Source organism: Rhinoderma darwinii, chromosome 8 (genome assembly GCF_050947455.1).
Source record: "Rhinoderma darwinii isolate aRhiDar2 chromosome 8, aRhiDar2.hap1, whole genome shotgun sequence".
NCBI classification, from domain to species: domain Eukaryota; kingdom Metazoa; phylum Chordata; class Amphibia; order Anura; family Rhinodermatidae; genus Rhinoderma; species Rhinoderma darwinii.
In genome coordinates, this window is record NC_134694.1 from 27,133,257 (window position 1) to 27,257,527 (window position 124,271).

At 43.3% G+C, this 124,271-nt stretch overlaps 1 protein-coding gene across 1 annotated transcript; it reads left to right on the forward strand.

The window, feature by feature from the left end:
* The first annotated feature begins 21,988 nt into the window (after positions 1-21,988).
* PTGS1 (prostaglandin-endoperoxide synthase 1) lies at positions 21,989-118,231 on the forward strand. Its single transcript, XM_075834228.1, has 11 exons — positions 21,989-22,051; positions 22,142-22,210; positions 77,290-77,406; positions 80,496-80,636; positions 80,998-81,141; positions 93,031-93,212; positions 95,998-96,081; positions 97,739-97,985; positions 103,815-104,101; positions 110,420-110,567; positions 117,772-118,231. The coding sequence occupies exons 1-11, from the start codon at positions 22,045-22,047 to the stop codon at positions 118,128-118,130; spliced, it is 1,785 nt and encodes a 594-aa protein (XP_075690343.1). The 5' UTR covers positions 21,989-22,044; the 3' UTR covers positions 118,131-118,231.
* Positions 118,232-124,271: the final 6,040 nt, after the last annotated feature.

Below are 124,271 nucleotides of genomic sequence, written 5' to 3' on the forward strand. Positions count from 1 at the left end.
AGTCTGTTGTTCTTAAGTCATCTTCGTCTCCTACACAGGCTTAGGGTATGTTCACATGCACAATTAAAAATGGTTGAAAATTTTGGAGCTGTTTTCGAGGGAAAACAGCTTCTGATTTGAAGGCTTTTTTTTAAAGCTGAAAATTAAGCTTCTTTTAATTTGAAGCTTCTTTTGAGGCCTATTTTGAGGCGCTTTTCAAGTGTCAACGCTACTTCTTTTTAGGGTATGTTTACACGGCTTATTTTCAGCCTTTTATCGAGCTGTAAACGCCCGGAAAAAACGTCAAAAAATACTGAGGCTGAACGCCTCTAAACATCTGCTCATTGATTTCAATGGGAAAAATGGCGGTTTGTTCCGACGTCCCGTAAAAAAAACCCTCGTAAAAAGTAGTGCATGTCACTTCTTGAGGCGTTTTTGGAGCCGTTTTTCATTTGGTCAATAGAAAAACAGCTCCTAAAACGGCCGTAAAAAATGCATCAAAAAACGCTTGATGCATAAAAAACGGCTTAAAATCAGAGGCTGTTTTCCCTTGAAAACAGCTCCGTATTTTTCAGCCGTTTTTCTTTTGCCGTGTGAACATACCCGTACGAGGCTTCTTTTTACGAGGCGTTTTTTTAATTCAGCACCGTAAAAATAAGCTTCATGTGAACAGCACAGTGTATTTCCCAATCCGGTGCGTAAAATGAAACTTTTCTGCTTCAAAATCAGCCTGAAAATATGCTGTGTGAAATATACCCTCAGATACTGGGCATATACATAAGAAAAGTGTCAGCCCAATAGTGGTGTGGATAACATCGATCCTCCCTGGCTCCACAATCATCATCGGCTCCACTGAACAGCCATGTTTTTTTCAATAGGTTGGTGAGATAAGAGACTGCTAGCCAATCCTAACACCACTTATCTCACAGATAAACCGGTTTCTCCCATGCACAATGGATTATCACCAGATTCTATCTAAATTGGCGACAAGCTTTATGTCTATACAGTGGTATGGGAACCTTCCAGATAACGGCGGTGTAACTGCTTACAGCCAGGTAAAACATGTCAATTCTAACGGTAAAAGTGATCAATGTTATAAAATATAGGAGCGTTAGGCAATGCTTATCTGTAACTGTAATCTATTCGACCATCTTGGAATTGTCTTGAAGACATACTTAAAAAGGAAGACATTCCATGATTAGAAAAGTCACACAATATTTTGCATCCTGTAGAAACTTTTTATTAGTAGATGATGAACTTTTTTTCCATATTCATTTTATTAACCCACTGTAAATTAAAATAAAGTCATAAATCATTCTGGTTTATCTCACGGACCTTAACACAACCAGTAATTATATTTTATAGATTCTATTACACATTACAGATGAATATACAGGTAAGAAAATACAGAGAAAGTAGGAAAAGGAAAAATGGGCAAGGGAAAAACTAGGGTACTTGGGTCTGTACTTAAAGGGAGTCTGTCACCAGAAATGTACCTATCAAACTAGCAACAGAGTAATATAGAGCAGGCTCACCTGAATGTAATGTTATGTTCCTTTATCACATGGGTGCCTCCTTTGCAGATAAAATCACTTTATTTAATATATGCAAATGGACATTTTGGAGCAACGAGGGCATCACCGTTGCTCCAAAATGCTCTGTCTTCTTGCCTCAGTCCATCCGGCCTCCCTCCCTTCTTTCATTGATTGACAGGGGCCAGGGAGTGAAATAGCCGAGTTCATGCCTGACCCCCGTATTCTCCTGAACGCGCGCCTGGCTCTTCTTCATGGTCGGCACATTCATAGTACACACTTAACGTTTCACCAGTCTAATCGGCTGTACTGCGCACATGCCGATGATGTCAACCAGCGTGGCAAGTTCGGTCACCTCTAATTCTAAGGAGACCGTGGCGGCCATGAATCGGTGAATAGTGGTCATCCATTAGCAGCTCATTTTACCATTGATTGGAGAGGTGACTGCATGTGACTCTCTATTGAAGTCTATGAAAGTTACAAAAAGTGCCTTGCAAGCAGCTGTGGATATGCCAGAAATGCTGATGATGGGAATACCCCTTTAACTTCCATTTACAGTACTTCCGCAGCTACATCTCCATTCAGCATAACGCTGGGTGCGGCTGCTGCCAGCCACCACTCCTGGCAGAATTAGGGTCAGGGAACTCTTGTTCTCTTGATATGTGGGAGTTTTAGAGGTGGAAGTTCTTCCTGTATGTCTTAATGGGGTTGTACAGGTTTGGAAAAATGGCAGCTTGTTTTATTCCAAAAACACTCCTACCCACAGCCTGCATGTGGTATTGCCACTCAGACCTATTCTTTTGAATGGAGCTGAGCTGCAACACCAGACAATCCATGGACCGGTGTGGCGCTGTTTTTGGAAGAGAGCATCCTTGTTTTTCTAAGCCTGAACAAACCCTTTAAATTGTTACAGAGTTCATGGCTTTTATTCTAACCTAAGAATCTATTCAAATGAATGTGTAGAGACTTTGAAAGTAAAAAGACAAGATATACCTGGTCTACTCGATTTAGTAGCAGTCTGTTATGTTATATCAAAATAACAACTAAAATACAAGTCTCCAGCCAGACTTTTGTTTATGGAAGACATAAAAAATGTGAAGAATGTAAGCAACTTATTAGTGCGTGCGCGGCTTCCAGATCCACTTTATATAAGCTCGCTAATAACTATACTGGGATCAGACTGCGTTATTTTCCTTATAAATGTATTGGCCAACTACTTTTATTGTCAATTCAGATTTTATAACTCACTAAAACATGCCGGGGCACAAGATGTTTGATAAATGCAGAAATTGTCTAAAAATTCCAGTAAACTGCAAAGACCTAAACAGAAAATAGATTATTAAAGATTATTTCACTTAGATAATATGTATTTATCATGGAGGAAGTATGTCCTGTAAATTCAAAGTAGTGGTGGCATAAAAAAAAAAAAGGTTAGTCATACTGTAATATTTCAAATCCATTGTAATTAAAAAAGCGTAAAAAAAAAATTGTAAAAAAAAAATAAAAGTGGGTGAAGGTATCTAGTATTTTTTATTTGGGAAGGAAATTAAGCTGTGGCCGTTCCCTTCATGTTTGTTCTGTAAGAATAGTAACAGCTAGAGACCTCGTTGGTGTGAGGACTGTAAAAAAAAACTGTTGCATTTAGAACTGTCGCATGTTTGAGGCCGGTCATAGGGTAAAAACCTGTAAACCTACAAGAAGAAAAATTCTAAAAAACACCCTAACAAGTTCTTACATGTTGGTGACATATTCTACAGTCCTTTATAGTCAGAGGAAGTATTATAGATAGAATATGACATGGTAAGAAATATACATATCTGATAATGAAACCTAAAAGGCAAAGTTGCCCATAACATCAACGTTTTACGGGAGGAAACAATAACCGACACCTTACTTCCTGTTTTACTTACTATTCTTTAAACAGGAATTCCCTCCTTACAGAAGAGCTAGCGGGACGTCACTAAGATCTGATGGGAGCAGCAGTAAAATGTTACAGATCTACGGATAAAATGCGACATAATTCTTTAATTAACATTCGCAACGATCTCGCCACAAAAAAACGCAACTCAGACAAAAAGAAAACCACTCATACTTACCCAGGAGTCTGTGTTCCTCCCTCCAGCGCGGCCTCCTGGGATGACGTTTGTTCCCTAGTGACCGCTGCAGCCAATCACAGGCTGTAGCAGCGGTCAAAGGGTGATGCAAAGGGCTGGCCTCCTGGGATGACGCTTTATCCCATGTCACTGCCGCTGCATCCAATCACAGGCTGTAGCGGTCTCCTGGGATGAAACGTCATCCCCGGAGGCCAGCCTGCTAGCAGGCTGGCTATGTGCTGCAGTTTTCCAGGTGAAAAACTGCACCACAGCTTGGTATGCTTTTTCACCCGGAATTCGCTGAGGCACATAGGGTGAATATGCTGCGTGCTTTTTTGCAGCGTATTCGCCCCGTGTGAACCCGGCCTGATTCTTAACCTTTTCACCACTGAGCTCCACCTGTTGTAGATATAATTGAATCTGTTTAGATACATGCTTCTGTCTATTACTGGGACTCATAGTGCGTTCAAGAGCAAAAGCAGTGCCAATCTTTTTCCTATCTTCTGCATAATAGTTATATTTACATAGCCATCAAAACTGAAAAGACTAAAAGTACCAGCATTTCAGGTAAACAAGTCAGATTAGGTGCCGGGGTTGATTTGATGTATAGCACATATTCACTCTTATTGATAAGAAGGAATGACAACATATAAAAAAAAAAGTTCCTGTAACCTTCCCTCCTGGGGTCACTGGAGTCTGTACATGGGCAGAGATGACAGCAAAGGCCCTTTTACATTGGGCAATTATCATTCATTTATTCATAGAACGCTCGTTCCCGATAATTGCCCTGGCAGTCATCAGCAGATAAACGAGCAAACACTCAATCATCTGCTGATCGTATAGTTTTAAAAAACTGAAATATCATGGTTGTCGGCAGCACATCTCCCTGTGTCAAGGAGACGCGTGACATGATAATAATGTATGGGGACGAGCGATCGCAGTAACGACCGCATGTCCCCATCCATAGCACCGTGTGACAGGAGCAAACGAGCGCCGATCAACGAACTGTCTCGTTGATCGGCGCTCGTTGCATCGACCAAAATTGGCCGGTGTAAGAGGGCCTTAACAGGCTGTGATCTTTTCCTTTACAGAGACGCAAAAATTACAAAACTTTCATCCTGCTCCTTGACTTCAAACGAGTGGTAAACCCCGACACTTGCACATCAATATCAATGCAATAAGTATACAAAGTTTATTTAAGCCACAAGTACAAAAAACAAATGTGAGCTATAAAACATAAAGACATTTAAAAAAACATAATCCTCCCACATGAGGCAATCCTGGATAGGAATAAGCCTCTTGTATGGGCGCTTTCTATCACAAAATACAAAAGGTATAAACCTAGCTGCTCAGAATGTAGCATATATCAAGGTAACATCACATATAGTGCAAGCATATAAAAAAACAGCAGCCTCTCTGAATAAAGATTAATAGATCCCTGTGTCAAAAGTGTCCATCTGGTACCCCACTCGTATTGGTGCTTCTGCAGCATCTTCAGGGGTCAACACAATGAATTAAATACCAATATCTTCTTCTATAAGTAGTTCACATGTGTGGTGAAACCTGTCATCAAGAAGATTGCTTACATTTCACTGTCCACGCTCCAGCATGGCATCCCTCTCTGGCATGTGTGAAAGGATTTTGCGCATGCACGAAAGCACCGCGTTGCACAGGCACAGATGTCATAACCCTTGCACTGGAGGTAGCACCCCCTCCTCCCCAGTCAAGCCAATTGTGTACTAGGGAGATGGTCACACGGCTCATCTGACCGATATGTTTTTCAGATCGGCCAGTTACCAAGAAACCTCCCTAAACAAAAAAGCTGTAACTTGAAAACATATATAATGTTAAGGAGTACTGCGTGGTCCACCCATGTCTCCATCATGGATGGATCATACTGCAGCAAACCCAAAAGGTGTATATGTCAGGTCAATTGGTTGCCATGCAACCCAGACAAACAAGAGGGCTATTGCTAATGTCCAATACAGGATTTAGAAATCATAGAGCGGTCCACATGTCGCCATGATAGGCCGTGCAGCAATGGCCCTACCAGCCTTGAGGGGCTAATGGGAAATATGAGATTGCTGCTAAACAGGCATAAGTGCATGTTGGCGCATGCTTAAAAAAGATGGCTCCCGCGCATATTCAAGGCCGTAACCATGGGGATGCGTCCCCTCTGGTGAACGGTATTAGACGGGTGTGGGCCGTTTTGGCGATGATACCAAAGTGCACAGCTTGGGACGTTTTTTCAGATGCGCAACAGGGAAAAGTGCTCCTATCTTAGTTACATCCCCAACTAAATTGGAGGGCATTGTTTACAAGGGAATAAATGGAAGAGTAGTAAGTCCAAGTGGCGGAACATGGGGAACGAACGATAACTGATACAGATCCCAAATTTTTTTTTGTTATACCTGAAGAGAAAAATAAATAGATATATATTCTATTGGGTATAGTGACATCAGATAACAAGAGAGTCTGCATTTAATACAATTGCAAAAAACACAATTTCTAAACTGGGTCCTCCTATATGGTAAATATAAATTAGTGATAGAATTAATTGTAGATAAAAAAAATTAATACAATATCTTAAGCATGTATATGTGTCACGATGCGAGGGGTTGACCCACTGGGCCGTTCCATGTAGCGGGATGGCAGCTGGCCAAACAGGTATAGTACAGAGTCTATAGTTCAGAAAGGGTACCTGTGGCAACTCGGAGAGTAGCAAGGCAGGCTCGTCTGGGACCTGGCAGCAGGTAGACGTCAGGCATGGAGTAGCAGAACAGGCATGGAATACAGCACAATACGACAACAGCTCAGCACGGCACTTGACCAGGATAGCACGAGATACAGGATACAGGAACAAGGAACACTTGGGAACTGGAAGACACTAGGAGACCATTTGCAAGACAAACTTTGGGCAACGAACAATGCTCAGGCAAAGAACAAGAGGGCAGAGCCCTTTTTATAATCTAGTAGCATTCTGGGCTTGATTGCAGACTTCCTGCAATGATGTGCACACTGGCCCTTTAAGACCGTACACGCGCGGGCGTGCACGCCCTCCGGGAGACAGTCTCGATACCAGGAAGTGAGTGCCGGCGCCTCAGAGGGGGACGATGCTGCAGGGATCTTACATGTCCATGGCCGCGGCCGTCGAGGTGTAAGTCAGAACGATGGTCCGTGGCCATAGACGTTACAGTATCCCCCCTCTTACGCCCCCTCTTCTTGGGACTAGAGCGGGAGAGAAACTTCCTCTCGAGGACAGGGGCATCGATGTTCTCCTCTGGCTCCCAAGACCTCTCTTCTGGACCGAATCCCCTCCAATCCACCAAATAAAATGTCCTTCCTCCCACCTTCTTGGTGGCCAGACTCTCCCTTACTTCGAAAGTCCCTGACAAGCCGCCAGGGGCCACAGCAGAACTAAGAGTCCTGGAGTAGCGGTTCAGGACCACGGGCTTCAGCAAGGAGACATGGAAGGAGTTAGGGATCTTGAGGGTAGGAGGCAGCCGCAACTTGTAAGACACCGGGTTAATCTGTAGCAGGATCTTGAAGGGTCCGAGGAACCTAGGGGCAAATTTGCAGGACGGCACCCTCAGCCGGATATTCTTTGAAGACAACCAGACCTTCGTACCTGGAAGAAACTGAGGAGGATCCCCTGCCTTTCTCTTCATGCGGTCCACCGCCAGCAGGATAGAAGATCGGTTCTGTTGCCATATTTGCAGAAAGTCCCTGGAGGTAGTCAGCTGCAGGCACCTGGGACATAGTAGAGTCAGGAAGAGTTATACGAGGGTGTTGGCCGTAGACGATGAAGAACGGACTGGAGGTGGTGGACTCACTAGTGTGGTTATTATAGGAGAACTCTGCCCACGGGAGCAGCTGCACCCAGTCATCATGCCGTCTGGAAACAAAGTGATGCAGATAGTTCTCCATAATCTGGTTAACCCTCTCGACTTGCCCATTGGATTGGGGATGATAGGCCGAAGAGAAGTTCAACTTTACACCGAGGAGACCACAGAGTGCTCTCCAAAACTCCGAGGTGAACTGGACCCCTCGGTCCGAAACAATATGCATAGGCAAGCTGTGCAGACGGAAGATGTGTTGAATGAAGAGGTCGGCCAATCGCGCAGCAGAAGGCAGACCAGTCAAGGGAACAAAATGAGCCATTTTAGAAAATCGATCCACCACCACCCAGATCACACTGCAACTCACAGAGAGAGGGAAATCCGTGACAAAGTCCATTGCAACATGCTGCCAGGGAGCAACAGGCACAGGCTGTGCTTGGAGAAGACCAGCTGGTCTGGAGTGGGCAACTTTATTTGCTGCGCAATCCGTACATGAGGAGACAAAGCCAATGACGTCTTTGGGCAGCGTGGGCCACCAGAACTGATGGGCGATTAGATCTTGGGTCTTACGAGCACCCGCGTGACCTGCCAGCTTGGAACTGTGACCCTAGCGAAAGACTTTTCCTCTGTCTGCCAGACGTACAAAAGTCCTTCCCGGAGGAATGCCTCTAACTTGCAGAGGGTTCACAGAGAAGATGCAGGAAGGATCAATAATATTCTGTGTGAACGCCACAGTGTCCTCTGTTTCAAATGACCTAGACAAGTCATCGGCCCTCACATTCTTGTCAGCAGGTCGGTAGTGGAATTCGAACCGGAACCGAGCAAAGAACAACGACCACCTGGCTTGACGAGGATTCAACCACTGAGCCCTCTGTAGATAGGTCAGGTTCTTGTGATCCATGAAGACCAGGATAGGATGGGCTGTGCCTTCCAGTAGGTGGCTCCACTCCTGCAGAGCCAGCTTGATGGCCAGTAATTCCCGATTCCCAATCGAGTAGTTTTGCTCTGTGGAAGAAAACCGCTTAGAATAGTAGCCACATACCACAGTCTTGCCTTTCAAACCTTTATGGAACAACAGTGCACCAGCACCAACAGAGGAAGCATCCACCTCTAATGAAAACTGTAGGGATACATCAGGGTGGTGAAGAATAAAGGCTGACGTGTAGGCTTTTTTTAAGGAGTCAAATGCGCTTCTGCCTCCGGAGTCCACACCTTGGCATTCATACCCTTTTTAGTGAGGGTAGAGATGGGAGCTGTCAAAGACGAGAAGTTGGGAATGAACAGCCGGTAGAAGTTGGCGAATCCCAGGAAGCGTTGTATGGCCCTTAAGACTTGGGGGCGTGGCCATTCCAGTACAGCCTTTACCTTCTCAGGGTCCAACTTGAGACCCTGATCGGAGATGATATAGCCCAGGAAGGGAAGAGACTTTTTTTCAAATACGCACTTCTCCAGCTTGGCATAAAGATGATTCTCCCTTAAGCGAAGCAACACCTGGTAGACATGACTCTGATGAGTTACTGGATCTGGGGGAAAAATTAAAATGTCATCGAGATATACCACAACACAGACATAGAGGAGATCACGAAAAATTTAATTACCAAATTCTTGAAACACCGCGGGGGAATTACATAGGCCGAAGGGTATAACTAGGTATTCATAGTGCCCATCACGTGTATTAAATGCAGTCTTCCACTCGTCACCTTGACGAATCCAGATCAGATTGTAGGCCCCCGCAGGTCCAGTTTAGAAAAAATTTGCCCCCGTATGCGATCAAACAGTTCCGAAAACAAAGGCAATGGGTACCTGTTCTTCACCGTGAGCTGGTTGAGGCCTCGGTAGTCAATGCAGGTTCAGAGGGATCCATCTTTCTTCTTGACAAAGAAAAACCCAGCTCTGGCCGGGGATGAGGATTTGCGAATGAAGCCCCTCTCCAGATTCTCCTTAATATAGGCAGACATAGACTGGGTCTCAGGCGAGGAGAGAGGGTACACTCTACCGCAAGGAGGGGACGAATCAGGAACCAAGTTGATCGGACAATCATATGCTCGATGTGGCAGCAAGGTCTCTGCTTCCCTCTTATTGAAGATATCTGAGAACATAGAGTAACAAGAAGGCAACCCTGCCAATAACTGATGCGGAGGAGACTGCGGTGGATGGATATGACTGGGGCATGCAAATGGAGCCAAGGCAAACCCAGCAGCACGGGGTTGATGGCCTTGGGCTGGACAAACAGGGAGATGAGCTCAGAGTGAAGAGCTCCCTCTTGAAGTTTCAATGGCTTGGTCACAGACAAAACTGGGTCAGGCAATGGCAGTCTATCTACCGAGGCAATGATCATCGGCCTTTCCAGCAGGACAGTGGGCAACTGAAGAAGGTCCACAAGGTCTTCACAGATGAAATTGGCTGTAGAGCCAGAGTCCAGGTAGGCAGAGACCGGATGGGGCCTCTCGCCAGCAATGATGGTCACGGGAATGAACAGTTTGGAGGACAGTTCTCCATTAAATGCAGTACCGCCCAGGGTTGTCTCTCCAACCAAACCTAGGCATTGGGTTTTTTTGGCTTCTGAGGACACAGACGCACGACATGGCCAGCGAGGCCGCAATATAAATAGAGTCCAGAGGTGCGCCTGCGCTGTTTCTCTTGAACGGACAATTTTAACCGATCCACCTGCATCGGAACCTCGGGCAAAGCAGTAGAAGGCGGCAAGAGGGGTTGCTGGAAGTTGGGCGCCAGTCCAGGAAGCAGTCTCTCCTGTTGGACCTCTTGAGATCTCTACCTGAACCTTATGTCCACCCGAGTAGTAAACAGAATAAGATCGTCCAAGGCAGGTGGTAGATCTCGAGCAGCAAGTTCGTCTTTGATCTCGGGCAATAGACTATGCCAGAAGGATGCTACCAAGGCCTCATTGTTCCAGGACAGTTCTCCTGCCAGGGTCTGGAACTGGATGGTGTATTCGCCCACGGAGGCGACCTCCTGGTGAAGGTTAAAGATAGCAGTGGCTGCCGATGAGACTCGTCCAGGCTCCTCGAAAACAGTACGGAATAACCGCACTAACCCCTGGAAGTCTTGGGTCTCGGATCCCTGATGTTCCCAGATTGGGTTTGCCCATGCCAGGGCCTTGCCGGCAAGTAGAGACACGATGAAGGCGATCTGGTTCCGTACGACGGAAATGCTTGGGCGTGCAGGGTAAAATGGATATGGCATTGGTTTAGAAACCCCCTGCACATACTTGCGTCTCCATGGAACCGAGAAGGTAATGGCAGCGAGAACCGAGGATCCGATACTTTAAAAAAATACTTTTTTTCAGGACGCGGTGCTGGGAGAGCATGGTGTGCAGGTGTTTGGCATTGCATGCAGGGCAGCCCGCTCTATCCTACAGTATGGGCGATCTAAATAGACTGCTATACGGCGATATTTGCTGTGCCTCACTATCCAAACACTATACCTCCATGTTTTACACACGTCTTTGTATCACTCACAGCCCTGACCCCTACACACTACACTTCGTAATATCCCCTATATTTCACATGTATACCATACACAGTATTGTTTTCCATTACACATTTACTTCCATGCCCCACACACCACTCCCCTCAAGGTTAGTGGGAGTGGCCATCATTATTTAATACACCTGGGCACTTCCCTTCAGTAGTATTCCCTGATCTGGTCGCGTCCTGTTTGGAACGGGTTTTTACCTTCCTAATTTGTGAGTATGGCCTTTTCTGTGTTTTTAATGAAAACTCATGTCGGGCTCTGATGTCTTCTAGGACTTTATCCAACCCCTTTCCAACTCCTTAACCCTTACACACACCATGACGAAACTGTAGGTCATGGTGCTGGGGTTGATGTATGGAGCAGGCTCACGGGCTGAGCCCACTCCATACGCTGCAGGTGTCAGCTGTGCATTACAGCTGACACCTTGCACTAACGGCCAAGAACAGAGAAATCTCTGATACTTGTCGTTAAACTACTTAGAAGCCGCAGTCAATAGCGACCTTGGCATCTAAGCCGTTAGAAAGAGGGGGTCGGCCCCCTCCAACAAACTATGGCCCCCTCACACCGCGATCGCGGTGTGCCTATGGTTTTCATGGCAGCTTGGGGGCCTAATGAAGGCCCCCAGGTCTGCCTTATTTCTGCCTCTGGCAGGGCTTAATAGGAGCCGGCAATTATGAAAATACACTGAGATAAATTAGTATTGCAGTGTATTGTACCAGCGATCTGACTATTGCCAGTTCAAATCCCTAAGGGACTAATAAAAAAGTTTTTAGTAGGGTGCAAAAAATAAAAAAATATTATAAGTTAAAAAAAAAAAAACTTTTCCCATTTTTCCTCTAAAGTAATGTAAAAAAATGAAATAAACAAAATTGGTATCGCTGTATCCATAAAATTCTCTCACGATGAACGCTATAAAAAAAACTACATTTAAAATGCCAGATTCGCTGTTTTTTGGTCACCGTAGCTCTAAAAAAAATAGAATATGAAGTAATAAAAAACTCATATGTATTTTCACTGAGTCTCTGACCTGTTTAAGGGATATATAAATTGGCAGTCAACGCTTCACTGCCAATGTTTGTATCATAAGTATGTCAGCTTATACATGACTGGCCTAAGTAGAGTCCTGTGCTGATTGATCCTGTTAACCTCTTATTCCCCTTTCCCTTCCCATAAAGACACGTGACAACCGAGGTTAGATGTGAAATGGCCACAGCAGCCGTTTATTAATTGTCATTATTTTGAATGCAATTTAATCCGAAACATTCGGATAACTCCCTTAGGAATTCGACCAGAGAATTCCTCCTATAATTCCATGACCCAACATGGGTCAGAATCATAAATAACAATCAACATTATTAACACTTAACAGAGCAGGGGAAGTCCTTGAAGCCCTTTTAACACCGGATTTCCTTTAAATTAGCCATCTGCAAACCACCACCAACTCTTTACCTCCAGCCGTAAACCAGCTCGGAGGCACCGCTCACCTCTGCAGATGGCTCCAACCACCAGAAGACCACTTCAAAGGGATAACACCCGATGAAGTCTTCAAATGATATACCTTCCACCAGAAGACCACTTCAAAGGGATAACACCCGATGAAGCCTTCAAGTCATATACCTTCCACCAGAAGACCACTTCAAAGGGATAACACCCCATGAAGTCTTCAAATGATCTACCGTTTTGGGGGACGCATACCCCCGATGCGACCCCCCCACCATTTTGTACTGACCAACCTCAAGGACTCCCCCCGCCAGCTGCCATGACACTCGGACCTGCTCAAAAGAAATAAAAGAAAACACAAGTTACATAAGCATACCTCAAAAGCACGATAAAATAGACAAACCCACCAACCAATCCAGATCCCCAAAATTACCACCTAATTCAGGGCGGAAGGGTGGGAGCTGATTATTTTACTTGCTGCTCCTCCCGCTGCTTCCGGCTCAATGCCGAAAACAGCGGGAAGAACAGAAACACCCCCGGCTCCTCCCCACTCCATCTCCTCCCTCTCCCTGCCTCAACTAACCCTCTCTTCCCCTATTGGCTGTCCCTCCTATGGCAGTCATGGAGGCTTCCCGTTAAGCCCTCCGTGCTGCCGTCCAGCCTCTTCTTGACTGGCCTAAGTAGAGTCCTGTGCTGATTGATCCTGTTAACCTCTTATTCCCCTTTCCCTTCCCATAAAGACACGTGACAACCGAGGTTGGATGTGAAATGGCCACAGCAGCCGTTTATTAACTGTCATTATTTTTAATGCAATTTAATCCGAAACATTCGGATAACTCCCTTAGGAATTCGACCAGAGAATTCCTCCTATAATTCCATGACCCAACATGGGTCAGAATCATAAATAACAATCAACATTATTAACACTTAACAGAGCAGGGGAAGTCCTTGAAGCCCTTTTAACACCGGATTTCCTTTAAATTAGCCATCTGCAAACCACCACCAACTCTTTACCTCCAGCCGTAAACCAGCTCGGAGGCACCGCTCACCTCTGCAGATGGCTCCAACCACCAGAAGACCACTTCAAAGGGATAACACCCGATGAAGTCTTCAAATGATATACCTTCCACCAGAAGACCACTTCAAAGGGATAACACCCGATGAAGCCTTCAAGTGATATACCTTTCACCAGAAGACCACTTCAAAGGGATAACACCCCATGAAGTCTTCAAATGATCTACCGTTTTGGGGGACGCATACCCCCGATGCGACCCCCCCACCATTTTGTACTGACCAACCTCAAGGACTCCCCCCGCCACAGCGAAACAGGCCTTGACCACCTTAAGCCTGTGAGTCCCTCCAACCACCACCGCCCTCTCAATCCCGTCTGCTAAAGCCAGGATCAATTCAAACCTCGGTCAAATGTACCCCCTCACCCCTCCAATAATTCCCGACTCCTGACTCCAGGTCCATGTGACAAACACAAATGCCCCCGTTTTTGGCAACAAAAACGTGACACCACCCGGTTTACCTAACTGCGGGCTTTGTTCACCTTCTCGGCTGATCTCGCTAAACGCCAAATCTTCCTTGGAACTATGTCCGACCGCACAATCACTAGGTGAGGATAAGATGCCCATAACACAATAACTTGCACTTAATTTCCCGCACCAACTCTCGAAACGGGCGCACCCCCAGACATCCCCCAGTGCCCAAAGATTATCCCAAAAGCCCCCCCCCTAAACAAAGGGCGATGATCTGAAAAGAAAACAAGCACCTCATCTGAAAACAATCAAAAAACCATTACCCACACCCAACAAATGAGGGCGCACGTAAGCATTTTTAACATCTAGCACCAACTTGATACTCGGACAAAATCGAGCCATTCTCATGACGGAGTAATGGCGCCTCCGGCACCCCACCGCATGGCTGAAACCAACCATAAAAGCAACCGGACACATCGCCGACCCCGGAAGGGCAGAACCCTACCGACCCACTTGATCAGTCTTGGACCGCCGCAAACAACTCTAGTCTATCCCCGCACAGACCCACATCTGGGTCACATCTTGGACACCTCCTGGAAACATCCTGGAAACCCCGTGATTTAAATCAAAACGCCCCACCCGCAACAAACTACTCCCTTTTGCCAGGGAAAAACTTTTTAGATACGCTTTACCTCGAGTTAGCCATCTGCAACCACTACCAACACCTTACCTCCAGCCGTGAACCAGCTCGGAGGCCCCGCTCACCTCCGCAGATGGCTACAACCACCAGAAGACCACTTCAAAGGGATAACCCCTATGAAGTCTTCAAACCATGTACCTTTTTTGGGGGATGCATACCCCCGATGCGACCCCCCCACCACCTCCCCAACATCCCCCAGTACAACCATGCTACCAACCGGTCCTTTTCCATACTGATGTTACCCCAACTCTTGCCCGCTCCTCCCGTTGCTGCCAGCAAGCCGAACAAGTGCTACAAGTCACCCTAGCCAGCGACCGCCCCATCAACCGTTCCCCGGTATCGAAAACCCGATCCCAGACATGCTCCGGGCAAACCAAACCGAACAGCTCACTGCCGGTGCCAATTAGCGAAATCGATCCCCCTGCGAGCGAGAAAGAGCATCAGCAATACAATTGGAAACCCCTGGTACCTGCAGCGCAACAACCCGCGTGTTTAAGACAAGCCACCAAAACTAGATGACACAAAACTGAAACCACAGGTGGAGACGAAGCTGATAAGTTGTTAATTGCTAACCCACCCCCATATCATTGCAGTGGGACCGAACCTTTTATCCCTGGGCCTGTCCCCCCCCAAATGGTCACCACAACCACCCTGGGGAGAGCTCAAGACGGGCCATATTCCGCGTAAGACCCCGGTCACCCAGCTATCCGGCCAGTTCCCCGCACACCATTGACCTCCTGCCTATGCGCCAAAGCCACCGGCCCCGCCGCATCAGTCAACAGCTCCAACTTGCCCATATCATTTACCGGTGACATCCACAGCGATCTATCGTTATGTTGTCCTAGGAACGCATCCCCGACCTGCAGATCAGCCTTGTGATCCAAACCAATCCTCCCAAAAATTAGCGGGATGCCAGGATACCCGCCGTTGCTGCCGCCAATCGCCTACTAAAATTCTACCCCTTGGCATAATCTGACAGGCAAATCTCAACTTCCCCAGCAGCTACTGGAGATCGCGCAAAATGATCTTCTTCAATCGTCAAGCCCGCCTCACCTCCTGCCGCCATGGCAGTAATTTCTTTCCTTCGGGAGGCCTGCCCTAAATTGCGACTGAATGCATTTCGATCCCTTAAAACAAATGGTAGAAACCGGGCCCCCGGTTGTACCAGGCGCCAGAGGGATTCCAAAATCCGTCGCAACCTTCTGCGATGAATACAATGCGTTACCGCAAACAGGGGAACCGCTAGGGCCGACGCACGAACTCATCAAGCTAATGTATTAATAAATCCACCCCAGCTACGCCCTTCGTCACCCATTCCACGAAACTACTAACTGCTTAAAAGCATGCGCCAGACCGAGAGCATCCCATTGGAAGCCACCTATCGACATAAAACCCCCCGTTCCGGAAGCCAACCCAATGACCGTTGGCTCTCTGGATGTACATGCAGCAACCGGAACGCTGCCTAACGGTCAGTTTTTGCCACCGACCCAGGCCCCGCCTACCGCACTAATGCACCGCCGTGTCGAATGACCCGTAAACAACCGAGCATAAGTCGTTATCTATCCCCTCATTCACGTACTATCCCCTGGGAAAGCGAATGCTGAATCAGACGGAATCTATGAGGCCCCGCTTTTGCCCAAAACCCAAAGGGGAATACCACTAGATTCTCTATCGGCAACCGGCCCGGCCGCGACCCAACGACACTTCCTTCCAAAGTTTACCCGAGCCGAGTGCAAATAAGCCGACTCAAGGTTGTAACGGGTAACCGAAACCCCGTGTGGAGGAGGAGGGATAACCAAAACCACACAAAACCCTTCGTAAATTATCCTAGCTGCACCCCTATTCGGACACTCACTTAGATACCGGGCAATCCTTTTCACCCTCACCGGCGCCGCCCCTGGACCAACGGCAGAAGACTGAGGGCCCGGCCGCCTACCTTTCGCATGCCTTTTCCGGCCCACTGCAAGGACCCGTTGTGCTCCGCCCAGACACGCTCAAATCTACACGTGGCACCAAACTTACATCGGCCATCGTGAAATTGCCATCAGAACCCCAACTTTAACCCAAAGCCCTGTCCGGACTGACTAGACTGACCACCTTGCCCACGCTCCCGGGAAAGGACTGCTTAACCGGGCCGCAACTCGTAACCACCGCGCAATATCCTTTTTGATCCCCTGATCGCCGACCGGACCGCAACCAAGCCTAACAAAAGGGGATAGAGGCCAGTCAACCTCTAGGACAAAAAGACAACACCGAGAAGTGGAGACTGTCATGTTTTTTGGTAGCGACGTACACCGTACAATGCCCCTGAACAATCTACTTTCCCCCCGTACGCCCGATAGGCCAACCCGATGGCATACCAATAATAAAACAACGCCGAGCAATTTTTTGGCACCTTTCCTCCGATCACGCTTGCCAAATAGCAAAACTTGGGACCAATTGACGAACGTCTGCGGGATAAGCCTATACCGCCGACGTTCCTCTTCCCCCTTCTTACTCTCATCCCGCTTGCCATTCCAAAATGACTTTAGCAAGCGGCAGAAAAGAAAATTACCACATTGTCCTCCAAATCCGGTCACGGACCTCCCCCGGGGACCCCGCTGGAACTACAGGCGCCGCTGCCCTATCCAATCGCCCGACACCCCACTAAAACTGTTATGCATCGCGCGCCCGACATGAAAATTGCTGAATACGGTAGAGTAAGAGTTATACACTCACCAGGCTGCCCAGGCGCTGTGTTCCCGCCAGCCGGAAAATTCTGACCGCGTTGCGACTCATCCAGCTCCCCCATCTCCCAGATCATCTCTTGCTGCCGATTGGTACTCGCACCGACATCTCCGCACAGGGATCCAGGCACCCTGGCAGATGAGCCGACAACCTGCCGCCCGACCTCAGGGACCCAGAGTCCCGACCGAACCTGTTGCCGCGTCGTCGTCCCCGATCTTGACGTCCTCACCGATGGTCTTGAGGAAGCCTGCCCCCTGGCCGGAACATCACCATGCGGGGCGGCCGTGGACTGCATGCCGAAAAACTGCCTCTGATTGTGGAAGTGTGACAGGGAGCCCGGCCTGCGACTCCCTGTTAACCGCCGAGCTCCGTCGCGGCTGGGGATTCCTGCCAGGACGCAGGCCCTGGGAGGAGGCGCCCGTCCCAGCAGCCTGGCCTGCAGCGTCCCTAAGGGCTCCCATTGCGACGCGGGCCCGCGGGGGCCACATCCAGACTCCCCCGATCAGGTGGCGGGACCTCCGGGAGCGGCGGGGTGACCTAGCCTGAGCTACCGCCGCTCCCCTGACACCCCCTGCTTTATCGGAGCAGGGGCAGTGATCCTCACCTCTCCCCCCACCGCCCTGTGACCAGCGTCTGAGACAGGGGCGGGGGAGGGGAGCGCATCCCTGCGGGACACAGAGCGCCGGGCTCGGCGCGAAGACGGGCCCGCCTGAAAGATCCGGGCCAGCGATCAGGTAAGCCGGAGCAGGGGAGCTGATTATTTTACTTGCTGCTCCTCCCGCTGCTTCCGGCTCAATGCCGAAAACAGCGGTAAGAACAGAAACACCCCCGGCTCCTCCCCACTCCATCTCCTCCCTCTCCCTGCCTCAACTAACCCTCTGTTCCCCTATTGGCTGTCCCTCCTATGGCAGTCATGGAGGCTTCCCGTTAAGCCCTCCGTGCTGCCGTCCAGCCTCTTCTAGATAAATGATACAATGTATAAAGAATATGTGTCTATTTCTGCCGCAAATCTTAAGGGGCGTACAGCAATGAATCTATTAGATCTTCTAGCATTCTAGAAGTCTAAGTGTAGAATGCACTGAATGCAACAAATCGTGCTACAACGTCGACATAGTAAGCTTACCGTCCATGACAGCGGTCTGCTGCCTCTCTGAGGGGGTGGCGGCACCACTAAAACCAGCCGCCTCCACCACCTCCTGCACTGTAGGTGATGAACGGCCGGGTACGTTCCGTGCCCGGCCATTCAGCGCCTTTCAACGACTTATGCGGCGAGATTACCTCTTTGCGCCGCTTGCATCATTGAAAGGTGCTGATTGACAGGGCAAGTCATAGTGCCCTGCCAATAGAGGGCAGGCTCTATCTTCAGGGGGAGGGCTATGTACAGAGGTCGGCTCTATCTACAGGGGGGGCTATATACAGATGTCGGCACTATCTACAGGGGGGGCTATATACAGGTGTGGGCTATATGTGGAGCACTATAGGGGGAGCTATATGTGAGGCACTATATACAGGGGAACATATGTGCAGCACTATAGGGTGAGATATATGTAGGGCACTATCTACAGGGGTGGGCTATATGTTGGACACTATATACAGGGGTGGGCTATATCTACAGGGGGCTATATACAGGGGTAGGCTATATATGGAACACTATAGGGGGAGCTATATGTGAGGCACTATATACATTGGTGGGCTACATGTGGAGCACTATTTATAGGGGAGATATATGTAGGGCACTATCTACAGGGGTGGGCTATATGTGGAGCACTATCTACAGGGGGGCTATATGTGGGGCACTATCTACAGGGGTGGCTGTATGTGGGGCACTATCTACAGGGGCTCTATGAGGGTCACTATCTACAGGGGGATCTATGTAGGGTACTATCTACATGGGGCTCTATGGGGGGCACTATCTACAGGGGGCATGGTGTGTGTCTGTGTGTGTGTGTGTGTGTGTCGGACACAGTGTATGGTGCTATTATAATTAGAGGTGGAGTGTAGGGTGCTATTATAATCAGGGACTGTGTATGGTGCTATAATAATTAGAGGTACAGTGTATGGTGCTATAATATTTAAGTATATTTAAGTGTATGGCACCATGATAACTTTAGATTTGTTTATAGGTGCAAAAATGTTTGAACAGTGAGAAGATGAAGACATCTGAGCGGCAAACTGCAGAAATGGGCTGTGGCCGGGAGAAGTCATCATAGAGGTCTTGACCAGATGGAGAAAAAGAGAGAAAAAGAACAACTAGAATCTGAGATAGTCACCGGTGAGTCCCAATGTAAATGTTTATTCTGCCTCTAATCAGTACTGTAGTCACTGTATCATCTGCAGCGAGATGATGGGTGGTATGAATTGTTTTTGGTGAAACAGCAACTCCCAGCATATCCTTATCATTGTTTGGGCCATGCTGGGAGCTATATACAATTTAGTGCAAATCTATACTGTAGGGGTTGCACTAAATTGAGCTGTATTCGTGCTGGTGTTGTATTTATGTGCTGAGCTTGGTTCTGGGGCTGTATTTATGTACTGAGCTTGGTTCTGGTGTTGTATATATGTAATGAGCTTGGTTCTGGTGTTGTATATATGTACTGATCTTGTTTCTGGAGCTGTATATATGTACTGAGCTTTGTTCTGGTGCTGTATATATGTAATTAGCTTTTTTTCTGGTGTTGTATATATGTAATGAGCTTTGTTCTGGTGCTGTATATAGAACTATATTGCTTGTAAAATGTACAAATGGCTTTATGCTCGAGTTACATAAAAAAAAATTGGAAAAAAATGACACCTCATTGATTGTTAGGGTATGTTCACACGATGAGAGGCAGTTACGTGTGAAAAGACAGACTGTTAACAGCTGCCTCGTTTCACATGTAAATGCTCCTCCTCGTAATTTACGAGGCGTCTGAGACGCTCTGAGACGCTCGTAAATCTTGAGCTGTGCTTCATTGAGTTCAATGAAGAACAGCTCAAATTACGTGGCAAAGAAGTGCCCTGCACTTCTTTGCCGAGGCAGTCCATTTACGCGTCGTCGTTTGACAGCTGTCAAACGATGACGCGTAAATTACAGGTTGTCTGCACAGTACGTCGGCAAACCCATTCAAATGAATGGGCAGATGTTTGCCGACGTATTGCAGCCCTATTTTCAGACGTAAAACGAGGCATAATACGCCTCGTTTACGTCTGAAAATAGGTCGTGTGAACCCAGCCTTAGGGAAAACAAACATGGCGAGGGGGAAGGAGATGTCGGGAAAGAGGTTTGGGGGGGGGGGCTAAACTGAATCTTTGCCCCGGGTGCGGGAGAACCTAGCTACGCCTCTGGATAAGTGGCCCTGAGTTATGTTATAAACAAATAGCTAAGCACTGGGAAAGGAGTAGCTTAGCGAAGTCAATGAGGTTGCACGTAGTTTTTTACTTTTTTTTTATTTGCGATTCATGCACCGGAAACCCCCGAAATCTCGGATTTTGAAAAATCTTTTGGAAAAAGTTTGGAAAAAGTTCAGACCAAATTTGATTTGTGTAGAATCAATTCGCTAATTTATAGTTAAAGGGAACGTTAATTTTTACATGAATGTTGCTAAACTAACAGCAAATATAATGCACTTTATGTTAAATTCTCTGTTAAAATATTTGTAGCAGTATGTTTTATGCTCTGCAACTGGTAATGAACATAAATTTTCTAAAATCAATCATCCATAGACCTAAAATAACTCATCACTGCATACCCTATTCGACATTCTTCACATTTTTTATCCCTATTGACTTCAAATTATGCTTTTTGATGTGTTTTAGGATCTCATTGTGCTGCAGTGCTGAAATGCAGCTAAACTATGTGTGAATGAGGCCCTTGACTTGCAGGAACTGAGGCACATGAAGGTTTTTTCTGATAGATGCCATATGAAAAAAATAAAAATAATCATGCCATTATTCTCATTGACACATAATATGAGTCCTACGGGTCTGAAATATGAGCCCATGGGGACTCTTTGTGACACTATACATCATTTAGAGCGATTCAATGCAATAAAGCACGTGGCAAGTTTAGTTATTTTTTTGCAAAATCATAGTTTTTTTTATCGAAAAATTTAATTGACAGCAAATACATGAAAAATGCTCAGATTGTAACATCATTCGTAGTGCCTGAAAGCCCATAAAATTCTACGAGGAGGAAAAATTGGCATCTTGCTATGCCGGCGTAAATGAGGCTCATGTGCACAGAAAAGCTGCGTGCGTGAACCGTACACAGCAGCACGCAGAGTCCCTAGAGGTTTGTTTACAGGACCGTACGATGCCCCTGTGAGAACACCTGTATATACAACATGCGTTGCACCCTGAGGTACAACATGGGCCGAGAGTAGGTTATGGGCACCTCATTAAAGATCCATAATACGGCTATGTGTATGAGCCTTTATATTAAGTAAAAATTAGAGACAAGTGGAACTATGACTGGTACGTTCAGGAATATTGAAGAGCAAGTAAATGTTGTCTGTCACACCAACCAAATGATAAACTTACCCCAATATTAAAAATATAAAAATACGAAATAAAACCTGCTGTCCTATATAGCAGTACGGGAGAGGAATATCTAAAAAGTATTTCACTTCCAGCCTAGTTTTCACTATGCCAATCCTACTTGTTGCAGGGGGACGGTTTGGAAACTGGGTGGAGGAGGGGTTAAACCAGTGTGCTGCTGGCCTGAAGTGTGAAGGTTCCACAGTGGTCGTTCTTTATGAAGGAAATAACATAACTGTGGAGATGGCTGGTAAGTATCTCCAGCTTCACTCTACAACCTCTTATTCTGGATACACGTGTGATACATATGTGCTTTATGTGGACTCTTTCTGTATTCCAGGAGGATACTTATTTCTGCTCTTAGTGATCATTCTGAATATTTCCTCTTCATTACAAACGTCTAACACAGGTTAGTACAGTTTTCTATACTTTTCTGGCTTCCTCTCGCACTCTAAGAACAAGTTTAGGTTCCCCTGAAGTTGGCCGTAGAGTGTGAGTGCGGCAGCGAAAGCTCCACTGGGGACAGTGGCTGATGTAGGTGCCCAGTCAGTACAGCACTGAGGAATATGTTGGTGCTATATAAACAGCAGGTAATAGTAATACCTCTGAAGAGTGCATTCCATAGCAGAGAAGCGTTGTAACTTGCACAGCACTGTAGTGAAATCTTGATCTCCTTCGTTTCACACCTTTACTTTAGTGCATGCTACAGAATAGCATTGGTGCTTGTGCCTTGGTCGTAGTTGGGATTATAAGAACCTCCTAAATAATGGAAACTATTTAAAAAAGACGTGTTCCTTCAATGAATATTCCTCTAAAACTCTCATTGAAAAGAGTAGTCAACTACACTTTCAATACCGGACTCTCTTGGCATAATTTTGACTAATGATAGTCTATGGGCACATTAGACGTACACATTGGGAGAATTTCCCGGCACATACACAGTGTGAACCTAGCCTTATTTGTAATTAGAATGTGGATCGGGATGTTGGTTTAATATGTGTTGGGTGCTTTGTATATATAACTTTAGAACTGCACGTTTAACCCTTAAATCCCTAAAATCTGTTTGGGTCTTCATAATCAGACACACATTACATTGACTTTTGGTAAATGTTTATTTTTTCTTTATTTGTTAGAGATTTTAGTGTTATAAATGTTTTTTTTTTTTATATGTTCTCTTTTTCTTTTATTATTTGTATAGATACAGAATCAGCTTTATGTGCTGTGGTTGGGATTTGTTAAATTAGGAGATTATGTTATTTTATGATTAAAACTCTGAATAATTAGAATGAAGTCTCTAAAATACAATCCAAAAAAGTGTTTGCCAATGTCTTAGGGTATGCTCACAGGCTGTGTTGTCATCCATTTTTCGGGGCGTATACGCCTCGAAAAACAGCTGAACAAAACAGAAGCTGAACGCCTCCAATCATCTGTCCATTGATTTCAATGGGAAAAACAGTGTTTCGTTCAGACGGGGCGTTTCTTTTTTACGCAGGCGTTTTAAAAAATGGCGCGTAAAAAATTGCCCCGTAAAAAGAAGTATATGTCACTTCTTGAGCCGTTTTTGGAGCCGTTTTTCATTGTGTCAATAGAAAAACAGCTCCAAAAACGGCTCAAAAAAACGCATCAAAAAACGTTTGATGCTTTAAAAACAGCTGAAAATCAGAGGCTGAAACAGCTCCGTATTTTACAGCCGTTTTTACTGTAGCGTGTTAACATACCCTGATGCTTATAGGTTGGCAAAAACTGGGGTGGAGGTGGGAGAATTAATCAAAATATCATGTCATGAAAAGGAACTCAAAACCACATTATACGACATTCCTTTTTCCCCTTCGACTGGTTCAACTTGATGGACATGTTAATTTTATCAACCAGACTATGTAGCTAGATTATAAAACACTCCCGACCTGTCTCTTATCTCTTGTTGTAACTGAAGGCTCAACAAACGTTAAACTTTTTAAGGGTATGTTCACACAGCTTATTTACGGACGTAATTCGGGCGTTTTACGCCTGGAATTACGTCCGAGAATACGGCTTGAAAGCGTTGACAAACATCTGCCCATTGAAAGCAATGGGCTGACGTTTATCTGTTCACACGAGGCGTATATTTACGTGTTGCTGTCAAAAGACGGCGCGTAAATAGACGCCCGCGCCAAAGAAGTGTCATGTCACTTCTTCAGACATAAATGGAGCCGTTTTCCATGGACTCCATGGAAAACCAGCTCCAGTTACGTCCGTAATGGACGCGGCGTTCAAGCGCCTGCACATGCCGTTACAGCTGAAATGACGGGGCTGTTTTCTCCTGGAAACAGCCCCGTAATTTCGGCTGTTACGGACGCTGCCGTGTGAACATACCCTAACATTTACCAAGTTGGGGCAAGCCCATTAATTTATAAAAAATTGGAATAAGCCAGATCTCATAATGTGAGTGTGCACAAGGCATGTTGTGTATTTTTAGTTTTAACTCTTGATGGTACTTTATATGTGGATGTATTGAAATGGTCCTTTTTTTTTTTGTGGTGGTGGGTGGGGTGGAGTATGGTTTCTTAGCTGTCTCTATCAGCAGTAAAATATAAAGGAACACTCCAGGCAAAATTGCAAATTCTGTACAGATGCAAAGTGAATACTTTACACAGGTCAGGCTCTGTTCACATCACAATGGTGAACTACGTTTGGCATATGTGTTGTGAAGGCTCCTGGTGCATAAAGGTGTTCTTTTGGCATACACCTGGTAACTTTATAGAGTGGCGTAGTAGACTATGCTATTCTATACACAGGGAAACAGCAAATAAAATTATATCGCACAGTATACGTTTCTTTTCTCCAATGGGAACCTATTGTCAATGTATGCCTATACAGCGACATACAGCCTCCCATTGGAGGTATACCGTATGTGGAGATATATAATGTATACCTCAACATAAGGCTCAAACATGATGTGAAAAGAGCCTTATGGGGTTACGAAGTAAGAGGATGGCACAAAAACCGTCTAACTACAAACCGGCATCATTGCAGGCAGAGCACCCCCTCAAATCCCAACAATGGAGGCCACGATTGCAGTAAGACAGGGGCTGTGTTTCCACATAGCGCAAATTGCTACGGAATTTCTGCAATAGAAAATCTGCAGCAGAATAAAAAATAAATCTGTCCCAGAAATCCGCAGCAGATAGTGAGTTTTTGCTGCGCGTATTACATGCGTATTTAGTGTTAAACATTGATTATAGCAAAATATATGCACACCCGCGGATTTCCATTGGTTTCTCTGCGTTTCCGCTGCGTAAACCCTGTAAAAACCACGACAAAACAAATTTGTTGTGGAATTTCTGCTCCCCATTGAAGTTTATGGGCCAAACCAGCAGCATCTTCACGCAGAACATGCAGCATAAATTGACATGTTGCTGAATTAAAAGTTGCCTGCGCGACTTTTCTGCATTTATTTTCCCGCACAGTGTACCTGAAATGTACTAAATCTCATTGACTTTGATGCTACTGTAAATGCTGCGGAATTTCCGCTCAGAATTCCGTTGCAGAAATTTGACAGTGTTTACACTAAGTTTACAGCTTTATGGGAGCATAGTATTAGCTCTCACGCCATGATAGACTGGATTTATGGTTTTATCTGGAGTGGCTTACCAGCCCTTTCTACAGGGGTTGTACAGGATTAGAAAATCTAGGCTGATTTCTTCAAAAAACATTCCCAAAACAGTACTCAGGTTGTGTATGGTATTGCAGCTCAGCCCCATTCCCTTCAATGGAGCTGATCTGCAATACTAGCCACAACCCATGGACAGGTGTGGCGCTGTTTCTGGAAGAAAGCAGCTATGTTTTTCTAAGCCTCTCGACAACCTTTAAGAGACATATGTGAGCTACTTCCATACTGCTCAGTATACACCTACTGGTGGGGCAGATTGTGATGTTTCCAACGCATTACTGGCCAGAATTGCTTTTTTAATACAGCATTCAGATGCACTAACCATCGTTCACAAAGAAACAAACATCTTGTTAGATTTATAGTATTTCTTTTCCATTTTAGAAATGTTAGCAATTAAATTTTATGGATCTAAAAACATTTTGCCATGCTCTAAAACAGGTGTGCACAAATATTCTTAGGCTCCATGCACATGAACGTGCTTTTGCAGCCGCAATTCCCCCGAAAATCCACGGGAGAATTGTGGCCCCATTCATTCCTATGGGGCCATGCACGCAACCGTGGTTTTCCCGGTCCGTGCATGTCCAAGGAGCCCGGACCGCAGCCGAAAAAAATGGCCGAGGCCATGTGCATGGCCCGCGATTTGCAGGCGGCTCGCAACTGAGGCCGGATTTACACGAGCGTGTGCGTTTTGCGTGCGCGAAAAACGCTGCGTTTTGCGCGTGCAAAAGGCACTTAACAGCTCCGTGTGTCATCACCATATGATGTGTGGCTGCGTGATTTTCGCGCAGCCGCCATCATTATGACACTCTGTTTGTATGTTTGTAAACAGAAAAGCAGGTGGTGCTTTTCTGTTTTCATTCATACTTCTTACTGCTGTTGTGCGAATCACGCGCGTCACACGGAAGTGCTTCCGTGTGCTGCGCGTGATTTTCACGCCCCCATTGACTTCAATGGGTGCGTGATGCGCGAACAACGCACAAATATCGGACATGTTGCGAGTTTTACGCAGCGGACTCACGCTGCGTGAAACTCACAGACCCCATAGACTAACATAGGCCTATGCGAGGCGCGTGAAAATCACGCACGTTGCACGGACGTATATCACGTTCGTCTAAATAAGCACTGACAGTCCGCTGCCGGCCAACCTGAAAATCACGGCCGTGCACATGGTTACTGTCGTGTGCATGAGGCCTTGGTCCGAGGGCCAGATTCCTAATAACATTTTGATGTAATAAACAAATGTATAACATGGTCAGGTTTGAGCAAGGCCACATGATGTCATTTCATAACTAGACATTGTACCATCATTGCCTACAAATAGATGAAAACCAATGTAGCATGTTGTACAGTATACCCGCTTCAATGCCCCATTGTGATAATAACCAGATTGCCCTAATGCTGTGACAGCCGGCCACTATGTAGCCATAGCCTAAATACTACTGAGTGTATTATATCAAGTCTCTGCCCTTCTTCTTCTGAGTCTTTCCAATTGGCAAGTCAAAGCATATACACAAAGGGGTTGTTAAAAGGATATGGACATCAGATAAAGGACCCCCTTATATAGGAGTCAGAACCAAGAGCCATTCTAGCGGACCTGACCTGTCCATGATTTATACGGCTTGCATGTAATGCTAAATATCCCCTGCATGGGCTTTCAGATATGGCTGCCCTGGAGATAGCAAATGATCGCCGGAGGTTAGAGAAGCCAGACTGGCTTCTTTTTAGAAAGTGTCTTTGTGAGACAACCCCTTCAAGTTGAATTTACTGACAGCATGTTGGGATACATTACTAATACTACGGTACGCTAGTATGTTACTGCAGTGTAGAGTTGTATTGTTGAGATGGCGTGTGCTATTGAAGAATACAGGGCATCTACTAAACTATGCCAGGTTGCACCTGAAATATTTACCATAAAGTGGCATAAAAAGTTTAGAACAAATGAGTCTTGCGTCTATTTTTCTACACCTACGAGCCGTATGTGTATGGGTGGGTCGGGAGGAATACTAGTCAGCCATATGAGTGTTCAGCCAACAGCTATCTAAGGTTTATGGCTACCCTAAGGCACTGTTTAATTTTGGGTACATTTTGTTATGCGATCTTTGTAGTCTTAAGGTGTTGCAATTCCATTAAATAGTCTGGTTCTTGTCCTGTTTCTGTATCCAAGCCCTGGAGGGGAACCAGTACGTAGATTCCCAAAAAAGATTCCATGTAAGCATTTATTTACATTAACAGCTTTGAGAGTCTATCACAGGAGTCTGATTTACGACATAGGGGGAGATTTATTTAGAATGTGCCAGTCCTAATAAGAAACAAGCTGGAGTAGGATGCAGCAAATGCATACGCCTCTTAATGAATCTGTTGCATCTTTGACTATCCGTACGCCACTGAATGAAATCTACACCAGCCAGGAACTGTGTCAATTTTTGCTATAATTTACACCTGCTGCCGACCCAGAAGTCAATATTTTTGCAACTTTTTGGCTGTTTGCGGCATTTCAATGCATAAAACTTGTGTAGAAACATTGTTAAATTCCCGCACAGTCTCTGCTGTGAACTCCAGTTCCTAAGGATGTCACATTTCCTGTACCCCATGGGATAGGAGAGCTCATTCTTGACTAGAAAAGTAGAAATTAAAGAGGTTTTCCAGCCAGTAAAAATAGACGGCCTATCCTCAGGATAGGCCATCAATAGCTGATGGGTTGTGGTCCGACTCCCGGTACCCTCGCCAATCAGCTGTTTTGAAGGTGGTGCAACGCTCGTACGAGCGCTGCTTCCCCTTCATTTCTACTTGCTCACTGTGAAAAGTCAACACACATTTAGCGACGATTCACAGGTATTGCTGCCTTTTCTCCCAATGAAGTCAGCGCTGCACGAGCGCTGCACCCCCTTCAAAACAGCAGATCTGCGGGGGTCCCAGAACTCGGACCCCGACCCATCAGCTATTGATGGCCTATCAATTTTTACTGGCTGGAGAACTCCTTTAATGTCCCATTTTCGTTCACTTATAATGGAAGGGCTGTGGTCAAGTCTATAAAAAGCTTAATGCTCTGAACATGAAAGGTTTTAGGGGATCATTCAGGGGTGTAACTATAGGGATGCAGAGGTAGCAGTCACACCTGGGCCCTAGAGACTGAGGTGGTCTTATGCCACATATGCCGACAAAAGTTCTTTAAATGTAATGTCTATAAAAACGAACATCAGAAAGGTCCAGACTATGATTTTTATTTTATTTTTTGCTCCTCTTTATAAGCGTGAAATTGGGACAGAAAAATGGTTGATGACGTTTGGTATTGGTGAAGAATTAGGAATATCAGGGAAAGAAATGTAAGCAAATATCTGAATCCTTGACTACATCACTTAACCGCCTACTTGAGACATAAATGAAAGCATTAAATCTATGCTCGGAAGAGTTAAATAGAAAAGAAAGAAAAAGAAAGATTGGATAGCTACAATCACTTAAAACCTGAAGATGCAAACAAGATATTCTAGAAAAATACTATATGACTGCAGCTAAAATCATCATGACTGCACTCAATAATGACTTGTAAACCACCAGTTGCTCTACTGAAGCTGCTTTTACCATTCATATGATATATAAAGTTCCCATACCTTCAGAACTTGAGGATTTCAGAATGTTGGATTGCTCAGATGTACAGTACTACCTTAAATCGCTCTGGTGGTGGCCATAAATGGTCTATGTAGTCCTGGCCAGCCGCTATCAGCACCACAAGCGCTCGTCTATGCAGTTTTCCAGCATGGCTCAGTGCCTGATGAATGTCGCTTAGACCGAAACGTCGCACTCTGCCACTGGCATTAAAAACAAAATAAAAAATACCTTTTGTTTCAAAATTGGTGTGCTGGATACTCTTTTATACTTATCCTGTGGATAGGTCATCAGTCTAAAAGACTGCCATATGACCAGACAACCCCTTTAAGGATATCAGGGAGGATAACTGTACTACATGAAAGTTGTTCGCTCATACAGGAGCTGTTTGTTAGGGATTTTTTTTGTGTGTGCAGATATATTGAATGAATGTGGCTAGTGATTGGCTATGTTGCAGACTTTGTGGTCTCTTAACTTCATGTAACAGCAACAACTCCTTTTTACTAAATAAGTCCTATAGTAAATAATGCAAAATGTGTTATGTAAAAAAAATGTGTCCTATAGAAGTTATTTTATTTATACGGAGGAAACTCATTAGTGTAATGGCCATTTACTGATTGAAGAGGTGTCTAGGTGAATCCCAAGCTGAGCGGTCTCATTCCGACTCCGCTATGAAGCTCATCTAAGATTATAATGGAAACCAGTATCATGTGACAACATAATACAACACTGTAACGCATCCACACAGGGTTATAACTATAGGGAGTGCTGAGTCACACCTGCGCCCTGGTATGTGAGGGGGACCAAAGTTCCTGCTGCCACGAAGACCAGTTTTATAAATGGTACATATTAGGTGGAGGGCCCAGATTTTGCACTGGGACCAAGGAACTACAAGTTATGACTCTGCATCCATATTGTTATTCAGTCTCCATCTTCAATGGAAGGTTCAGTGGTTGTCTGAATTTGTAGTATTCAACACAGAATTTATTAACCTGGGTCATCTTGCTATGATGTAGTTACAGGAGTTGTCCCAGAATCGACAATTATCGCCTATCCACTTAAGTAATAATTGTTTGCTCGCGAGAACTGGGGTCCTGAGTCCCCAGATCTTCCTCACTGCATCGCCCACAGTGAGCAAGAGCTAGAATGAAGCGGTGGTTGAGCATGCGCCTGCCACTCTACTTAATGTTTATGGGACTGACGTTAACAGCCGAGTGCTGTATTCGACTGTTTTCGTCATTTGCATAAATTGTTGGTCAAGGCTCCCTGCTCCACCATTGGATTCAACTGTATCTGCATCCTGAGAACACAGATACAGTTGAAACCAGGACATGCCACCTGCCGCCGGGACAGTGGGACAACTGAGAGGCTTGGCATACACAACCAATTTAAAATCAGATTTGTATTTGAAAACACAAACATTTTTGGGGGAAAAAGAGTAGTTGGAGAAAATCTCTCCCTTCGGAGATGTAAAAGTTTGTCGAACATGAGATTCCAGGAAACTATTTCGGCAAAGGGAATTCAGGAAGCAAAATATGTTATTAGCTCAAAGCAGCTGGGGGCAACATTAACATTGGAGAGTCTATTTTACATTATATCACAGATGGCATGCCATGTTTTTTGGCATGACAATAAATCAATGTACACAGAAGTATTCATTCTCTTCTAGCTCTTGAACTTAATGACATAAATACATACTAATCACCTGATTCTCTAATGATAAGGTTCTCTCTGGGATTGAGGCCATCAGAATTTCATTCACTGACTGGAAGCTGCATGATGAATGAAGCAAGTGATCTTTATAATATTACTTTTTCTGTGATGTCCTGATAATAATTGTAGTTATTGCTGGTTAACTCACTAAGCGGCACTATGGCAGCCTAAAGTGGTAATGGATAAAATTATTGAAGACGTAACGAATATTATGCGTTAAAGTGTGTTTCCCATAAACAACATTTATCATCTATCCGCAGGGTAGGTGAAAAATGTCTGATAATTTCTTACGAGAACAAGAATTCCTGAGTTCACTATGTCAATGGAGCGGTACTGTGCATGCTCGACCACCGCTCCATTCACTGTCTATGGGATTGCCGTTGATAGCCAATTACAGCACCAGGATATTTCCAGCAGTCCCATAGACAGTGAGAGGAGCGGTGGCCGAGCATGTGCAGTACCGCTCCATTCACATACCTGTAGGGTACTCGGCGACGCTCACAACCCCAACCAATCAGACATTTATCACCTATCCTGTAGATAGGTAATAGATATTCTTTAATGGTGGCTATGATGGAAACGTGTCAGAACACACTGTGCATTGCAGCTTCCTCCATTTGGGGAGTGCCCATGCTGACACTATCCACCGCCAAAAGTGCCTACAATGGGCACGTGAGAATTAAAACTGGACAATAGAGCAATGAAAGAAGGTGGCCTCGTCTAACGAATCATGTTTTATTTTACATCATGTGGATGGTCGGATGCAACACATACCTGGGGAATAGAAGGCATGTGGATGCAGAATGCTCTGGGCTATATTCTGCTTGGAAACCTTGTGGATGTCACTTTGACACAAACCACCTACCTAAACATTGTTGCAGACCCAGTACACCCCTTCATGGCAACTGCATTCCCTCATGGCAGTGGCCTTTCTGCAAAAATTGTTCAGGAATGGTTTAGGGAACATATCCGAGACTTCAAGGTGTTATTCGGCCTCTAAATTTCACAAATCTCTATCGGATTGTGCATCGGTTGGATGTACTGAAAGACACCAGTCTGATCCATGGAGGCCCCACCTCGCGACTTTTAGAACCTAAATGATCTGCTTCTAATGTCTAAGGCTTTGTTCACATCTGTGTTGGGGTCCCGTTCTGTCGGAGCTTTCCGTCAGAACGGGACCCTGAACAGACACAAACTGACACGAACGGAAACCAGAGGTTATGACTACGCTATTGCTTCCGGCAAAACGATGGATCCGGTGTACAACAGAGACAAACGGAAACCATGGGCACCGGATTCATCACCATTGAATTCAATGGTGATGGAAACGGAAATCTCTGGTTTCCGTTCGTGCCAGTTTGTGTCTGTTCAGGGTCCCGTTCTGATGGAAAGCTCCGACGCAACGTCAGAACGCGACCCCAACGCAGATGTGGACAGAGCCTAAGGCTACATTCACACAACAGTGAATAAAAATGGCCATTAAAACGGATGCACTGTCAGTTCTTCATAGCCATTTTGCATCAGTGTGTCTCCAAATTTTCAGCGATTTCCAGTCCGTTTGTACGTTTTTCATGGCCGTTTGTCTCTGTTTGCCATCCGTTTTTCATGGCCGTTAAAAAAACGAATGAATTTAATTTGTTTGTTTTATTGTCCAAACCCCCTGAAAACACCACAGTTACCATGTAGATAGTGCTGCAATGACCCTGTAGATAGGACCATTGTGCACACTGTAGATAGTGCCTTCATTGTGCCATAGTGCCCACTGTAGATAGTGCCCACATAGGGCCAGTGCCCACATAGTGCCACATTGCCCACGTAGACAGCACAACAGTGTCCCCTGTAGTGTCACACCCCTGTAGATAGCACCAACCCCCCTGTAGATAGCACCACCCCCCACAGTAGCTAGCACCACCCCCACTGTAGAGAGCACCACCCCCCCACTGTAGAAAGCAGCCCCCTATAAACGACACCACCCCCTGTAGATAGCACCCACATGTAGATAGCACCCCCACATGTAGATAGCACCGACTCCCTGTAAATGGCACCTTCCCCCTGTAGATAGCGCCACTGTAGCTCCCTGTAGGAGCGGAATCCCTTTGGTCGGGGAGCCCCTGATGTCTCCGTCCATATATGGACAGTGACGCCAGGGGCTTCTCCAGTAGCAAAATCCCCAGGCCGGAGCGTCGGCCGGGGATTTCACTCTGGCAGGGGATTCCAGTGGTATCCAGTGACGTCACTGTTCATATATTGACAGTAACGCCAGGGGCTTCTGCAGTAGAGGAATCCCCTGGCCAGAGCGTCGGCCGGGGATTCTGCTTCTACAAGGAGCTACAGCAGCGCTATCTGGAGGGGGAGTGCCATCTATGGGGGGGGGCGCTATCTACAGGGGGGTACTATCTACAGGGAGGGTCAGAGAGAGACAGCAGTCCTTGGCCAGAGATCTCGCGATGCTCTGGCCGGAGACTCCACAGTAGAAAGCCCGACATCACTGTCCATATATGGACAGTAATGTCAAGTGCTTCCCCGGGCTCAGCGCTCAAAGTAGCGCTGTGTGCGGGGAATCCTCGGCCAGGATCAGTTTTTACCGGCTGTTACAAAGATTGAATCCTTAAAAACAGCCGGTATAAACGGAACCATTGACTTCTATGGGAGCCGTGGGGCCTTTAAAACGGCCAAAAATAGGACATGTCTTATTTTTTGACGGCCGCTTTTAAAAAACGGCCATGTGAATACACCCATTGAACTCCGTTGTTCTGAAAATGGCCGTCGCACTGTCGTGTGAATGTAGCCTTAGTACCAGATATACCATATGGACAAAAGTATTGGGACAGACTTCTTAATCTTTGAATTCATGTGTCTCATTCAGTCCCATTGCCACAGGTGTATAAAACCATGCACCTACTCATGCAGTCTGCCTTTACAAACATTTGTAAAGTGTGGTACTGTAATAGGATGGCACTGTTGCAACAAGTCAGTTAGTGGAAACTTCTTCTCTCCTAGATATTCAACGACCAACTCTGAGTGATATTATTGTAAAGTGGAAGCGTTTAGAAACCACAGCAACTCAGCCACAAAGTGGCAGATCACGTAAAGTTACATAGCTTTGTCACCAAGTGCTGTACACAAGAAAATGGCGACAGCACTCTGCGAACACCAATGGCACCTAAACACTATAAATATGCATTACTGCTAAATCTACTTACAATAGTGAGGTTCTCAGTGCACAATTTGATCAAATTGTGTGAGCCCACCTGCCACGACAAGGCATCATCTATAGGTTGGTCCCTATGCTGCACATACACCCAGAACTGGGACTAAGCTTACATATACTAGGGGATGGTAGGAACCAGCATTAAACTAATTAAAATAACAAAAAGTGCTGAGGCGCATAGTGCATAAAAGTCACCAACTCTGGCATTAACATCTGCACAAAAACTGTGCGCCGGGAGCTTCATGGCATAGGTTTTCCTGGCTGAGTAGCTGTATGCAGGCCCTACATTACAAAGTACAATGCCAAGCGTCGGATAAAGTGGTGTAAAGCACGCCGCCACTGAACTCTGGAGAATCGGATACGTGTTCTCTGGAGTGACAAATCACACTTCTCTATCTGGCAGTCTGATGGACAAGTCTGGGTTTGGCAAAAGCAAAGAGAATGTTACCTGCCTGACTGCATTGTGCCAACTGTAAAGTTTGATGGAGGGGGGATAATGCTATGGGGTTGTTTTCCAGGGGTTGGCTTAGGCCCCTTAGTACACAGGACATCTTCAGAGGTCTTGTGAAGTTCATGACTTGACAGTTCAGAGCAGATGCTTAATGACTTAACGGTATATATACTGTATGTATAGGGAAGTTAGATTGTGAGCCCCGCCGGCGACAGGGTGTGCTTGACTTCTCTGTACATTGCTATGGAATATATTGATATTTTATAAATAGCAAGCAATGAATTACAATGGTGGGATTTCCTCTCAGATTGCATTTTTCAATAGTGTTCCCGCATCAGACACATTCTATTCCTTTCCTCTGACGTTTCCTGTATTGAGAATGAATTCTGATGACACAGCGTTTTGGCCAACATCTCTTCGAATAACTACAATTTGACGTTTTCAGTATTTTACATTGATGGCTTATCCTTTCCTCGCTCAAGCGTCCATGTGACAGTGTCTGGTACTGCAGCTCAGCCCCGATCACTTGAATGAACGCGTATGGGCATCCCTGTGACAGGAACTACAATAAAGTGGCTGCTGTGCTCTGCTGCCCCCTCATTCTGTTGATTAGGGAGTATCCTTAGAGTGGGACCTTCACTGATTGAGCATTTATAATCAATCCTAAGGATAGGTCGTCAATGTAAAATCTTACACAGTGAGAGTTTCTTTTTTTTTTTTTTTTTTTTAATTCGCTCCGGCTAATAGAGGAGGATTCTGAACCAGACAACCCACATTCACTAATACAATATTTGAAAGTGGGTTTTCTAAACCAGACAACTACTTTAAATATGAATAACCAACTAAAATGAAAAAAATACTGTATAATACTGTATAGGCAGGGAAGTAGCGGATTGCATAGGGTGAATGCCCAATATGCTCACCTGGTAAATTTGAAATTTGTGCGGCCCGGGCACAATACTGTGGCTAGGTGTGGGTATAGCTGATCACACTGCTGCTGAGGCTGTAAAACAGGTCCATATGAACATCCGTTAAAATCAGGTAATCAAATAATTAAGTAATTAATTACCTTTAGGACCCATGCACACGACCGTATTTTCATCCATCCATAAATACTGTCTGTAAATATGGATACTAATAATAATCTTTATTTATATAGCGCCAACATATTCTGCAGCACTTTATAATTCAGAGGGTACATTGTACAGACAATATCAGATATTACATAGTGACAAAACTAATTTACAATCAAACAAGAGGAGTGAGGACCCGGCTCACAAGAGCTTACAATCTATGGGCAAATAAGGGAGAGACAAAATGTGAAAAATGCTTGTTCAGTAGTGACTTCCAGCCATCTTTTATACACCTGAAGAAGACGTCGGTCCGGCATAGAAACGCGTAGTCTGTACAATAAAAATAGATTTACATTACGAACAATCTGATGACCTTCTTTGGATGTTAGCAGCGCTATTTCTGGGTTCACCTTTTTTCCATATACCCAAGTTCTCACTCAGCGGTTCCTGTGCTTAGGCGACCGGCTTCTGAACCTAGCTGCAGCTTCATCTTATACACAAATTCTGGCCTTCAATAGGTGAGCAGTTTTTAATATATGCCATTTGCTCTACCTTTACATTTTGTGACCTGCACCATGTGGCGCCGTGTTTTTCAACTTTTTTTCTAGAGAAGAAGAAAGGGGCCTAGAGAAGACTTCTTCTGTTATTGGGTCAAATGCTGAAAGTAAAGAGGGAGTGCAGGAGGGAAGGGGATCCATGTTACTAGGGGACTGGTAGATCCGTATTCATCTGCAACGTATCCGCATATATGGAACGATATCCGCAAATACGGTCCGTAGTGCATCCGTAATGTATCCGTATATACGGATCCGAAAAAAGGAGAAAACCACAAATGATGTGCAACAGCTGCAAACCTGGCATCGCCTAGCAACGTTTCCGTAATTACGAACGGCTACAGGTGCACATCCGTAGCCATCTGTAACTCTGGAAGTGCCCATAGGCTTCTGTGGGGAGTCTGTGCCATAATTACAGACAAGAATAGGACATGTTCTATATTTTACAGATCATTTCTACTGAACAGACACCCATCCGTAAAAATACGGAAAGGTGTCCGTAGCCCATAGAAATGAATGGGTCCGTAATTACGGTACGTAATTACGGTACGTAATTATGGATGAAAAATATCTTTGTGTGCATGGGACTTAAAGGGTAGCTAAACTTTTTAAAAGCTTTTGATATTTTGACATGTCTTAGTGACAGAAGTTTTGATCGGCGGGGGTCCGAACACTAAGACCTGCCCCTACCGCTAAAGTAAATCGGCAGAATAGCTTGAGTGAGTGCTCTGCCGCTTAGTTTCTGATCGGCTTTCTCTGCATTTATCAGCGCGGTGTATGGGCTCAATAGACAGTCTACGAGTCCATATACAGCTCGCTAGGCTTTTCAAAGAAAGCCGATCACTAGCGTAGCTGCACAGAGCTCACACGAGCGCTTCTGCCGCTTAGTTTTAGCAATCGGTGGGAGTCTCTGTGCTCAGACCCCCACCAATCCAATCTTCTGACATGACACTATGACATGTCAAACGTTTTTTAAAAGTTTATTTACCCTTTAAATATGAGATTGTGTTCATGGTTATATAAGAAAATGTGTTGTTATTCAATGGGATTACCGACCGTGCAGAAAAATGTCTGCCCCCATGACCTGCCTAGGTAGAGTCGTGTGTTAACCTTAAACCATACTATCCCCCACCCCCATTTAGTAACGACACATGACACCGAGGTTGGATGTGAAATGGCCACAGCAGCCGTTTATTAATTTCACAGTTTTATAAAACAATTTAAATCCGAAACATTCGGATAACTAGTTAGGAATCCACCAGAGAATTCCTCCTAATAATTCACATGACCCAACATGGGTCAGAATCATAAATAACCATTAAACGTTAACATTAACCCGAGCAGAGGAAGTCCTTGAAGCCCCTTCAGATGTTCCTTTCAAGAACACACCGAATTAGCCATCTGCAAACCACTAATTACCTCCAGCCGTAAACCAGCTCGGAAGCACCGTTCACCTCTGCAGATGGCTCCACCCACTAGAAGTCCACTTCAAGGGGATAACACCCGTTGAAGCCCTCAAGTGATATACCGACCACTAGAAGTCCACTTCAAAGGGATAACACCCGATGAAGCCTTCAAGTGACATACCTTCTACCAGAAGACCACTTCAAAGGGATAACACCCGATGAAGTCTTCAACCATGTACCTTTTTTGGGGGACGCATACCCCCGATGCGACCCCCCCACCATTTTGTACTGACTGGCCTCAAGGACTCCCCCCGCCACCGCGAAACAGGCCTTGACCACCTTAAGCCTGTGAGTTCCTCCACACCACCACCGCCCTTTCTATGCCTTCTGCTATAGCCAAGCTCCAAATATCAATGCCAACCTCGGTCAGATGAACCCCGTCACTCCTCCAGAAATTCCCCAATCCTGACTCCAAATCCCTATGCCTCACGCAAATGCCCCCGTTCTTTGCCACAAAACGGGACACCGCCCGGTTAACTTTTATCCGAGCCTTATTGACTCTCTCCACCGATCTAGCTAACCGCCAATGCTTCCTTGGGACTATGTCCGACCACACCACCACCAACTTGGGATAAGATACCCACAAACACAACAAATCATGTTTGATATCCCGCACCAACTCACGAAAAGGGCGGACTCCTAAGTCATTCCCACCCACGTGCAACACTAAAACCTCCGGAACCCTATCAAGCCGCACATATGTCTGGAATTCCGCCAACACCCTGTTCCACGACATACCTCTAAACCCCAGCCAATGCACAACCGCATCCTGTCGCGGAATGCGCAACTGGCGACCATCCGGGCGGACGTCCGCCCTCAAAGCCCCCCAGTGCACGTACGAATGACCCATCAACCACACCAGACAAGGAGGCGAATCTGAAACGGAAAACACAGTTAGGCACCACCATATACATTTGCAAGCATAAACAACAAAATTACAACATATGGGGGCGGACATAGGACTTAAACCTTTTAGACTCCCAACGACCAATACGCCTCACCCCCTCATCATCCAACCCCCAGCGCCCTGCTTCCGTTGCTGCGCCAATCCGGAAGGAATGAGATGAATATGAGCCTGCCGCAACCCCAACCGCCGTCAAACATTTTTTAAAAACAGCTCCAAACTGAAACCTGGACAAGAACGACCCGTCCACATGACATAACAAAGGCAAATCTGGAGACCCCCTGTTTTTTGTAAAACCACGCATGCACTCTACTGGGCACATGACCGACCCCGGGAGAGCGAACAAAACTATCAGTTTTCCCTTCCCTAATTGGTCAGTTTTTGATCTACGCAACCATACCTCCAACCGATCTGCAAAAAGGCTCACCTCCCCAGATCTCAGCCCCCCTGCCTGTTTAGTACTTGGCGACACCAACTCACCTATTCTAAATGCTCCGAAGAACGCCAACGAGAAAGCCAACCGAAACAAATCCATTTCATCTGAAGAACGACATACCGATGCCAATGAACCACCCAACAAGCCCAGCAAAGCAAACGACACCGGCCTTCTACTATCCGCCTCCACCCTACCTCTGCGCAACCCCTTCAAAGCCTGCGATACCAGAAATTCCTTCGATACATCCCGCAAGCCCCGCAACTTAAGCCCAAACGCCACCGCGGATATAAACCGGTTCACCTTCGCTACTGAAAACCCCGCCTCCCAGGCATCCCCTAACCAATACAAAAGTGCCACCAACCTGTCTCTATCCGTATTGACATCACCCAACTCTCTTACCCACTCCTCCCACTGCCTCCAACAAGCAGCATAAGCCCTCCACGTCGTGCCCGCCAAAGACCTTTGTAACAGCTGCTCTACGGGACCGATACCAGATCCCATAGATGATCCGGACACGCCAAACCAATACGTTCCGCTCCCGGAGCCAATTGCCGAAACCGGTCCCACTGCGAGCGAGAAAGAGCATCAGCAACACAATTCCGTACACCCGGGACATGCACCGCCACCACCCACGCGTTCAGCGACAAACACACCAACACTAAATGTCGCAACAATTGAACTACCGGAGGAGAGGACGCCGTGATGTTATTAATGGCAAGCACCACACCCATGTTGTCGCAGTAAAAACGGACCTTCTTATCCCTGAGCCTGTCCCCCCAAATGGTAGCCGCCACCACGATGGGAAACAGCTCGAGCAGGGCCAGATTCCGCGTCAATCCACTGGACACCCAGCTAGCCGGCCATTGACCTGCGCACCACGGACCTCCCCCGTAAGCTCCAAAGCCACCCGCCCCAGCCGCATCCGTGAAAATATTCAGATCACTCGTATCCTGCGCTGGGGCCATCCATAGCGAGCGACCATTGTACTGGCCCAAGAAGTCATCCCAAACCTGAAGATCAGCTCGGTGCTCCTCCTTGAGCCTCACAAAATGATGCGGCGCCCGCACTCCCGCCGTTGCCGCCGCCAACCTTCTACCAAACACCCTCCCCATCGGCATAATCCGGCAGGCGAAATTCAACTTCCCCAGCAGCGACTGAAGCTCCCTCAACGACATTTTCTTCCTTCTACAAGCCCGTCGCACCTCCAGCCTCAAAGCACCCAGCTTATCCGCCGGGAGCCGACACTCCATTGCCACCGAGTCAATTTCGATTCCCAAGAAACAAATCGTCGCTACCGGGCCCTCCGTTTTTTCCGGCGCCAAAGGGATCCCAAAATCCCTCGCCACCTTCTGCAGGGCATGAAGCAAGTTACCGCAAACCGGCGAACCCCCCGGGCCAACGCACAAAAAATCATCTAAGTAATGGATCAACGAATCGACCCCGGATACTCCCCTCGTTACCCACTCCACGAAGCTACTAAACGCCTCGAAGTATGCACAAGAAAGAGAACACCCCATCGGAAGGCACCGATCCACGTAAAAGGCCCCATTCCAAAAACAGCCCAACAGCCGTTGGCTTTCTGGATGCACCGGCAACAACCTGAACGCCGCCTCGATGTCGGTTTTTGCTAGCAGCGCCCCCGGACCCGCAGCCCGCACTAACCCCACCGCCTTATCGAATGAGGTATAAACTACGGAACACAACTCGTGATCAATCCCGTCGTTTACCGACGAACCTTTGGGATACGATAAATGTTGAATCAAACGAAACTTTCCGGGCTCGCGTTTAGGGACAATACCCAAAGGGGACACAACTAAATCTTTCACCGGCGACTCCACAAATGGCCCCGACATGCGCCCCAACGAAACTTCTTTTAACAACTTTTCCGACACGACTTCCGCATGCACGTAAGCCGATTTTAAATTTCTCCGCGTAACCGGAACCTCATAAGGAGGCGGAGGAATAACAAAACCAACACTAAACCCTTCATAAAGCAACTTAGCCGCCGCCCTATCCGGATACTCATTTAGATAAGGGGCCATCCTTTCCACCCTCACCGGCGACACCCCCTTGACCAGCCCCGTGCTGGTTCCCGGACCTCTTTTTACGCAGACATTTTGCCGCCCCGTGTGATGCACCATTACACTCGGAGCACACGTGCTTGAACTTGCACGTGGCCCCGAACTTACACTGGCCTTCATTGAATTGCCAGCAAAACCCCGCCTTTCCCCCGCCGCTTGTTCCACTCTGACTAGTCTGGCCTCCCTGGCCACCGCTCCCGGGAAAGGGCTGCCTAACCGGAACCGTAACCCGTAACCAGAGAGCAATATCCTTCTGGTCCCACCGAATCGCCGGCCGAACTGCCTTCCGCTGACGGAATTGCTCATCATATCGCAGCCACGCCTGACCCCCATACGCCCTATGAGCCTCCCCAATAGCATCAAAATAACAAAATAACGCCGAACAATTTTCCGGCGCCTTTTCCCCTATCACACTAGCCAATATGGCGAACGCCTGCGACCAATTAACGAACGTCTGCGGGATAAGCCTATACCGCCGCCGTTCCTCCTCGTCCTTTTTACTCTCATCCCGCTTGCTCTTATCCAAATTGAATTTAGCCAGCGGCAAGAGAGAAAAAATTTCAACATATTCATCTTTCCAGATCCGATCACGCACCTCCTGCTTTAAATGCGCCCCCAACGGACCCTCAAAACAAACATACACCTCCCCCCGAGCACGATCGTCCATGCGCACTCGATCGCCGTCCTTCTGTGCCTCAGTCTGCACCGACACCGCGACCGCCTCTCTAACCGCCACCACAGGACGCGCCTGCAACGATCCCACTTCCCTGGGGCCTTCCCAAACTACCGCAGGGGACACTTCCGTTACTACCGGCGCCGCGGCCCTATCCAGGCGCCCCACCAGCTCCCGTAAGCAACCCACTAAATCTGCCAAACCCGCTCCGTCGCGTCCGCCCGCGCCACTACCGGCCCCCGATGCTATGCTAGCAGCCCCCCCGCCGACACCCGACATAAAAATCGCTGGATAAGACAATAAAGGAGTTATACACTCACCGGGCTGCACAGGCGCTGTGTTCCCGTCAGCCGGACCATCCTGACCTCGACGATAGACGTCCAGTTCACCTTCCTCCAGTTCTTCTCTCGCCGACGACTGTCCCTCCCAACGACCTCTTCGGAAAGGGGATGAGGACGCGCTGACCGATGGGCCGGCAACCTGCCGCCCGACCGCCGGGACCCAGACTTCCGACCGGACCTGTTGCCTCGACGTCGCTGCAGATCTAGTCGTCCGTCTAGACGATCCTGACGAAGCCTGCCCCCTGGCCGGAACATCACCATGCGGGGCGGCCGTACCTTGCTCTCGACATCTTCCATCTGATGGGGGAGGGGTGACAGGGAGCCCGGCCTGCGACTCCCTGCTTACCGCCGGACCCCGTCGCGGCCTGGGATTCCTGCCAGGACGCAGGGCCTGGGAAGGGGCGGTCCTCCCAGCTGCCTGGCCTGCAGCGTCCGGGATCGGGCTCCCTCTGCGACGCCGTGTCCGCGGGACTACCTCCGGACTAAGGCGCTCTGGAGGTCGGGACCGCCGAGAGGGACGGGTCGACACAGCCTGCATCGCCGTCACCCCTGCTACCGCTCTCTGCCTGCCCAGCGCAGGAGCGGTTGTTGCCGACTCCCCCCCCGCCGCCATAGCCATGCTCGTAGGGGGGCCGGGGGAGGGGAGCCTGTCCCTTACAACAGACCCCGAACGCCGTGCCCGACGTGGCGAAACGGCGTCCGGGATCCGCGTTAATGCAGCCACGGTCTCCTCCAGCCATCCGGGACCGTGGTGCACAGCAGCGGCACGCAGCCGCTCTAAAATCAGGGCCTCTGCCATACTAAAAAGCCGGGCAACGGGGAGCTTTGCTTCTTGTGTACTACTCCTCCCGCTGCTTCCGGCTCAATGCCGAGAAACAGCGGGAAGCGCAGCAACGGCCCCCCCGTCCCCCCTAGCTCCTCCCCGTCCCTCCTTCAGCTTCTTCACCTTTCCCTCACCTCTTAACATTAACCCTTTCCCTACCAGGACGGTCATGTCGGCTTCCCTCAAGCCTGCAGCTGCGTCCAGCCTCTTCTTGATCACTATTTTATTTTACATATCTCCAGTTCTGAAAACCTCCGATATACATTAAACATACATCTGTGTGAAGGATATTAGCAGCCGTCTGTACAAGTCTTTAATACTCCTTTATAAAAAAAATAGAATTTGCTTATAGAAATACCGTTGACTGCCAGCAAATTATTTCTATTTTCTGCTTTGTAATTCCTTCTATCTGCGCCTTTCTTTAGAATGATTCTCAGCTCCTATATAAATGTTCTATTAGAAGTTTTGCAGAAGTGTGGGGTCAGATAGAAGACATATTTGTCCCCATGGATAGTAATTCAAACTTTTGGTTTTCAAGGGAGCTGTAGAAATGGCTATAAAATCTGGGAAAGTGTAATATAAGACAAATGTGTAAGACATTCAATACCTCAAACACAATACGGAAGCCGCATACCCCAATGCACAACTGGCCACAATGTGTTGAGCAGCCTGTCTCAGCTTGTGAAACATTTACACAAGGACGAGTTCATGTAAAAGCGAAAAAAACAAACAAAAAACAGTGACATTAATACATATAGCCTCATGAACACATATATACATAAGGAATACTTACGAACATGTATATACTGTACTGTCTAGTGCACAAAAGAAGCGACGGCATCTAGGCAGGAGAAAGGGTGGTATTAGTCTACGTTAGGGTAGTGCGCTGTACTGGAAATAGGGCCAGATTTGTCACATTATTGTAACTTCATTTGCCGTTTTCTCAAAACCTTCCCCTTTACCTGACTAGAGAAACATCTGCGTGATCGGATAAGGTGGTGAATAGTCCTGCCCACGCTCCTCTACTGCTAATATTACAGGGAATATATAGGTATTTAAAAAAAAGACTGTATAAAGTAATTTTTTTACATTTTATTTTATTATACCTCAAGTGATATTGGGTTAGTTATTGCAAGATAACGGCTTAGAATAAAAGGACATTAATCCTGTATGATTAGATGATAGGTGCTAGACCATACTTTAAATTGTCATTTTCTTTTTCACCTTTCAAATACATAATTGTACCATTTTTTACATTACTACGTGCTTTTTACTCTATTCTATATTCTATTAAATTCAATAACTTTTAACAGGGATTGGAGCGCCATTCTTTTGCTATGGAGCTGTGATGTCATGTTTCCGCAGGCACATAAAAACTTTGTTAGGCATTGCTCACACCAGCGCTAATCTCTATTCGTTTGTTTTTTCGTTGCACAGCCTAATGTGATAGTCTTGCCGTATATATATATATATATATATATAGGGTGGGCCATTTATATGGATACACCTAAATAAAATGGGAATGGTTGGTGATATTAACTTCCTGTTTGTGGCACATTAGCATATGGGAGGGGGGAAACTTTTCAAGCTGGGTGTTGACCATGGTGGCCATTTTGAAGTCGGCCATTTTGTATCCAACTTTAGTTCTTTTCAATGGGAAGAGGGTCATGTGACACATCAAACTTATCGACAATTTCACAAGAAAAATTAATAGTGTGCTTGGTTTTAACGTTACTTTATTCTTTCATTCTTACAAGTTATTTACAAGTTTCTGACCACTTATAAAATGTGTTCAAAGTGCTGCCCATTGTGTTGGATTGTCAATGCAACACTCTTCTCCCACTTTTCACACACTGATAGCAACACCGCAGAAGAAATGCCTCCCGATCTGACCCCTTAGACTTTTATCTTTGGGGTCATCTGAAGGCAATTGTCTATGCTGTGAAGATACGAGATGTGCAGCAACTGAAACTATGGATACTGGAAGCCTGTGCTAGCATTTCTTCTGCGGTGTTGCTATCAGTGTGTGAAGAGTGGGAGAAGAGGGTTGCATTGACAATCCAACACAATGGGGAGCACTTTGAACACATTTTATAAGTGGTCAGAAACTTGTAAATAAGTCATGAAAGAATAAAGTAACATTAAAACCAAGCACCCCATTGTTTTTCTTGTGAAATTCTCGATAAGTTTGATGTGTCACATGACCCTCTTCCCATTGAAAAAACTAAAGTTGGATACAAAATGGCCGACTTCAAAATGGCCACCATGGTCAACACCCAGCTTGAAAAGTTTCCCCCCTCCCATATACTAATGTGCCACAAACAGGAAGTTAATATCACCAAACCATTCCCATTTTATTTAGGTGTATCCATATAAATTGCCCACCCTGTATATATATATATATATATATATACATATATATATATATATATATACATACACACATATAAAAAAAATAGGAGATGAAAGACCCATTTAAAGTCAATAGGTTTGGTAAGGTTCTGTTGAGACCTGTTTAAATGGATCCATCAAAGCTGTCGTTACTCGTTTAAGAATGGAAGCAATAATGCTAGTGTGACCAGAGCCTTATTTTTCTGTATTCAGCTCCTATTAAGAATTTGTAGGGATTTTCCCGTCTCAGACACTTACTGCATATCATATGGATATGCCATAAATGTCTGATAGATGAGGGTCCCACCTCTGGGACCTACATCTATGTCTAGAATGGGGTCCCCTAACCTTTGTCCTACTTTCTGCCGCTGTTACTGGGTTCCGGCCACTGGCTGACCAGGTGCCCAGATTTTCCAGAAAGAGCAAAGCGCATTTTGCTATACTGTTTCCGCAACTCCCATAGAAGTGAATGGGAGTTAAGGGAAAAAGCGTAGCAAAGCGTTCTACGCTATTTCTGTAACCCGGTAGCAATGGAAACAGTTTAGCTTGATGTGATACGCCATTTCTGTAACTTCCATTCACTTTTACAGGAATTGCGGAAACAGCATAGAAAAATTCTCTCGGCTGTTTCTGTAAAGCCCAGCAACAGCGGCAGAAAGTGGGCCAGGAGGCCCCGTCCTAGAGATAGTTGTGGCTCATAGAGGTAGGACCCTCATTTATTGGATATTTATGGCATATCCACAGGATATGCCATAAATGTCCGAGATGGGAATACCCATTTTACTAAAGGATCAATAGGCTGGAGGCACCTTTAAAAATATCACCAATTTACAGAACTTAAATGACCCACATTTATAAATGTATTTGCGCCTTTTTTTTGGTGTATTTTACGTTGAAATTAGTCTAGTCTACTCTGTGACATTTTTTATTAATAATTTGTGTGAGAATTTAGAGACATGTATGTCATGCAGATCATTTCATAAAATTGCGTAGGAAAGTGGGCCGAGCTTTTTTTTGGCCAAGATTTAGACACAAATTTAGTCGCAAATCCTAAAAAAAAATCTCTGGTCCACACAGATCAGGGTGTAGAGAAAGCGCTATCCTCAGCAGTGATAGGTGTGAGAGATGTGGGAGATTTATCAGAGAAGGCACAGGCAGTCATAAATATGTCACAATAAATCTCAATAAAGAAGTCTCGCTTTAACATTGGCTAAAATTATGCCACTTTTGATAAACATGGACCAATGGGTACACAATAATTGTTCATGTTTTAAGGGCTGCATTAAGTCAGAAATGTGACCCTATAATAATATCTGCCAATAGACATTACATGTGTGTAATAGGGATCTCCTGACAATGTAATGCAGGAGGCAGGTGGAAACATGGAACAGACAGGTTGGATTTTGATACCTGACCCTATTGTTTCCCCCAGAAATAAGCAGCTCTGGGAACGCTACTATTGATATAACATGCAAAATCATTCAGACGGGTCCATCTAAAAGTGTGGGGCCAACTTTTAGGGTCTTGTTTCCATTGTGCATAGGAATGTGTGTTCAAGGTCCGTGTCCATCCTACATATCAGGTTTCTACCTCTCCACAATATCTGCAGGTTACAGAACTGGGAGTGCTCAGTGAAATGTAATATGCTGATCTGGATGATTGTTATAGTCATGTAATGAAAAATAATATTCAGTGAGAGAGGTTGTTTCCTAAAGACAACCATTGTTCTTATGCCCTACCAGAACATATTGATGTCATAGTTCAGGACCCGGCTCTCTGACCCAGAGCAGAGAACTGCTAAGCAAAAGGGTCTCCCTCTATGGCACAAGCGGTCCATCCATGTTTTATATGGTCGGTCATTCTCTTGCTGTGGTCGCTACTGGTGAAATGTATAGTTGAACAAAACTTCGAGGCGTTCACCCACAGCCATCAGCTGATCACGGAGCAACAGAATGAGCAGTGAACCAGAGGTTGTAAATCCACACTGGAAAATAGATTCGTGGCTGGAATTTCTTAATCTACTTATTCCGTCATCCATACCCTATAGAACTCTAAACAGTTCTTGCTGCCTTTCCCCCTGTGTGCAATACCACGCTGTACCTGGTACGTAATTCTCTGCAATGTATGGAATGCATCTTGCTAATGTAATGTATTTCCATAGATAATACTTGTAGACTGCTAGCAGGTGCCTTACAGCTAAAAGAGTATTACTTAACAACCAGTATATTAAAGGACGAACTATTACTGCTTATGGACAGACTGCCCGTTTGGCATTACTCAGTTGAAGGAGCACACGCAGAGGGGGTTTCCAGTTGCAAGAAAACCCCCATGTGACCAGGGCCTGATCATCAATGGAGTTACAGGCCCTGCTATCCCCCTGGCACAGGGAGGCCCCCGGCGAGTCCCACTGGCCGTGGGAGCCTCACATACATTTGGACTCAATTGTATCTGCATCCTTAGGACACAGATACAATTGACAGCGTCGCCAAGGCAAGGAAATCATAGGTTCCGTTTGCCGTCATTCGGGGCTTTCTTGTCATATAGGTGGCGTGATGACACCATCGCGCTGCCTGCATCGTTCCACCAGAGCAGGCCTGGTCAGAATAGACCTGGTCTGCATCGCTGGTGGATGGCGTCTGAACATGGACAGCTGAGTGTGCTTGTTGTGGCGTGGGCAATATTTACAGGGGGCACTGTGGCACAATCTACAGGGGGCAGGGTGGCACTATCTACGCTGATTTTTATGCTACGAGTAGTGGTCAGCACATATCCACTAACCTAGCCCTTTTTTATTAGAGCCTGTAATATAAAGTGCTAGGCTGTTGTATACGTGCAGACCAATACTCGTAGCGTAAAAGCCAGAGATAGCGGGAGTGTGATTAAAATAACGGTTTAAAAAGTATGCATTTGGAACCCCCCCCCCCCCTCTAAAAATCCTTTGTTTGCTCCTGAGTGGCAAAAGTTTGGATAGGTGGCAGCTTCCTATTTCCTAAGGGTATTTGAATGTCATAGAGGGGGTCCCACGCTCGGCCCCACTATGAACCATAGCAGAGAGCTGCTTTGTTAAAACGGTTCCCGCTTTGCTTTGCTGGACTTCAGTTGTCCATGTTGTACATAGGCAGCTATTCGGCAACCCATGCAGTATAAAAGTCAGGCTGGTCGCAGCTTCCTCTGCAAAATTGACCACTTGCCAGATGTGCCCTCCATTATGGCTTTATTATGAAAGAGGTTGTCGGTGATTTCATTATTCTTAGGCCTCATTTAAACGAGCGTGTGCGTTTTGCGCGCGTAAAAAAACGAAGCATTTTGCGTGCGCAAAAGGCACTTGACAGCTCCGTGTGTTATCCGTGTATGATGCGCGGCTGCGTGATTTTCGAGCAGCCGCCATCATAGAGATGAGGTTAGCCGACGTCAGTCACTGTCCATGGTGCTGAAAGAGTTAACTGATCGGCAGTAACTCTTTCAGCACCCTTGACAGTGCATTCCGATCACCATATCGAGTAACCTGTTTAAAAAAAAAGAGGTTCGTACTTACCGAGAACTTCCCGGCCGTTGCCTTGGTGACGCGTCCTTGGTGACGCGTCCTTGGTGACGCGCCTCTCTTGACATCTGGTCCCACCTCCCTGGGTGACGCGGCAGTCCATGTGACTGCTGCAGCCTGTGCTTGGCTTGTGATTGGCTGCAGCTGTCACTTGGACTGAATTGTCATCCCAGGAGGTCAGACTGGAGGAAGAAGCCGGGAGTTATCGGTAAGTCAGAACTTTTTTTTTTTTTTACACGTTCATGTATATTGGGGATCGGAAGTCACTGTCCAGGGTGCTGAACCAGTTTAACTCTTTCAGCACCCTGCACAGTGACTGTCTCCTGCCGGGTTCGGTCAAAATGAGTTCGGCCGAACCCGGTAAAGTTCAGTTCGGTCATTTGTAAGACACTCCGGTCGGATGTTTGTAAACAGAAAAGCACGTGGTGCTTTTCTGTTTACATTCAGTTTGACAGCTCTTGCGCGAATCAAGCAGTTCGCACGGAAGTGCTTCCGTGCGACCTTCGTGGTTTTCACGCACCCATTGACTTCAATGGGTGCGTGATGCGCGAAAAACGCAGATTTATAGAACATGTCGTGAGTTTTTATCAGCGCACTCACGCTGAGCAAAACTCACGGACTGTCTGCATGCCCCCATAGAGTAATATAGGTGCGTACGACGTGCGTGAAAAGCACGCGCGTCGCACGCGCGTATATTACGCTCGTGTAAATGAGGCCTTAAGGGAAGCCGTCACCGGAAGAATATTTTGTGTGGTAATTATTTCTATTTGGAGCTTTCTGCTTTGTCATGGCAGCCATATGGCAACCAACATAACTAACAAAAACGTTGTCTACTGCTCTAACTTCTAATTTACTGATATTTGACCATTTTTGTTTAGGGTAAGAAAAAAATAGTTTTTAGGATATAATAATTTTTGGGGAGCAGGTACTAGTAGAACTTAGAGTCTAGGTTCATCTTTGGGAATCCTATAGTTGTAAATGAAAAATTTCATAAACAGCAATTCCCTAATATATTTTAAATCTCCAAACAACTCCCTTACGTAGGAGCGTTCCAAGAATAAAGCACACTGGGCTGTGAGGAAGTCTTGTTGTGCACTGTTACCCTATGCATCTATCAGTGGAATAACTAAATGTTGTATATTGTAACTTCTTGGCACCAAATTGTTTTTTTTTTCTTTTTAACTTTTTTCGCTTTTGCTTTTTAAGTGTGTTTTTCATTTGTTTTTTTTTTACAGTATAGTGTGTGAAATGTTGGTTGGTCATTTATTTGCACAAATGTGTTTGTTTATACATTGACTGCATACATGGTAAGAAAGTGTGAATCTTCTGACGAAAGTGACTGCAATGAATAGGAGGAAGAGACAGACCATTATTATAATCACATTTCACACTGCGTGCCAAAATTCTTGATTAAGATCAAAGAATACAAAAGAAAACCCCACACATATACAGTGCCTACAAAAAGCATATTGCCTGTGCACAAAATTCAGTGTAAAAATAAATAAATAAATCATTGTAAACCCTGAATGCAGTACAGGTAATAAAGGGAAAAAAGTATATTCCTAAACTTAATGACAGTATGATTGATTTTTTTTTTTAATCATGCTTATATCATTTAACATATAATGGCAAGGCCACAATATGGCCAACAACTGCGCCGGCACCATGTCGGTGCAGCTGTCAAATATCCTGTTAATGGCCGTGCGTTGTTGCGGGTAAAACGGCCCTTTACCCGCAAAATCATGCGGCTATAAAGGGTGTATCCATTAATGGACACACAATTTTGTAGGTAAAGGGCTGTTTTACCCACAATAACGCACGGCCATTAACAGGCTATTTGACAGCCGCGCGGAACTTGTTGCCGGCGCGGTTGTTGGCCGTACAGTGGCCGGGTCAGTGATGCTCCGTGTGGCCTTACCCTAAGCCCTTTTACCCCCCTCCCGCTACCTAGCTCTCCCTTAGTTTTTAGTTTTTTTTTATCAATTCTTTTATTTTGTTTTCAAAGCAAAGAAAAACAGACAATATACTCAGTACACACCAGGTCGGTATTGACATCGGCCACAGGCCAGTAACTTGCATAACAAAAGTGCATAAAATTTACAATGGAAGGCAGTATACCGCTCAGAATATTATTGGAAGAAATGCAGATATACACCCTGAACCCGCAGCGGTGCATAATACTCCTTAGTCGAGCAGAGATACAGTAAAAAGAAAGAAAAAGGGGGTCAGAAGGGGAGAGAGAGAGGGAGAGGAACGAACCTGACATAATTGGTTCTAGGGAAGAAGTCAAGAGGCCATGATGGCCTTGTATTCCGCAGAGGTTTGAAAACGGATCCATTCACGCCAGGTTCTGAGGAAGGAGGCATGGGACCCTTTCATTGATGCCGTGAGGTCCTCCATTCTCATAATCTCCTGGATCTTGCCACACCACATGCCCACTGACGGGGGACAGGGTTGTCTCCACAGCGCGGGAACACATGCTCTAGCCGCATTCACCAAGTGGCGAACAACTGAGCGCCTATACATGGACAACGGTATCTCACACAGATGGAGCAGGAAAAGGTCTGGCGACCTCGGGAGGGGGAAAACCGTGAATTTTGAGGAAATGCGCGAAACCTCGGAACAGAAATCAGTCAGGAGTGAGCAGTCCAAAAAAATATGCAAGATCGTACCCACATGGTCACCACATCTCCAGCACAGAGGCGAAACCGCCGGAATTATTGCATGCAATCTGGAAGGCACCCTATACCAACGAGACAGAATCTTGAACCCTGCCTCCTGATATCTACTGGCCATTGAGGATTTATGTGTCATGGTAAGCAGGCGCTCTTTTTGTTCGAGAGTAAATGATGGACCCAAATCGCTTTCCCAACTAAGCAGGTAAGATGGGGTAGGCAGATTGGAGGGCGAGATCAGAAGATCGTAGAGTTTAGACAATGAATGGCGCACAGTGCCCGTACCTGTGCATAAAAGTTCAAATGGGGAGCCCTCACGCGAGTACGCCGCCGGATTAGCTAAGGACACCAGATAATGTCGTAGCTGGGTAACCTGCCATGCAGAAAAGGGGACAGGGTCCGACAGAGACTGTAACTGCGTGCCCGACATCCATCTCTCCTCCTGCAAAAAGTGTACTGCACGTCCCTTACCTGCCTTCAACCAATGCAGGAAAGGACCTCCTTCCCGCCCTGGTGGAAATGCAGGGTAGCCCAAAATCGGGTACAGAGGGGAGGGGGACGGAGAGATCTCTGTCCTAGGAAAGAGCCGTACAGCCGCTGCCAGGGTGGGCCCGATCGTCGGTGTGACCGCGCGACCAAGGGAGTATGTCTAGCCAACCACGGTAAGGCCTGCAGAGGGACTGCCAGAGAAGCCTGTTCCATGGACACCCACTCCTTAATCTCGCTTTGTCTAAACCAGTCTAGAATTCGTATCAAGTGGGAGGCATGGTGGTAGGAAACAAAGTCCGGTAGACAAACACCCCCCTCACACTTCGCACGAAAAAGCATGGAACGGGCAATACGCGCAGGTTTCCCCGACCCAGATAAATTTGTGTAGGAGAGACACCAGAGATTGAAAGAACGGACGTGGGAAGCTCTCCCTTAGTTATTGAGGATAGGGTGCATGGGAAAAAACATTACAGAAAGAAAAGAGAAAGGGAAAACATTTTTATTATAAAAACAAGGCCCCATGCACACGATCATATTGGTTTTGAAAAAAAAACCCTTGTTGTGCATCCGAGTGTTATTCAGACTCACAGATCCACAACAATTCATCAGTATTGGTGAATCCGTAAATCCGGATTGTAAAAAGACTTGTCATAAGTTTTTGCAGTCTGGATTCACACCCCCCCCCCCCGCACGGATCTGTGTAAATCACAGTCATGTGCATGGGGCCATAGAAATGAATGTGCTCGCAATTTATCTGCAAAGATGCAAATAAATTGCAGCCACAAAAATACGGTCCTGTGCAAGAGGCCTAAATCAAGAACTAATTTCTCCCACCTTCCAATATTTTATCCATGGTTCCTCTATCTGCTTAATTCTATTGAGACTAAGTTGTTTTCTTTTAAAGCAGAAAAAGAGAAACTTGATCCAGCGCTGGGTTTAAAAGGAAGTAATATTCCAACTTTATTCCAAATATATTAAAAAGTCCATATACATAGGGGTGGATTCAACAGATAGCATGCCTACGCGTTTCAGACATATCGCTTGTCCTTACTCATGGCGTGTTGCATATATTATAAGATACAGCTTGCATTTATATACAGTGAGTTCACCAAAAAGAAACTCCCACATTTTGGTGAACTCACTGTATATAAATGCAAGCTGTATCTTATAGTATATGCGCCATGAGTAAGGACAAGCGATTTTTCAGAAATGCGTAGGCCTGCTATCTGATGCATCCACCCATATATATATATGGACTTTTTAATATATTTGGAATAATGTTGGAATATTGCTTCCTTTTAAACCCAGTGCTGGATCAAGTTTCTCTTTTTCTGCTTTGATCTTCATCGTGTGCCACCGGGCTCGGACATAGGATCGGTAAGCTGGAGGATTCCTCCGTAATTTACTTCTTGTTTTCTTTTACACAGAAGTGTTCATAATTCTTCATCCTATTTATCTCAGTTTTCCACATATCTTTATTTGAGAAGTTAGCTGCAATCCACTTTTAGCAATTGCTGGCAACAGAAAATTGTTTATAGATGGCTTCCCGAATAGATCCGGATGTACCTGTGTCCCTCAGGTCTCCTAGGACACCAGCTGTAGTTTTTTCATTAAAATCTTTTCTATATATTTCACCCATTATTTGCAAAACATTGCCAGAAGATATGCAATTTAGAGCATCTCCACCACATGTGGGTTAAATCTGCATTATCTCCCTAGCACTTGGGCATTCTGCTGAGTATCGAATACCAAAATGTTTAGGCTAGAAGTATGGTATAGCCTATAACTGATAAAGAACTGTGAAACCTTATCTGAGGTGGTTTTCAAATACCTAGATGCATTAGTATATATATTTTTCTAAAATAAACCATGACAAGACACAACATCTTATCCCCATTTGACAACATTTTTTGTCCCCTGTATTTCAGTCATTTGTGTTATAATCTCAGAAGTTTCAGTACAAAAAAAAACATTTTTTTTATTGCATATACCTCATATTATCTTTAATTGTGTCTACTTCTTCCATTATATTTTAAATGATCTAAGTTTCCCTTCTCTGTAAAACTATGTGACCCCTTTTGGCCTTTGTGGGGCTGGCATATGTCGGTTTACCTTTTTTTTTTAAGGATGAAATAGCGTAGTAGACTAGGTTATTCCATCCTGAGACATCCTGCAAGAAAAGCGTACCGCGTGGTATATGTGCTTTTAACATGGGAGCCTATGGGTGAGAGATGCCATTGCTGAACGTGCATGTCGGGACACTCCAGCGACATAACTGTCCATATATGGACAGTGACGTCAGAAGCTTCCCCAGTGCCGGTGTCCATGGGTAGAGCATCAGTAATAACTCTGCCCGGGGTCTCTGGCCCTGGGGTAGGCTCCTGACTTCTATGTCCATATATGGACATTGATGTCAGAAGCTTCCCCAAGGCCGTGGTCCCTGGGCAGAGCACTTCCTGATGCTTTCTCTGCCTAGGGACATCAGCCCTAGGGAAGCGCCATGTATGGACAGTGACGTCAGGATCTTCCCTAAGGATGGAGTCCTCGGATAGTGCATCAGGAAAAGCTCTGCCTGGGGACTCCCGCCCTGAGGAAGCTCCTGACATTGCAGTCCATATTTAGACAGTGACTTCAGGTGCTTCCCCAGTGCCAGATTTCCTGAGCACTGGGACAAGGCTGTTCGGGTGACGTATCCCACTGTATGTCATACAGTATCATACTGTATGTCATACAGTGGACTACATTGCAGCCTTCTGTCAGAGATATATGTTGGCGTATACCTCGAATGAGAGGCAAAAGCGCAATGTGAAGAGGGCCTTTTCAAGTTTTTGTTTTTTCCAGCATGTTATAACTGGAATTTTATTCAATTCATGAAATCTTTGATTGCAAAACACTAGAAACCTAATGTCTTCTATAATCTAGACGATACCTTTACCACTAGTTCTGAGATAGGCGTATTCTTATAATTAATTTAATCATTTTCCTGTAGATAATAATTTCTCCTATTAATGAGGTGTTAGAATCACATTTCACACTGTATGGCAAAATAATTGCTTAAGATCAAAGAATAGGAAAAAACACACACAGTGCCTAACATAAGCATATTTGCCTGTACACAAATTACAGTGTAATAGAAATAATTCTGCAGTAAAAGTGATAAAGGGTAAAAAGTCCACAACTTGATGACAGCTACTATATCAGACACAGCGTATAGACAAATGAAAAGCTCTCCTAATCTTTTACAACCTGCACATGTGCCTTGCCAGGGGCGTAGCTAAAGGCTCATGGGCCGGGGTGCAAGAATTCAGCTTGGGCCCCCATACCACTCCCCAACACCACCATCATCATCAGACCCCTGCGCACGCCTATGCCCAGACGCCTTGCCCAACAGCCCCCATAGTATAATGCCCCCACACAGTATTATGCCCCATAACGTATAATGCCCCCCCATAACAGCCCCATACCGTATAATGCTCCCCATACAGTATAATGCCCCAATATGTGCATAATAGAAAAATAGCATAATTACTTACCTATCCCCGTACCCACGTCGGGTGGAGGATCCTTCGCCTCCTCCGGTGTGTACTATGAGTGACTCGCGCAGATAGGCGCGATGATGTCGCTACATCCAGCCAGCCTGTGTCGAGCCGCTCAGGGCACAGGGAATGCTGGATTAAGGAGATGTCAGCTCCTTGCTCCAGGATTGAATGGAACCGGGACCTCGGTGAGTGACTCGCGACCTCCCGGAGGTCTTCACACGAACCCCCAGGGGGACGCGACCCACAGTGTAGGGATGTCACGATACCAAAATTTGTCACAAAAAGATACAAATTTGCAATGAAGCAAAATGGATGCCTTTATTTCCAGTCAAGCTATAGTAATATGTAATGTATATGTAAATAAAATATAACTTTTAATGGTTAGGATTAAATATAATTAGAACAAAGACAAAAATCTAAATCTAAAATTTAGCCAGAGTTCACTGACAGGTGGATTTGTATCGATCAGATACAATCAGTGTGTAGTGTAAACTGTCTGCCTTTGTGTCTCCTGCGGCATCTGCAGAACACCGGGCGACACAATTGAGTGGCGTATATATCTTAGTCAGTGAAGACTCTGAGGTTAAAAGTAATGTGGAGGCCCCCCCGACATGTTTCGCTGCATACGCAGCGTCTTCAGGGGTTCAAATGGGGCATCTGACGGCGCGTGGAAGGTCCGTCCCTCTTAAGCCCTCGGGCCGCCATGACAGTGGGCGTGGCCAATAAGGGACCAATTGGAGAGGTCAACACAGTCTGGCCGTGATGTGTATGACTGACATCCAGGTCAGCCATACAGTAGTTAGAAAAGAATGCACCAATCACGCAGGGGCAAGCGCGCCTGCGTGATTTATGTTAAGATGCGATGAAGGAAAATTAGACTAAGTGTGGGGAAACGCGACTGCGCATGTCACCACACTTAGAAGATCGAAAAGTAAATACTGATTGTCAGCGGAGCATTTAGCAAGAAGTGAACGAGAAGGTGCATTCCCTATGTGTCTAGGAGATGTATAGGAGGGACCATATAGTAGATAAGGATAGTTCAAAGTGTGAATGTGAAAGATTAGAGTATTATAACTGTGAGCGCTGAAAGGATATTAAAAAACGTTAAAGGTGTGAGTAAGAAATGACTATCATATATATATAAACATGACAGAAATTATGTGGCTAAGGTGAAAAATGAAAAAAGTGAGAGGGAGGGGAGAGGGAGAGAGAACCATGATATATGGTATATACTAGGGAAATGATAATAATGTGCAGTACTGGGGAATAAAGGGATGAGGTGGCTGGAGTGAGGACATGAAGTGAATATATGAAAAAAGGGGGGGGGGGATAAAGTATCGTGTATTGTAAATATATGGTCCTAAAGGAATACAATGGATTTATTGCTGGCATGAGCAAAAAGACATTTGAATATAAAAAATTTAATTAATAATAGTGCTAAAAGTAAAATCAGATGATAATGAAAATAAAATTAAACATGAAATAATGAAAATGACTAAGGTTGAGAAACGGAACATTGTAAATGATACATAAAGCTTAGTAGCATATAAAATACGCCGTATAAATAAGTAAATAAATTTATTTAAGAAAAATGTCCAAGTTGTCAGAGTATTAATTCATGAGTATCAGTATTTCTTAACTATAGAGTCACAAATATAAATAAAACTGTGTAAAGTGGCGATCTGAAGGGAATTTTTCCCAGAATGAAGTAAATATTAAATAGAAGGTATAGTACCTATTAAAGAAAAGCTGTGTAATTGAAGCCTTCATTAAGACCAAGGGGGCTCAATGAGCTCAGCCTATGGATCCAACGGGCTTCTTCTTGAAGTAATTTCCTATCAAGATTACCAGCTCTGGGTCCCAATTGTAATTGGGTGATACCCCAAATTTGGAGATTCTTGGTATTTCCATCATGTATGGATCTGATGTGTCTGGCGAGTGGAGTGTCCTCATCATTAACAACTGTACTTAAATGTTTTGAAATACGTCTTCGTAGTTGCTGTATGGTTTTACCTACATATAATTTCGGACAGGGGCATTGTATGGCATAAACAACTCCACTGCTTTGGCAGTTGATAAATTGTCTAATGGTATAGGATTTACCATCAACGGGATTGATAAAGGACTTGGTGGTTGGCATCAGAGGGCAAAACGAACATCTGCCACATGGATGAGAGCCTTTAGTGGGAGGAGGCAGCCAAGTGCTTTTTGCAAAGGATGGTTTGGAAAAATGACTGTGCACAAGGTACTCTCTTAGATTTTTTCTGACGTCTCCGGTACTGACGACTCTAGATCTTCTTTTGATGATAAAAGATTAGGGACTAAGCGTAAAACCAATAATAAGAGATTTAATCCCCCTAAAAGAACTTTTTTTCCATCAAAGGGAAATAGACAAACATGTCCTGGTCCAACAGGACAAGAGAATACATTAAGAGCACCTGCCCTGGCGCCCTCCTCTACTTCCTCCTTTGCTTTACCTACCATGTTCACTACCAGTGCTCTTGCTGCACCCCTGACAGCGGGAAAGAACATGGGTATATTGGGGACAAATATGTCTACATCAAGCGGGATGGGGAGGACATCAGCTGCCTTACATACCCCTTCTCCTTTTTTGACGTGGTGCTTTTCTGTTTTCATTCATCCTTTACAGTGCTGTAGCGCGAATCACACACGTCACACGGAAGTGCTTCCGTGAGGCATGCGTGATTTTCACGCACCCATTGACTTCAATGGGTGCGTGATGCGCGAACAGCGCACAAATATAGGACATGTCGTGCATTTCACGCAGCGGACATATGCTGCGTGAAAATCACGCACCTGTCTGCACGGCCCCATGGACTAATATAGGTCCCTGAGACGTGCGTGAAAATCATGCGCGTCGCACGGACGTATAACACGCTCATGTAAATGAGCCCTGAATGTGAGGAACATAGAGGTTAAATTCATCATCGCACTTCGTGCCCCACAATAAGTGATAGAAAGCAGTTTTTATTTAATTTTTTTTACAGCACACACATCATAAATGATGCAAAAAAAAAATGTTGTGCAGGTTATTACGGCTGCGCCAATACTGATTATGTGTATGTTTTATGTATTGAGACTTATTTTAATGTTTATTGTAAAAAAGGTGAATGTGTATTTTTTTTATTTAACTTTACTTTGTTTTTACTTTATTTTTAAACTTTAAAGAGGCTCTGTCACCAGATTTTGCAACCCCTATCTGCTATTGCAGCAGATAGGCGCTGCAATGTAGATTACAGTAACGTTTTTATTTTTAAAAAACGAGCATTTTTGGCCAAGTTATGACCATTTTTGTAATTATGCAAATGAGGCTTGCAAAAGTCCAAGTGGGTGTGTTTAAAAGTAAAAGTCCAAGTGGGCGTGTATTAGGTGCGTACATCGCGGCGTTTTTACTACTTTTACTAGCTGGGCGCTGTGAAGAGAAGTAACATCCTCTTCTCTTCAGAACGCCCAGCTTGTGACAGTGCAGATCTGTGACGTCACTCACAGGTCCTGCATCGTGACGGCCACATCGGCAGCAGAGGCTACAGTTGATTCTGCAGCAGCATCAGCGTTTGCAGGTAAGATCGACTTACCTGCAAACGCTGTTGCTGCTGCAGAATCAACTGTAGCCTCTGGTGCCGATGTGGCCGTCACGATGCAGGACCTGTGAGTGACGTCACAGATCTGCACTGTCACAAGCTGGGCGTTCTGAAGAGAAGAGGATGTTACTTCTCATCAGAGCGCCCAGCTAGTGAAAGTATTAAAAACGCCCCGATGTACGCACATAATACACACCCACTTGGACTTTTACTTTTAAACACACCCACTTGGACTTTTGCAAGCCTCATTTGCATAACTACAAAAATGGTCATAACTTGGCCAAAAATGCTCGTTTTTTTAAAATAAAAACGTTACTGTAATCTACATTGCAGCGCCGATCTGCTGCAATAGCAGATAGGGGTTGCAAAATCTGGTGACAGAGCCTCTTTAATGTACTGACATATATCCGATATATGCCAGTACATTAGCCTGTGGACGGATAGCACACAGGCAGTTGTTAGAACATACCTAAGTGTGCCTTAACAACAGGAAATATGGTAAGACAGCCCTGGGGTCCTTCAATGGACCCTGGGCTGTCTGCCCATATATGGTATGGCCCTCGATCGCGTCACAGGAATTCCCTGTGACACGATCCAGGGGCATCTCCCCTTCTCATTTTCCCCTGAATGCTGCAGTCCACTGTGATTGCAGCATTCAGGAGAATAGCGGCGGAGATGAGAGGTTTCTCTGATCTCCGCTGTTATAGAGCGGGGCTGCGGATGTGTAATACAGCCATTGCCCCGCTCCTGACAGGAAGTGCGTGCGCGGTCAGCATGAGGAGATGCGGCCGGCGCTGCACTAATGAGCGGCGATTCAGGCACTGAAGACAGAACATGGGGGTGTTTTGCAGTGCACCCGCCATGTTCTGTCTTCAGTGCCGCAGATCATTAGTGCAGCGCCGGCCGCATCACATCATCCTGACGGCGCGCACATGTCAGGACTCAGGAGCGGGGCAGTGACTGTATCTCACAGCCGCACCTCCACTCTCATACATTCATGTGTACTATACTGTATTGTGTTGGATTTTGCAGTTTGCGGTGGAGAGAGGAGGGGGGCTGTGATTTAACGCCCCCCCCCTCCACCGCAAGCAGCACAATACAACACAATACATTACAAGACATTACATTACAACACAAGACATTACATCACAATACATTACATTCCAGACTGCAGCTCACCTGGAGTCCTCCGCACCGACTCTTCCATTCCACTGTCTGGAAGCCGTGTCACGTGACAACACGGTCACATGGTACACTAAGTGTACCATGTGACCGTAACCAGGAAGTGCCGGCTTGGCACAGAAGATTTCTTTAGGAAGCGTGCTGTATGGCAACGGGGGCCCGTGGGCCCCCCAGGCTTAGGGGCCCGGTAGCAAGTGCGACCGCTGCGACCCCTATAGCTACGCCACTGTGCCTTTCTCTCTCCTTTCAAGTCTATGGGTTAAAGAATTCCTATGGTGGGAAAAAGAAAAAAACAAAAAATTTTAAAGTGCTCTTACATCCTCTTGTACAGTAAATATATGAAGCCTTTCTCTTCAAAGCTAGGGGCCTGTTCACATCAGCGTCAGGTTTTGTTTGGGATTTCTGTTCATCTATTCCGTCAGAGGAACAGATGAACGAAAAGCCAAACGGAAACTAATGCTAATGCTTCTGTTGCAGTTGGTTTCCGTTTGTTTTAGTTCTGTAAATTTTCAGTTTTTTAATGGAGACAATAGCGTAGTCGACTACAATATTGTTTTCCATGAAAAAAATGGAAACTTTACAGAATGGAAACAAACGGAAACCAACTGCAACGGAAGCATTACCAATGAAATCAATGGTAATCCAAATGGAAGCTATTGTTTCCGTTTAGCTTTCCGTTCATCTGTTCCTCTGACGGAATGGATGAACAGAAAATCGAAACGGGACCCCACGCTGATGTGAACAGGCCCTAAACTATTTGTGCTTTATACCACCTTATTCACTAACAGAAACTTTTTGTTGTCTGCCAAGTTACAGAGTGGAGCTGCAAACCAGTCACTAGTCACTATCTCTACAAGCCTTACAAATCTATCTATCGATCGATCTGTCTGTCTGTCTGTCTGTCTATCTATTCTATGTATCTAATCTTATCTATCTGCAGGGTGGAAGTAAAGGTTGCAGCAATTAAAGTCTACTCCTACTATTCTGCATATTGAAATGAATGGAGTATGCAGCATGCATGTTAATGAGACTACCAGACAGCAAAGAGAACCAATTTCTTAATTCTAGATTAGAAACTTAAATTGACATACTGAGGTGCTTATCAGGAGGTACACTTTAAGATAAAAGCTAAGCAAGCCAGAGGTGGAACTCTCACCTATAAAATGTGGATAGCATATATGCTGTGTATATTCTATAAAATGTCTCAGATGGGATTACCACTGTAATTGTACATAGTGTAGAAGTAGGACTATCTTCTCTCCAATTTACGATTGATATGTTAAGGACCACCATGTGCTTTTGTTTATTTTTAAAAGGTAATAATTATTTCTACATACAGTTTAAAGGACTTTTACACTGGCCAATAAGCGGCCGGTGCAGCGAGCACCGATCAACAAAACATTGTTGATCGGCGCTCGCTTGCTCCTGTCACACGAAGCTATGGATGGGGATGAGCGGTCGTTACTCCGATCGCTCGTCCCCATCCATTATTATCAGGTCGGCAGCGCGTCTTCCTGTCCACAGGGAGATGTCCTGCCAGCAACGATAATCTTTTACTTTTTTAAAACAGTACGACCATCTGCTGATCATTCCCCTGTTTACACAGGGCGATTATCGGCGACGAGGGTTATATTAACGCTCGTCTGCACGTTAATCGTCCAGTGTACAACCCCCTTTAGTCTACCTTCCAATCTCTATGATTTTGCTGAAATTTCGATTAAAGAGACATATTTTGCCTATGATCCACATATGACTAGTCTAGCACTTTTTTTTACTGTCCAAATACCAGATCCATGACTTTCAGCTCAATCCTAAACTTTAGCACCCTGTTTTTAAGCAGTTGTTACATTTACAAACTTTGGGTTTTATCTAAATTGGTCATAAAGATCTTGGGATGTATTACCTATCAGAAAGATTACCATCACTTTCCATTTAGAAATTCAAAATGTCAAATATCTGATCTGTAAAACATCCCCACAGTAAGTATATTTATACTATCCTGGGCAGCAGTCCCAGTCTTCCGAAATTCGGAGCCTTTGCCAGAAAATTAATTTGTCTTAATTGTTCATCTAAGAAACAAAATAATCTTTCTATTTATATGAATTCAAGAGAAGATTACAATTTCCATAAAAATAAAGTAGTCAAGTCGGTGCTTTTTCCAGCTGTATCCCACCAGTGGAAGAAGTCCACATCAAAATTCAGATGACTATGCAGATCTTTAAAAGGTACATTCCCTATTATTTTTATCATCACCACCATCTGAAATTTTCCTTTAGCCATGAGAGTAATTCAATAATAAGCAGCAAGCCTAGTGGCAATTAGGAATTTCCTGCTTTGCCCTGTTGATTTGTGTGCAGGAGACATTTACGGCATCCTGTCCCTTATCCAAGGTGTCGTAAATCAAAGTATCTGTGAAACAACTATGAGGAATTATTACATGACATTAGTTTGACAGTAATTTGCTAGGCATAATGTTATAATTTGTAAAAGCACACATCACTTACTTATACCTTGTGACAAAAGGAGAATAGGTCCAATCTAGGAAGGTAGAGTCTCCGAGCACAATTCATTATGAAGCTTTGTAAGAGGGTGGTGCCCTTAGGCAAAAAGCTTGTTTAAAGTATAAATTCAGCTTTAGCCAGAGTTACAGAGCGCTACATGCAAAAATTCCAAAGAGACTGCTTCCCCCACTCCAATTATACTCCAGGCCACAGGGATAAGACAGAGAGGAACTCCAAAGCAATGCTGTTTAGGTCAACGTAAATTTGTAGACTGAATCTTCAGTGTTGGCTTGTCGTGACACTAAATTGTGAACAATGATTAATGAAAATACTAACTAAAATCTAGAAATGGTCCATGAAATGTATTACATAGCTCTGTTCATCATCCATAATCTTTTGACTTTCACCATATGGTACTAAATAAATGTTCGTTTTGTGGTGCCTTATCAAAATGAAGTGTCTTCATAATATCAACAGATAGCATGACCTGTAATTTATGGTTTTAAATCACTAACTCTGGGCTTAAGAGTCCAGTGGGCGGTCCCATTCAGTGATTGGCAGCTATTTCTGTATATTTATACAGGAAAGACTGAGACTGCCCACAGGACTCTTAAGCCCACAGTGAGCATGGGCTTAAATAAATTAAAGGTTATCCTTAATTTTTTTGCACTAAACGATACATTAATTTGCTCATCTCCTCCTTCTCTATAACATGCTGCGTCCAGATATTACGTCATATTCATATATGTCATATATTATTGACAGGTTCCCCGTAAATAAATGGAAGTTTGTCAGGGTTGGTCACTTGTGTGGACATTGTATAGTGTGGACATTTGAGTATGTTCTGCTGGTATGGTAATGTCGAGATAGAAGGTCAAAAACGTATGTTCATTGGCATAGGTTGTTACCGATCCTCTAACATGTTTTATGTCTCAAAATTTGGCACTTGAAAGTCTTGAATTTCAGAATTTAACAAAGGGTGAACGCGATGCAGTGCAACCATTCAATAGGTGTCAGACACAGTAGGTCTTTGGGTTTGAGAGTTGTGCAGTAGTCTGGTTGAAGCCAAACATGAATTTCAGAAGGAAAGTCAGCTAGTTGACTAAGAACTTACTGGCAGTGGAAATGCTCATAATCTTTTTGTGAGTGAATCTTGTCATGTGTTTCTCTGACGCCATATTCATTTCCTGTTGCTGTCTGCAGTGGTCTTTAGTGTAATGTGAATTCCAGGAACATGGCAGAAGATTATTTATTCTGTGAAGGTTTAAATATGAGTCAGTACAAAATTTTTATTCAGACCCTTTCAATTTTTGCACATTTTGTTATGTTCAGGCCTTGTGCTAAAAACAAGAAAAATTAAAGTTTTTCCCCATCATTCTGCACTCAATACCCCATAATGACAAAGTGAAAACAGAATGTTATTGATCTTTGCTAATTTATTGAAAAGGATAAACTAAAATATTGCATTGACATAAGTATTCAGACCCTTTACTCAGGACTTAGTTGAAGCACCTTTGGCAGTGATAACAGCCTCCAGTCTTCTTGGATATGATGCCACAAGGCTTGCATACCAGGATTTAGGCATTTTCTGCCATTCTCCTATGCAGATCCTCTCAAGCTCTGTCAGGTTGGATGGGGACCATCGGTGGACAGCCATTTTCAGGTCCCCACAGAGATATTCGATTGGGTTCAAGTCAAGGCTCTGGCTGGGACACTCTAGAACATTCACATAGTTGTCCCTAAGCCACTCCTGGCTGTGTACTTATGGTCATTGTCTTGTTGGAAGGTGAACCTTTAGCCTAATCTGAGGTCCGGAGAACTCTGGATCAGGTCTTCATTAAGACTATCTCTGCACTTTGCTCCATACAACTTTTACTCAACCCTGGCCAGTCTCTCTGTTCCAGGTGCTGAAAAACACCCCCACAGCATGATGCTGCCACTACCATGCTTCACGGTAGGGATGGTATTTGGCAGGTGATGAGCTGTGCCTGGTTTCCTCCAGACATGACGCTTAGAATTGAGGCCAAAAAGTTCAATCTTGGTCTCATCAGACCACAGATTCTTGTTTCTCTGAGTCTGAGAGTCCTTTAAGGTGCTTTTTGGCAAACTCCAGGTGGGCTTTCATGTGTCTTTTATTGAGGAAAGGCTTCTTTCCAGCCACTCTGCCATAAACCCCAGATTGGTGGAGTGCTGCAGTGATTGGTGACTTTCTGGATGTTTCTCCCATCTGCACACTGGATATTTGGTGCTCTGCTCAATCTAGAGAAATGGGAGGCCCCCAGAGCTAAATTTCAAGTGTCATAGCAAAGGGTCTGAATACTTATGTCCATGCAAAATTTGAGTTTTTCATTTTTAACTTTGTCATTATAGCGTATTGAGTGCAGAATTATGGGGAAAGACTTGAATTTTTTTTATTTTAGCACACGGCTGCAACATGACAAAATGTGAAAAAAGTGTAAGGGTCTGAGGACTTAGGCTGTAGGCTGAATCATTCAGCAATTTTGTCTAAAAATTAAAAGGCTATTCATTTAAGGTCTACTCTACTATCCACCAACCAAATTACCAGTTATTTGTGAAGGTAGCCATGATTGGGTTGATAATAAAGTGTTGAAATATTTGGAAAATATCTTTGCATGTATGTGGTTTAAACATATACATTCCAATATTATAGTTTGTTTTTTTAATGATTATGGCCAAATCTCTGTACAATATGGCGGTATAAAAATTGGAGAAAACGGGAGTGATACAAAAAGACAATAATTAGTGTTATTTTAAGGTATAAGCCACACCTGTATCCCACACACAAATAACTTGCCCATCCCATCACAGCCACTTGGAGGAATAGATAACACTTGCATACAATAAAGCTGCCATACAGTCAGAATCGCCCAGAGTACCAGAGGATTCCAGGGAGGGCCCAAGCTCTGACACTAGAATATTTCCCAGAAGTCTAGCAAAAGACAATCAAATTTTAAGATATTTGGAGTCAATCACTTATCACTGGGATTTATTCACAAAAAGCGTAGTGGACCTTATTAATATGTCCTGTGTGTGCAATGATAACAACAAAGATCACAAAGCATTTAAAAGTGTACATGTTCTACAAAGACCCAAAGAATAATTTCTTGTGATGGGCCCAAAGAAACCCCCAGTCCAAAACTGCATATAGTGATCAAATAATACCACCAGACAGTGCATAAATACATGTACCATAGAGGTGGTCTACAGATCATTACCACAGTGCAGACCAGATAAATGAATACAGCACTGATCAGGTGCCCGGCAAATACACAAAAATGCTATATGTAAATCCGATCACTCACATTCACTATCGGTAGAATAGGAAAAGTTCATTCCCACTACAAACATATATGGCATATTGATGAGATCTTTGGATATGCCCACATTTAAAAAAAAATCAGATTTCTGATACTGAATGTGAAAAATTGGAAGGAAAGTTAAAGTGTATGTTCACAAATGCCAGAAGTCTAGTAAGCAAAATTGGAGAGTTTAAGGAGTTGGTACTGGAGGAACATATAGATATAGTTGGTGTTGCTGAAACATGGTTAGATTCTTCACATGACTCGGCTGTAAATCTTGTGAACATTGAAAAAAATATTTTTGGTGTAATCCATAGACCCCCCAATATAACTGAGGAGATGGAAGGTCAGCTATATAAACAGATGGAGCGGGCTGCACAGGCGGGTACTGTAGTGATAATGGGAGATTTTAATTACCCAGATATTAATTGGGGTCATGGTTTTGCGACAACTGCAAAGGGGAGAAATCTCTTCAACCTGTTGCAGGAAAATGTTATGGCCCAGTGTGTGGAAGACCCGACTAGAGGTGAAGCTCTGTTGGATCTGGTCATTTCTAATAATGCAGAGCTGGTTGGCAATGTCGCTGTTCGTGAAAACCTTGGTAACAGTGACCACAATATAGTTATATTTTACCTATACTGTAAAAAACAAACACCGGGTGGGAGGGTAAAATCACTTCATTTTAAGAAAGCCAATTTCCCCAGGATGAGGGCTGCAATTCAGGATATAGACTGGGAACAACTGACGTCAAATAAAGGTACAAATTATAAATGGGAAAACTTAAAATCTACTTTGGGTAATTATAGTGCAAAATTTATTCCTATAGGCAACAAGTATAAACCACTAAAGTTAACCCCCACATGGCTTACACCTTCTGTAAAAATGGAGCTTCATTTGACATTTGATTAAAAAAAAACGGCATTTGAAAAATATAAATCTGAGGGTACTGCTGTAGCCTTTATAAATTACAAAGAGCCTTTATAAATTATAAAATCTGCAAAAAAGTAATAAAATATGCAAAAAATACAAAATGAAAGGTAGGTAGCGGAAGTTAGCAAAATTAAATCCCAAAAAATTATTTAAGTATATAATTGCAAAAAAGCCAAGGTCCGAACATGTAGGACCCGTAAATAGTGGTAATGGGGAGTTGGTCACAGGGCATCAAGAGAAGACAGAGTTACTAAATGGGTTCTTTAGCTCTGTATTTATATTAGAAGAAAGAGCAGCTGATGTAGCCGATGCCAGTGATGTCAATACATCAATTAATATACTGAATTGGCTGAATATAGATATGGTGCAAGCTAAGTTAAATAAAATAAATGTGCACAAGGCTCCGGGACCAGATGGGTTACACTCAAGAGTTCTTTAACCCCTTAAGGACGCAGCCTAGTTTGGGCCTTAAAGAGGCTCTGTTACCAGATTCTGAAATCCCTATCTACTATTGCATGTGATCGGCGCTGCAATGTAGATAACAGTAACGTTTTGTTTTTTTTAAAAACGTTCATTTTTGGCCAAGTTATGAGCTATTTTATATATATATGCAAATGAGGTTTGAAATGGACAACTGGGCGTTTTTTTTCCGTTATGTCCAACTGGGCGTGTTTACGTGTATGACGCTGACCAATCCGTGACCAGTCAGCGTCATACACTCCTCTCCATTCATTTACACTGCACATAGTGTTCTTACTAGAACGATGTGCAGCCAGATACACAAGTGTCCTGATAATGAATACACATGAAATCCAGCCTGGACGTCATGTGTATTCAGAATCCTGACACTTCTGAATCTTTTCTTTGAGATTTCTAGCACGGGAAACAAAATCTCGCGAGATTTCGGAGATAAACGAGATTTCGTTTCCCTTGCTGCAAATCTCACAGAAAAGATTCAGAAGTGTCCTGATAATGAATACACATGACGTCCAGGCTGGATGATCATGTGTATTCATTATCAGGACACTGCAGTAACGTTAATCTCTGTTTATGTGGCTGCACATCGCTGCTGTGTAAATCAATGGAGATGAGTGTATGATGCTGACTGGTCACTGATTGGTCAGCATCATACACGTAAACACGCCCAGTTAAAAACACAATACACGCCCAGTTGGACATAACGAAAAAAAAAACGCCCAGTTGTCCATTTCAAACCTCATTTGCATATATATATATAAAATAGCTCATAACTTGGCCAAAAATGAAAGTTTTTTAAAAAAACAAAACGTTACTGTTATCTACATTGCAGCGCCGATCACATGCAATAGGAGGTAGGGATTTCAGAATCTGGTGACAGAGCCTCTAGCCCATTTTTCAAATCTTACATATTTCACTTTATGTGGTAATAACGTCGGAATGCTTAAACCTATCCAAGCGATTCTGAGAATGTTTTCTCGTGACACATTGGGCTTCATGTTCGTGGTAAAATTTGGTCGATATATTCAGTGTTTATTGGTGAAAAATTGCAAAATTTAGAGAAAATGTTGAAAAAATAGAATTTTTCAGAATTTAAATGCATCTGCTTGTAAAACAGACGGTTATACCACCCAAAATAGTTACTAGTTCACATTTTCCATATGTCTACTTTAGATTGGCATCGTTTTTTGAACATTCTTTTATTTTTCTTGGACGTTACAAGGCTGAGAACATAAACAGCAATTTCTCATATTTTTAAGAAAATTTCAAAAGCCTTTTTTTTAAGGTACCTCTTGAGTTCTGAAGTGGCTTTGAGGGGCCTATGTATTAGAAACCCTGATAAAACACCCAATTTTAAAAACTAGACCCCTCAAAGTATTCAAAACAGCATTTAGAAAGTTTTTTTAACCCTTCAGGCATTTCACAGGAATTAAAGCAAAGTGGAGGTGAAATTTGCAAATTAAATTTTTCTTGCTGAATTTCAATTTTATTAAATTTTTTTTTCTGTAACACAGAAGGGTTTACCAGAGAAACACTACTAAATATGTATTGTCCAGATTCTGCAATTTTTAGAAATGTCCCACATGTGTCTCTAGTGCGCTCGTGGAATAAAACACAAGCCCTAGAAGCAAAGAAGCACCTAGTGCATTTTGAGGCCTCTTTTTTATTAGAATATATTTTAGGCAGCATGCCAGGTTTGAAAAGGTGTTGAGGTTCCAAAACAGTAGGAATCTCCCAATAGTGACCCCATTTTGGAAACTACACCTCTCAAGGAATTCATTTATGGTTATTGTTACCATTTTGACTGCACAGTTTTTTCACAGCACCTATTTGTATTGGGCTGTAAAATTAAAAAATGAATTTTTTTTCCAATAAGATGTCATTTGTGATCAAAATGTCTTATTTTCACAGGGAACAAAATACCCCTTTTTGTTGCCCAATTTGTCCTTAGTGCGGCAATACCTCATTTGTGGTGATAAACTGCCGTTTGGGCCCATGGGAGGGCTCAGAAGGAAAGGAGCGCTATGTGTTTGTTGGAGTCCAGATTATCTGGATTTGTTTTCGGGTGCCATGTCGCATTTGCAGAGCCCCAGAGGTATCAAAGCAATGGAAACCCACCATAAGTGACCCCATTTTGGAAACTACACCCCTCAAGGAATTCAAATATCGTTGTTGTTACAATTTTGACAGCACAGTTTTTTAACAGCACCTATTTGAATTGGGCTGTGAAATAAAAAAAAATTCATTTTTTCCAATAAGATGTCCTTTTTTATCAAAATTTCTTATTTTCACAGGGAACAAAATACCCCATTTTGTTGCCCAATTTCTCCTGAGTGCAGCAATACCCCATTTGTGGCGATAAACTGCCGTTTGGGCCCATGGGAGGACTCAGAAGGGAAGGAAGCGCTGTGTGTTCTTTGGAGTGCAGATTTTGCTGGATTGGTTTTCAGGTGCCATGTCGCATTTGCAGAGCCCCAGAGGTATCAAAGCAATGGAAACCCACCAGAAGTGACCCCATTTTGGAAACTACACCCCTCAAGGAATTCATTTATGTGTAATGCTTGAGAAAGGCTCACACTGAGCTGAAACGTCGCACACGAGTGGAATAAACGGATCATTATTTTCACAAATTTGGTAGTGCTGCCTCACTTTCCTTTTTACGTATATTGAAGGGTCATTGGACTCTGACCTAAGAGGCTTGCACCCAACCTATATCCTTTTGTCCAGTGCTGCTGATATATGCTTGTTTCCTTTATGGGTAATGTGACCATTTAGACCCCATAGGTTCTTCACAGAACTTATTTGAATTGGGCTGGGAATTAAAAAACTATATATTTTTTCCAATAATATGTCGTTTTAGCTCAAAAATTCAACTTTTCACAAGAAATAAAATACTCCATTTTGTTGCCCAATTTGTCCTGAGTGCGGCAATACCCCATTTGTGGTGATAAACTGCCGTTTGGGCCCATGGGAGGGCTCAGAAGGAAAGGAGCGCTATTTGTTCTATGGAGTCCAGATTTTGCTGGATTGGTTTTCAGGGGCCATGTCGCATTTGCAGAGCCCCAGAGGTATCAAAGCAATGGAAACCCACCAGAAGTGACCCCATTTTGGAAACTAGACCCCTCAAGGAATTCATTTATGGGTGTTGTGACCATTTTGACCCCATAGTTTTTTCACAGAACTTAATTGAATTGGGCTGGGAATTAAAACAAAATTAATTTTTTTCAATAATATGTAGTTTTGGCTGAAAATGTCTTATTTTCACAAGAAACAAAATACCCCATTCTGTTGCGCAATTTGTTCTGAGTGCCGCAATACCCCATTTGTGGTGATAAACTGCCGTTTGGGCCCATGGGAGGGCTCAGAAGGAAAATACCACCATTTGGCCTACTGGGGATTTTCTGGTGCGAAGTCATGTATGCAGAAGCCCCTGCGGTACCAGTACAGTTGAAACCCGCAAAAAGTGACCCCGTTTTAAAAACTACACCCTTAAGGCATTCATCTAAAGGTGTAGTGAGCATTTTGACCGGAGACATACACCCCATAAACTGTAATGTGGGTTCTCCTGAGTACGGCAATACCCTACATGTGGCTGTTATCAGCTGCCTGGGCACACAGCAGGGCCCAGAGGGGAAAGACGAGGGGGGATAAGCTGTGCAGAGTACATTAGGGTAAGTAAAATTGGGGTAAATTATAAACCAAGGGATGTATGATAAATTTTAAAACACTCTTTCATAGAGCTCTGGTTTTTCGGGACACGTGTCACATTGATATATTTTGTCCTCCCTTATCCCCCTCTTATAGCAGACTTTGCACCTCTTTTGACTTTTTCCCTTCTTGCCAGTTTGGGGAACTTCTCCTGGAAAGTGTTGCCCTGGTACGATGCGTGTGGCCTCGCTTCCAGAAGTACTGGGTGCCCCCCCTTCTTGGTCCCTAAAGATTAGGTTCTTGATAATCACCTCTTGAAATTCCAGGAAAGTTCCACTCTGGCCTGCACATCGACGTAGCACGTACACATTCTTCAAAGCCATCGGTATGATGTGCACGGCCAGCTTCTTATACCACACCGCATGGCGCTGTAGGGCTTCAGGACTTGATCTGACAAGTCCACCCCTCCCATGTACCTATTGTAGTCCAGGATGCAGTCTGGTTTGGGGGTCTCTGTACTGGTACCTCGTACTGGTACATGGGTACTGGTGTGGCCATGTATTGTTGTCAATACAAGGACATGTCTCTTGTCCTTGTACTTGACACACAATATGTTGCTGCTAGAATGTGCCCTGCTCCCACCCCTTCTTGTTTGCCGAAGCAGAGTCTTAGGGAGGCCTCTCAGATTTTTTTTTCTAGCAGTGCCGTATGCCACAGTACTTCTGGAAGCGAGGCACTTGAAGAGTGGGACGCTGGTATAAAAATTATCCAGGTAGAGGTGGTGACCCTGGTCCAGCAGTGGGTTCACCAAATCCCACACAATTTTTGCATTAACTCCCAGTAAGGGGGGCATTCTGGGGCCTGAATACTGGTGTCCTTCCCTTCATATATCCTAAATTTGTACGTATACCCTGATGCACTCTCACACAGCTTATACATCTTCACACCATACCTACCCTCCTACCCGGCAGGTACTGGCGGAATTGAAGCCTTCCTTTAAAATGTACCAAGGACTCATCAATAGAAATACACTTCTCGGGGGTGTATGCTTGGGAAAACCGGGCACTGAAACGGTCTAATAGGGGTCTCCGTTTATACAAACGGTCAAAACTGGGGTCATCTCGGGGTGGGCACGGCTCATTATCAGTATAATGTAAGAAGCGAAGTATTGCCTAATTTATTTATTTTTTTAGGTTACAGTTCAGTTCTGAAGTTGCTTTGAGGGGCCCATATATTAGAAACCCCTATCAAACACCCCATTTTAGAAACTAGACCCCTCAAAGTATTCACAACAGCATTTAGAAAGTTTATGAACCCTTTAGGTGTTTCACAGAAATTTAGAGAAAAGTAGAGGTGAAATGTACATTTTTTTTTTTTGTCAGAAAATCCTCTTTATACCATTTTTTTTATAACACAAAAAGTTTTATCAGAGAAACGCAACTTAATACTTATTGCCCAGATTCTGAAGTTTTGAGAAATATCCCACATGTGGCCCTAGTGCGGTAATGGACTGAAGCATCGGCCTCCGAATCAAAGGAGCACCTAGTGGATTTAGAGGCCTCTTTTTTATTAGGCACCATGTCCGGTTTGAAGAGGTCTTGTGGTGCCAAAACAGTGGAAACCCCCCAAAAGTGACCCCATTTTGGAAACTAGACCCCTTGAGGGATTCATTGCAGTTTTCATGGGGTGCATGCGACTTTTTGATCAGTTTTTATTCTATTTTTAGGTGGCGTGGTGACTAAAAAACAGCAATTCTACTATTGTTTTTTTAGTAGATTTTTTTTACAGCGTTCACCGTGCACTATAAATGACATATTCACTTTATTCTGCGGGGCGATACGGTTACGGCGATACCAGATGTTTATAGTTTTTTTTATGTCTTATGGCGTTTGCACAATAAAATACGTTTTGTTAAAAAATCATTCACTTTTTGTGTTACCTTATTCTAAGAGCCAGAACTTTTTTATTTTTCCATCAATAAAGCCGTGCGAGGACTTATTTTTTGCGTAACGAACTGTAGTTTCGATCTGTACCATTTTTAGGTACATGCGACTTTTTGATCTCTTTTTATTCCATTTTTTGGGAGGTGAAGTGACCAAACAATTGTGATTCTGGTACGGTTTATTATTATTTTCTTTTACGGCGTTCACCGTGCGGGATAAATAACGAAATAATTTTGTCGTTCAGGCCGATACGGACGCGGCGATACCAATTATGTATAGTTTATTTGTTTGTTTATATATTTTTATTAATAATAAAGGACTGATAAGGGAAGAGGGGGGATTTTTACTTTTATTACTTTTAAATCTTTTATTTTCTTATTTTTACACATCTTTTTTTAACTTTTTTTTTACTTTATTACTTTGTCCCATTAGGGGACTTGAGGGCAGGAGGCCCTGATCGCTATTCTAATACACTGCACTACATGCGTAGTGCAGTGTATTAGAGCTGTCAGCTTCGTCAGGACCCACTAGGCTTCCGTCGATGGCATAGCCAGACGCCATTGTTTGGTGTCCGGTTGCCATAGTCACCATCGCCGGCCGCTATTGTGTAGCAGGCTGGCGATGGCAGCTTAACCCCTCGTATACTGGACTTGGATCAGACAACGGACATGGATAGTGCAGTCGTCTTGGACACTGGACTTGGGAAGGACACCGGATGCGGCACTACAGTACCCACCTTACGCCCCTCTTCTTTTGTCCAGAGCCAAGAGGAATATTTTGATGAGAGCTGCAGCATCCACATTCACCTCGGGCTCCCAAGACCTCTCCTCAGAACCAAAACCCTTCCAATCTAACAAGTAGAAGGTCTTCTAGTGCAACTTTTTAATTTATTTTTATTTTTAATAACAGTTACTTTTTGAGATACAGCTTCTATGTATCCCGGATACATAGAAGCTGTATTTTGCACTGAAACTCTGAATCGTTTAGGTCCGCGGGACTGACGGCTTCAGTGACAGTGGGTCCTGCATGTCTCTGACACGCAGGATCCACCTGATATCGATCACATTTAAGTCAGGAATTTAGATGTGATCGATAACAGCTAAATCCTGCTTGTCAGAGACGCTGGCCCCCTGCCCTGAATCCGTCAGACCCGCCGATCTGACGGATTCTGGATTCTGCGCTAGATATGTACAACTTCTATGTATCCAGGATACATAGCAGCTGTATCTCAAAAAGTTAAAATTTTTTAATAAAAACCAATTAAAGAGTTGCACCAAACACTTTAATACATTGTTTTAGTAAAAAAAAAAAAAAAAAAAGGCTTCAAAGGTTTCAATTTCCTTTAAATCCTGTTAAATGCCTAAAGGGTTAAGAAACTTCCAAAATGCTATCTTGAATACTTTGGGGGTGCATTTTTAAATGGGGTGATTTATAGGGGGTTTCTACAATATAGACTCCTCAAAACCATTTCACAACTGAATTGGTCCCATAAAAAAAATAGGTTTTGGAAATTTTCTTGAAAATGTGAAAAATTACTTCTAAACTTATAAGCCTCCAAAAGTCCTTCAAAATTAAAAGGTTTAAAAAATGATATCACCATGAAGTAGACACATGGGAAATGTTAATCAGTAACTATTTTGTGTAGTATTATTATATGTCTTAGGCCTCCCACACACGAGCGTGTTTGGTCTGTGATATACGGTCCGCATGTCGGCCGCATTTCCCGGACCGAACACACTGCAGGGAGCCGAGCTCCTAGCATCATAGTTATCTATGACGCTATGTGTCACTGCCTCGCTGCGGGACAACTGTCCCGTACTGTAATCGTGTATTGTAAATTAACCCCTAACATAAAGTACAATGTGTCACGAAAAAGCAATCTCAAAATCGCTTGGATAAGTAAAAGCATTCCAAAGTTATAACCATATGTCAGATTTGAAAAATGGGGCTCAGTCAGGAAGGCAAAAACTTGCTGCAGCAGCAAGGGTTTAATGTTCTCCATAACAGTGCAACAGTTAAGGTGGCATATGGTCTGCTACACAGATTTTAATCTTTCACAAATTATTTAACTAGATTTGTCTTGTATATCTATATTGCTTATTAAAAGGGTCCTAGTTACTTACACTTAAATGCAAAGGTGTATTATGGGCCACATTCGAGAAATAAATTGTAGACTATACCCATCCAGCTCCATCCTGCCAAGGAAAGATTTAGTGTTCCGGGAACCTGCATATACATTTTGATTTTGAATGGATTAGGAGGATGAAAAATTTACGTTTGTGTTGTATGACTATAAGGTTTACAGCCGCTTCTAGCAGCTGTTGTTACAGGAAATGGTGCTGCGTACTTTGACAAATAGTTTGTATTATAATACACAAGTCTATGTGTTACATTATTGTTTGCAATGATTTATGATATTGCACGCTATAATGGCGTCATGCATACCTACAATAATGAAGCATCCTCAGTCCAAACATATTCTAATTACTTTTTTGTATTATTAGCTAAACAATGTCCAGCTCATCCACCCAAGAGACAATTCATACTATTCCATCTGGACCATGATGTGGTTCACATTTTAAAGTATAAATGAAACAGCACTGTAGTATTTTAAAGGGAATGTATCAACAGAACATTACATTATTTAAATCAGGTTTTTATTATAAAACATTTTTAAAACAAATTTAGTGGTGTTTATTTTTTACTTTTCATATGACTATACGTATAATTTTTTTTATAAATTCCAGTTTCACACTAGCCACTTGAGCACACACATTAGACTGACAATTTCTGTTCTGTGCAGCTCACTTTTCTGCTTTGCAGTGTAGACTGTGGTAGGCACAGCAGAGTCAACTCATATCGTTAGAGAGGTAGGTAATGACAGATGACAGCTTTATTGTACTCTTGGCAGCCTAGATATGGCAGGATAACAATATTCTACCCTACATGAACAGATAATACTCTGAAAGCAGTTTTGCTGCAAATCCCAGTCCTTCATTGGACGTGGCTGTACTCCATCCCTTCTTGGAGACTGTATTAGTCTATGCACAATTCTGTCCATTAATGGGGTTGTGCTAAGATCAAAACTTATCGTCTATCCACATGGTAGGTGATAAATACCTGATCACTAGCGACCCCACTGACTGTCGCTCTATTCAAACTTCCCATTTACTGCGATCATGAACTGGGGCCTCCACCACTTACTAGATATGGGAGTTCTAGGGATCGGTGGAGGTTACAGCAATAAGACATTTATCACCAGCTCGGTGGACTCAGCCCCTTTAACTCCTATTCACTACAGCAGCCATAAAGCACACACATCCTTTCTGCATTGCCGGTATAGTCCATACAGCAGGGTGTATATGCTTTACGGCTGCTCTAGTGAATAGGAGTTAAAGGGGTAGTGTCAAGATTGACATTTTAACCTATCTACAGGGTCCATGGCTGTGCCCAGAAAGTTTTCTTAATACCAAAAATACATAGCTCCAACATTTAGTAATAAACAGTTTATACCTCTTCAACAGACTTAAATACATGATACATCCCGGTAACGGCAGAGTGACAACTGCTATTAATCAGAAATAGGGGAAGCCAGGCAGCACTCTCTGAAATGATTGGCTCGTGTTACAATAGGTGCACAAGCTCGGATGGCCGAAACATGTACCACCAATACAGATGAACCAAAGTCAAAGAAAGGGTCAGCACTATAGGTGATATCCTTCACAAATGCATTTATTAGACGTCAATGTTAGACAAAACTCCACTGTGTAGAATAAAATTGTAGTAGCAACGTTTTGGGTCAACACCCTTTATATATGCTTGGTTACATTTTAGGAATGGCAATGGTATAGCATGCTACATTCGAACTTTGGTTCAACTGCTATATATCTGTGAATTAAATGTGTTACTCCATAATAGAGAGCTGTGTGCACTCCGTGTGCCAATATATGGTGCTCAGAACGGCAACATATTTTAGAGAGATATTCTCTCCTAGAAGCAATGCTTCTAGGAGAGAACACCTCTATAATACAGCATCCGATGGACCATGCCATATTTGGCAAAACTCATATGGAATTTGGCAAAAAAACAATGTGCGCCTCCATATAAAATTCGAGGCATATAGGGGTACAAGGAAGGCCTCATGTACAACTTGGAAGTTGTATGTAGCTTTAATATGGCGATGTGCATGAGGCTTAGCCCTATTGTAGTGGACCTATGACAGAAAACAGTAATGTGATTTAGCCCTGAAATGTTCTATCATTTTTATTCTAGTGAATCCATGCTGCTACTTTCCATGCCAGCACAAAGGTGTGTGCGTGAGATATGAACCGGACCAATATGAATGTGACTGCACTCGCACTGGGTATTATGGGAGAAACTGCACAATCCGTAAGTTATGAAACAAAAGTTTTCATCATATCGAACACTTGTTTCCTTAATGAGATGATAATACATTCTTGAGAAATGCTGCAGATTTGGAAATCGCACAGTTAAAACAACTATGTGGAGTAGTGTACATAAGTTCATGAGGTAACTTTCTTTTCCAAATATAATAAAAAGTTGTCAAACCTGCCAGTTTTCTCTTTTTAATATGTTGTGAAATTTTTAACCATTCATTATGTTCCTGAGGGAGCCCTGAATTGAGCATTTTAATGGGAAATTATTCTCTCACTGAACTTTGAAACAACGCAATAAAACCCTCATCTCAAATATCTTTCACTTGATCTGAACACAACTACACCCCTTGCCACCTGGGATAGGAAGACTTGTTTGCACTAATCTCCTCACCAGAATCCTTGGATTAATTCCCCACAACTTGTGTGAAGGACCCCCGGAGAAGCGATCCCTGCACAGATTCTGACCACCCATTATAATAAGCCCAGACGAGCCAACCTCGTCTGGGCTCGCTTTATGAAGGGGCTTCACGTGGAGGCCACGTTCCATAGAAGCCCCGTTGTCTGGCTCTATGGAACGGAACGTACGCACTTGAGAGGTGGATATAAATAAATGGTATATGGACACAACAATGTGAAGGTCTCTTTGTCTTGATCAGCTGATTTGCTCTTCATAGAACATATCGCTCACGACTGCCTAGCAGAAATGTCTACAAGAAGTAATAACATTTATGCTCAATGATCAGCAATGGCATCTAGCAGCAAGGACATCTAAACCCCATCTATGCATAGTGGGGACCTGTACTTCTAACATATGAAATGTTTCAATAGACGAACAAGCAACAGGGGAAGGAGTTTAAAGAGGCTCTGTCACCACATTATAAGTGGCCTATATTGTACATGATGTGATCGGCGCTGTAATGTAGGTTACAGCAGTGTTTTTTTTATTTAGAAAACGATCATTTTTGACTGAGTTATGACCTATTTTAGCTTTATGCTAATGACTTTCTTAATGCCCAATGGGCGTGTTTTACTTTTTGACCATGTGGGCGTTGTGGAGAGAAGTGTATGACGCTGACCAATCAGTGACCAATCAGCGTCATACACTTCTCCCCATTCATTTACACAGGACATAGTGATCTTACTAGATCACTATGTGCAGCCACATACACACATATTAACGTTACTGAAGTGTCCTTTTCTAAATAAAAAACACTGCTGTAATCTACATTACAGCACCGATCACATTATGTACAAGATAGGCCACTTATAATGTGGTGACAGAGCCTCTTTAAGTCCAATGCAAATTCATGTCATGCAAATCATGACCTGTGCCAAGCTGTGCTGTTCTGTGATAGTACTAAGAAAAGCATATGTGCCCCAAGGAAATGTTGGCAATCGGCACGTATATACAGTATTTTGTCTATGGTAATTAGTGGTACAATGTCTTACTACCAGTTGGTCAGAATTTGGCCTATGCCTTACAGCTGCAGCAGCAGACCAGCCATGACAGGACAGGCCTCCTGAGAACATAGCTTGTCCCTAACATGATGTCACAGGTGCCCACATTGTAGGTTGTAAAGCAAACAGATAGTGATAACTGCCACTAATGCAACCCAAGACATCATCTAGACCACGATTTCAGAGACAATCCATGCCATGAGCCAAAAATTAGGCAAATGACATCAGCAAAGAGACATTTTGTTCCCTGCCTTGATTTTTCGGATTAAAGATATCCAGAGGCTATTAGAAAAACTTTCGTGACCGCAGGTTACGTGTTTTAGAACTGTTCTATAGTATAATTATTTCCATGAAAAACTGGACACAGGTCACAAGACGCCAAATTTTTCCCTGATCCAACGCGTTGATTATTTTTCTTTTTTGTTAGTTGATTTTGCAATTGAATATTTTTGATCCAACATAGTAATAAATAAATGCTAACATTTTAGTTGTTTCACATAGGTCAATTATCGTTGTCTGGTTGAATTGTAATAATAATCTGCCTTGAGAAACTGTCCTGAATATTCTGTTATTAATATCATAAATCTTCTCTGGATGAGTGATCAGTATTGGTCATATAAGCCAAAATCTCTGTGTGTATTAAATGAAGGTTTTAGACTTTTTTTCTATATTACTCCTGAAGCCGCCATCGCGGACACTTCCTTCCTTCCTGATATGATTACCCATATCTGGCATCGGCCAGACTCTATGATGTAATGGCATCTAGGAACAGACTGTGTTCAGTCAACACTTTCCTTCAACTACGAGGAGTAACGCAACATTGTGGCTGACATTTCAATAAGTTAGAAAATAATTCGTTAAATTTGTGCCTCCACCTCAACTTAGAATTGCTCCACAGGGCACTTAACTTGCTGACCCCTTGTCCTGTATATTTACCTGGAGTGTGGATCCTAGTAGACTTTGTTACTGCTTCTGCACTTCAACCCTAAGGGTATGTTCACACGCAAAATCAAAAACGGGTTAAAATGACGGAGCTGTTTTCAATCGAAAACAGCCTCTGATTTTCAGCCGTTTTTTTTTAGCCCAAAACATTTTATTGAGCTGCTTTTCCATTAACACCATGAAAAACAGCTCCAAAAACGGCTAAAGAAGTGACATGCTCCTTATTTTTATGGGCCATCTTTTTACACAGCATTTTTTAAAACAGCGGTGTAAAAAAAACGCCCCGTCTGAACTAAATGCCGTTTTTTCCATTAAATTCAATTGCCAAATGTTTGTAAGCGTTTAGCAAGCATTTTTTTAAGGCTCCGAAATACGCCTGAAAACTCTGCGTGTGAACATACCTTAAATGTCAACATTGTTATTTATTAGGAAGGTGAATCGCTATTGTACTCCCCCCTAGTATATTTTACATTTGGCTACAGGAACACATCTGGCATAGAGCCATGATGCTTTCCGTGTTGACACTACTCACTGCCTGCCCTAACCATGACACTAGCGTGAGTGATCGTACACCCTCAGATCCGCCTCTGCTGCAGAACGTATAGTAAATTCACAGTTACTTGTGTTAATGCCACTTACATGCTTTATGTATTAACATCTATTATTTCATTTTACTTTCAGCTGAATTATTGTCAAGAATTCGAGATATTGTGCGTCCAAGCCCTGCTTTTTACCACTACATACTGACCCGGTTTAAATGGTTTTGGGATATAATAAATAACACATTTATCCGTGATACAATTGTAAGGCTTGTTTTAACAGGTAAGATCTGATTCATCATTTTATACCATGAACATCTGCAAATTGACCCTTGGGGGACAAACAAACCGTATCCAAGTGCTAGTAATAAAAATATTTTGTTGGGAGTATAATAGCGTAGCGGATTCATTGGTAAATATAGGTATGTGGCAATTGCTAGTAAAAGTAAAATTTGTGGTTGAAATTTTTTTTAAAAAAAAGGTTGGAGCAAAGGTATGTGAAGTTTTTCCTAACAACAGCGAAGAAGTATCAGCAACTCCTATAATATAGACCTTCTGAAGAATATTTGAGCATAAAATCTAACACTAGCAATAATTCAAACAAATTTTTGTAATTTTATTTAATGAAATATTTTTTATTCTAGTGCGATCCAATTTGATACCGAGTCCTCCGACCTACAATTCAGCATATGGTTACATTAGCTGGGAAGCCTATTCTAATGTCAGCTACTTCACAAGAGTGCTCCCACCGGTGCCGGACGATTGCCCAACACCAATGGGTACAAAAGGTAAGAATCACAAATGTACACGTCTTATTGTATGTGTTTAGGTTTTGTTTTGCCTTTGTTGTTTCGTTGTAGTAGCTTGGACTGTTACTTTAAGATTGGGAAATGTAGAGTATTTATTCGTCATTTCCATGTCCTAAAGGGCAAGCAATTGACATAATAAAAAGGTAGACAAAACTAGAAAGTGAAATGTGCATGTCTGTACAAACATGGCAAGCCCCATTGTGAGTCACCCTACATCATTAAAAGGAAAATGGTATTAACAGTAGTCATCAAGAGGAAATTTGAGATATTCTGTAAATATATAATGACGTATTATAATAAGTAGTATGGTAACTCGAAAATATAATATTCTCCATATAAATCACAAGATATATAACCCTAGCCTGCTTACCGAATGTCTGGGGAATACAAATGGCTGGAGAATAAGGTGGCAATCATCCTCTGCTTAAGGGTACGTTCCCACATAGCGGAATAAATCCACCACGGATTTCATGTCAGTCCGTGGCGTATGTTACATGCGGATTATGCTGCGAATTCACTGCAGATTTAACGCCGTACATTAAGGAAAATTGCAGGTAAACACCGCACCTAATCGTGCGTTTTTCGGTGCGGTTTTTACAGCGCATTTTTATGCTGCGGGTTTTGGTGCAATTTTCCTCAGCGCTAGGCAGATACAATTTGCAAGCGGAAACTGAAGATAAATTGACAGGCTGCGGATTTTAAAATCCGCACTGCAGGTCAATTTATGTGCGGAAAAATACTGCAGCGTGGACATGAGATTTCCTGGAATCTCATTGACTATGCTGGTACTGCACTATGCTGCGGTTTCGCTGTACGTAATACACATTGTGTGCATTGATCCTAAGGGGTGAAATCCGCAGTCAAAATCTGCGACAAATCCACGACATAATTAACATGCTGCTAATTTGAAAATCCACAGTTTGACCTCAATTTTGCCCTGGATTTTGGCCGCTGCTGGTGGATGGGGTTTTGATACCCCATACACATGTTCTCTACTTTGCTGCAGATTTTTATGTGCGGAATCCGCGCTGTAAATCTGCTGTGTCTGAACTTGGGCTAAAGGTTTCCAAGATGAAAATCTGGTAGTATTGGCAGGGCAACTATTACACTAATAATTGTAAACAGTTCAGTGTTTCATGGGGCATACAGCATCCATTTAAAGTGGTGTACATTGAAGATGGGGCAAATATCAAAATGGGCTTTACATTATGGTGCCAGGTTTTGCCACCAGGGACAAAAGGGCTTGATAGTAGTCGTCCCCCCCCCCCCACCCTATGCTCTTTCAATGTCCCTCAGGTCAATTCCCCAACTCTCGTCTGTGAACAACGTAGTTTCTCTAGAGAGGGTCCTGCACGGGTTCTTACCACCCAGTAGTAAAGGAAATGCGATAACCGGGGTGTTCTCTCTCCATGGGCCCCATAGCAGCCACATGGCCTGTTTCTAGGGTACATACGCTCTTGTCCAGCTTTCAAAGCATATCAAATAATTTTTAGAATTTGCTATTTAACATAGTTTTGGAGAATTGGACAGGCGTTCTAATTTTTATTCTACCTTCAACTAGCCTTGCTAGATATACCTGATATAAATTTAGAAGAAAAATATTGATAGTAATAAATATATTGGTTAGAGCAGTGTCTTCCGATATTGTGTGCGCTTCCAGACAGAAGCTTAAGAGGACGCCAACTGGTGTTTATACATCATACAGTTCACTTCTGTGGGCGGTTAATTCTTTCCTGCATATGTGGATAACATTTCCTGACTATCCAAGCATGATGCAATGGGTGAATAATGCGATGTTCATTCTGAATGGGAGGTTTCTACTTCTCCATTTATTATCTTGTTATCATATAACAGTTTGTTGATCTTGCAGCAGCCCAGGAATCTGCAGATACTTGTACTCTGCATTCCCCCTCTACAAGGTGTAGGAAATTAGGCAATGACTTGAGAGCCTATGTAAAGAATCTGCCATGGAAAATATAGTTGAGTAATCAATCAACTAAAACATAAAAAAAGTTAAAGGTTTTCAAAACCTTTGAAGATGTATTTTCTCTCCACTAAAACACTGTTTTGTGCAACTTTGTAATTTGTTTTCAGTAAAAATTATTTTTACTTTTTCAGATACAGCTTCTATGTATCCTGGATACACAGCAGCTGTATCCTGCGCGACTGACGGGTTCAGTGAAAGTGGGTCCTGCGTGTCTCTGACACGGAGGATCCAGCTGTTAATGATCACATCTAAGTTCATAACTTAGATGTGATCGATAACAGGTGGATGCTGCGTGTCTGCTGTCACCGAAACTGTCAGTCCCGCTGACGTGACGGATTCAGGTATATAAAGCTTCTATGTATTCATGATACATAGAAGCTGTATCTCAAAAGTGAAAATTATTTTTAATGACAAAGCTAAAGAACTGTTAGAACTATTTTGATACACAGGCAATGTATAAGGCCTTATTCACACGAACGTGTCCATTTTGCGCACACAAAAAACACTGTGTTTTGCGCGCGCAAATGTTCAGTGTGACATGTGTATATGGTGTGTGGCTGCGTGATTTTCGCGCAGCCGGCATCATTATGACACTCCCTTTTTGTGTGACGACACAGTAAAGGAGGGGATTTTATGTTTCCCTTCTCTTCTTTACCAGCTGTAGCGAGAATCACGCGCGTCACCCAGTAGTGCTTCCGTGTGCCGTGCACGATTTGCACGCACCCATTGACTTCAATGTGTGCGTGCTGCGCGAAACACGGGCAAGTATAGGACATGTCGTGAGTTTTACGCAGCGCACATACGCTGCGTGAAAATCACTGACAGTCTGAACGTCCCCATTCACTAACATAGGTCCGTGCGACGCGCGTGAAAATCACGTGCGTATCACGGACGTATAACACGTTTGTGTGAATAAGGCCTTAGGGTGTATTCACATGTTCACTTCTGCACTAAAAATCTGCAACTAATACAGAAGAATACATGTGGATAGAAAAAATCCCCAGGGAATTCAAGGCATGCTGTGGATTTTCAAATCTGCAGCATGCCAATTCTGTTTTGGATTTTCATGCCGAATTTACCCTCTGCAATGTAAAGGGTGATATGAACAGTAAATCTGTGTCAAAATTAATTTTGCATAATAATGTATGGCATTCAGGGTTTTTGGACAGCTGGCTCAAAACTCCCATGGGAACTGTTATATGGACCATTATTGTTAGTAATTGTAAATCCCAAGGATATAAAAGATCACCGCAGGAAGACAACGCCAAAATTAATACTTTTAAGTGAATTTCCTACCTTCAACACCATTTTTTTATTTTTTTACGGGCTCAATAGAAAGTATATATATATATATATATATATATATATATATATATATATATATATAGATATACATCGGCTTTCTGGAAAAAGCAGAACAGAAACAAAGTGGCTAAGCGCCCACACGTATCTGAAGTTTGTTCAACGTTTAGTTACCCTTTACTATAGCTTTATAACGGTTGGACCTCCGTTTTTCTACTGCAAGTAGATGTTTTAGTAATAGACATCTTGGATTTTAGGTAAGGTATTATATAGACTCTATGGCAGATCAATAGTGACATATCTTACAGGCATTGAGTTTCATAGTAGCCTGTAAAATAGTTTCTACATCTAGTGTTGGCATCTGTAGAGTCATTTAGCAGGTCCCGAGTGGATTTAGGACCTGTCTATAGATTTCTCTAATAATTCTTTAGATTATTCTCATAGAAGCCTGACATATGCAAGATCAAGTTTATGGTCCTTGATCTAAATAAATAAATAAATAAATACCCCCCAACCCAAATGCTCTGCATAGACTTTTAAATAAATAACATTTTGGCTATCTACAGCCAACAATAGAGTGAGCTGGGGCGTTTACTGCAAACCATTATACATTGAACCCAATAGAACAGTATGCAGTACACTCCTAAAATCAATATAGTACTACTGTGAGCGGAGAAAAATTCAATATCATGAAATATTAGTGTGCCTCTATAGACCAGAGTTTTAACATTATGTTACCCTGTTCCATTATACTATGCATTTCAGAATAGGCTGGGCACTTCAAGGGGTTGTCTGGCTTATAAAAAAAACATTTTAAAATACCCTATTAGGGAATTCTGAGTTAAAAGAGGGGGAGGGGGTCTCTAGTTCAGGACCTACATCAACTAGTCGAAACAAAGAATGGCTACAATGAGCATCTCTCTCTGGAAGACCAATGCATGGACAGCCTATTCATTTCGAGTGGCACCATGTAATACTTTCTTTGCCCTGTGGTGGCACTGCATGGGAATTGAACACTTGCTGGCCAGTTTCCCACAGACAACAGCTGATCAGCCTCAGAGCAGCTGGACAACTTCAGTTTATGTTTGAGGAATTTTCAGAATGAGAACATTTTTAAAGGGTGGACATCCCCTTTATAGTCTATGTTCACTTTTTTTTAACACACTTTTTATTTAGATGAATTCTATATTTAAACAGTAACAGTTCAATAACTTTGTAATACATTGTTCACACCTGCATTGAGGTTTGTAATTCTTCGTTCACACCTGCATTCAGGTTTGTTATGCCACGTTCACACGTGGCAGAATGTTGTTGCAGATTCGGGGCAATTACGCAACTATCTGCAGCAACATTTGCATATTTGACAGGTAATTCAGACGTTACAGATATCACAGCGGACTTGCCACAGGTTCCAGTTTTTGCATTGCAAAGGCTGAAATCCGCAGTGAAATTCCGCTTCTTCCCCGCACGTAATAAGCATGCTGCGGAGGGAAAATTCTGCACCGCAGCCTAATTTCCGCACAGTTATTTTCTGCAACGTCTGAACTAACTTTCCTAAAAATGTATAGAAACAAACAAAAAAAATGGCTGCTGCAGAATTCCACTGCGGACTGTCCGCATTGGAATTTTCGCCACGTCTGAACGTGGCCTAATTCTTCGTTCACACCTGCATTCAGGTTTTCTGCTGTTTTGCTCCGTCAAAGGAGCAGAACAGCGAAAAACCGGAGGAGCCAAATCTGTCACATGACTTTAATTGGTTTCATCGGGTTTCCGTCATGGTGTCTGTCATTGTGCCGGACAAAATAGCACAGCATGATGCGCTACTTTGTCCGTCAAGAAACTACGGAATGTGCGACAGAGGCTCCTAATGGAACCCCTGAGGCAGATGTAAAAAGAGCCTTGAATGCATTATAGTATAGAGCTGCAATATGCAGGCTCCAAGGAGGAATCCCCTCAGTATTCACTGTTGATTCAATGGGAGATCAATACTATAGAAACATAAAATTGAAGTGGTCACCCATGACAACCAATCAGGTCTCTTCTTTCATTTTCCACAGGGCCTTTGAAAAATGAGAGGTGGCATCTACGAGCTTGTTGACGGTTACCAATATTGATCAGCAGAACTGTGAATGCAGCTCTGAAGTAAAAGGCTTAGTTCACATCTGTGTCATGGTTTCCTTTTATAATGAAATCCACTATGCAGTGCCGCCACATCTGTCATACACCAGATACCAACGGCGGCCAACAGACCACATTAGCTTATAATGGGGTTCGTTGAATTCCGTAGTTTGCAGCGCTATTTTTTTTCCATCAAATCAAACTGATTCTGCAATGGAAGCTCGTGACTGAGCCTCTGATGCAGATGTGAACAGAGCCATATACAGGCTTTAGATGAAGACCTGTACAAAATCAGTGAAGGAATATTTCTACAAAGTTATTCAACATTTTTTATAGATCACATCTATATATACATTTTCATTTTATGCTAGTAGGTGAACACGCCTTTTAGCTCTGAAATATCTGCTGCACATATCGGTCTTTCCCATTTTAAAAGTCGGGAGCATTGCATAAATGATAGAATTACAGTTCAGTTCCTGCCTGTAGTGATACTTGTCGGTGCCTGAATGGGAAGCATTTATGCAATCCACGCATGCTTGCGACCATTAAACTGCTTTATCTGAATGAATAATCTGGGCACGGCTGCAGGGTATGCTGGCACCTGCATGGTGTGTGGGATTTTAAGATCCTTGACAAATCAGCGCAGGTCTAATGCTTGTAAACATTTTAATGACAACCAACACCATTACTAAATCACCATGAGCACAATTTAAAACAAGGTTTGTCTTAATTCCATTGCAGCCGTGGAACCATCTGATGCCACCTCCTCCATAACACTTCATACACAACACATTGGGTTTAGATGGCAGTCTGCCTCCATTAGGCTTCGTTCACATCTGCGTCAGGGTTCCGTTCTGACGTTCCGTCGGAGCTTCCCATCAGAACGGGACCCTGACTTAAACAAACGAAAACCATAGGTTTCCGTTTGCATCACTATTGATTTCCATGGTCACGGATCCGGTGCAAATGGTTTCTGTTTGTGTCAGTTGTGCAAGGGTCAACTGGCAGATTCTGCATAAGGTCAAAGACCCACCAATATTTATGGTTTAACATAAAAACTGATTTTGAGCAATGAGGAGGTGGGAGAAGTGACCATCACCTTTTCTGAATGGTGGATCTAGTGTATCCTGCCTCCAGTTTTATAATAGAAGTGTTACCTGTCATTGTATGGTATCCAGAATGACAGACGATAGCCGACGTGGAGTATTCCAGCAGGCGAGGCAAGGTACGGCTCAGGTACTATACAGGCTCGGAACAAGGCACAGCACAGGATACAGGAGGCAGATAAAGGGAACACTGGGAGAAGGAAAACACTAAGGGACCAATTGCAATACAGACATGGGAAAAGTACAACAATGATGACCCAGGGAGTGGAAGGGCGGATCCCTTCTTATAGTCCAGGATGGGCAGGGGTTGGTTAGGGAACTTTAAGCATGTGCACGCGCTGGCCCTTTAAGGCCGGGGGCCGCGCACGTACCTTACCAGTGAGAGCAGGACCAGCCGGCCGCAAGTGCTGGCGTCTCCTAGGAGGGAGACGCCGGCAGGAAGACAACAGACTGTGGTCGCACGCGTCGCCAGGTAAGGAACGGCGGCGGTCCGTGACCACGGCCGTGACTGGTGTGCATTCTGAACAGAAACAAGTTGCATGTGGTGGACCACAAGGTTGTGTACTAGGTCCTATTCTTTCTTTCTCAGGGTTGATATTCCTGGAGATGTCTGTAACATGGAAAATGATTTAGATTTACTGGAAAAATAGTAAAAACAATGGAAACTGTAATTGAATGTTTCCAAATAATGCACTGGGGAAGAAAGAATCCTCTGTCAATATGATGACTAATGGTCCAGTCAATAATATACTGTACAGAAAAATCCTTTATCTGTGCTCCACACCCAACCAGCAATAACAATACAAAAAGAAAAAAGAAAATGTTGTAAAAAATGTTACGCACTCGAATAACGTAAATAATAAAATATATCAATTTATTTTAAAATTCATATTTCTTTAAAAAAGTAGGTCTAAAAATTACATATTTAATGCATTATTTATTTTACCACTCGAAATGTGAGCAACCCACTAAGTGGCCAGTAAGTGTTATTCATATAATAAGTTAATATACAAAGTACCATGTACAGCAATTCAAACATACGTATATATCCATCATAGTAAGTAATTACAAGATTCATGTAATAAATGATTGCACAAGGTACACAAATTCATTAATATACTGTATGTCCTTTATAGCAGCGGTTCACAACCTTTTTTTTTTTAACCAAGGACGAGTTTCATGCAAGACAATTTTTCCACAGACCGGCAAGGGGGGGATTTCGGGGTTTCGGGTCAGTTCACGCGATGCGTAAATACTGCAGATTTTCCGTAACGGTAAAAATCCATAGCATAATGCAGTAGCAGCAAAGTGGATGAGATAAAACAAATCTCATCCACACGCTGCGTAAATAGTGAGTGAAAAAAACCGCTCAGAAATTGACCTGCGGTGCAGAGTTTTATTCCGCAGCATGTCAATTGTATTTGCGTAAAAGCTGCTTATTTGCTGCAGGTTTTCCCCATTGAATTCAATGGGGAGGTAAAACCCACAACAAATAGCAGTTGCTGCGTTTATTGCGGCGGATTCCGCCGCAAAATACGCAACTCAGAAAAAATATTTTTTTTATACTTACTCAGAAGTCTGTTTCTTCCTCCAGGCCGGTCTCCTGGGATCATGATTCATCCCATGTGATCACTGCAGCCAATCACAAACTGTAGCAGCGGTCACATGGGATGAAACATTATCCCGTGAGGCTGGCCTGGATGACGTCAGAGGTCGGCCTCCTGGGATAATGCTTCATCCCAAGTGGCTGCCGCTGTAGCCAATCAAAGGCTGCAACATTATCCCAGGAGGCAGGCCTGCTAGCAGGCCGGTTGAACGCTCAGCCGTTTTCTGCAGCGGACATTCCGGACGACTACACCACAATTTTGTGCGTTTTTTTCGCCCGGAATTCACTGCGGCCACCGGGGCAGATACTGCGGCCCGATACCAAATGATCCACGGCCTGGTATTGGTTGGGGATCACTGCTTTATAGGATATAGGGGCCTTTTGAGGTTACAAGAGGGAGATATCGGCAAGGAAGTCGGTTAAAGGTACAGTAACAATGTGTCATACTGCTTTATTCAGCCTCCTGTATAGAGTATTGAAAAAGACAGTGTAGAGTAGATGTTTAAAGAGACAGTGTGCAAATATTTGCACAAAGCAGTGGCGCAAATCACATCAGCCATCAGACAGAATCACAATCACAACAGACAGTTGCCATTTAGCGATAAAATCCAAATACCCGCCACTTTAAAAGCAAGACATCAACATTGGCACGCTACAAATATTGGAACATACAGCATCTGTGCAGTAGCACAGAGAATAGAACAAGGATTGTCACGCACCAAATAAAGTTCATCTGACGCGTTTTGTCCTAAGCGGACTTCCTCAGAGTAGATGCGCACTCGGGTTCCCATTCATTGATGGATGAAGATGAGACTGAGAGAAGCGGGGGATGGTTGAAGGAAAGAATTAAAGTTGTTCTCCGCTTTAAATAATCCCAGAATATAAACCCACATTGCCTTCTTCTGCAGAAGGATCCTGTCCTAGTCTCCTCCTCTCAACACCTAGAATTTTTACCTTCTTTTTTAGAGAAATATGAATTTTTAAATAAATTATAGAATTTAATATTATTTAGGTTACAAATTCCAGTCTGAGCGCTTAACATTTTTTCCAACATTTTCCTTGTTTTTTGTATGGAGTATCATATTGGCAGTTCTGTGTTATCCAGGACTTCAGAAGTGAAGAATTCAGGGGAACTGTTTTCTGACAGCTTCAAGGTGAGTTTATAATAGTCTGTATAACCAGTAGAAAGAGGGAGATTCCCCCATTGGGAATACGGGGGCAGATTTATTAATATTGTCTAAAATAAAGGCAGCACAAACCCAGAGGAGACAGGCAGAAATTTCATCACAGTGGCGCACGCTGTGTGATAGATTTGGCGCATCTTGACACTTTTCTCAAAATGACGCCACTTCTTGGTTTGTTTACTGGTCTTAAACCATAGTGATTGGCACGTCATCGCTGCAGTAGTAAAAAAAAATAGAGGCGACCAGCGAATTGGCGGCGCTGGAACGGCAGGGAATCGAACAGCTGAGTATTTGTTTTTTTGTTTTTGAATTTCATCCACTTTTTTTATCAGATACTTGGAACAAACTTCCAGCAGATGTGATTGGAAAATAAACAGTAAAGGAACTTAAACATGCCTGGAATAAACGTATATCTATCCGAAGATAAAAAATAAAAAGGAAATAATAAGGGCAGACTAGATGGACCTTGTGGTCCTTTCCTGCCATCAATCTTCTATGTTTCTATGTTACCATCAAGGGATCCATCTAACAATCTTGAAAACCATTTAGTTTTTTTATCTAAAGAATTCTGTGCAGATTAATTTCTAAATCTCCTGCTTTGACCTTCATAAAGTCTGTTTTACTTCAACCACAAATAAATATATACAGTAAAATATATAACACACTCACAGTAAGCGCCACCTAGTGGTGACTGCAGGGAGATGCACTGACTGTGAAGCTCTATATCAGTACAATGGACCATTAGACATTAACCCCTTCCCGCCGCAGCCATTTTTTTTTATTTTCAGTTTAACTTTTTCCTCTCCATCTTCCAAAAGCCATAACTTTTTAATTTTTCCGTTGATAAAGTAGTTTGAGGGCTTGATTTTTATAGTACCATATAATGTATCGGGAAACTGAAGTCGGAAAAAAACAGGGATTCCTCCATTGTTTTTTGGGTTTTGGTTTTACGACGATAAAAATGACATTCTGTGGTTCAATCTGATTACGGCAATCTGATTTTTTTGTTTTACTTCATGTTAAAAATAAAATTAGTTTTGTGTCACCATATTCCGAGAGTCATATCTTTTTTTATTTTACCATCGATTGAGCGGTGTTAGGACTTGTTTTTTTGAGGGGCGAGCTGTCGTTTTTATTGGTACCATTTTGGGGTAAATAAGATGTTTGATCATTTTTTATTACAATTTTTATGGGAGGTGACCAGAAAACAGCGTTTCTGGTGTTTTCACTTTTTAACACCGTGCGGGTTCGATAATGTTATATTGTAATAGGTCAGACTTTTACAGATGCGGCAATCACAATTATGTTTATTTTTTATTTTTTACAATTCTTTAGGTGGAAAATCGGAAAAGAGTATTTTTTTTTAACTTTTTAATATTTTGTACATTAAAAAGCCCTTTAAGTTTTTTTTACTTTTTTTATTAATCTCCCTAGAAGACTTAAACGAGCGATCCTTGGATCGCTTGCACAATATACTGCAATACTATTAATGTATTGCAGAATATCGTGATTTTGACAGGCTTCTATTAAGCCCTGCCTCTGCCAGGTCCTAATAAGAGTACAAAGATGGCAGTCCTGGGTGCCTTCATTAGGCCCCCAGACTGAAGCGACAACCATCGGCACACCGCTATCACATGACGAGGGGACAGCAGAGGGTGTTACCCCGCTCTTTCCAACGGCTGTATGTGCTTAGATGCTGAGACATTTTGACCCCTTTCATTATGGGCAGCTGTGACATGTGATCTCAGTCTGACCACCAGATCAGCCCATGCTCTCATGTGTAGACAGGAGGTCAGTTTCTCCTGTGGGTCTGACTTCCTGCAAACTACAGGATTACATCACCAATCAAATCCCTCCGGAAGGTCTGTGAAAGATATGGTGTGTTAAAAAGTTAGATATTCACTATAAGCACTTTTTCTTTTTACACTGGGCGATTATCTTGCAGACGAGCGTTCATAAAACGCTAATTGCCGATAATTGCCCTGTGTAAACAGAGGAACGATCAGCAGATGAACGATCAAACGCTCGATCATCTGCTGGTCGTATAGTTTTAAAAAAGTTAAATATTATCGTTGTTGGCAGCACGTCTCCCTGTGTAAACAGAGATGCACTTCCGACATGATAATAATGTATGGGGACGAGAGATCGGAGTAATGACCGCTCGTCCTTATACATAGCTCCTTGTGACAAGAGCAAACGAGTGCCGATCAACAATGTCTCGTTGATTGGTGGTCACTGCACTGGCCGCTTATCAGCCGATGTAAAAGGCCCTCTAAGTTATATCACACAATATTGCAGGTTTGTTTCTACAACGTGACATGCAGATCTTAGCTTTCTGGTTTTAATTTGCTTTCCCCTCCCCCACCGCTTTCCTAGGATTTGTTCACACTTGGCAGAATTTCTAGGACATCTGGTTTGTAAAAATCGAAACACATGCAGCAGAAACTTCAGATGTATGGAATGGATTTTTGAAGAAAATTCTGCAACAAATCTGTTCCATGTGAACATACTCTTATATTAACACTGTATAAATATTATTTTCACTATTTACATCTTTACATGCAGGAAAACTTGAACTGCCGAATGCCACTTTGATGGTCGAGACCTTTCTAAAAAGGGAGAAGTTCATTCCTGATCCACAAAACACCAACCTAATGTTCGCCTTCTTTGCTCAACATTTTACTCATCAGTTTTTTAAGACTTTTGGAAGGATGGGACGAGGCTTCATTAAAGGATTCGGTCATGGGGTAAGTTGTGCAACTTATTTTAGACAGTAATTAATAACGAGAGCGGAGTTTTGACACCACTTACCCCACAGACCTCTCTGTGAGTGCCCTGTGTATACCGTTCCAGTACCATCCTGATTTTAAGGGTGTGGTAATATCTGCCAGCGGTAATTACAAGTTAAAAGTCTGGCATGTTCTACTTGGTTTACCATCAGATAAAATAAAAATATCTAGCTCTTAGGCGTAGAGCCCTCTCACTCCTTGATTTATGAATCCTAACTCGCACAAGGGCCGCCTACAAGAATAAACTCTTAAAGTTAAAAAGTGTGAGAATCCTCTCTACCACTCTCATCACCTATCCACACTATTGCATTCAAGACTTCTCCTGTGCTTCCCCTCTCTTCTGGAATGCCTGCCCCCACTCCATCCAACATTCTCCAACGTTCACTGATCACTCATCTCTTTTGGTAAGCATATAACATTGCCCAAGTGCCCCTCAAGCAGTATTGCAACACTGCCTCAAACTAAGTTTGTCTAGAGCTGCTTATTCCTTTCCCTGAGCCCTTATATCTATTCTCTATAGATTGTAATCCTGTATGGGCAGAGCTCCTGCCGAATGTATATTGTAAACATGTTTCATTTGTCTGTACCACACGGTCTCTTGTAATTTTAAGGCCAATTATGTTTTATGTAAATCGCTATGGAAGTTGATGCCACTATATAATAGTATGTTCCATGTACTATATTAGAAATATCCTGTGATTGAATAACAAGATGCATCTCCATGCTAATTTAACCATTTTATAATTAGAAATGTACCAATCGCTATGTATAGCAGTAAAAGAGGCTGTGTCACCACATTATAAGTGCCCTATCTCCTACATACTGTGATCGGCGCTGTAATGTAGATAACAACACTGTTCTTTATTTTGAAAAATGATCATTTTTTAGCAAGTTATGAGCAATTTTAGATTTATGCTAATTAGTTTCTTAATGCCCAACTGGGTGTTTTTCACCTTTTGACCAAGTGGGCGTTGTAAAGAGAAGTGTATGACGCTGACCAATCAACGTCATACACTTCTCTCCATTCATGTCCATTTGTACTCCGCACAGCATGATCTCGCTGTGCTGTCACATACACCTACATTAACTTTACTGAAGTGTCTTGACAATGAATAGTCATCACCTCCAGCCAGGACGCAATGTCTATTCACAGTCCCGACACTTCATGCTTCATGCATCTCTTTGGGTGCCATATTAATATGGCCATGCCTTAAAGTGAATATCCGACTTGCCATCATGTAATTTTTAGGTCACATTCTGTGCTGATTAACATCTTTATATCAGTCGGAGCTCCATTTTGTTGATACATACAGTAGCTCAAAACCACCTGCATAGACATAGATAAATAATAACATTCTGGCTGCCTAAAACCACCACTAGGGGACGCTTGGGAGCCTTCTGCATACTGTGTTATTACTAAAGGGGTCGTCCGGTTTCAGCAAATTAATGTGTTTTTTTTTGTATAATTAAAAGTTATATCATTTTCAAATATACCATCTATATGAATTCATCACAGTTTTCAAGATCTGCTAATTTAGTAGTCATGGTCATGTGATGGACACACAGGTTCTGGGATCGCTAGAGAACACAGCTCTGATACACATACTGTAACGATCCCAGCACCTGTGTGTCCATGACCATGGACAGAATTGTGGCCACTGGAAGTAAACAGTGAATGTTCCTATGGAATGACAACAAGCAGAGATCTTAAAAACCGTGGGGTGAAATCATTCCTATATACTCTCCCTTCCTTTACGATCTGCACCAAAAAACTGTACTAAAACTCTGAATACGGCCTAATAGTATAACTTCTGGTCTCCTCGGCCAAAGTGTTCCCTTACAGCTGAAAGGGGAACTGCGCTCGGCTGAGCGCTTCTGCGACTTCGTTTCAGTGATCGGTGGGGGTCTCAGCACCTGGACCCCCACTGATCAAGACTTCTGACATGTCACTCTAACATGTGAGGGTATGTTCACACGGCTTATTTTCAGCCATTTTTAAGGGTGTAAATGCCCCGAAAAATTGCTGTAAATATGGGGGCTGTACATCTCCAAACATCTGCTTATTGATTTCAAGGGGAAAAACTGTGTTATGTTCCCACGGGGCGTTTTTTCACACAGCCGTTTGTAAAAACGGTGCGTAAAATAATGCCCTGTCACTTCTTGAGCCTTTTTTGGAGCCGTTTTTCATTGTCTCAATAGAAAAACAGCTTCAAAAACGGCCATAAAAAAGCCTCAAAAAATGTTTGTGGTTTCAAAAACGGCTGAAAGTTCATATTTTACAGCCGTTTTTTGTTTGCCGTGTGAACATACCCTTACTCTTAAACTCTGTGCAGCATATTCGGAGCTTGGTATCGGAGGATTGGTGTTCTAACCACTATAAAGACTATATTTATTGTATACTATGTAATCAGAGCGGGGGTACTATTCACATCTAGACATTGGGAAGTTGTATAACGTCTACACTATCCGTCAAGATGTTCAGACTGTTGCAGACTGTATTACGTGTTATGAAGGCCACACACATTTCATCCTGGTTTATAGATAAATATTTCATAGTCAGTGATCCTGAAAGTTCATCTGTTTTATATGTGATCGCTCTTCTGTATAGATATTTTGCTTGACAGAAGTTGATATATTTGGCGGTTTTATCCTCATTAACAGAAAGTCTAATGGAGCAGAATGTTGTGTCTTTCCTTCTAATTAGTTGCATCAATATGATGAAACACTTATCAATCTTTTCTAGGTTGACCTCAGCCATGTATATGGAGATCATTTGGAGCGCCAGCATACTCTGCGACTCTTCAAAGACGGCAAATTGAAGTATCAGGTACGTAAAATTAAATTATCTTTGTTAATGGAGACATTTTCTAATTATGAATTTTTTATGATTTTGCTGCGGATTGTGGCAGAAAATGTATTTTGACCTCGATGTGAAAGTCCATCCTTAGGGTATGTTCACACGATGAGAGGCATTTACGTGTGAAAAGACAGACTGTTTACAGCTGCCTCGTTTCACACGTAAATGCTCCTCCTCGTAATTTACGAGGCGTCTGAGACGCTCGTAAATCTTGAGCTGTGCTTCATTGAGTTCAATGAAGAACAGCTCAAATTACGTGGCAAAGAAGTGCCCTGCACTTCTTTGCCGAGGCAGTTCATTTACGCATCGTCGTTTGACAGCTGTCAAACGACGACGCGTAAATTACAGGTTGTCTGCACAGTACGTCGGCAAACCCATTCAAATGAATGGGCAGATGTTTGCCGACGTATTGCAGCCCTATTTTCAGACGTAAAACGAGGCATAATACGCCTCGTTTACGTCTGAAAATAGGTCGTGTGAACCCAGCCTGAAAGGGATTGTCTAAGATTAGAAAAACATGCCTGATTTAGTTCAAAAACAGTCCTGTCCACAGGTTGTGTGTGGTATTGCAGCTGATCTACATTCACTTCAATAAAGCGGAGCTGCAATACCAGACACAACCCATGGACAGATGTGGCACTTAAATAAAGCAGCCATGTTTTCTACTCTTGGACAACCCCTTTAATTCAACTTATTTGCCAGGCACAGCTTCTGTATCCACGCCCATAGGTAATCAGTCTGCACCTGCTTCTATGTCTGTGAGACTGACTCCATCTTCCACCACTCAGGATGGCAGGCTTAGGAGTGGGAGAGCCTATCACAGCCTGGCCAGACGGAGCTAGCTCCCGCCCTCTGTCTATTTATACCTGCCTTTCCTGTTCCTCCTTGCTTGTGATTCTTCTCTGTTGGTTTCCTGGCCCTGCTGCAGCTTCTTGAACTACTTGTCCCTGTTTCGTATTGACCCTGGCTTACTGACTACTCTTCTGCTCTGCGTTTGGTACCTCGTACACTCCTGGTTTGACTCGGCTTGTTCACTACTCTCCTGCTCTGTGTTTGGCACCTCGTACTCTCCTGGTTTGACTCGGCTCGTTTACTACTCTTGTTGCTCACGGTGTTGCCGTGGGCAACTGCCCCGTTTCCCTTTGTTCTGTGTTTCCTTGTCTGGTTGTCTGTCGTGCACTTACTGAGTGTAGGGACCGTCGCCCAGTTGTACCCCATCGCCTAGGGCGGGTCGTTGCAAGTAGGCAGGGACTGAGTGGCGGGTAGATTAGGGCTCACTTGTCTGTTTCCCTATCCCTGTCATTACAATTTGTTTGTGTTTATTATAGAAAATTCATCACTGGAAATTACCATTGCGATATTGTGTGCGCAATGTCATGCGATCCTATTGACATACATTACATGCGATATTGCATAACAATGTGATTTAGCGGGAATGCGAACTTGTGATAATCGTGCACGTTTTATCGCCATGTATCCCTCGTCTGAGGTACCCTGTTATGACAGCGCTTTTTCTATTAAATACATATTGCAGTGTTTTTATTATATTTATAAAAAAAAATAGCCAATTTCATTCTAACATAGATCTAAAAAAAAGCTTTTCTTCACGGGTCTGTTTGTACTTCAGATAATAAATGGAGATATGTATCCACCAACTGTGGTCGATGCTCCAGTTCACATGATCTACCCGGAGAAAATCCCCAATGAAAAGAGATTTGCTATGGGACAGGAGGTTTTTGGTCTTCTCCCTGGACTGATGATGTATGCGACCATTTGGCTACGTGAACACAATCGGGTGTGTGATGTGTTAAAAAAGGAGCACCCTGTTTGGGATGATGAACAGTTATTTCAAACTGCAAGACTTATCCTCATAGGTAAGCAAATATGGAGAATATTCCACAATTGTAAGGTTATTTTATTAATATCATATATAACATCATTATTATATATTAGCACTGCCATAATATGAATATCAATAATCATAATGATCTAGAAACTACATATCAATTAAAACATACTCTCCAACATATGAATCCCAATCGCAAGATATTTTAAGCCTCAAATTATTCACATCAGGAACGCCCCTAAAACTGCCTAGAAAAACCTTCCCCATCTTTGGGGGTCCTGTAGCAGGACCGTCAGACAAAAAAATTTGACTTTTGGGAGGAATTAATAAAATCTCGGCAAGGAGAAATGAGACAGAATATAAATATACGGGGGTATATTCAGACGTAGTGCCTGAGGTGCGGTTAAAACTGCAATAACAAAAAATCTCATCCGAAAAAGCATGTGCTATTACCGCAATTTAAGGCGTTTTTAGATGAGGTTGAGGTAAAAAAAAAATGCAAACACATTAAAACAACGCATCAAATCAAAGAGAAAACACTTTTTTAATGCTTTTTTTTTTTTAAATGCGTTTTTTACCGCACCTTAGCCGCAACGTCTGAATATATCCTAAGAGTGAAAGCGGTAAATGAGATTCAATTAAATATATATAGATATCTTGAAAATGGTAAAGAATTGAAACACAAATTTATCAACGTTTCTACGACAGTTTTCTGGCGTGGAAAAGTTACATAAGGGTCCAAAAGTCACAAGTTGGAAAGAAGACGTAACTTCGGGGAAAAGGGGGATAAATGATAAGAGAAAAATATTATACTGACCTCACCGCTCCTCTTCTCCTGTCATCGCTCCAGCGTGGCTTATACAATGTTATTACACCGGGCAGCGTCAGGACGTTGTATGCGACAAAGCACTGATGACGTTAAAGTGCTGCGTCGAAAATAAGGCCCTGACGCTTTTAACATATATCTAACATTCAGGACCTTGTATGGGCCGCGCTGGAGCATTGCGGGAACCCAGAGGGCCCCCGATTTTGCCTCTTGATAAATGTCACACTCTTCTCCAATTTTTATTTTTATTAAGACTGGTGTATGAAACGCAGGTCCAAATATATTGCCCCCAAAGTATATTAGAAAGTTGTATAACAAGTTATACTGTGAAAAAACGGAAAACCCCTTTAAGGCCAGGTCCACACGGGACTGAAATGCTGAACATTTTCTGTGCGGATGTTCCATGTGGAAAATCTGTAGCGGATTACAGTCCCAGCCATGTCATCCACATGCTGTGAAACATTTTCCGCATGGACATCAGGGCATGCTGCGGGCATTCTGTTCTGGATGTTCACTGCCAATTTCATCCTTTCAATGTAGCAAATCTGCGCTGATTTTGCTGAGGATTCACTGCGGAAAAAAATGCAACAATTCTACCAAGTTGTGTACTTGAGAGAGACTCCGCCATTATTTAGGTGGCATGGGTGAGAGATTTCCAGAGCATTGGCACAGCGCAAGAGTAATCCTGAAAAATGTGAAGGGAGGTGACTACATGGAGAAATTAGTTTTTATTTTTTTCTAGACTTAAATGATGATTGTGAATGTGTTTCTCAGCAGCTAGTGATACTAAGGCCTTGTTCACACGATGCAGATTTTGCATGCATTTTTTTAAGCCAGAATTAGATCCAGGAGAGCAGACCTATAATGCCTTCCTTTATATATTACTTCTGTTTAGGTTCCGTTCCCAGTTTTAACTTAAAAAATACATTTAAAATCTACACCGTGTGAATAAGGCGATGTTCACACTACCGTTTTTTTCCTAAGGATATTTCCGACGTGGAATTGGCCGAGTATCTGCAGCAGATATCTGAGGCTAATCCTCGGATTTCTGCCGGGGATTTGCAGTTAAACCAGCTGTGTTTCTCCGCATGTATTAGCCACAGTCAATAACGCTATTTTTGCGGTGGAATACGCAGCACAAAAAGTGATTATCACTTCTTTTTTTTTCAGTAAGGCGGATTTCAATTCCACCCGCTGAAAATTTCTCACCCGTATAAAAAAAAAAATTGTCCAGTTTACCATTGAAGACAATGGGAGGTTTTTTACCAGGGTTTTTTTTTATGCTGATTACAACGTAGAAAATGCGTCAGTATTAGCATGAAAATTCTGCCGTGTGAACAGGGCCTAATGGTATATTTGGACATTGCGGTTGAGGTGCGTCTAAAACCGCATAAAAAACGAATGCGTGTTTACAGCAATTTGGTGTGTTTTGGTTTCACTTTTTACTGCAACCATGTAGGAAAATGCACCAAATCGCAATAAAAACGTATGCAGTTTTTCATTGCGGTTTTAACCAAACCTGAATAGAAATGACCAAATACACCCTAAGGGCATGTTTAGACATGGCGAAATTTTTCCGCTGCAAATGTTGCTGCAAATTCGCAACGAATTTGCAGCAACATTTGCATATTTGACAGGTAATTCAGACGTTGCAGATATCACAGCGGACTTGCCACAGATTTTAGCCTTTGCATTGCAAAGGCTGAAATCCGCAGTGAAATTCCGCTGCTTCTCCGCAACAGACAGTGCATGCTGCGGAGGGAAAATTCTGCACCGCAGCCTAAATTCCGCACAGTTATTTTCTGCAACGTCTGAACTAACTTTCCTAAAAATTTATAGAAACCAATGAAAAAAACGGCTGCTGCAGATTTCCACTGCAGACTGTCTGCAACGGAATTCAACAGCAATTCCGCCACGTCTGAATGTGCCCCTGAGGGTAAAAAAAAAAGGTAATTGAAAAAACGTTTTCATTTTTTATCCTAAATCAACAGCTATTGAAAAAAAAAAAAATCTAGCTGCTCTCCAGGCAGCCATATTAGTCCCGGAGAGAAACACCACATTTTTTGTTCAGTATTTTACTCTCCGGTAGCAAGAAAAACTGATACTGTCTCATGCCTAGTGTAGGGCCTGTGGAGGAGGGTGGGGGTGATGGGTACAAAAACACCAAAAATAGAAGTCATGCACCGCCCCTTGAGCCCCTCAGAAAGTATAATACAGTGTATCTGTTTTAGGGTGCGTTCACACATATTTTTACGCTGTAGAAATACAATGCGTTTACGCCAAGTTTGAGAACGGCCTTGAGGGTCGGTCCCTTTCCTACACATGTCACACACCTGTCACGCCTCTTACAAATATTATTTTTGTTTTAATTCTTCCCGATTTACATGATTTGCATTGGCTCAGGTAAACCGTTGTGGCTGCAGTAAACCATATTCCGGCCACATCATAGAAGTTGCGCTTATGTGATGTAACGTTTATATTTGGCCCATCCCACTGCGCCATTGCAAGTAAAACAAAGCAATCTCCTTCCTTTTTATTGATTTTCTGTGCTCCATCAAGGGCCTGACCTTGCTGACGGAGCTTTATATGCTGGTATACATTGGAATCTGCAAGCCAGAATTTACATTTCACTTGCCACCTATGCCATTTGTTTATTTGCCGCCTCTACTGTTACCAAAATGACAGTTTATATATGAATATTTTTGAAATAAACAAAAATATTCTTTAGCAACAAGCATCACCTGCTTCCTGGCTCAGGCTAAGTTCACACTCGCCTTGTATAATCCATTACTCTGTTCCGTTTTTAGATCAGCGGATGGTTTCAAAATACAGGATGCAAACGGACTACAATTCATTTGTATCCGTTTTACCTTAACACCAGTAATAAAAATAAGGCTAAGTTCACACTTTTGTTGTATAATCCGTTACGCTAATCCATTTCAAGATCAGAATAAGGATAAAAACGGATCCGTTAAAAATTCCATTGAAATCAATGGGATTTTTAATTGCATCCGTTATATTAGTCATCCGTTATGTTAGTTATCCGTTTGTTTGTTTTTTTACACCTATAAAAGTGCAGAGTACAGGGCTTTCAGGGCCTGTTCACATCAGCGTTGGCTTTCCGTTCTGGGGTTCCGTCAGAGGTTTCCGTCGGGTGAACTCCGCAACGGAAAGTCAAACGGAAACCACAGCTTCCGTTTCCGTCACCATTGATATCAGTACAGGGTTTAAATTGGTTGTCCAGGATTAGAAAAAAACATGGCTGCTTTCTTCCAATATGTTGTGTGCAATATTGCAGTGCATTCCCATTCATTTCTCTAGAACTGAGCTGCAATACCAGGCACAACCCATGAGCAGGTGTGGCGCTGTTTCTGGAAGAAATATTGGGAGGAAATTTATTACGATTAGCATTTAATAAATTAGGCACATGTCTGCCCATCTGTACGGTAGAAAGTCAAATCTACTGCAGCCATGAGCTGGCATAGAATTGGGCTATAATTTACGCCAATTTATGGTGCAATATATAATAAACTTGTCCTAATTTTGGTGGACCCGCCTCATTTTTGGCAAAGTGGCCTGAACGGCATAAATGTTGCAAAAGTTGGAATTACCATTTAATAGTTATTTTCTGCCAGACTGTGACTTACGTTGAAATTAATGTAAATCCTAAGAGGTTGCGTTTGCATTGCTAGCTTCTAGTCAAGGAGGTGCATGGAGACATTAGTGTTTATCAGATCTTAAAGTGCATGTCCACTTTTAACACCATGTCAGGGGCAGACATACCATATATGCAACCTGTTAGATTGCTTGTAAGGGACTGAGCTACTGAATTTAATATCTCACAAATACTGGTGGATTGTTAGAGAGACACAAGGGGGTGCTCTATAATGAACTATTGTAGACCAAGAAGCCAATATACTGGTTTTGCATCGGGTCCTCTGCGGTCTATGTCTGCCCCTTGTACTATGTCATTTTTATGTCTAACATTCTGTGCTAGTAATAGTGGTCAAAGCAAATTTTTCCTGATATAGAGCTCCAAATCCCCCGCATAGCGATAGAAAGCCACTAAAGGGAGCTTACTGCATACAGCTTTATTATTGAATCCTATGTATAACTACATGCAGTAAGCTCCTAAGCTCCCTCTAGTGGTGGCTGCAAGCAGCCAGAATTTCTGTTATGGAAATGCAAGTGCAACAATACCTCAAGGCTGCTGGAGTCTACCGGGAGAGAGCGTGCACGTAAACTCGTAACCTCAAATCCGTAACCACTCTGATCGACAGTATCTGAGGCGACTATAAGGTGTTCGCCAGAGCAGACAGCAAGGTGAGATGGACTTTGCTGCTGAGAACCCAGATTGTCTTAACAGAGTGAAGTTTTGGAAAAGAGGCGCAATGCAGGCAAACCTGAGCTGGAAACCAGACAGTTAATAGGTTAACTGAAAGTCCAGAAACGGAGTAGAGGTAATCGGACAAGCCACGGTCAAAACTAGCCAGGAGCGGATAATCCGAATTGGTAAGCAGAGGGTTAACGAGAGATAAGCCGAGGTCAGTATACCCAAGGTCCAGAAAACAGAAGTGCAGGAGCAGTCAGGAGCTTGATCAGAAACCAGGAGATAGGAAAATTCATAACCAAAGACAGGAGAGAAAAAACAGCTATAAATACAACACCACAGCTGATTGGCAGAAGGAGAGAGAAGAGAGGTAGGCTCAAAACAAAAGAAGAACCGCCCAGAAGCTAGAAAGGTTGTCATAGCGACCTTAAGGGAACAGGCGTTTTCCTAACAATTTCATCATGTAACCAAATGGCTATGCAGGGGAATAGAAGCGCCGTATAAGAAAAAATGTTATAATATAAAAATATATTAAGAAATGAATTCACAGATAATTTCAGGCCCATTATATTCAAGAGTGGACATTTACTAATTTATCAAAAAAGAACTTCTGAATAAAATTATGGAAAGAATCAATTTTAACCACGTAATTCTACCAGGATCCTTTAAGTCTGTAATGTGTTTATTTTTTCTCTTTGTAGGAGAGACCATTAAGATTGTCATAGAAGACTATGTCCAACACCTCAGCGGATATTTCTTAAAGTTGAAATTTGATCCAGAATTACTGTTTGGAGTCCAGTTCCAGTACCGTAATCGTATTGCTGTTGAGTTTAACCAGTTATATCACTGGCATCCTCTCATGCCTGACAACTTTAACATTTTAGGACAGGATTACAACTATAGCAACTTTATCTACAACACTACAATGCTCACAGATTATGGGGTGGAAGCTCTGGTGGAATCCTTTACAAAACAGATAGCAGGAAAGGTAAAATGCAACTTTCATTTATTGAATATGTGGTGCAGTCTGCAACATAAACCTTACGCCACCCTGCAACTTTGAAGAATAAATTGCAAAATGTTAGCACTAGTGACGCTAAAGTTTCTTATTGTGAGGTAGGGGGAATTTTCCCACCAGCGATGCTAACTTTTCACTGCCTTCAGTAGGCACCTCTCTCCTTAAAACCTACCCTATTCTCTCCCTTCTCCAACCATTTATTTAGAATTCATCTCCTATAGAAGGAGCTGCAATTTTATCCCTTGAGGGCCTGATCTTTTTATTTCCAGCAAGTACATACACCTGCCATTCTTTTTATAGTATGTAAGCCGCTTGGGTGGAGATGACTTCTTACATCAGCTTCTTTCAGGTTACGGGTTGCTCCTGGGGGCAAAGCTTATGTCACCTGGATATAGATTACATCCCATTGAAACACGTATGCAATGAATGGTAAAGGTTTTTAAAGCGACAGTCTAATAGTGGAGTTTGATTGCATTCTGATTCCCTTGATCTGTAGTGAACAAATTTATAATACGGCAATACCGGTTTTCACAAAATGTTTCCGGTTATTATTTTAAAAGGACAGTTATGACAAAATATGACATAAGACTTAACCCCCTCCCCGCCGCAGCCCTTTCCAGATTTTAATTTTCGTTTTTTCCTCCCCACCTTCCAAAAGCCATAACGTCTTTATTTTTCCGTCGATATAGTCCTATGAGGGCTTGATTTTTGCGGGACGAGTTGTCGTTTTTCGTAGCACCATTTATTTTGCCATATAATGTACTAGGAAATGCGAAAAAAATTATTTGTGGGGTAGAAAATGAAAAGAAACAGCGATTCCTCCATTGTTTTTTGCGCGCTGTTTTTACGGAATTCACTGCAATTAAAACAACACGTTAACTTTATTCTGTGGGTCAATACGATTACGGCGATACCGAATATATATATATATATATGTATACTGTATATAGTTTTTTCTATATTTTACTACTTTTACAACTAAAAACCGAAGTGTAAAAAAGAAAATGTATTTTGTGTCGCCAAATTCCGAGAGCCATAACGTTTTTATTTTTTTCCGTCGATTAAGTGCTATGAGGGCTTATTTTTTGCAGGATAAGCTGTAGTTTATAATAATACCATTTTGGGGTACATGCAAAGGTTTGATCACTTTTTATTTCATTTTTTGTGGGAGATTAGGTAACCCAAAAAATAGAGATTCTGGCGTTTACAATTTTTTTTTACGGCGTTCACCGTGCGGGTTAAATAATGACATATTGTAATAGTTCAGACTTTTACGGACGCCGCAATACCAATTATGTTTATTTATTTATTTTTTTACTATGCTCAGTCTAGGGGGAAAATGTGAAAGGTTTTTTTTTTAACTTTTAATTTATTTTTATTTTTTTACATATGCAGTATATCGTGATCCTGACAGGGAACTATTAATTGGTGCACAAAGAGGGCAGACCTTGGGGCCTTCATTAGGCTCCCAGGCAGCCATAGCAACCATCCCCCCCCCCCCCCCCGTGCGATTGCGTTGCGGGGGGCGCGATGAGCTGTTAGAGGGGGTCGCCCCCCTCTTTCTAACGATTTAAATGCTTCGGTCGCTATTGACGGCAACATTTAACGAGTTAAACGGCCGACACCAGCATCGTATGGAGCGGGTTCACTACGTGAGCCCGTTCCATACTTCCCCTACCCGACTTTGGCGTATGGATAGGTCAAATTTCGGGAAGGGGTTAAACAGGTTTTTCCATGAGAGACATTTAAATGTCAGATAGATGCGGGTGCCACCTCTGGGACCCGCACCTATCTCTAGAACGGAGCCCCCTAAACCCTGTTCTAGCTTTGTCTGATCTCACTGATTCCCGGCCACTTCCTGGTTATATGGTCGGGAGTTACCAAAACAGCGTAGCTCGCTGTTTTCGTAACTCACGACCATATAACCTTTTTCATGGTCAGAATTCACCTCATTCAGCCGCAACACAGAGTGGCTCAACAGGGTTTAGGGGGCCCTGTTCTGGAGATAGGCGCGGGTCCCAGAGGTGGGACCTGCATCTATATAACATTTATGACATCCTGTGGATATGTCATAAATGTCTCTCATGGGAAAACCCCTTTAAATAGGCACTAAAAATAACACCTCTTTATCTACTTATAATCCACCTTCCTCCCCCACCCCTCCTAAACTGTTTACTCAATCTAAATTTACTACTTTCTCCAATCGTCTTAGACATAATAAGCTCTCAGCCCAGTGAGGAATCAGGTTACAGCTGCCTATAGAAGTCTATGGAGAGGGTAGGAGAGAGGAGGAAAGCAGGGGACCTCACCCGGACCCTGCACCGATCAGCTATTCCGGCTGACTCACTTGAATTGGAGCAGAGCTGCAGTACTGTAGCACGGCCGCTATGCAGTGGTCGGAGCCTGTTGCCCAGAGGCAGTTGGAACAGCTGATCGATGTGGGGTCCAGGTGTTGGATCCCTACAGATCATATACTGATGAACTATCCTGTGGATGGGTCATCAGTTTAAAAAAACAGCCCCCAAACTGGACCACCACTTTAATATGTTTTTGGAATGTGGGAGGCAATTCGAGTACCCAGAGGAAACCCACACAAACACGGCGAGAACATACAAACTTCATGCAGATGTTGCCCCTAGTTGGAGTCAAACCCAAGACTCCAGTTTTGGAAGGAAACAGTATTAACCACTGACGCACCGTGCAGCCACTAGCATTATAATGAGGGAATTGCCTAAATAATGATTTAATAATACAATGTTATCCGAATCTTCTCCGCTTAGCAGCAGAATTAGGCCTTACGCATGTCCATCTTATGGATTTGTGTGTACAGTTCCATAATACCATGCCAGTAGCCTGCTATGGGCTCATACTGTATCTCTGTGTTCCTCTGTGGTCTGATTTTCTACAGAGGCGTATTACAGAGATAGTATCTCCTAGAAGCTTTGTTTCACGGGAGAATATGTTGGCACGATACATAGTGCCTACAGGTCTGTAATACAAACTTGTGGAGACTTCATGTGCCACCCTGTCTACATGAGATTGAAGTCTATTAATAATAACATACTATTGTATGGAAATACCTATTATGCAATAATAATATTCTCTAAAACCGAGTCTACGTTTTAAGGGTGGCGATGGGTACAATGTTGCAGGCATTCTGGCACTGTCATCATAATTCACCGGTGGAAGTCTTCGTCATTAATCATTATAATTTTGGAAAGTTATTTATAATGAGAAATTAGCAAATCTTAAAAAATGATTGTTACTGTTAATATTGATTATTCTGCAGATGAATCCGCCCAATTTATTTCTTACATCTTGAGGCTGGTGAATTGATTTTGCCGTCTAATATATTGGAGTGAATGTTTATAAATCCTCGCTTTTACAAGACATGACTCCTCTCAATTCTTTGTCAAGTTTGAACCTAGAAAATGTCTAGTTGTAATTACTGTATGTTATTAGAAGTTTAGAAGGCTTCACTTCCAACACATTTCTTGCTATATAGTAAAAGGTGTTTCATTTTAAAGGTCGATTTGGGTTTTTGGCAATAGCCTCGCTCCCATTAAGGAGATGCTAAATCTTGGACATGTGCATTTTTTAAAGTACCATCATTTTTTATGAAAGTGTTGTGTCATGTATCTAGGTTAGTTAGGTAGCCACTAACCAGCTCATCATACCTGGCAGCCTGTTCCCACATTTGCTGTATATGAATGGGGGCAAGTAATACACTTTAACTAATGGCAAGTACCTACACCTTTCAAATGGATTTTGAACTGTATCAAATGCCTTTGTTCTGAGACAGATGGACTTATAGGGGTTTTCAGACTCAATACAATATAAAAAACTGGCATGGGGTAATTTTAATAAAATAAAAAAAGAAGCATTACTTACTGGACAGATCCCATGGCATTCCAGCGTAGCAGCTCCAGTCCTAGCCTCTGCTGTTTGTTGGCATAGCTGCATCGATGACGTACCCGTATACCCATGTGATCGCTGCAGCCAATCACTGTTCTCAGCGGTACTGTGCCATATACCAACCGATGACAGTAATTGGCTGCAGTGATCACGTGGTTATATATTAAGTCAGAAAACTCCTTTTAGCAGCTACTTAGTACTCTAGAAGTGAACAATTGTGGTGATTATTATCCATAAGGGCAGGGCCAGGTGTATGTGGGCCCTTGGGTATTGTGGGTATCTTGTCTACCTCAATATCTGCTTGACAAGTGTAAATCATGCTTACTCAGCTGTGAACCCCCAAGCCCAGGTTTGCCTTGTATGGATCCCAACCCTGAATAAAGGGCTCACTGTAGAACAGAAGACTAACGGCAATGCATGGTCGTTCTTAGGGGTGTGTGAACCGTGCAGTTGCAAAGGTCGCATCAGTCACCCCTGATAAAGGGGACACTTATGGGGCATTTGTGACCGTCAGTAATATTATTAATTCTATAGCACTGTTAATATATTACACATGGAGCAGTTATATGGTGACTGCATGTTGGTATTATTTGAGCACTGTATAGTGGCATTGTGTGGCACTGCTACTTAGGCAGTGTACAGTATATTATTTTTGCAGTGTATGGCGGTGGTGACTGTACCATATTGCATCGTTATTTAGTCAACTTTATAGAACTATTATTTGGCCAACATATGGTGTGGCAGTATATGGTATGGTTATTTGTACACAATATGACAAAACAACATATGGGGAAGGAAGAGGTGCCAACAGAAGGTACCACACAGGGCAACATCCAATGTAACTCTGGTCCTGCTGGAAGGGGTGTCAATGAAGCTGCCACCTTCAGTCTGTGCAACTGCTCACAAAATGACGCACTGTAGTGATATGAAAAAGGGAAACCACGATAGGAAATAGTTACCTGAATTGACCCCTTTACAAGTGAAAATGTCCTCTTGTCACCGTCTGCAGAATACAAGCTTTATAAAATGGCACATATATTCCTAAGAGTGCCATGGTAGCCGCTGGGCATGGTTTTTGGACTCAATGTGACCGCATCCTGGCTGCCCTCTGTTTGCCGTTCTGCTAACGTTTTAGGTTCAGACTTCACTCAGAATCAAACATGCTGTAAACACAAAGATACCATTCAATCATGAATATGACTTATGAATTATAACTTGTCCAGCAACGGTCTGTGTAGATTTTATTATTTAAAACAATAGTTTTTATTGAGATTTACATCTTTTTCAAACAGATTACCATCAAACATTGGTCCATCAACAAGGACCTACATCAATAGTGCATCAATACATTGGATATATAGTAGATCATATCATTGTAGGAGCACCAACTTATAACAGTGAAAATAACAACAGTGCTGTATCATAAATTCAATTGCATATTTATCATTCATTATCCCATTACGTATAATATCGCGAGTCTATCCATATCTTCCAATTTTTCAAACATTTTCCAAGACTATCAGGATTTTGCAATAAAAGAGACTCATGATGGCAAGTAGTATTTATTCTACTAATGACTTCTGATATAGAGGGCGATATATGCGACTTCCAGGACTTGGCAATAGACAGCCTAGTGGCGATGAATATGTGATGTATCACTACTCGAACCTCATAGGAAATATCTCCCAACCCAATATCAAGAACTGCCAGTTCTGGTTTGTAAGGAATATCCTTCCCAGTAATCTCTTTCATCAATTTGTACACCTCTTTCCACAAACCTTTAATCCTCGGGCAATACCACCACATATGTATAGTTGAACCGATAGATCCACACCCTCTCCAACAGCTATTAGACAAACCAAAGAAAAAGTGAGCAAATCTAGATGGAGTCAAGTACCATCTAAGGTGAATTTTCCGTGTGAGTTCCACATGGTTAATACATCTAGAATGACGTAGAATCCACCCCGACGCCTTCACCCATTCCTCCTCGGAAAACTCTTCTCCCAACTCACGCTCCCATCTCAACTCATTAGATGATTTTCCTATAGCCGTGTTATTCACAAGAAGATCATAGCTACATGAGAGACCTTTATCGCACCCCTGCCATTGAAAAATAAACTTATGGAATGACGACAGATGAGTTGGTCGAGCAGGAAACTTTAAAGATTGTAGTAAGTGTCTGATTTGAAGATATTGGTAAAATAATGTACGGGGAATATCAAACCTGGATGTTAAGTTCTCAAATGACCTCATAATATCTCTTTCATAAAAATCTGAAATATTCGACAACCCCACCCTCTTCCAAGGAAGCATAGATATATGTGGGACATAATGTGTAGATTTTATTATAATTTTTTTTATATTTCTGTGTAGATTGGCGGTGGAAAAAACCTTCACCCACGTCTCTTGCACATAGCTGTAGGAGTTATTGAAGAATCCCGTAAGCTTAGAATGCAACCATTTAATGAGTATCGTAAAAGATTTAGCTTGAAAGCATATACGACTTTCCAGGATTTAACAGGTAAAATTCTTATCTGAAAAGATTTACTGTTTGTTGTGCCGAAAATGGAGACCACAAGGGGTTATCCGGGAAGTGAATTTTTTTAAGTAGGGACTGCAAATGAAATAAACAAACCAGAAAAGCAATACTTACCCCCGTCTATTTAGCACTGAGGCTTCGGCGGCATTTTCGGTGGTTGTTTACATGCACGTAGAATGTGACCGCTGCAGCCAATCAGAGGGCTCTGTGGTGACGAATTGTATTTCTGGCATAATCAGCCCTCTGATTGGCTGCAGCAGTCAGATGCTACGTGCATGTAAAGAACCACCCGTTTATTTTCATTTTCATCCTCTAATAAAAAAAATTCTCTTCCCAGATAACTCCTTCCTCCATACACATATAATTGCCTTTCACAGTTCACATTGACAATTTAATTTGTATGGAGGGCAGCGGTACACACTTTGGCATTCACTTTTAGGCTGGGTTCACATGTTGCACTTTTGTTGTGTTTTGAACTGTTGGGGAGAAAAACGCATCTAAAAAAACGCCTGCAATTTTTGTAAAACGCATTTGTTTTTTTATTACCGATGCATTTTACAAAGTGTTGCAGCTGTAATCTGGTTTTAAATTTACTAGGCTTACAGCTGAAACACTTTGTAAATCGCATGGTTAATTAAAAAAAAATGTATGCATTTTTCAGATGCGTTTTTGCGCAAATTTCGAAGCTGCAGAAACAACTCCATTTTTTTGTACACTACTTTTAGTCGGTCTCCATTAAGGGAATAATTCTGCACATACAAAAAAAAAGTTTAAAGTCAAAGTAATCCTGTGATCTAACCAGAAAATATAGAATAGTTCCATCACAACTTTTTGACCCTTGACTAACGAGCCTTTCACTTTTTCCATTGCCACTTGATAGTAAACCAATATTGCAATCTTGCTTTTTTCATTTGTTACATAACTAGTTTGTTTTTGTTTTTTTCCTGCTTTTTCCAAAAAATGCATCCTTTACATGAAATGTATTTGTAGTATTAGCCAATATGAAATTTCCAAATAAGGGATCTATTTTTGGGACAATATCTGTTCATAATGAACAGCATTTTCATTAATGTGCATATTTTATTATAACATTATGCAAAACCTTTCTGGGAATCAACCTTTTAAAAGGAGTGGGCAAAATTTTTAATGTGCAGAATGTGCTCTGGCATTGTAACGAGACATTAAACTGGTTATCCGGGCATTTTATATTGGTGGCCTATCCAGGATAGGTCATCCATATCAGATCGGTGGGGTACAAAAAACTGATCTATTGGTGTGAACAGTAAGAACATGTCTGACTACATTGAATACACATCTAAAGGTGCTTAAGGAAAGATTGTGATTTTTGTTTTGTGGTTATAGGTACACTAGGAAGTAAAAACAACATCTACACAACATGAAAGGGCATTAAATTACTTAGCCGTTCACATATCTTCGCTGTCCGCTTCAGTTTACCTCCGGCTTGTTGCAGAACAGCCGGAGGCAAACTGATGCTAGAACGGATCCCATAGCTTTCTATGGGATCTGTTCTGTCACAGGGGATATCAGTTGTGGTGCCGTACGGCGCCAGACCTCCCTGGGAGACGGATCCGAAAACGTTACCTGCAGCGTTTCTGGGTCCGGCTCCTAGGAAGGTCCGGCATCGTATCCTATCTTTGTACATTGTAGGCGTACGAACGCCGGGTGCGGTCACATCCACATTCCGGCACCACCCGGCAGGCTGACGGATGTGAGCTGGGAGCAGAATCCCCGGTCATAGCATTGCCGGGGATTCCGCTCCAAGCGGAGCCCCTAACTACCTCCCAACCGTCCCGGATTCAGTGGGACAGTCCTGGATTCAGGGCGGTGTTCTGCTCTCCGGGCGGTTGGGGGTATGTCCTGCTGTCAACAGTTGAACTAATACTGAAGCAGGGAACCATCAGGTCCCTGCTTCAGAATTAGTTTACAGTGGAGGAGCAGAGGGAGCTCCTCCGTTCGCCGAGGATTCCCTGGGCACAGCGCTACTTTAATCGCTGTGATCGGGGAAGCCCTACACGTCACTATCCATATATGGACAGTGACGTCAGTGGCTACTGATTGAGCATGATCCCTGTTGCCGATGATCTGGTCGGGGATTCTGCTCCTAGAGGAAAATCCCTGAGGTCACTGTCCATATATGGACATTGACATCAGGGACTCTTCCTGGAGCGTAATCCCCGGCCAGTGTTGGCAATGAGGATTCCGCTCAAGGAGTAGCCACTGACATCACTGTACAGTGGCGTCAGGGAGTCCTCCTTGAGGGAATCCCCCAGCCACAGAGTCAGCAATGCTGTGGCTGGGGATTCCGTTCAGGAAGTAACCCCTGATGTCACTATCCATATATGGACAGTGGTATCTGGGGCTCCTCCTGGAGGGCATCCCTGGCCACAGCGTCGGCCGGGGATTCCATTCAGGGAGTAACCCCTGACATCACTGTCCATATATGGACAGTGGTCAGGGTCTCTTCCTGAAGGGAATCCCCGGCCACAGCGTCAGCAATGCTGTGGCCGGGGATTCCTCTGCTAGAGGGAGCTTCAGTGGCAATATTTATAGGGGAAGGGGGCTGCTATAAACAGTGGGGGTGGTGCTATCTACAGGGGGCACTGTGTGGCGCAATCTACAGGGGGGCTGTGTGACAAATCTACAGGGTATACGGTGGCATTATATACAGAGGGCACTGTGGCATTATCTACGGAGTGTGTGGCACTATCTACAGGGGGCACTGTGTGGCGCAATCTACAGGGGGGCTGTGTGACAAATCTACAGGTGGGCTGTGTGACAAATCTACAGGGTATATATTGGAATTATATACAGAGGGCACTGCGGCATTATCTACGGGGTGTGTGGCACTATCTACAGGGGAAGGGGGTAGCGCTATAGACAGTGGGGGTGGCGCTATCTACAGGGGGCACTGTGTGGTGCCATCTACAGTGGGCGCTGTGTGGAGCTATCTACAGGGGGGCTGTGTGGCTATCTACAGGGGGTACTGTGGCATTATATACAGAGGGCACAGCGGCATTATCTACAGGTGGTGTGTGGCCCTATCTACAGGAGAAGGGGGTAGCGCTATATACAGTGGGGGGTGGTGCTATCTACATGAGGGCGCTGTGTGGCACAATCTAGAGGGGGTGCTGTGTGGTGCCATCTATAGTGGGTGCTGTGTGGCGCTATCTATAGGGAGGCTGTGTGACATTATCTACAGGGGGTACTGTGGCATTATATACAGAGGGCACTGCTGCATTATCTACAGTGGGCACTGCGGCATTATCTACAGTGGGCACTGCGGCATTATCTACACATGAAATTTATCTGTTTTTAAAAATGTGTCAAAAACGGAAAACACGGACACGGAACGGATAAAAATGGCTGACAAAAACTGAGCTAGACAGCCGTTTTTAACGGCCGACACCCGAACCCTATTGTGTCAATAGAAACAACAGCAATCCCTGCATGGTAAGGGGTGGGTAAGAGATGCGGGTGGGATTGGGTAGCTGTAAAGGCGCCAAAAACTAGCTACTCCCTGAAGTTATGGCTAGTGTTTGGCGTCTTTGCAGGCTCACAAGGCTGCGTCGAAGATCTGAACTGAGTGGACAGCAGCTGCCTTCTGGGCTCCCTCTCAGGGCGGCACTGAATATAACACACGTGACATTACAATGAAGGAGAGCCCTGACATGTTACACAACAAGTATCTAATCTATCATGTATCCAATCAAAAGCTATGCACCACTCTGATAAAATTGGCACGTTTTCAGACCCAAGACTGCCTTTTTGGTGGACCATTGTGGTAAAAACTGATGTTAACCACAGATGTTAAAAACGGATAACAACTAACGACATCTGATGGTTTTGTAGTAAATATCGTGAAAAAGCCTGATGGCAACTGATACATTTTTGCATTAGTTGTAATCACTTGAGAGACAAAAAAATTTATGCTGATACAACTGATATATGTCAACGCATTAGGGCCTGTTCACATCACCGTTCATTTCCGTTCCGGGGTTCCGTCAGAGATTTCCATCGGGTGACCCCCGCAACGTAAAGTGAAAGTGACAGCACAGCTTCCGTTTCAGTCACCATTGATCTCAATGGTGACGGAAACATCGCTAATGGTTTTCGTTCGTCACCATTCCGGCTGGTTTCTGGTTTTCCGATGGAATCAATAGACTCAGCTAGAAAACCGGAAACCAGCCGAAATGGTGACGAACGGAAACCATTAGCGATGTTTCCGTCACCATTGAGATCAATGGTGACTGAAACGGAAGCTGTGCTGTCACTTTCACTTTCCGTTGTGGGTTTCACCTGACGGAAACCTCCGGCGGAACCCCGAAACAGAAAGCGAACGGTGATGTGAAAAGGCCCTTACTGACAAACTATTACATTTCATATAAAAAAATATAAAAAAAGGCAGGTATTTTGTTTTCTTTTTCTTCCCGTTTTGTATTTTTGTGACCTCATATTTTCTCATTTTAATTCATCTTTCACGGTTATATAGCCACTTTAGTCTGACAAAACGGTCAGCCTGCCAAACCAATAATTATAACTTGTTTTGTACCTTTTTCAAAAGCTTAGGTCATGGATGATATTTTAGAAAGTAGACACTGTTCGTATGAGGATTAATTCATTACCTTTCTTAAAACCAAAAGGTTCTTAAAAGGGTTAATTCCTAAAAGCAGATCTTGCAAACCGCAAAAAAGCAAACTCATTGGCATGAACCTACTATGAGTAACTACACTTTTATGCTGTTGTTGATAAAATAAAGTGGTTCTCCGGGATACTAACATTGATGGCCTATCCTTAGCATAGACCATCAATGCTTGAAAGTTGGGGGGGTCCGACTTCCAGAATTCCTGCCAAGCAGCACAATAAAGGGGCTGCAGTGCTCTTTCTAGCACCATGTCATCCACACGAATGAATGGGACAAGCTACGGTACTAGGCACAGTCACTCTGCTTCCATACACAATGAGCTCCGGGACTACTTCATTGTACGGATGAGCAGTGGTACTAGAATGTCAGACCCCCTCCGATAAATATTGATGGCCTATCCTGAGTATAATCCATCAGTGCTTAAGTACCGGAGAACCCCTTTAACAGCTTATCAGTGTTCATTTCATTAGCATGTCCTTTTAATTTGAGCGTAAAGCATCTTATGGGTTACAAAATGGCAGATGAGGTACAATGTTGACGAGTGTAAGGTTATACAATTCGGAACAAAAAATATACAAACTATTTATACCCTGAACGGATCACTATTGGGTGAGTCTACATAGGAGAAGGATTTAGGTGTAATTGTTGTTACTAAATTATAGAATGCAATGCCAGTGTGCTGCATCTAAAGCTAACAAAATATTGTCTTGTATTAGAAAAGACATGGCTTTTAGAGAAGCAAGCTCTATTTTACCCCTTTATAAAGCACTGGTGTGGCCGCATCTTGAGGACCAGTCCATAAAATAAATATCATAGAGATGGAAAGAAGGGAAAACAAATTAATATGAGGTATTAAAGACCTCAGTTATGAAGAAAGGTTGTCAAAACGAAATGTATTTACCGGAGAGAAGAGAAGGCTGAGGGGGTGATATTTTTAGATAAATTTGTAAATGTCTTCTATAAAAGACAAGATAATTTGTTCTTTTTTGCGGACCACAGAAATCACAGGGTCACTGCTTGCGATCAAAAGAAATGCAATTTTATCACAAAATCCGAGCCATAAAGTTATGGATCATGCTCGCACAGGATTTGGTAATGTGTGGCTAGATCTAAGAAAGTGTTAGACATCTTCCTTGGCAAAAAACAATATACAGAGTTACTGGTATTAATGTAGAACGTTGATCTAGGGATCTTTTTCGATTGCCAGCATGGGGTCAGGAAGGAATTTTTTCCAATTTATGGCAAATTTGGTCATTGCCATTCAGGAGTAGTTCAACAGGGTTTTGTAAGTATAAAAGTTTTAGCTTTATGGACTTAGGTCTTTATTCAACCCACTGACTATGTAACTGCAATGGGGCCTGTGACAAAGGGGCAACTTTTCCATAATTTAGCAGTATGAGGACAGAAGGTGCAACTAACACGCTCCCTTTTTTCGTAAACATTTACAAAAAAAAATCTATACAGATTCCACAAGGCACAAGCTTTTAAAGCAGCTGCTAAAAATGTGGTCACCTTTGGACAGTCCGTTAGGATTGCAGAGCCTGTAACCCCGTTAGGATTCCCACTACCTCAAAGAACGACTATGTTCGGTTAAGCTCTTGAAAGATCACACTTATAAAGAAAAGTTGTCAAAACGAAATTTACTTACCCTAGAGAAGTATGAGGGGTGATGATATCTTTTAAATGATGTAAAAACTACAACTATTTTAGAAAGAGTTTGTCCTAAGAAAGAGAATAACATTATACAGTATAAGCATAATATTAAAATGGTCAATACTACTACTATAAACTTAATGTGCTTGAGAAAATGAAATATACATTTTGGAAGATCTATAGCAATGGTAGTCTATAAAATGTATTGAAATGTATGTTGTATGTTGAAATTTTAGTAGATGTTATGAAGCAACGTCTACCAGATGTAATGGTAAAAGTGAAATTAACTAATTTTAGGGTGGTCCACCATGGCAACCAATTTTTGTTCTACAGCTCTTACGCAGACCAATATGTTTCCATGGTAACAGACTACAAACAAACCGTGTAGTCTGATCCTGCAGTCATATTACCATGTATGTGTCCTCTACCTCTTGCTAACCTAGTAAGATAGTAAGAATCAGGGGACAGGTGGAAGAGAGAAGGACTGCAATATTAGACTACTCAGGGTTTGTTTGTCTGTAAATATGAAGACACATAAGTATATATAGGAACTATGTACACAAAACCATATTATTTTATTTGCAAAGTTGATTCATTTTAGATCCATTGGAGTAATAATTGGTTGCTTAGGTGGTGATATCCTTTAAAATGCCTGGATTAGTAAGCTTTTTGTAAGTAAAATGGGATGACCCAATTTGTCAGGCTTTTGCAGGACTTGGCCCTGGTATAACAGAAAACACTTGTTCCAATCTGCCACTGATTTTTAACATTCCATGATATGCTTATAAAAAAAAAAAAAGGTACCATATTGTCTCTGTAGTGTCTATTTAGTTATTTTTTTTTATTATTTGTTCCTAATCTCTTACACAGGAGAAACAGAAATGGCATCACAACTTGAATCATTGTATGGTGATATAGATGCAGTGGAATTTTACCCCGGCATTCTCTTGGAAAAAACCAATCCGAATTCCATTTTTGGAGAGAGTATGATAGAAATAGGAGCGCCGTTTTCACTCAAAGGACTTCTGGGGAATCCTATATGTTCTCCTGAATACTGGAAACCCAGCACATTTGGTGGAGAAACAGGATTCAACATTGTAAAGACTGCTACGATTAAGAAGCTGGTGTGTCTCAATGTCAAGAAGTGCCCCTTGGTTGCCTTTCATGTGCCAAAGGCTGGAGAAGAAAGTCCTATATCTTCAGGGGCAAAGACAAGTGATGAGCTTTAGTAAATGTTATTTAGTAAAAAAACAGGCTAGGTATGTGTTATACATTGTTTCAGGATTCTGCCATTAAAAATATTTTTTACATTAAAACTTTATTTTATGAAGTGAAGTCGTCTCAAACACAAAAACTCTTTAAAATATGTTTTCATACAGAATCAAGCACTTACTATTACATTTTTACCACTGACACGATTGTGTTCAATGAAGGTTGTAGATTGAGATACAAAGGAAGTACATAGTAAAAAATGCACAGATTCCACTAGCAGGGAGCATATACAATATAGACTTACAATACAAATGAATAATAGACACTCGAAACGTAGCAATGAAATAAATACACTGCATATGAAAATGGTAATTCAAGTATCATAGTCATCCAGCATAATATAAAAGGGGTGAAGGGGGAGAAAAAGAATAAAGCAAAATGTATCCAAATAGCCGTCACATCACAAAATGATGAATACATATCAACTATGTGCACATGTACCATATTATGAGAGCGAGACACACCAGGGGTGTCAACATCATGGACCAATGGTTGCCAAGTTTTCTAAAATTGGTCCATCGTATCAGACCTGAAAGCGTGCTGCTTTTCAAAAACATAATTCGAGAAACTATCTTTTACCACTGAAATCGAGAGGATATTGGTTTTCTATTGGGCTGCAGCCATTCATATAATTTGAGTCAATTTTTCGGGCGTTGTACCTCATCAAGAAGAGATTACCTCCCAAAAGCAATAAAGAGGCCGATTTAGGAAGGGAAATGTGGGGCACTAAAAATTAAGCTCAACTACACAATCCAAAAAACTGACAACAAGTGGACACGTTCACGAGATATGAAGAAGAGTACCATCAAATTGACAACCTCAAAAGTACAATTGGCAGGTATTGGGAATAATTAAGTGAAGCCTAAAATGGACTTGACGGCACCTATGAAGCACTTTCAAAGATGTTTCTATTAAGCTAATCTGATGGCTACCCTTGGAAATAATTGTGTAACAGAGGTACCATCTATAAGGCGATATTGAGATCAGCTTCCCAATTCCACATGTATGGAAGTTTTAAATCTGGCGATGGGTCACTAAGCATAAAGGAGATCATGTCTTTCACGAGAGGGTTCATTCTACATTGGATCTCAAACGTGGTGGCGTAAGGTAATTGATTCTGAGGAATCAGTGAGTTAAGGTACTGAAATACATGGGCCTCATGTAAAGATTCCTGTATTGGTGGATTGTACTTATCCTCGAATTGTTGTCGTGGTAGGAATCGGGTACCAGAGGTCAAAAGTTGTAATTGTGTGAGCCCCTGTGATATCCACCACTGGAAATCTTGTTTGCTTAGTCCAGGAGTAAACGCTGGGTTGCAAATAAGACATGTCAAAGAAGAAGGCTTGGATTACAAATCAGCAGGAAATGATAGCAAATAGGGGACATTTTCCAAGGTTATATATTTTAAAAAGGGTTCTCTCATGAACACAACCCCTTTCCATATGTCCTATCAGGACATATGGACATCAAAAGGAGGCCGGGGTCCCCTTCTTGTAATCCCCCTCTATGAGCCAGAGCAGAAAGGAACTCGCTCACAATGAGTTGCTCTTACTCTGGTTGACCTAGCTTGTAAGAGGTTTCTGATTTATGAGACAATCTTTTTAAGACTTAGGCATAGAGGGAAAATGTTAAACTTTTCTAACATCATTTTTGTAACAAGTCAATTGTAAGAAGACCTGTAATAATATCATTATTGTTAAAGGATTCTATTTCAAAGTTAATAGTTACCCTAAAGTCTTATTCACACGACAGTGAAAAACGGCTGTGTGACGGCCGTTCTTGTAACGGCCGCCACACGGCCATTTTCAGAACAATGATATCCTATGGATGTATTCACATGGGCGTTTTTTTAACGGCCCGTGAAAAACGTCCGTCAAAAAATTGGACATGTCCTATTTTTGGCCGTTTTAACGGCCTGACGGCCCCCATAGATGTCAATAGATCCGTTTTTAAAAACGGATCTGTGACATGGGGATTGACAAGGGAACTACTAGTTCCCTTGCTGGCGATCGTTGGCATACTCACTGATGCGGCACCCAGTGTGGTCTGTCGTCTTCACGGCTTCTGCGAAAGCGACACGATGACGTCATCGCACCGCCTTGCCAGATCCCGTGCAGACGAGTGACCACACCTGAGGAAGATGAGAGACGGCGCTCTGTGAGTATGTAGGGCATTGTTGTATTGAGTATGTAGTGGAGTATGCTTTGAGTATGTAGGGCATCATATACAGGGAGGTGTGTGGCATCAACTACAGGGGGTCTGTGTGGCATATACAGGGAGTCGGTGGCATGATCTACAGGGAGGCTGTGTGGCATCATGACAAGGAAGGTGTGTGGCATCAACTACAGGGAGGTGTGTGGCATCAACTACAGGGGAGCTGTGTGGCATAATATACAGGGAGGTGTGTGGCATCATATACAGGATGGTTGTGTGGCATCATATACAGGAGGGCTGTGTGGCATCATAAACAGGAGGGCTGTGTGGCATATGCAGGGAGGCTGTGTGGCATATACAGGGAAGCTGTGTGGCATATACAGGGAGGCTGTGTGGCATATACAGGGAGGCTGTGTGGCATCATAAACAGGAGGGCTGTGTGGCATATACAGGGAGGCTGTGTGGCATCACATACAGGGAGGCTGTGTGGCATTACATACAGGGAGGCTGTGTGGCATCACATACAGGGAGGCTGTGTGGCATCACATACAGGGAGGTGTGTGGCATCACATACAGGGAGGCTGTGTGGCATCATATACAGGGAAGGTTTTTTTAACGGCCATGAAAAACTGATGCAAAATGGATGTCAACCAGCCATTAAAAACGGACAGACGGATTGAAAATGGATGAAAATTTAGAGACACACTGATACAAAACGGCCATGAAAAACTAAGGCCTCATGCACACGACCGTCTTTTTTCCCACCCGTAAATACTGGCGTAAATACGGGTCCGGTGTCACACGTATTCGACCCGTTTTGCACCAGTATTTACGGACCCGTGCCCATAAATACGGTTCCGGTGTCACCAGTATTCCACCCGCATTTACGGGCACGTTTTCGATGCAAAATTGCACTGCACTAATCGGCAGCCCCTTCTCTCTATCAGTGCAGGATCCAAGGTAAAAGAAATTCATACTTACCCGGCCGTTGTCTTGGTGACACGTCCCTCTCTTGACATCCAGCCCAACATCCCTGGATGACGCGGCAGTCCATGTGACCGCTGCAGCATGTGATTGGCCTGTGATTGGCTGCAGCGGTCACATGGGCTGAAACGTCATCCAGGGGTGTCGGGCTGGAGGAAGCAGGAAGTTCTCGGTAAGTATGAACGTCTTTTTTTTTTTACAGGTTGCTCTATATTCTGATTGGAATTCACTGTCCAGGGTGCTGAAAGAGTTACTGCCGATCAGTTAACTCTTTCAGCACCCTGGACAGTGACTATTTACTGACGTCGCCTAGCAACGCTGCCGTAATGCCGGGTGCACACATGTAGCCACCTGTCATTACGGGAGCTCCATAGACTTCTATGGGCTGTCCGTGCCGTTATTACGGCCTGAAATAGGACATGTTCTATCTTTTTCAGCGGCACGCGGTGCCGCACCTGCCATGAGGCCAGGTGAGCCGACGGCCTCAGGCGGCACTACCTACCCGAACGGGGGGGGTGGCCTTTTCAGCCCGGGACGGACTGGACCGGGGGGAGGGGCCATGCAGATGCACATAGATAGCAGACGTGCCGAACGTCTGAAACACTCCTCCTCCTCTCTGACGCTGTATGCAGCCAGAGAGGAGCAAGTCTGCAGGAGGAGCGACGAGCAGCACGAGGTAAGTTCCTGCCTTGCTGTGACCGGGACCCATGACGTGAGTATACTGCAAGGGGGAGTCTGGGCATTTTACCGACAGCAGAGGGCTCTATGGGGCTGGAATAATCCACCCCATAGAGCCCTCGCATCACTATAATGGAAGGATTAGTGTGGGTGGGGGAGGGTCTGAGCATCTGACTGTCTGACTTACTGCAGAGAGCTCTATAGGGGGGGATTCTGCCCCCCCTTTAGAGCAGTCAGTCAGATGCTCAGACCCCCCTAACCTTTCAGTATAGTAACTAGTCAGGGCTCTATGGTGGGGGGGATAATTCCCCCCTATAGAGCCCTCTGCTGTCAGTAAAACGCCCAGACCCCCCCCCCCCCCTTGCAGTATACTCCTGGCTTTGTAGCTTTAGGCTTTGTAGCTTTCCTGTGCTTAATTAGTGTTTCTTTTAAAGAGAACCTTTCACCTCCCCATACATGTACAGCTGAGTGAAGCATGTAATGGGGAGGGCCGCACAAACTCTGGGGCACTTTACATTTTTTTCCTAGCCCCCTTCGTTATTTAGATATCGGTGCTGTAATATTTGGTGCCCGATATTTAAATAACCCCCTGAACTGTCAATGGGGAGGTAATTGGCAAGGGGACGTGTAACATCGCTGTGACACTGTCCAATCAGCTACGGTCAGCGTTACAGCAAGAGCTGGAGAGAGAGCACGCTCTCCCTCTTCAGTTCTCGGCAGGCAAGTACAAGACTGTGATCTCAGGTGAGAGATCAGTCTTTTCGTCCTTGTCTGCCGACAGTGAAAACAAATGTCCATTAAAAACTGATCAACTGTCAGTTTTTCATGCCCATTTTGTATCAGTGTGTCTCTAAATTTTCATCCATTTCCAGTCCATCTGTTCGCTTTTAATGGCCGTTTGACATCCGTTTTGCATCAGTTTTTCATGGCCGTAAAAAAAACCTGATGAATTTCAATGGTCAGGATTTTTTTGTCCCAACCCCATGAAAACACCCAAATGAAGGTCACATGTTCACCCAGACACTATTTACAGCCTCCCTGTATATGATGGCACACAGCCTCCCTGTATATGATGGCACACAGCCTCCCTGTATACGATGCCACACAGCCTCCCTGCATATGATGCCACACAGCCTCCCTGCATATGATGCCACACAGCCTCCCTGCATATGATGCCACACAGCCTCCCTGCATATGATGCCACACAGCCCCGATGTAGATGATGCCACACAGCCCCGATGTAGATGATGCCACACAGACCGACATGAATACCCTACATACTCACCGATGCAGCGCTTTCTTCTTCAGGTAAGGTCTCTCGTCTTCATGGGATCTGCGAATGCGACGCGATAACACATACTCACCAATGCAGCGCATCTTCACGTGTGGTCTCGTTATCACGGGATCTGCGAAGGTGGTGCGATGACGTCATCGTGTCGCCTTCGCAGAACCCGTGAAGACGAGAGACCACACCTGAAGAGGTCGGCGCTGCATAGGTGAGTATGTGTCATCGAGCCGTCGATAGCCAGCAACTAGTAGTTCCCTTGCCAATCCCCATGTCATAGATCCGTCTTTAACGGTTGTTACATGTATTGACAGCCGTTAAAAACGGATCCATTGATTTCTATGGGGGACCATCAGGCCGTTCAAAACGGCCAAAAATAGGACATGTCCTATTTCTTTACGGCCATTATTCACGGGCCGTTAAAAAAAACGGCCGTCTGAATACACCCATAGAACATCATTGTTCTGAAAACGGCCGTGTGACAGCGTCGCACGGCTGTTTTGCAATGTGGTGTGAATAAGGCCTAAGCTTGGATATTAGGAAATTCCATATACAGCTATTGCATAATATACTTTGATTATCAGTATTATTTCTTGCATAGGTGGAGCATTCCATTTATTAAGTGGGGCACTTCCACAAATAATACGTTTGTGGGACTGCAGTAAATAGAAATTCCCAGCACGGATTGGGAGTCTGGCAGGAAAAGACAGGCTGAGATTTACAGTAGCCTATATTTTTCCGATGGAGCACAAATGCAGGCTGCCATAAAACCATTGCAGAAATGCAGGCTGTCAAGAAGTCATTATTATGGGGGACTTTATCTACCCTGATATAAACTGGGTGGCAGAAACCTGCAGGTCCAACAAAGGAAATAGGTTTTTGACAATAATTAAGACAATTACATTTCACAACTGGCGCAGGACCCAACAAGAGGGGGAGGGGCACTTCTAGACCTAATTTTAACCTAAAGGCCGGACAGGATATCAAAAGTACAGGT

Excerpts from the sequence above, each read along its gene's own strand:
- PTGS1 (XM_075834228.1), top strand. Across the intron at positions 81,142-93,030 it reads AACACCAATGGGTACAAAAG|GAAAACTTGAACTGCCGAAT; the intron begins GTAAGAATCACA and ends CTTTACATGCAG. Across the intron at positions 96,082-97,738 it reads ACGGCAAATTGAAGTATCAG|ATAATAAATGGAGATATGTA; the intron begins GTACGTAAAATT and ends TTTGTACTTCAG.